We start from the raw sequence: 144,179 nt of genomic DNA, 5'->3' as shown, positions 1-144,179 counted from the left end.
TCACTATACGATCTTATACAATTCTGCAGCCATCAGCTCTTTACAATCTGTCGGGTTGATGGCGATTGCATCATCTTCTCCCACCGAACTGGGATCCGCCTCTGCCAAAAGTGTCACTCAGCATGACATGGCTAACATGACACCTGACGCTGCTCTCACGTCAGCTACAGTGGCATTTACATTTGGACGGCGATGCAGATCTAGAGGGAAAAGCCAGAGCGTGGACATCTGTGACAGGCTGACTCCCTCTCTGACTCTCACTGTGTACCCAACTGTATTTTTTCCCCTGCCATTGTTTGAAATTCCTCATTGCTTCTTTCTTTTTTCATCCTCACACAATCTGTCTGCTTCGCTTATTGTCAAGCTGCCCGCTTGTTCATGTGCACTTTTGTGCTCACCCTCCATTGTATTTGTGTGTTTTTTGTCTCTAACTCTGCCAGCTACGTTACAGTTGCCAGACAATCTGACGGCCATCGGCTAAACAAGGGAAATTTGTTTCCCCGAGAAGTCCAAGAAACAGCAGGGGTTTCGACAATTCGTGCAAATGGCTTTACTGTATCACGATGCTCAGATCATTAGAAACATTTCAGATGGACGGATAGTTTGTCATTAATATGAGCAATGGTATCATCATCATCAGTGTTTTCATCATGATTGTTTCCATCATCCTAATCCTACTCCAACCCTAATACGGCGTTTATCCTGTATATGTGTATCAGAGGTGGATATTCCCTTCCCACTGAGCTGGTGGCAGCATACAGTTTGAATTCATCCCTCTCATTAATAATGATGAAACAAGGCAGAGAGGGAGAGGAAGGGGATAAAAAGCTAAGCAAAATAGTATCTCAAAGTGATTTCTCCATGCTCTGAATTTGCCATCTGTGCTATTGTCATTTTTATAATGCACAGTAGCTTACACAAGAATAACAAAAAAAAAAAAAACAGAAACAGGCGCATAGATGGTCGGAATTTAGGATCCAGTCGGTGGAGAATTTTCAGCCACGTTAGTGATGTGGTTCTGGGGATGGCAATGCTGGTCAGTTCACTATTTTGGTCCAGACTGAAAAATCTCAACAAGGTTTGCCATGAAATTTTGACAGTCAATGTCACAGATCCTACTGTTTTTGGTAGTTTCCTGACCTTTTCTTCTAGACTTTTCATACTTGCTCCGGTTGTTCCCCCGTCTGCTATTTGCTTCTTAAGGAAATGCTCTCTGGTAAGCAGTGTTTGAGTGAACAGTCTAGGGCTTTAACATGAAGCTTTGATGTGCTGTTGTAGGCAATAAAGAGGCACCAAAGAGTTTGCCGTCTTGGTTTATACTATGAAGCCCCAAAAAAGAGTCAATCCCTGTAGACCCCCCTGTTCAAATGCCCAACTTTACACCAGTAATAAACATGTTTACAGCCTGGTAGAAAAAACAGTTTTGGTGTTCATATCTAATCTCCTATTCATGACAATTCTCACAGAACTCACCTATTGGAATTATAACAAAGCTTAAAGTTCTGCATCATTAAGAGCATGTCAAGTTGAAGTCACAGGTGGGTGGCGTCACAGGAAGTGGCTCCCCTCAGTTCAATCCACGATCCTCCTCTATGCCCGATTTTGGATTAGCCAGGAGGCATCAGACACATGCCAACATGGTGACAGCCGGAGCTACCGGGATCCGCTCATTTTGAGCTGCATTTTGGCTCTTCAGAAAACTATGGGTGGTGTCAAGGAGGCTACAACCATATTTCATACAGTCTATGATATCTAAACTATTTTAACTATGCTGAACATGAAATTGTTGAAACTCAAAACTAATCAAAAAAGTGATTACAGATCTAAATTGTGTTTTCAATGTTAGTTATTCATATTTTCTTACTTTCTAGCGATTTGGAGTTCATGCTATCAAACTCCAACCCCGGCCAGCACCATTACATTACATTTCAGGGCCTCTTGGGACCCAGAAATATTTCCTGAAAAAGTGTAAAAAAAAAATCAGCTTTTCAATCTGTCACTGTTGACTAAATTTGCAATTTGTTTTGGTAGTGACCTCAGAGCATTTCATCCACCTCCAACTTGCCCAGCAGTCAAACTTTCAATCCTCCCAGCCCACATCCTGCCCACTCTGCTGTCAACGGAATAATAAAAAAAAAACACCAATTGCTTACATGCAAAAAACATGAAATAAGCAGCATGTATTTTCATCTTCTGTTTTTCTACAGTTTTACTCAGCAGGATTAACTGAGTGAGTGCAGCCATCAGGTTTCTTTTTTCCTCCACAGCCGGGCGTAATGACGTCCGTAGTTCTTACTCTCCCTCCATCCATCAGCACTCCCCATACCCTCAACACTCCTCATACCCTCAGCAGCCACACACCCACTCGTCCATTGCCGCCTGTGTTTAGAGCTGATCTCAGACCAGCTTGAGTGTCTGCTGGTGCTGCAGTGTGGAGATGATCAGACCGCCTGACACTGATCTCAGTTCAGAGGTGAAGAAGGGCCGCTAAGATGTGTGACCTGGAAGGGATAGATCTAATAATGGACTCTGTGTGTGTGTGTGTGTGTGTGTGTGTGTGTGTGTGTGCGTACAGGATGTCACAACCTAACCAGTAAGGAGGAGATCTGTGAAGACACCTTACATTAACACATGCTCTCCATGGGCCTCATTTATCAATCTTGCGTGAAAACGGGCGCAGATCTGAGCGCAGAATTGGTCGTAGGAAAGGACCCACGTGTGATTTATGAAACATTTGTATCTGACCAATCTCTGCGTACGAATGAGCGGGCCTTGATAAATGCGGCGGCTGAATTCGATTGTCATTAACATGTTACGCCCTTAAATATTCCTGGTTCGGAGGCCTCGCCCACTCAGGTCAAACATGGAGAGAAGAAACGCTGGTTAGAAAAGAAACTTTTCCGACACAGAAATCGGCATCCTGACATCCGACATGGAGCAAAATAAAGATGTGCTTTTTGTCAGTATTAAGAGTACAATAAAAGGGGCCCATAAAAACGCTGTATGGAAAAGAATAACGGAGGCAGTCAACCCGAAGCACTGCTCCACTGTGGCATGTGTGCGCACTGCTGAACCTGCGCTCCTGCTCTGTAGCGGGGTTTGCCAGCGGGGTTAATAGGTATTCTGTTAGACCTTTGTCACCTAGAACAACCATACCAAGATGTTAATCATACCTTGTTTGATTTAATGCAATTTATCGAGGGTAGCCACTAACCGAGGAGATGACTTTGGCTCTGCAGTGCGCTTTCCTTTTCATTCATTCATCTTCAACCGCTTGTCCCTGTCGGGGTCGCGGGGGGCTGGAGCCGAGCTGTTTTGAAATATAAAAGAATCATGTGTCCCCCCTGGCCACCACGTTTAAAAGCGATAGCTTGGCATCACAAATCACCTGTACATTTATCGAGTGGTAGTTTTTGCGATTGATGAATGCGTAATCATTCACGGATGGTGCCTTCAGATGCACAGGAGTACAATCAATTGCTCTAACCACAATTTTTTTTATTTTTTTTATTCGTTTTAAGAATCTGTTTTGATCTGTTCTTAATATGTGACTGCTTATGCTTAATGACAGCTGAGGTTTGTTAATTATTTTCAGACAGATTTTGCTGAGCTGCACCGCAAATACACAGGCTGAAATTTGCGTAAACGATCTCAGACCTGACGTGAGATTTGATCGTAGCTCCCGCTCACGTCCAAATTGATAAATGCCGGAGTTTGCCAGGAAATGGTTTTTCTGCCTTACGTTCGTTTGATAAATGAGGACCCATGTGTTTGAATCAATGTAAGTATCTTCACACTTCTGATGAGAGACAAAAAGAGAAAACACATACAAAGGGACACGGAAGAGTACTTAATGAAGAGTTTTGTGTGATTTTAATACCACTAATAAATCTTTGGTGTGACTCAGGCACAGGGATCTGACTGGGACACTCAGTAGTAAGAAGTACTTCCAGATGGTTTTAGTCCTCTCAGGGAGAGCTGTGCAGAGGTGACACAGTGACATACTGTATCGTCAGGGATATTATGATTAATTACTATGGGCTTTGTTTCCCCAACCTAATTGCACAAGTACAGAGATAAGGGGCTTTGGTGTTACAAAGCAGCTTACACAACACAAACGCTTTATTGTGAGTAAGTGTGTGTGTGTGTGTGTGTGTTTGTGTGGAAGGTGATATTTGTATTAAACCTTACTGTGCATTGGTCTCCAAAGGCGGGCACTTTGTGGCATGTTATCCCACTGTACCCTATGGTGGCATTTCTCCACCTCTGTATCCACATGCCTATTTCTCAACCACTGATCCTTTAAAAGGGGGATTTATCCCTGGCTAATCTGGTGAAACTGGTAATCTACAGAGCCACTGTTAATAGAATTATGCGGTGGATGTTGCCAAATTGAAAAGCTTGTAGTGGAGATAAGGAAGAGGGCAGAACACCTGCAGCGGCAGACTAACTCAATACCTTCCAGACACATTCAATTGATCCGGGCTCCCAGAGTGTACCCGAACACAAAGAGAACTGAGGCTTTGATCCGAGGTCCACAGGAGGAGAAGACCGAAGCGCTTGTGAGTGGATGGATTAATAGGCAGAGAGAGAGAGGGAACAAAACTACAGGTGTTAAGGGTACTATGACTGTAGACAAATGTTTCGAAGGAATATTTTTATATATTTTTATATTCTTGCATCTACAACAATTTAGTGCCAAAATATTATTGAGGTGAAGTAAACTAAAGGTCCCATGTTGTAAAAAGTGAGATGTCCATGTCTTCTTTGATTATACAGCTGGTCGAGGTGCTATATCCACACAGCACACAGCTCGTATTCAGAAACTGTGCCTTTAAACGAACCATCAGGACTTCTGTTTGGTTGTAATGTCAGAACTACACTTAATATATAAAGTGCCACTACAGTGCCGTTACAATCATTCCCCGACTGCAATGACAATGCAGAGATGCAGAGAGAGCGCAGATGCAGAAGACCCAGAAATGCTGACAAATTAAAGCAGACCGGGCTTTTTCAGGAGGGGGCCTTAAAGAGACAGGCGCTAATACGGAGCATTTCAGACAGATAGGGAATACAGGTATATTAAGACAGAAAAATGACGAAATGTAAGATGAGTAAAATAATTTGATTCTGAACATTAAAGCATGTAAACATGTTCAGGTAGAAACAAAAAAAACAAGTATGAACCTGAAACTGAACAAAATAAACCTTATCACCATCTGGAAATTCTGCACAAATTATTCATTGAGTGCCGCTTCATACTACGCACTTTAAGTAAACTTAGACGGACAAGCTTCCTTAGGCTGCTCCTTGTGTAAAATGCTCCATTTCCCCCGTTGTAATGGCTCTGTGATCCTTCTGTAAATTGTTTGTCATTTCAGGGGAGAGGAATGACAGAGTAGGAGAGGACAGGAGAAAAGAGGCATGGAAAGGGTGAGGGAGGTGTATTTTCCTCTTGGTTATTTTTAGGCTTAATTCTGGCCAAGGCTGGAACAGTGTGTACTGAACCCCACTGTGGCGGAGAAGTGAGGGAAGACATTTCATCTACACAGCTCTACACCTGGCCAAATGGACACTATAAATAAACGGATACACACACAGCCATGTGCAAACACAAAGACACATCTCACGAAAACGTGCACGTAAGCGTACAGAGAATGAGTGAAAAGCTCTTCCTGTGTAAGTGCTGAATGAGAATGGTACAATGGGCCAAAAGAAGTACTGTATCCTACATACAGTACAGCAGAAAGCAGTTCTCATGCAATTTTGATAGAGCTCAAACAGAAACTATATACGTATATTGTTCACCGCCATGGTCACTTCCACTAGCCTTCTGCTCTCATGATTGAATCTGTACTTAAACCAGCAACAAACAAAAAAAAACATTTCCACCAAAAGAAGCATGTGTATATATATATATTTTTTAAATGCAGGGAAACCTGCTATGAGAAAAACTTCTTGTCCATTTCCACTTGATGAGTATGCCCTCTGGTTTTCTACCCTGGTGTGTCACATTTGTTACTGTTACTTTTGTCTGTAGAAAGCAGCATGAAGGCTTGTGATGTTACTCAGGTTATTTATTTTTATACATATGTCACTTATTCACGTTACCAACCGTGATGACATGTATCAAAAAAGGAGGTCTCTGCCAACATCACCATACACTGTAAAACATGAAATAATATAATATAATAATTAAAACGAGTGGCAGCAAAGTTTCCAGACTGATACCGTTAAATCATAGTAAATAAGCATGTTAAACCACAGTATATTTAATTGTATTTAACTGATTTTAACTTTAAAATGTGCTCTTTTTTTTCTTTTTCTTTTTTATAGTTTATTACATGTAATTCTGTGAAACGGTTATTTACTGTAATTTCACTTCTGGGAACTTTGCTGCCAGTCCTTTTACCGTTTTTTTACAGATATTATTTTTTTTACAGTGTAGGAGCATAAACTTTAATTCATACATACTTTATATTTCTTCAAGTAGTCTCAGACTTCAGTAGTGCCACCTCTGAACTGCTGCCATTGCAGTGATCGGCAGTTCTGAGATTCCCAAAGCCCCGGGTCAGATAACCCTTAGCCACCAGCTCTCTCTTGAGACTGCTGGAGATCGATGGCAAGCAACTACTGTCGGAGTGACTTGATGACAGTTGAGACAGCCGGAGAGGAAACAGCAGTGTGTTATATTTTGTGCAGGATGATATTTCACTTTATATTTTCCTGTTATTTTTCCTGCATTTCTATCCATCCATCCATTATCTGTAACCACTAATCTTCTACAGGGTCATGGGGGATCGGAGCGTACACTGGGCACGGCAGGGAACACCCTGGACAGGTTGCCAGTCAATCACAGGTTTGACACAGTAGAGACAGATTCACACCTACAGGCAATTAAGAGAAAAAACTTAACCTAACCTGCATGTTTTTGGACTGTGTGAGAAAGACAGAGGACACTGAGAAAACCATAAAATAATGGACATAGCCACCGTGACATCACCCATTAGTTTGTGGACTACCGTTTTGAAGCCAGGAGTTTGGCATTTGGCCGTCACCATCTTGGTATTTTGGAGAAAGAAGTGACTGTAAACGTTACAATTAACTCCAATGAAATGAAAACACACTGTGAGAGGGTTCTAAAATGATAACACTGACAACATCCAAAAGTTAATGGCTTTTTGAATGTGCACAACGCCTGGGTCTAAAAATACCTTGATCATCAGCACTACTTCCGCACTGTTGGGCCCATAGAGCAGGCGCACCAGAGACTTCTCCCAGCCGAGCCAGCTAAATCTGGTGATGATTCAATTGTGTGGCTCTCTCTACACTTCCAAAAATGTCATCGGACCAAATTAATAAAATTCTGATATTAACATGAGACCTTTGCGTAGTTTGTGATGCTTTACAACTAGGGCTGCCCCCGACCAAGGATTTTCTTGGTCGACCAGTGGTCACCATTTAGAGCGTATAGTCGACTAATAGATGTAACCCCCCCCCCCCCCCCCCCTTCAGTATATCCTCAGCGACTGAATGACATAATTCAACATAATTAATAACCATTATATTACAAGTGCGCACAGCCGCGCGCTATAAGTCTGCCGCCTGTTAAGCAAGGAGACTGTCGGGATGAGTTTCCAAGATTGGCTATTAATTATTAACTGTCTAACCCTGATGTACAGCCAAGGATCCTGCTGTGTTAAAAAAAAAAAAACACTGACAGTGAGTGAGTGTCATGACTTCCTGTATCTGGCCCTTCAAATTAAAAGCTCCCCAGTCTTTTAGGCCCAATACTAGCCGCCAGTCACATAGATTTTCACAGAAGGCTCCAAATGTTGTTTTTTTTTCCTGCGACTAATCGACCATTGAAATTTTGGTCTGCTAATGATTTTTTGGTCAACCAGTGCTTGGTCGACTATTTGGGGGCATTTATCCATAGCATTACAGACATCTCTCTTTCACCATATAAGTCAATGGGAAAGAGTCAGGTGTTTAAAACAGTGACTGTAATCTGAGCAAAAAAAGAAAACGCTTCCCTCTGAATGTAATTAAGAATGGTTTATAGTTGTATGGGGAGGTCATTTTGTAGGATACAGAGTTAAAATATGAGCTATATTTTATTGGCCAGGGTTAATTAGCTAGCATATCATGAATCCATTATTTTCACTTGGCACCTCGCTGCTTTTGAAATGCTTCACTCAGTTTTTGGAAAATACGTCACAGACTTTGAAGCAAAGCGGGTGACCTTCAAATTCCCTATGCAGGTAAAAACCCTGTACAAAGTAATGGCAGATTGGAGTACAGTTAAAACTCTGTAGCAGACTAAATTGCCTCAGTATATCACAATAAGTCTCTGTCCTTTTCGCACTGCCCTTGGGAAATGAAGTACGTGTGATATATGGCGGCAAGCAGTGTTTGCCTGCAGAGGGAGGAAATGAATGTACCTGCTGCTGCAACAAAAGACCTGGAAATGCAATTTAAGCACATAGATTAAATTATGCATGCTATAGGCACGCATGGGACAAAGACATGAAGTAGGGACACAAACACAGAGTTAACAGTGAATATGTGACCTTGAAAGCAACAATAAAGATGCACACAAAGACCTCTAAGGGACTGCATTACAAGGAAAAGGAAAAGATTCAAAGATAGGGGAATGGGAGCTAGAATCAAACAGACATGAACAGATAGGAGATAATGATGAGAAGATCAAAGAGCCGAACATAACTAGAGACCATCTTGCGAGATCACACCAGCCTCTACGCCAAATGGGGCCAGGGGCATAAAGTGGGCAGTCAAGGCCCCTTTCTAAGATTGCACCCTATTTCAAACTTGGTCGTCTTTTTTATGTCAATAGACGCCCGTAACATTTCATGGCTGCAACTTGCATGGTTGCGACAATATTTTGTTGAGGAAATCTTTTCGGAGACACACAGGAAATACCCCAAACTGCCTCTGCGGCAGTTCCCGCAACAGTAGGTGTCTCCAGGACCTCATTTTGTCATGATAACACGCATGCACACACACACAAACTCAAAACGTGAAAACAATACGAGTGCCATTGTTGTGGCTAGTAATAATCTTTCTCCCTGTGTTTCCTTCAGGGCACAAAAAATTAACAGAACTTCCCTGTAACTGTTTTTGTCTTGTCAAATATCTCCATCACCACAGCATTCTGCTTGATGAAAATGCATGTGTTTGATTGTGCATTCATAAAGAATTATGCAATGTCTGCAAGGGAGCAAGAAGTTTCAGAGAAAAGGGGAATAGAAAAACACCTCAGGGGAGATTCAGCACAGTTGGGATGCTGCTCACACTTTAACAAAGCAAAACACAGCAATCATCACAAACTCACTGAACTGCTGTGTGTTCAATGAGAAAAGGGGAACCTCAAATCATCTGATTGGTGGAGAGAAAGTGGGACAACTTTCAGTGGAGTTTAAAGTGAATTTGGCCTTGTCAGATTGCATCACAGCTTTGTTGTCCTCAGTCTCCTCCCACACAGCCCTGCAGGTTGGCAGGCAATGGCGGTTATCGCCTTGGCTCCCTGTCTTCTGAGATCTGTGTTTGATTATGCATGTCTGGATAGCTTGTTACAGCAGACAGTGACAGTAGAGACGATGACTCCAGGGTGTATGCTTGTTTTTTCTTTTGCATGTGATGATTTGTTTTTCTCTTTTTTTTCATCATACAGTAAAAAACACTAACAGCCACACAAAAGGTTTAGACAGGCCTTGAGAAGGAGCATTATAGACAGAGGGTGAATACAGCTATATTCAGACAGATTGTATGAGAAAAATAATGTGTTTTTTGAACATTAACGCATGTAAACATGTTAGAAAACCCCAAATAAAAGTATGAGCCTAAAAAATGAACATAATATTAGGACCAATCAAACTCTCATTTACTGTACACTGCCTTGTGTTTCCCTATCTTCAAGCCAGCAAAAACAAATCTCTGTAAGGATCTATTTTTCAACCATGCAACATTTTGTACATCCATGGTAACTAGGATGAATCCTGATTTGGATATTCTGACATATACATATCTCAACAAGTGTGGGATGGATCATTTTGAGATGAGGTACAGACCTCCATGTCCCCCAGAGGATGAACTGTTACAACTTTGGTGCTAATAAGAAAATGTTATAAATCTTACACATACCTGCTAAACATCAGCATACCATGCCGTGAGTGTGTTAGCATGATATTTAGCTCACATCACCATTATGCCTCAGAACAGCCTTGCAGAGTTGCTAGCCTGGCTGTGGATTGGTAGTCTTGCATAATAAGTCATTATTTCCCATGCCAGTAGCTGCCTAACACCCCTGGAATACCTTACACACACAAAAAATGGGAATATATGCAATCCAGTCAGACATACTAATGAATACTTGCATTATCAAACACACACACACACACACACACACACACACACACACACACACACACACACACACACACACACACACACACACACACACACACACACACACACACACACACACACACACACACACACACACACACACACACACACACACACACACACACACACACACACACACACACACACACACACACACACACACACTTACTCTCACAAATACAAACAGTCTTTGCAACACTAATAGTGTTTGTATTAGAAAACGGCCACAGGGGGACTGGATCAATTATTCCAAACTACAGGTGGGAGTGTTTGGCTGCCAGACATCGCTGAGTCACACAGGGGAAATAGTGATCCCGCCTCATGAATTAAATATGACTCTGAACACAGACGCCAACACACACAAATACCCAGGTTTAAGCATAGATTTACAGTACATGCATGCAAAATACACACTGAGAGTTTTGTGCGCACACATGTTCGGTCATGTCTTTGCACTCACAGACATATGCACACAGACGCTCATTTTAACATAAATTCATTCACTATATTTCTGTCAGACAAAATGGACACACCAGCAGTTACATAAACAGCTTATTCTCACTGTACACTGGTTCTCTTGTCTTCTCATCTTCTAAGACACACACACATGTCCAGTCAGTGATGTATCACCTGCAGCGGTCTGGCTCAGAGCCCCCTGTGACAGTGTATCAGGTGTCACAGTGGTAGTATAGCAATTAGTCGAGCTAGCTGTAGTCCATACAGAGGCTCTCAGGCTGACACTGCTGCACACAGCCAGGACCAAATTAGACTGTACAATAAACAGATTACCAAAAGGATGTGTTAGCACGCACACATGCAAACACACCCATGTGTAAAAGAAAGAAAAAGAAGCACCTGAATATGCATACATGCATACATCGCTTGAGACAACAGCTTTCCTTGCAGTGACTTTGACTTCTGTGTGTTCAGCCTACACACACACACACACACACACACAAACACACAAACACACACACACGCACACACGCACACACACACACACACACACACACACACACACACACACACACACACACACACACACACACACACACACACACACACACACACACACACACACACACACACACACACACACACACAAACACAAACAAACAAACAAACACACACACACACACACACGCACACACAGAGCAGGCACTCGGGCAAAAGGCAAAGGTCACAGCCAAGTCCCCGTCTGGTGCCAGGGGACAAAGCCATACCATACACATCAACATCTGAGCATCTTCCACTCCTGCGGCACTGTATGTTCTAGACTAATTTGTTTGGGACCAGTGAAGTCAAGGCTAAATTTGTCTCTGGATATTTTGAACCATGAATAATACACTTCTTGTTTTTCCCTAATTTCAGTCACTTTGCACAGATTCTCACAAAGGTCTTGTTTTCCATCTTTTGTCTTTCTCTCGTCTTTCACTTTCTTGTTTGGATACAGAGACAGAGAAGAGTGGTTCCTTATAAAACAGTGACCTTGATCAAAAATCACTTCTGTGGTGAAACAAAAAAATCTGTTAATAAAAAGTAAAAGTGCTTTAGCCCACTCTCAAGTGAATAGTAATCAGTTTCTTCTTTCATGCCAGTGAAGCTTATTTGAATTTTAATAAACACATTTACAAATGTTATATGAACCAATGGATTATATAAGATATAAACAACTGGGTCCTATTTTCCACTACGGGCAGACATCCTGCTGCAGCAGCTGATATACAACTGATACAATGTGGCAGCTAAACAGTTTGGTACACTAGCTACTCAAATATGCGGGCTTTGATGTTTGCTCTTGCCCTTGTTCTTGCCTTGCACTGTTTCTCGTACTGTCTTTACATCAAAGCAATGAACAGCAATTATATATTTTTACTTCTTCTACAATCATGCGTCACTTTCTTGTGTTTATCCCCAGATAAGGTTCGGAAACCTGAGCTCCGATGCTCATAATTCGCACTGCTGTCATGAATCCTTGCTATCAACTGACCTCACAATAAGCTTCTGAAAAGTGTTTCTCTGTAACATTTAAGTAATACGTTTAATTTCCAAAGAGGAGATGAGACTTTGTTAGGGTTACAAATGAAAAGTAGATTCATTAGCAACAAAACACCCTTTTTCAATTCCTGCTGCAGCATCTTTCAATTGCTTGTGGACATAGTGGTGTTCAAGGACAGTTACACAGTCTAACATCATTTTAACATGCAAAAAAAAATTATTTGCCTTGGAATTGTTAAACCATAACACAAAATAGAAAATGCTCTTAAGTGCCTTTAAGTTTCTGTTAACATGGCTAACATGGACAAAGAACCTAACACTGTCAAGGCAACGGCAAAAAAGACTTTGCTTGACAACCAACCAGCATGAAAAATCAAACTTTATACAGTATTACAGGGTCACTTCCGATTACTCTTATTTGAACTGTTCATTTGTTGGTGTGTATGTGGGATATACAAGAGCTCCACATTTTTCTTAGGTCAGATTAAAAGCCTTGCTTGATATTTATTCCATTCAGCACTTTAACATTAATATTGCAACTGGTGACTGTTTTCACTGAAAATATCAAAGATCCTCTGCTGATCAGAAACCACCGCATCAGATCTGGTTAACGTGTCAGATGTATACAAACATGAAGACTAAATCACATGTTAAGTAGCAAAAAGTAGCAAAAAGGCCCAAAGACATCAGCTTTAATAACAAAACTACACCTGACTAATGTTTCCAGCGGTGATTTTGTTGAGATGCATGAATCATGAGTGAGTTGATGTAGTAGTATGAATCATATTGCTGCCCCTGTGTGGGGAGACTTACACATCCAGCTGGAGTGAAAAATGAAGATGAATCATCACAGCCGTTTGAGGTCACAAAGTACTGCTTTGTAATTTGTGAATATCAACAGCAAATTAGCTGAGATACACACAAGAGGCTCAGAGTTAAAGAAAGAAAACACCGCTGATTTTCTTTAAGGTATCGGAGATTGGTTAACTGTAGTAAAAACTGGATAAGAACAGGCAAAAACAGAGGCATACGGAGGAAAGGGGTGAAATGGAAAGCAAAGGATGGAAAGGAAAAACATGCACACAAAAATAGGTGGCAAGAAGAAATAAAGCAGATTTTTATCAACTGAGATGGAGTTTGTATTATCTGATTGTGAGTCTGAAGAAGTCCTCTTCTTCTGCTAAGCTGATCCAGGGTCAGCTGGGGCCAAGTATACTGCACAGCAGCCAAGTAGACAAGAGCAGACTGGGCAACTTTTACTAAGAGGCCTGCTCTCTCTGACACACACACACACGCGCGCACACGCACACACGCGCGCACACGCGCACACGCATTGATGCATAGATGGAAATGTACAGATGCTAGGAAAAAAATTCACAGATGGACAATTACACATGCAGACACAGCCTCCTCAAATATGGAGACTCTAATACACGCTCACACACCCACATGAACACTGGCCCAACCTCTCATTCTCTGTCCCTCTCTTAAGCCATCCAGAAGTGTATTTTTGTAGCATGAAAACTGCGGAGCCCCAGAGAAACACTGTCATGCTGTATTGAGGTCAAGAGGATTGAGCCAGAAAACCTGGCCATTGTAAAGCAGTCAGTATACTGTGGTGTTGCTTCAGCCCCTTTATTGCTGATTAATGGCACTCGGCTGAAAAAGGGAGCATGACTCTTCTCATCACTAGGCGTCTCTGTGCTTGGTTAATTGGCCTAGTTAATCCACACGCCTGCATCCAAGCCTGTGTAGAGCGATTAGTCAGACTGTCGGGTTCATGGCTCGTACCATTTGGAGCTGAATAAGGCAGAGAAAAAAACCAAAGGCAGCAGCTGCGGCGAAATGGCATTCTGTGCTTTCTGCAAGATGGTTTCAATGAGCACCTGCTACCTCCCACACCACCCCATTCTTTCTTATTCTTATATATAACATTATATATATAAATAATTTGACTTTCCTTCCTGTTCGGTTTCAATAACAACCTGCATGACTGAAAGGGCTTTTCGACTTTTCAACAATACACACATGCATGCACAATGAGATGGACACACTTGACAATCACACAACTTTAAAGCTTTTCTAATATCAATGTATCTACTGACAATGTAACAATGTGAAAAAGGTCGCTTGTAGTGATGAACCTGCAGAAATCATCCCCCGATTATTCAGCAACACTCGGCTTCACAGTCAGAGTCCAAAACACAGCAAAAAGAGTGAGAATATTGCATTTTTATTCATCAGGTAGACAGAAACACAACTCCAAATCAATAATTATGTTGCTCTGTAACTGCCCGATGTGTAAAAACTGTTTGCTAACAATTTCACAATGTCATCATAAACATTGGTACAATAATGTTATGTTCGCAACTTGTTCCATTTGCCTCTGATGGATCAGAGGTAGATAGAGCAGCCTATACCTGCTACATATATCGGGTCAACACTACTGCTCTTTGGCGCACTAAATTACTCATGACCTTTTACTGTGCAACGCAGGACTATATGTCAGGGGAACTGAAAATGCATGAGGTTGCCATATAAACCCGATTTAAATCTATATCCATCTTCTCCTTTGAAGAAACATGACCAAGAAGTCCTGTGAGCTGTATCCCTTTTATCCTGTCGTACAATAAATTATTTGATGCTATATAAGCTCATAAATTCCTTTTCACCTGCAGTTTTCTGATGGATTGAAATAAACGCTCCACTGTATAAACCTTGTAAAGTCAAATATTAGGCCAGCAGAGAAATAAAATGCATAGTCTATCTATATTTTTGGTCAAAGTGTGTCATACATAGGATCAATTGAAACATAAAAGCTCGACAGCTGAGCCAAAACTAAGTGTGTGATTAAGATTAAGTGATTAAGAGGGCCAAAGCAACATTTTATGTAAACAGTCTGGCTACTTGTGGAATTAATTCATCAAAATTCTGGAAAACAATAAACTAAATTAATGGGGTTCCTCACCTGCACTCCCAAAACTAATCGGTCTTAACTCAGAGGTTTTAAATGACCCAATGGAGTCATTTAAAATTTGGAATGCTTTTAATAATCATTTTATTAAAAGTGGTTATCTATTTGATCAATGCCATGATAAGATCATTATGGCGCAGCTGGGGAATGTCAGTCCCTCTGCTATTGAAAATCCTTTCCGCAGGCCTAAAAATTATTTTTCCTTCAAACCGATATCCTGGCTGGAGGTTTTTTCTGCAATGTGCAGTTTGAAGTGCATGAAAAAACACAATTGGAGCTGATCAATTAGACCCTCAACTATTAAAGCTTGCTGCCCTCCTCACTGTGCGGCCCCTGGCACACATTTTTAATTTTCCCTTTTCTCAGGCAAGATTCCAATGGTATGGAAATCAGCCCTAGTGGTGCCATTACGTAAAGGAGGAAATCAAAAAGATTTCAACAATTACAGACCCATATCAAAGCTCCCATGTCTGGTTATAAATGAATAGCTGATCTCTTTTCTCTCCACAAATGCTTTTTTTTTTGTCCCACCCAGTCTGGCTTCAGGGCTGGCCACAGCACCACTACAGCTGCAACTGTTGCTATGAGTGACATAGCAACCGCTATTGACAATAACCTTTATTGTATGGCATTATTAAAAGCCTTTGACACTGTCAATCACAATATTCTTCTGGAAAAACTAGCCCTGGGTTTTGACAATACTTCCCTCTAATGGTTCCAGAGCCACCTTCACTGCAGAACTCAATGCTTAAATGTAGCAGGTATAACATCAGCTGCTCATGGAAATAAAAAATGGTCGCCCACAAGGCTCTATTTTGGGCCCACTATTATTTACACTGTACATTAATGATATCTGTACCCCATTAGAGGAGTGTATAGCTCACTTTTATGCAGATGACACAATTCAGTATGCCTATGCAACCTCTGTAGAAGAAGCAGTGTTCAAGCTCCAATTTGCTTTGATGGCGTACAGAAATCCCTGCTAAGTCTCAAAACTCGTCCTAAATGAGTCCAAGACCAAATTGATATTTTTTTCAAAATCAAGGAAGCCGATCTCTTCAGACCATAAGATTTGGTCCTTCAAATGGTACTACTATTGAGTGAGTTCTTAGTTATAAATACCCAGGTATTCGGTTAGATGACAGACTGTCTTTCATGTACAGGAACTTGCAAAAAAGGTCAAAATAAAACTGGGTGCACTAAATAGAATTAGGCCATGTCTTACACTGGATAACAGAAAACTGATAGTTCAGCTCAGTGCTTTTGTTTTAAATGAGATGGATCTAGCTCTGTGCTCTTCTCATGTCTTGTACTGTTATTTATTTTATTTTTTACCTCAGATTTTTACTTAATGTAATTACTGATGTTGTGTCATCTGTCCTCTTATCAGGGCATTGCTGTAAAAGAGCCTTGTGCTCAGCCAATTTCCCTGAATAAACAATGAATGGATGAATGAAAAGTATATTTGCATCCATGAAATATTGTACATTGTGTATTGAGTCTGCATAAGACTTCTGAATAACACTGGAGCACTCGATGGGGGAACCCGCCAACTGCCCATGGGTCTTTTTCACATAGGGTGCAACAATAGAAAATTAAGTTTATGTACTATATATACTATACACGGCATACGTGTATGGTGGTGCTTTGAGCTAAATGCTAACTATGCTGCATGCAAACATGCTCATATTGATGATGCTAACATGCTGATATCTAGAAAGTATAATAATAGGGTTCCTGGTTTGAATCCTGGCTGGGGCCCTTCTGTGTGGAGTTTGCATGTTCTCCCCGTGTCTGCGTGGGTTTTCTCTGGGTTCTCTGGATTCCACCCACAGTCCAAAGACATGTACGTTTTAGGTTAATTGATGACTCTAAATTGCCCGTAAGTGTGAATGGTTGTTTGTCTCTACGTGCCCTGTGATAGACTGGCTTCCTGTCAAGGGTGTACCCCGCCTCTCGCCCGATGTCAGCTTGGATCGGCTCAGGCCACCCCTTGACCCCGACGGGGACAAGCGGTTGAAGATGGATGGATGAATAATAACTATGTTCACCATTTTAGTTAGCAATCTTTTGGTTATAAGCACATTTTAGTTTCAACCTGATGGTGCTACTAGATTGAAAAAAGGGCATCAAAGTAATTCATCTTGAGGGCAATATGAACGTATGTACCCAGTTTCATGGTAATCCATCTTGTAGATGTTGAGATATTTCGCAGAATGGGTAAAAACTTGAACCTTCTGATGGTGCTATGGGAAAAGTCAGGGCGCTACCAATGCCAGCAATATTTACTGTATCTCCTGGGTACCATGAATGTCTGATGCACAAAACTTACAGCTGATCCATCAAACAATTGTTGAAACATTTCAGTCTGGACCGAAGTGGTGGGGAAAAAGAGCTTGACAAGTGGTTTTGAGCCACGCGCCCTTCTTGTCATTTTAACTGCTCTCTATAGTGGGGTGATTTAGCTGGCTCGCTGAAAACGTATGTGGTTAACCTCACTTTCAGATACAATTACTCCCACTGCTCTCACTCCCCTGTCTGCCACCGTGTTTCTTACCAGCTCTCTCTGGCTCCACGAGAAGAGCTGCTCTTACAGACGGAGGCCTAATTTCTCACTCAACAGCTTCCACTGCCACACTGTTGTCTGAGACCTGCTCTGTCCGTGCAGCCGGGGTGGATAAAAGAGCTGTTGACACAGTCTGAACTGACTTGTCAAGGCTACTGTGTCTGTCTGACATTCAGTTTGCATTACAGAGCCTGTGAGGGTGTCGGGTGATAATGTGCTAGATGGAAATAGGCGGTAGTGTATCCAGTATATGTGTGTGTACAGTGTGTGAGTAAGTGTAAGCAGTGCTGCTGTGTGTTGCCATGTGGGGTGTGGTTGACATATGGCTTATTATTCCTGCTCTGCAGAGATATGTTGGTCATTCTGCACCATCTGCGTAATCTGTTAATACTCACACAAAATAAATGTTCACGCAGGAAAAAAAACACATGGTCATTATAGAGAAGATAGTAGGTATGATTAAGGTAAAGGGGACTGATCAAAGGTCAACAAGCCGTAAACTGAGCTTCACCTTCTTTTTCAAACCTTTTAGCAACAGTCCTCGTGATCTGTAACGGAGCTCTCTTGCTTCAGCAATTCCCCCCTCTGGCTTGAATACTGAACTAGCAGGGAGATTTGTTGGGCAGTCCCTTCGCCATTTTACAAATTCATCATGTATATATTAATAAATTAATAATAATGAGGATGAACCGCTTAGATAATCAAAAGTCTTGCTTAAAGTTATTTCTATGCTCTTATGCTTTGTTGGCTATATTTCTGTTTTCATTAAGTAATTGAAATAATTAGGATCTATTGTCACAGTGCCAGCTTTTATATATGAAAACAAAACAGTTGGTGAGAAAAGATTGAGCCCCCTCAAACCCACACACATCCTTCTTACACTTAAAGGCAGCGAGGATAATAGTTTTAATGAATTTAGTTGAGCTGTGGGCCTAATAGATAGACTGTTTTAGTCTAAATAAAGTAGTAATTTGGCTTTCACTCACTACTCAGTTTCTGTATTTGTAGTATGAGATGATGCAGAGACGCTGTAGAGTTTAAGAAAGGGAGGTTGCCAACTCTGACACACAAACAGCAGACAGCGCAGCAATACTCTTTGTTATTTCATCCGTGGGATCCCAGAGATGATAAACGCAGATCAAAAGATAAAATTCCTTCCATTCTACCAAATAAGATGCCAAAAAAAACATGGTAACAAGGCGCTGCTTCTCCCCTGTGGTGCCTGTTGCTATATTTGCCCCAAGCGGAGCAGGGAGGCTGGGAAAGACGAGGAGGAGACACAACAGTGACACCTTCAATTAGAGAGCACAAGTTGAAAATACTGCAGATGGAGCTCCATATATGTGTATATATGTATCAAAAAACAAAAAGGTAATAAAAACGGAGAGGCTTGATGTGAACAGAAAAGGAGCTGCGTCTGCAAAAATTGCTGCTTCTATATGAGCATTTACAATGTGTGAATGAGAGTTCTGCAATTCACCTTTAAATCAGCTATCAAATACCTGTATGAAATAAAGGCATCTGTCTGGTGTCATAAATAACTATTGTGAATTGCTGGATAATACACATTAGGTAAGATAATGTCATAGGTGTTGTGGAACATAACTACGTTGAGCATCCCGACGTGACGAATATTGTGTGAGACGAGAGATGTCCCGTGACTAAGCGGTACTACGAATAACCTACAACAAACTGTGATTTTTGCAGTATTATCTTTTAAATTGGATGGATTAAGAATCAGCATAAAAGGTGTAAAATTAGGTTTTTACAATCATTTTCGCAGCTTGGCTAAGAGCCTTCAAATGTCAGCATACTACACGCATTTCCAAACACTATCTGCTCAGTCTTTACTGTAATCTTATGTATACTAAGTACAAATTTGCATATTTTCATTTGTTTACAGCGGGGAATCTGTTCCTGGTGGTAAATACGTTGACAGATGGACAGTCAGGTAAAAAGGGAACGAGGTGTGAGGATGACTAAGAGCTGCACTGTGGTCTCTTACTGGGTGACCCGCACACACACACACACACACACACACACACACACACACACACACACACACACAGCCACAGGAGCAGGAAGAAGGAACACACGCTTCAGAAAACTGGCACACACATTTTCTAACCCTCTGCCTCTCTCTCACTCTTCATGTCTCCTTGTATCTTTGCCCTTGCACAGAGATAGCAAGAATATCACTGTGCGCATAGGAAAGTCCCATGTGTCCATCTCAGCCGTACGCTTCCTCTATTACGTATCTTTTAGTTAGCTTTTATCTGTCCTTTTTTTTAAAGTATGCTACAGTTCAAGTATTTAAATGACGCCTGACTGACTTAAAATAATTAAAACAGGATAATAATAATAAAAAGGACAGTAGTCGATGAATAGTTGACAGAAAAAGAATTGTCAACTATTTTGATAATTATGAATTTTTTTTTTTATAAAGCAGAAATGTCACATATTCACTAATTTCAGATTCTCACATGAAAATATTCAGCTTTTTTTGGTCATATCTGACGGTAAACTGAATATCATTTGAACTGGAGAGGAGAGGAGTACCAAATAAAAAAAACAGACTCAGATTTTGCTTTTTTGTCCTTGGACCCTCAAGCATCATACCTGAGATACCTGAGGACTCTCCACTCTAACACATGCGCTGTAAGACACACACACACAGCGATCTCCAAATCCTCCTGAGTATACATTGTGCTCACATTATGTGGGTCAAGGCTGATACCTCTGACTTAAACCATTCCCAAAATAGCTGTGGGTATAATCACGGCAGAATTCCTTAAGCACAGCTGGAGTGATGAGACACAGAGTGTAGAGGTGAGCCCTCCTGGCCTAAACTCCCATGGGGAGAGTCTTTCCATCCAGAGTAGACAGCTGAGTGTTGCACACGCAAATACATAGCCTTATTGATCAATTCACTTTAAGTAAGTAACACTAAACATATTATATAATTGGTGCAACTATAATGGACGGCAGTTCAACATGCTGCCATCTTTAAGTCCATAAAGCACTGCTGAGACAAAGCACAGGATTAAAAAAAAACAACCTTTGAACTATGTGCTCACTATAATCCAAATTAATGAAGAATCCAAACGCAAAGGCAGAATGTAAGGTTTCACCTTCACCAATATATCCAAAGCAATACACAATGCAAAAAAAAACCTGACACTATACTTCCCTGTGTAGTAAGTAAATTTTGCTTTAAATTTTTTTTTTTTTACTGTCCCAACACATTCATATTTGGTACATTGATGATAGATTATGGCTCATTAGTTTGCCATTCATAATTTGTATCCAAATCAATCCTAACATCCATACTTTCAGGCCAAACATTTTGCAGAAATCATGTTATTAGTGTTTTTGAAGTTACTGCACTTTGTAGGGCAGTATACTGGGAAGTCATAAACCAACAGTGTGGTACAAAGTGGAATCACTCAGCCATCTGGTTGTAACATCTTGTTACAAATCTCCACTGTCTCTTCTTTGGTGGCATATTTGGAAATAACACAGATTAAATCATAGTGCTACGAGTGCTCCTGTTGCTCTGTATTATTGTTTATGCACACAGCAAAACAAATGCATGCACATACGTTTTTTTGAGGATAGCATCACACAGTATTTCCATCGTTACCTCTCCTTTCTCCGAGCCCTTTCCAACTGCTCTTTTGCCTTTGTTTGTTAAAACAGAGATTATAAGGGAACAGCATGTGTCATCCTATTACACTGCATTGTGTCTCAGCAAAAACACACAGGCAGCTCCCTGACAATTAACTACCCACTCTCAGCTGAGTAAGGCTGCAGAGATTCCAAAAAGACCCCTTTTTAATGTCACCAGATGACATTGTGTTATGCAAGCAAGACATTGTGACATGATCTGCTGAGACAGTCTGTTACATGAAAATATTGCACTTGTGGCGGTCACTGCTGCACGCAGAATGGGGGTAGAACCTGTCGTGAATTGGCTACTAAATGGTCTGCTCCTTGTTTTTGTGCTCCAGGGTGCGATTTCAAAGTGCTACTGGTTTTGGATTTCATACCTTCATTCATTTGACTTATACCGCTTAAAAGATCGCAAACGTTCCACTGAGACGGGCTCACAAATGCGTTCTCACAGCTATTGAGGCTTATTCTTACAAAATGGTAGCTGAGGAGGTGATGCCAAGCTCCCGTGTTGTGTTGTGCTTTGTTTTGTTTTTTAAAGAGTAGCGCTCTCTTGGGGTAACTGGCAGACATTTGACAGTGAGGGCCCAGTGCTGTTACCATGGTAACCTTGGCACACCGTGCTGACAAGAGTTTACAGTAACTATCAAATATCAGGGAAGAGATATAGAGAACTTGCTAATAGGAATTGTTTTATAAGAGGTCACCTGAAATAAAGACATTAGCAAAGTGCAAGTAATATTGTATTGTAAAATGTTGTATTGCAGGGTCTTGGCTACAAACTATACTCATGTCAGTCAGACAGGGACTTTAGACATTGCAACATTTAAAAAAAATAATAGCACACATCTGAAGGCTACATACCCTTGTGACAGCAAAACGTTACCAAAATCAGCTTAAAATATCAAAGAGATCACCAAAAACCACCACATTTTTGAAAATAATGTTTAAAAAAGCAAATACCAGCAAATATTTCTTTGTGCTGTTAAAATTATGTTAACATCATCATAAAATACAAATTTATCTATGGTCTGTATTTTTTTCTGCAATAACCATTCAGTGCATTCACATTCTGTGATTACCTCTCTATTTTCATTGTTTGTGGCGGATCCCGTCATTGTCTATTTACGCAGGATGCATTCATGGGAAACATGGCATGTATGTAATTACTGTTTTTAATTTCACCCATTGATATGAGGCTTTAAAGTTTACTTTCACTCTCCTACAGCCATGTCATAGCTATTTGAAATTGCTTCATAATCCAAAGTGAAAATTTCTTTTATTGTGACGCAGTGACGGGAAACAATTCGTCCCAGCAATACTTGATCAAAAATGCATCTACAAAACAAGACAATGGTTATTTACAGCATTTAGGGAAGCCACTGGTACTGGGCAGTATACAGCTACTTGCCTTAACACAATGTACCTCTGAATCCAAGGCTCAACAACTCTTCTCTATTTCCCACCACCGTCATCCATTTCCCAATCCTCTCTCATCCTCCTCCCTTCTTTACAGTGAGGAGATTTAAATGAGACCTCTTTGTCTAGCACCCAGACTGTGACAATCCCCTTATGTTGACACACAGGAAGGTCTTGTGTCGCTCTGTCTTCAGGGGGTGCTAACTGGCACACAGATCAAAAACGATTCTGGGCACAGGCTTTTAAGGTTTTACAATTCAACTTGACAAGACTCCAATGCAGACAAAGAAGAGCACGAGCCGATACTTCTTGACAGTGTGTGACTTCTGTGGCCTTTGAGGCACACAGATGAGCCGAGAAAATAGACTCGGTATTTCAATCCATACTGGAAAGTATGCGCGTGGTTTTGTATATTTGTAATTTCTATAAGTTGAATACACAGGAGGCCTACAAGCCGTGCGGGCGTGATGCACATAACAAGACCAAGGCTCTGTACTCGCTAGTGGAGGAGATCTGATACTGTAAAACACACATCAGAAGAGCTGTTAACATAACAAAATGGAAACGACACACTTTGTTGCTACAGTAGTGTTGGGTGAGGAGAGAAAGGGAAGAGGAGACAGAAGGGGAGGGGGCAACACTTGATAGTTAAAAGGACATTTTGAAAGTGGAGCACAGACAAGCAGCAGCAGAATTACACATAATTATCCCGCCAGCTAAGCTTCCACTCTTGGTGTAATTAATGTCGTTCAGCTGGGAAAAGGTCTAACATAATCGATATATCAAAGAATGTTTCAGTGATTTCTCCACATTCATCAAGACTATTTTAATGAGATACTTCTTAGACTCAATGCTAAGCTTGATGACTTTCAAGAGATATCCAAAATAAAAGTGAAACGCAAAGGATTGCTGTAGGATCAGGCTAGCTGATAATTATTTTAGGAATTTCAGTCCCCTCGTTTCGATGTGAAAACTCTCAGATGTTTCGCGCTTACTGTACTACGTCTAATTCAAAATACAATACAGGTGTTATTTGTTGAGGAAATGGCCTGATTTAGAATTTGACTTTCTTCTTCTTCCTGCTGCTGATCAATATGCCGGCTGTAAAATCTAAAAAAAATATTTTGCTTTTAGATTAACTACTGTAATGGGAAGAGAGTAAAGTTTATAACAAACAACTTTAAAAGGGACATATTATAATTATTTTTGCTATTAGTTTTAGTGTGTGGTTTTATTTTATTTTTTACTTTATCTTACTTTATCTACTTATGTTACATGTTATTCGGTTACTTGTTTTTTTTAAAAAAAATTTTATTGTGACCGTGTCTGACATGGGTTGTTGGGAGGGTTAGCGGGATTCATGTTTGGGTTTTTCTGTTTTTGTCTGTGTTTTTCTTCTTTTTTCACCTTAAAGCAGATGTATTGTTAATGTGTTTTACCTGTTTCCGTGTTCTGGTCTGCAAAAATCAATTAAACAATTTGGAAAAAAAGGGACATATAATGCAAATTTTTAGGTTCATATATTTTGGGTTCTACTAGAACATGTTTACATGCTTAATGTTCAAAAACCATGTTTTTTTCTCATACTGTCTGTCTGAATATACCTGTATTCACGCTCTGTCTGAAATGCGTTTTAGAGACTAGGGATGGGCATGAGTAGTTAATTAATTAATATTTCATTAGTTTTTTTTACAAAACCCACTCTTTTGCTTCCATGGTGACACCTCGTGGATTTTGCTGAGGATGAATGCATGGCTTGCTGAAACAAGCTTCTAGCTCTTGGACACCAATATTTTCGAACTAGCCCTCCCAGAGCAGACTTGAGTGCTGTATCGAGTTTTAAAACGGGGACTACTTGAGAAATCAATCACTCATGCCCATCCCTACTTTCTACCTATGTATAGTATACAGTAGAGTAGCGACATCATAACTGTTTAGAAGTCCTGACGGATCGTTTAAAGGCGCAGTTTTTACAGTCATTAAATAAATAATGAGCTATGCTGTTAACTAATGGATTCTCTACATCATGCTCTTTCCTAAAAAAAAAACTGAGTAAGATTTTGTAAGATTTAATTAAACATATCCAGGACATCTTAACATGCAAACAGCATCACTTGAGAGGAGCAGTGCTGTGTTCCAGCCTACCGTTGAGTAAGATGTTTATTGTTTGGGGCTCCCCAAGACGAGTTGCGTAGCTCTCACTCTCATGTTCCAACACCCCCACACTTCTGTCCCTTGATTGGTTAATGAGGGCCACTGCCCCATTCTGAGCAGACGATGTGATTGGCTCTACACCTACACTGCCATTAGGGCTCAGCGACCATCTATTTGGAGGCATGTGTCAGCCGTCATCACGCTTACTGACACATACATGATGTCGCCCACGGGGGTAACAAATGTCCCAGAGAGTGGTGAAGCAGCCTACACTCAACACCCTCATCTGTGCGCATGATAAAGATCTCCTCATTATCACTTGAGGAGAAGTAAATAGTCACTGGGTTGCAAATGAGAGTAGGCATGTTGGCTGCATTAGGTATGCAAATATATTTCGAACACAACAACAAATTAGTAGGCTGGTTACAGTTATGGAGGTGTCACCATGGAAGCAAAGAGCGGACTTAAGAAGAACGGAATACAACACGAGGATGATTAACGCCTTCTTTTGAGAACAATATGTAACATTTTCTTCCATGCCATGTCAATGACTTAAATTAACCTTTTCTGTGATAAAATACAAGCCAAAAAACATATTTCACCGTTTTAATGTCAACATCCTTCTCTCTCCCTGCAAACCATTAAAACATGTATGATAACTCATCTTAAACTAAGAGCTCAAGTGTTATTTTGGGCAACTAGTAGGATGTGATATTCACTTAGCCAGACCCAACCAAATCGGAACAATCTGATTTGAATCGTTCTAATCAAACCCTGCTCACATATTCTGTTTTACTCAGAAAAACATCATATTACAGAAGCTAAAGCCTTTAACTTGCATTTCAATGATTCTTAAGCATCTACAGTATAATCAATATTTTTACATTAACAATATCAAATGACAACATGAAAACAATAAGAGAGGGATTGCTCATAGTGATGGACATGCAGAGAATTATCACTTGAATCTGCAGCTCCCTGTAGCTTCACAGAGCTCTAGAGTAATTTTCAGCTCACAACTTTACTGTTCAGTCTCACAACTGTTTTGTGTTAAAGAAAAAACAAAAACAACTATAAAAAGTCCACTGTACACAACCTACTCAGAACCAAACAGCAGACAGACACAGTTAGCGACCAAGCTCCAACCAACCTCTGGGGCTATAAGGCTAAAAAATGAAGCCAATATGGAAGTTCCAAAAACTTCAGTTCCTAAGTGGCCACTTGACACCAGCTCAACGCGAGTCAATCCCCATAAACCCCCATGTTGAAATGCCCAACTTTAAAGCAGAAATAAACATTTTTACAGCCAAGTAGGGCCTACAAAAAACGGTTTTGGTCTCCATCTTTCGCTGTCCACGACTATACAGAAGTGTTTTTTTTTCTGCATAATTAAGGGCATTGACACTTTGAGTGACAGGTAGGTGCCCTCACAGGTGGCTAGCCCAGCAACCAGGCTTAATTCCGCCCTCCGCAGCTCCAACCACCCTCTATCTCTTTGCCTTTTTTTTGGATTAGATGTGAGCAGGTGGAGTCAGGCACTGCCAAGATGCTGACAGAGCAACCCACACTTAGCTTCACAATGGCTCTTTAGAAACCTATGGATGACGTGTCGTTCACTGAGATGACGTCCACCTTTAATACAGTCTATAGTATATAAGCAACCAGCTTGTGAGCATTTAGCAGCTACAGAGAAGATATTTCTCTTAAGAGTTGGCAGAGACCAAAACCAGAGCTAAAGGAAAGTGAATATTGTACTAACATTCGCAAGGTGGCCAGAAACATGACTCCATATGAGTTCCAATGTTGCTGAGTAACCGCTGGTTGTGTAATTAAGCAACTGTTTGCCATCAAGTTCACTATATCGCCTTCAAGGTGACAATATGTCAATACACAACTTGTTTCCGCTGACCCTAAGTGGCCAAAAAAAAAAAAAAAATTGCAGGTTAAGTCATTGAAGTATTATTAGATCACGGTGCCGGACCGAAAATGGCACCCTATTAATACCAATGAGAATTGCTCGACTGGCGCATATGTCCAAAATTTTTCTAGGCTTCCAGGTTTACTTCTTCTTTACTTCTGTGATTTGCCGCCCACCGAATATGCGTAATAGTGTTTCTCCTGTTGGCCCACCCTCAAATTCTTGCTCATAGACTTTACATTGGGATAACGTCACATATTTTTAAATTACCTTTCTGGGCTCAGAGACAGTGCATTGGTTTAATATTCACAATAGAAAAAGTCATAGTAGACCTTGTCTGCAGGTGGAGGTGTCCTGGCAACAGTGTTACAGATGTTGGTGGCCTATGAAGAAAATGCTTCTTGGGCCGCAGGGGGATTTTTTGTTGCAGTACGACGACTGACCACAGGAAACAAATTGTTTGCAAGGCTGAGCAGTGGTGCCCTATCCTGGTCTTATAATATATCCATGGTTTAGGTCAATTTGATCCAATAACTTCAGCATACCGACAATTTGTGATTTTATTTCTCAGATGTAACTTGGCCACAGTTTACAACCTATTCTGTCATCACTAAGACATAATACCCACCTCTGTTTTCACTCTGCTGTCTTTCATCTGCTCCGAGTAGTCACACTGTTAGCTTTATCTCTGCCAAAAGTCTGCAACAAGGAGCCAGAATGTGTAAAAGGCCTCTTTGACTTCATCATCTCTCGCACCCTCACACTTCCACCCATGCAATTGCAAATCTGTTTGTTTAGTCTTGTACGTACAAGTTCACTTTGCCTCCTCCTCAGCTTCTTTCCACACTTTATACATTGTTACATCTTCCTCTTCTTCCACTTCCAACCGCCTTCCCCTCCACCTCTCGCCTTTCTTGAGTCCAGACGCAGTGCTCTCCTTCCAGCAATGGCTTCTCAACTCTCCAGATGGCACAGTCATTTCCACAGACGCTCAATCTCAAAGGCTTAGGAGAAGAGGAAGCCGGGGCGGGGAAAGCAGAGCATTCAACACAGTGACAAGTGATCCAATGCTGAAACATACTCACTCACTCTCACACCACTGGTTCTGTGACATGTGTGGCAGGAATAGTTTTCCTTTTAGAATAAATAATTAGTAAGACAGACCTGAAATGTATCTAATCAAAACATAATTTTTCTGTCATGTTTGGGTCATATTTTGGTATGATTCAGCTTTTGTTCATGTGTCATACTTTCTCAAGTCCAAAACTGAATTAAAATAGAACTTGCAAATTTGACACATGGAGAACGCCTATCCATCTGTCTGCTGTGCGTAAATGCAACATAGCACCTTATAATTTATTTCTGCATCATTGGATCTCAGTGAATACACTCATCAAATCCTCCGGGGGTTTCCTAACAAGACGATGTATTTGCGGTCAGGTGTCCATTTGCGGTCAGGAGTTCCATTATGAATAATTCTCATTGCAATTTTGGGGAAAAATTGAGACCTCTGTTAACCTAAAACCTCTTTGTCATAATATATGCTGCCAATTACATTAGTTTTATTCAGTGGGTGCAAATTATGTTTTCCATACATTTGTTGTCCATTGTTGTCCATTCTGCAGTAGCGAAAGGCAAATCCCTACGTCTAAATTGAAATCTAATTATAAAATGTTCATGTCAATCCTCTTGGAGTTTGAATTCTTCACAAAAAGTGGAAGTTAATAGGGTTTATGATTTTAATCGTCTAATATTTAAAAGGTCCAATATTATTATATTATTTTCCGTAAAAACTCCAATCTGCTCTGTTTGGTTAGAGTTTCGCTCTCAGTATCTCTGCACTTTCATTGCAGACTATAACAGAATTGTAGAAGCATTTTCTACCTAATCTGATAGTATTGTTGTGACACCAAAACCATATTTAAGTCCAGACGGTTTGTTTCAAGGCACAATTTCTGAATACAGGGCTATGTGCATTTCATTTTCACTTTGACACTTTCCGTATTTAAATAGCACCTGCCTTCTAACCAAAAAAAGACATAGAAATATCACTTTTAAAATATGGATCGTTTAAAATTAAATATACAGTATAAGAAACAGTGTCCATATTTTACATGTTTTTCTTTATTTGTCATAATAAACATATGAGTCATAATTAAAAAAAACACAACCAACACAATGAAAATGAGTGGGTTAGAAAAAATACAGGATGCACAGCGTAAGAGAGAAATGAGAGGGGTAGCCTCATCCAAGTTGAGTGCATCATTGTATTGGATCTATAGGATGTAACTCAGCATGTCCATATGACAGGATGTATCGCTGTTGCAGATTCCCCACAGTGGACCATGTTACAGCCAAAGAGAGAACCACGCACTTCTCTAAAAAGTGTATTAAATGCACTTACCAATGTACTGCACTGTGAATTGTAAATTGGAATTATTGAAAAGTTTTTATTATATTGTGGTGAGTCACATCTTGTAGAGTCCCTACGGTGACTGAAAATAAAATAGGTTTTTAGCGAATGTTCAACAACTCAAAGAAAATGTCAGTAAATGTCAGGCTGCTGAACAAAAAGGCATTACACATGTGATGCATTCATCTGTAACTCTGTAACATGCGTCCTACATACCTAATCACAGAGAACCACACATCACCTTTGTTACCTTTAACAATAAAATGGGACACCAGTTACCAACCTGGAAGCAGCAGGGGCCCTCCGCCCACACCGAACTCCTTTAGTAATAAAGACATTTCAACTGCCGTGGCACTACTTTAGATTGCACTCGGCTGCTCGCTGCTGTGTGGTGGAGGTGGGTGATCACTGGAGAATAAACAAAAAAGCTGCTATCTGTCTTTTCAATGCACAGCAGGAGGCTCTAGACAGCCTTTAATCTGCCCACGCCTAAGAAAACAGAGCATGCACGAAAATGGATACAGATGAATGATTACAGGAGCCACGCTTTCTCACCTTTCTAATAAGCCTCAAAGCCCAAATGTTCTGCTGGTGAGCAGTACCTTACATGTGCAACACTCACTTTTAGCAGCACAGATATGACAATCTCTGAACGACCATATGAAGTATTTGACTTCTGCCAAATCCTTTCCTCAACGAAAGCAGTTCTTACATTCGTTCAGTTCAGTTCTTCAGCTTTATGCATGAATTGCAAGCTAGGTTTGCATTCACAGAAGGAATGCAAAATACATGTCTTAACTTAGTCTTACAATAAATATTCAAGCTTAAAACATTCATTAACCATCTTAGTGCTACCATTGTGTTAGTTATTGTTTTAGTGTTAGCCATAACGCATTCAGCCTATGAAGAGAAATCTGTAAATCAAGGCCTCCAGGGATTATCCCAATATATGGTTCTCAGAATGTAATGCATCCTTATTCGAAAACATCCAACATCCTGTCTACATCCAAGAACATGCATCTGTCAGCCTACTTCCATGATGCGTTCATGGTCAAGCTCCCCTGTCAGACAGTTCAGACCCTCTGTACACATGAGGAATCTGAAATAGACATATGGCTACACATTTTAAACTATTTTAAGCCTAAAACGTTAGCCACCCTGCCCCCAGGCTTACTGTGAACTAAGAACCTGATGGATTTCTAAAGTCTGACAAGCAGTTGGATCAAAACTAAAGTCAAAGTCTAAATTTGTGAAATGAAAGGATAGGCGCAGTTTCGGTGGAGAGTTAACTAAAACAACAGATCTTTTCATTGCAGCATCACTCTGTTACATGGCCCTGTAGAACAACACATAAATGCCCGTAAATTTGGTGCAAAGACAGGTTAGTGAGAGCGAGATGGATGCACAATGGGTCTATTGTCCCTACGCAGTCAGCACCAGGATTAATCAGACAACACAATATTCTTTCATTCTCCTTCTAGTCATTCCACACAGTATAAGCTTGAGGTTTCCACCTTCTCAATGCATAGAAGCTGATGATCAAGCCTTATTTTAATTCTTGGTAGGTTATGCTTTAAGCTCAATAGCAGATCTACATTATAGAGAAATATATTTCTGTGCCATGCATTTCTTTATATACTTGCACATAATGCAAATAGAGAACAATCTGGATGCAAGTTTAATTAGACATTATACATATTATTTCCATAAGCCAATATTTCATTATTTATTTTACTTTAATTCATTTTTGTGTTTCCATTTTGAGTACAAGCGCCCTACTGGTGATCTAACCTTAATTTGACTTCACCCCATTATAACTCTTCATAGTGTTTTTATCATAGTCTCCTTTACTCCAAGCCCTTTCCTTGGCCGTCACGGTATCAGATGTCTACAGGGAAATGTTACACTAGCAAAGATGGTGGTAAAAGGGTGTGGATTTCAGGGCATGTGTGTCACCTTGACTCCCAGTAGAAGCATTAAGTGAAAGTCTAATAGCCTTTTGACAGTTACAAAAGTCTAGGTCAAATCAAAGAAAGATGTTCAGAGTTCTTCAAGTAAGCAAAATCAGAAAACATTCCAGTATAACACACAACTGAGTTTACCAGGATGACTTTCACACAGGTCCAGATGACACACCTGTTTACAATTTGGCCACTAATCGCTCTGTGAGCAGCTGTTGCTAATGGGCTTTGTTAAGGAGGAAGAGAATATATAGGAGACACAGGGGGATCTTTGCTTAGGTTGGAGGTTACGCTCAAGTCCAGTTAGTCCCAGTCTCAAACCATAGCTTCTGAGAAGTACAGGGTGCTGCTTTTCAGTTAACAGCCATGGCTCTTGGGCTCCTTTTGTGGTAGAGTTTATTGATTTTAAGCATGTCTTTGCACTTTACTTGTTTTATTTACCTTTTAAAAGAGCTCTTACTCATTATACTTTTTTTGTTCTTTATTGGCCTCTTTTGCAGGTTTTCCTGGATTGGGTTTTTGATGTTTGACTGCAGTGCTGGTTTACAAACTATAAAAGGTAATGACTCTTTAATTTTCACATTAGTCCTCATGAATCTGTTGTTTCACCTTAATTGTTCATTTTACAGGGTATGGATATCCATATAAGGCTGACATCCATAATCTAGGAGATGAAGTGTTGACCTCTTATCAGAATAACTGGCAGGCTTCAAATAACAAACTGACAGGCCCTGTACAGGCACACTACGGTGACCTAAATCTGTTACCATCTCGACGAAACCTGCCTAACAGACCTAGTGTTCCTGCGGTAGACAGACTTGTGAACAGTAGGAACAGAGACTGGAGGTTGGAAAGCTTTAACAAACCACTCTTGTTTCCCTTAAACCCCAACAACCCACTGAGTAAGCCAGGCCCTGTCCACCCTCAGTCATCGCTTGGTGTTGCTTCTTCAAACAGTATGCCTGCCTCTCCAGCTGGTGGCTCTACTCTCTATGTTGGTTCAAACCATAAGCCTGTCCTGTCCAAATCTGAGTCTCCTAAATTTTGGTCTCAGCCATTTAGCGTTGGTTACCGTGTGGCTGACAACTCTGACTCCAGTAGTCCAGCAGTTGGTCAAATGGACTTCAAATCCCATGAGAAGATCTCTTGGTTTCCACAGAAGCCAGTAGTCAGCACCCAAAAAGTTAAGGTCTCAAAGAGACTCCGTCGACCAATGCGTCCCCTCCCACGCCGGCCAACTTATATTGTCCAGTCCAGAAGTGGCTACAAGCGAGCCCGGTTCCAATTCAACAAGTCACCGTATTTGCCAAAACTTTCCCCTCGAAAGCCTGTAGGCTTAAAGGGTGTCAAGGGCCAACCAGCTGCCCCAAAAGGTGTAAAAGCCCGTCAAAGGTACAAACTTAATTCTCTAAATACATGTTTGAAATAAGTCTCTTGATACATGCTTGAAATGATACCTAATGCATGAAGTTTGTCTTCCAGAACCAAATCGTAATCAACATGGAGATTGTGTGTCGATTGCAGGTAAATATTTATATTTTAACATGTCTAACCAATCCAAATGGCCTATTAACCTCTGCTTTCTTGCTTGCAGAATGATGTGCCCCCTGAAGAAATGCAATATTTTGTGTGTATATATTTGCTGTGTAACTTCCATTAATTCTGCACACTCCATAAATAAATTTCTCTCATGGAACCCCTTAAAACTTACTTGCAAATGCTTAAATTTAATTTTCACCAGATTTAAAACCAGACACTTAAAACAACTGAATGGGATGGCAAACTGCTTAATGAACAGACATTCAGTGAGATGCAGCACAGAGCTTTAGTCTCTGCCATGTGAGCTGGGCTTGTGTCCCTTGAGACAAATGTTGATAGGCTATACTAGTATCTTTATGACTTTGAAAAATGCACAAATATACACATGCAAGTAGTTTACCTTGACATTGAAATCCTTGTTTCCCAAATCCCCTGCAAGAATAAACACAAGTGTCAAACAATGATGGCAGCTGTATTTAACTCTTTATTTACAAAGTCTTTCTTCTCTTAATGTCCAAAAATAACCTGAAGGTGCTTCAGAGTGCACACTAAAGGAAATGACAAACACGGGCTATTAATGTGAACAAACTTAAGAACAAGAACTTCTAAGTTATCATGCCCATGAAAACCTGCCACTCAAAAGTGAGTGACAGGCTGAAAACAAGTGCATTAGGGTTGCTTACCATATGAAGTCTGTACAATGGCTGCAGAAAGTCGGCTGCTTGAAAAACCTCGCAGTAAATTTGTGGTTTTTCACTTCATGCACATTTTTCTGCCGCAAAGCACCTTTCCGGGCGAATCGGTTCCCAACCCCAGCTGAGTCATTATAATGTAAAAGATGGTCAGCCATAACGGGGGAAACGAAAAAAAACTACGCAGCCACAACTTCGTGTCGTCCCGACCGATTTCTGAGATCCTTGTCTCGTCACAGCGCTTGACAAGAGATGCTGTCTCTGCTGGAGGAGCTCCTGACAGACTGCACGCCTCCCCTCTGCCTGGACTGTAACAGCTGAGCGCTTCTTTTTCATTCAAAGTGACGTAGCTGAAGTCTGCCTTCAAGTGCTGTGGGAATATTTCGCTTCAATGTCAGCGCACATTTAACACGACTAAGTTTTCAATTTTTGACTAAACACATGAAATGCACGTCCACCTATTATCTGTTAAGGTTACGAGATCCGCTATAAGTACTTTATGTAAGTTAACAAGAAACTAACATTTTCTGTTTTTTAAATGAGGAATGAACCAAGGGACATGTCCCTCCATCCGTTGCTGACCATCCCACACATTGAAGTTGTTGGGCGCCATCGTGTGGATATAAACGACAGTGCAGCTCGTGATAAAGCTGAAAATCGTGCAGGGTATCAGAGAGACAAGGCAACTAACTAAAACAGGGGTCTTCAACGTTTTAGGCCAAGGACACCTTGGCTGAAAGAGAGATGAAGCAGGGACCTCCTACTGAAATACTGTATTAAATTAAATTGGGCCTAATAGCTAGGGTACACAGACAATACACAGATTTTTTTATGGGGCATACAATACTAAGATATTACAATGATCCCAATAACAATAGCCTATTCATATATATCATATGTTAATGTTAAACATACATTTGGAAGGCACATTGAGTCCTTCAGCTCAATTGCATCTGCATGGTGGCTTAGTGGCTACCATCAAGGTTGTGTAAATGTGTTTTTTTTCCACAATTTGCTTTGCTATTAATACATTGCATTCATATTAATGTATGTTTTCAGACATATTTAATATTTTTTAAAAAAAACGTTGATAAGCTTACCGAACAATTTGGCGGACCAAATGCAGTAACTCCGAGGACCCCTTGGAGGGTCTCTGATACAGGGTGTCAGAGACAGAGACACAAGGTAACTAACTAAAATATTCCACCTTAAATGTCTACATTTACTGTGGCTCTGGCGGAGAGTATTTAGCTAAGCCTAAACATAGGGAAATAAAAAGCTAAATATTGTACAGGTAGGGATACAATTAACCCACTGTAGTCTAATGTAAAATACTTCCTTAAAACAACATGGGAAGGATACATTTAACGAATAATGAATATTAATAATAATAATAATGAAAAATTCAATGACAAATAGCTCCAGGGGATAGTGAATTAGAAAAAATGAAATTAAAAAGTCGTTTCTATAGCAACGGTGAGACGCTGTGTCGCCCCAGAAACCGGATGTGGCGTAAAGTAAGGACGCTGAAGTTTTGAACCGTTTTGAGCGGCGAAACATCTGCTCAGTAAGTCGCATTTTAGTCCTTATTTTACATTTCCTTTAGCCATGTAGCCGTTTTAGCGTGTAGTCTGTCTGTTTCTCGAAGTCGGTTAAAAAAACAACACCCCGCGTGCGTTTTGCAGGTCTGCTTGAGCTATTTTGCTAATGTTAGCTAGTTTGTGAACACTGTAGTTCGTATAAACGTAGGTTGTTGTCATGTTATGGTATGCTTACCTTACGAGACATGACGTTATCCTACCTATTATTACTATCTCCACTTTGTTATGAAACGTGAGTGACGGGACTACTACATTCTTTGTAGCTAACGTTAGCTAACACAGGCATCGCTGAGCCAGTAGTAACTTAGCCGTTATATCCATGTATCCATCTCCTCAGGACAACATGGATAAATACGAGGACTCATGGGACAGATTGGACACCGAGTTTGACCATTTTCTGCTGGACATGAAGCCATATGTCCTTAAACATCCTAACAGGACAGGTGAGGTCACATTTCATCGCATCTCTCTGCACTAAATACAGTTTCATCATTATAATAAGCAATAATACGTTCATTTGATATAGCACCTTTTACAGACAAAGTCACAAAGTGCTTCACATGATGAAATTGTTCTTTTTTTTTAAAAAAAGGCCCAAACAGAAATTTTTTGAGCAAGCAAAAAATAAATACCATTGAAAATGAAATGAAAAAGACTTTAAAACACAAATTTTCAAACACTAGACAAAAGCCATTTTAATCAAGTGAATCTTCAGCTGCTTTTTAAAAGCATCAACAGAGGCCACAGAACGTAAAACAAAAATTTAGGAAGAGCAGTCTACATAATTGGACCTAATACTTCAAAGGCACTGTCACCTTTAGTTTTTAGTCTAGTGCAAGGCACAACCAGTATATCCTTGGTCAGAAGACATGAGTGACCTATTTGTAGTGTAAGGATGGAGCAGGTCATAGATATACACAGGTGCCTGACCATGCAAGGCTCTATATGTCAGAGCAAGAACATTTAAAATGGATCCTGAAATTGATTGGAAGTCAATGTAAAAAGGATAAAATGGGAGTGATGTGAGAAGTCCTGCTGGACCTGGTCAGCAGACTTGCAGCAGTATTACAGACCAGTTGTAGATGGTCCAAGGATGACTACATTACTGGTGTAATTACTGGTGTAGCAAACTGGTAGCTGGTTATGTTTTGTGCTTTTTATAATACAATATTAATATTCTAAGAAAATGTTTGTAATTAGACAACTCCCAGAAATGAACTGACAGGATAATACATGAATGTATTTGACTACTTGTAGCATAATTTCATCTTTTCGTCTCTTTCCCATTGACCTCAGAGCGCCAGCAATGTGCTCTATGGATAAAGAAGCTGTGTGACCCTGCCACGTGTGGTTCAGGTCTAATTGGTCGTAAGAACCGCAACGTGCATGCCCGTTTGCTCCTTCAAATGCTCAAAAGAGGGGTCCTAGAGAGGCCTTTCAACAGCAAACCAGAGCATGGCAGCCTCAAGACACTCCCTACCTACTTGGTAAAAACATCATGGAATCATAAACATTGCTGTCAAAAATGTTGGGGTCGGAGCACTTCCTGTACTCAAGTTGAGTTTGTTTGAGGTGCTCCTAGGATCAGTATACATGTAAAAACATCATAAGAAAATTCCAAGGCACTTGCCTTTTTAAAGTTAACATTTTTGCATCAAGCCTGAAGGTGAGAGTCAGTATCTGGGGGTTTCTTGAGATTTTTGTGTCATAAATATTGCTGTATTGCTATCTAGTAGTGACGTAACTTACCACCTTCATTTGTAGTAAAATAAACTTCCAAAATGCACTCACTGTTACGTTTATAAGAGATTTTTCTTAAGAAAGCATGCCCAAAGTCAGTTACAAAAATATTGTAGCTTGAATATAATGCAGTTGGAACTCATTAGATATCATTGCAATGGATTGCAAATACTAACTCAATCTTCAACTCCTGTCTTTGTGTTTTATTTCTAGTCAATCTACTTTGATGAGCCACTGAGTGGTCAGTACGTGGAGCAGGGCAATGCAGGTCTGCCTGATTGGGTGACAGGAGAGCTGGGTGGCTATACTGATGACAGTTTGGCTACCAGTCTGCTTAAGGACAGAATCAGTTCGACACCTGTTGCAGCGCATCACAGGTACTATTACACTGTACGTAACCCTGGTGAAATGTATAAAACTTTACCTTTTTAAAATTCACCTAAATGAAGCAAGGTGATGGCAATATATAATTTGTTTTTCAAGCCTACTTACGTAAACATTGTATGTAACATGGTAAAGATCTCATCTTTATACATTTGATTATCATTCTGCATTGTTCATGGCAATGCATGTTTTGTTTGAACAAAATACCTGACTAGGAGCCAGATTTTAAGGTGCAACAGCTGGATATGTACATGGGTCTGCAGAAATCATCTACATTATTTTACCATACTGTTTTTTAAATGTATAACTAAAACAGAATTTGTTGGACAACCCTTTTTCACTCTTCAGCTTTTCTTGCTGTAGCTTCATTTTCTTCCTCTTGGCCACAGCCCATAGCTTTTAACATTCAGTAAGATGTGAGTTGTGATATGGATTTCTTGTCTCTTTCGACCAGCCAAAAAGGTAACATATAGACAGACGAAAGGCGTAACATAAACTTTTATCTGATTATTCTATATAATTCATTGCATTCTCAGGTTTATTACTGTGTGGAACTACGACTGGAGACTGAAGTCCCATTTAACAGCAAGAAGCAGAGAGACCAACTGAATGGCTCCAAGGAATATTATATACATTTGGCAATAATATAATAATAATAATAATATACATTATTATATGGCAATACCTATAAACGTTCCCCCAGTGAAACATTTTATCATTTATTTCTTGAAGAGTTCATAGTTGCTTATTAAAATGGCAGTGAGACGTTGTGGCACCCCTCTCTTTTGAAGTGCATCACATTTTGGTCAGATATAGAATATGCTACATATAACACTAATATATTTATCCAAGCACTCTGTGTTGATGTTCTTTTATCAGACTGAAAACATTGAACTTGGCTGTGAAGTTGGATACATGTGGCTTTCTTGACTGATCGCCCATCATATTTGCTCAGCAGCACTATCTGAAAAGCCAAAGACATTGCCAAGTTTTTGCATCAGTCTGCTAGAGCTGTCCATTCTGACTCTTCAAAGAGAAGTACTTCAAAACAGCATGAGAGGATGAGGAACTTTTCTTGTATTCTGTATCCATCTTTCTGTTATTCTCTTTCCCTGTTGTTGAACCTAAGGTCTAACCCCCACATAGGAGAGCGGAAAGCAGAGAATAAGGCTTGGTAGCTCATTACCTTTTTTCTTAAACAGTTTCTATTCTTGTATGAGCATAAGCTAAATGCCTAAAATAGAAATATGTGTTTTGTATTAAGAAATATACTGCTTGATTAAAACATCTTGACTGAAAGCTCAGTGCTACTCAGGTACACATGCACGTGCGTTTCAACATGCCTCCTTAAATCATCCTAGTTAGAGATATTTCCTCTGACTGCAGGCAGCTCAGGTGCTTGACTAATGTGATGTTAGTAATGGCTCAGGGTTTGTCATTCTAATTAACAAGGAAAGGCAAATCAGAACCCAGTGGCATTATATGCTCATTAGCATAATAAAAAGAGCGCAAGTGTAGTAAAGAGAGCATAATATCCACCAGGACACTGGTGCCATATGTAATTCAGATTTTACTGTCAGTAGAGATTTTGAGAATCTCTCTCTCTCTCTCTCTCTCTCTCTCTCTCTCTCTCTCTCTCTCTCTCTCTCTCTCTGTGTGTGTGTGATTTATCTATATACAATGCCATTTGTAAACAGTAATACAGTCATTGAAGTAGAGATGCACTGATCCAATCCAATATGATACCGATCCAATACTATTGTTGAATAAATGAACCGCATACTTTGCTGTGTGAGTGATGGCATCAGGCTTGATTGACATAAACATTTAGCCTTCTTAAAATGTATAACAAATTAACACAGATATAAATGTACTTAATATTATTTATTAACAAATAACATTAGCAGCAAAAATAAATAAATAACACTTCCATGTAAAGTGCACTGCAAACAGATATTTTAAAATGTAATTTAAAATATAGCAGCTGCCTGAAACCCAACAAACAATGGCTTAATTAAATTGCTGTGTATGATATTAATAAAAAATAAATGACTGGTCGGAATGCTTTATCGTCCTCATTTATCCGATATCTGAATTAGTCAATATCAGAGCAGATATTTGATCCTGGTATCCGATCGGTGCATCCCTACAATAAAATGGTGCAGAATGCAAATGGTACTGGAATAAATGCCAGAAAGTATACACATTGTATACAAGTGTTACAACTACACTACATTCACTGAGGCGCAGCTTTTTCTTTTTTCTTTCCTCTGTTAAGGTGTGGATAGAGAGTTTTTGTGGGGAGCAGACTGCTGAGTACCATAGTGTCTGATTGGGATAAGACCATGAAAGACGCTCAGATCACAGGCTAATGTCCTGATGGAGAAAATAAGCCGGGCCAAGAGTCCTTTTATGTGTCGCTCTCATTTAGATAAGATTAAATGGAAGGAACTCGTCTGACTCCCTATGATGTGGCAACGTTTGATCTCTGTCTCACTTGCCATTAGTGAGGTGATGGGCAGGGCTTTTTTTTAGCTTGTCAAGCGGTCCAATTCAAGTTGGGATGATTTTCTGATGTTTTGAGATGTTACATGTGTTTCACACAGAAATGGATATTCTGTAATGTGTGGGTTAAACATATACCCCATCTAACTTCATTGGTCCAAAATTCCCTGAGTGAATTCCACCATGCATTCCTGTATTGTTATGCTATTCCTAATGTAGCCACAAGATGGAGCTACTGCTTTGTCTATAGTACTAATTCAGGCAGAGGAATGCTGTGGAACAGCAAATGCAGCCAGCAGGGGTCAAGAGATCATACAAAACAGCTTTGGTGATTAGCTAACATGTCCTCCTTGTCTTCTCATGTCACCTTGTGTTCAAAGGAGACCGATAACGATAAAAACGTAAGGGAGAAATATGGTGGTGTGAGTTGGTTTTGACATGTTAACTTGGTAACCAACACTGCTGGTGTTAGGTTCACTGCTTAAGTTTAATTCTGGCTTTATCTCTTTGTATTACTCTCCTCTCTATTTCACAGGCTTCTCTTTAAGGCCTTTCTTCTTCATTTTTCTCTCCTTGTTTTTCTCCTGTCTCTTTCTCTGACTTATGCATTCCTGTGTGCGCTTTCCATCCATCCACATATTAAAACTTTTACCCCCCTCCTTCTTATTTTTCTGGGGAAATGCGACAATAACATTGTCCTTGCAATAATCAGCCATTGATGCTGGTATAAACGCCTCATGTCTCCTGCTGACAGGCCATAGTGTCTCCACTGATCTTGGCTCCAGGTTGTTTTGGGTTATAGTGAAGAGAGTGCAGGGGCAGGGATGTTTGTGTCCCAAGGTCAAACTGCTTTCCTGAGGGTGCCCCAGGCTGAGACCCAGGCCCACTGGCTCTGCACCTGGAGGTCAGGCTGGGGTATGGATGTCAGGCTGCTTTAATCAGCCAAGCTGCAGCTTCTGAGGCTCTACATGGTGTTCTAATTTTCGTGTGTGTGTGTGTCTGCTTTGATCTCTGGGCCTCAGACTCCAGACACATCTGATTCAATTATCCTCATCCACCTGTTGACTTAGAGGCCCAAGATTGCAAAGCTTGGCCCCCTTATCAAAGTTTCATGGCTGCATGTGTTTGTGCATCTGTGCGCACATGCACAGACAAACCTGTATGTGAGAGAGGAGTGAGTACACGAAAGCTGAAGTCTGCAGGGTTTTATTTGAAAATCGTGGTTCATAATTAATTAGAAATCAGTCATACCGTAATACATCCCTAAAAGTATTACTGCAAAACTATTGTTTTGGACGTTTTCCTGTGATGGTTCTTTTCTAATTTTGGTTGTGTTTTTTTGTGCCTTATTGTGTTTTATCTCTGTCCCTCAGAGATACTGTTGATATACCTCAGTCATTGCTGCCCTCCCATTGTAACTAATAAGCACCAGCATTTGATGGTGTTCAGGTCAATGAATCCATTTATAACATGTTATTTACAACACATGGCATGTCAGTGAGAGCCTTCCTGGTGCATAAATGGGCATCCCACTGCTCCATGACATCAAATATACATTTACAGAAGCACATTGTAATTACACAACTCCAAAAGTCCAAGCAGCTTCAAGAGTAGATGCACACTATTACAAACCAAATACCAACCAACAAACCTGGCTCATTAAGAACCTGAGGTGTTCCCCCTAAGCATCTAAAACTAAGAATCTTATTTACCAGAATCATGTTTATCAAAATCCCTTTGATATGTTCACTTACCATGAATACTTGCTTTTACAACAATACTGTTTAGTTTAGTTAAGCTTTGTTTGACCAGAATATGTCATTGATATCAAACTCTCTTTTGCAAGAGAGCCCTGAAAACAAAATACATAAGACAGTTTAGTCATCGCACACACTAATTAAAGTGGTCACAAATATTAAAAATAGGAAGAGGAACATTTTGTCCCCCAGAGGAACTCTACAGTAATTCTTAAAGTCAAATAAATAGACTACAAACATATTATCTGAATGTATTTTTAAAGCTTTTACAACAAACAAAGGTAAATTCACACAGTAGTCCATTAATAGAAGTCCTTTATCAAAATATTAGAGCAATTTAATACAACATATTAACATCACTGTCCATAAAGTTAAATCATTAAGCACCTAGTGTCACTGTAGCCAACAATATATTATTCTACAAAGAACCAGATGTTTTCGGGGCAAAGCAATAATTTATCCAGCCTTCCGGTCTTTAGTTAGGGCTGTTACTAAGCAGAATACATATATAAACTGTTAAAACATTTACTCATTCAACAAATGAAAAGAAGAATTAATATTGCATGGGTGTTCTGTGCGTGTTTTCTACGTTTTGAGGTTTAATATACAAATTACAAAGGAGACTCCTGCAGCAATTCGTCCTGATCTATATTCAGCAGTCTTTCCAGATACTTCACAGTGATGGTGCTTTTCTCCATGAGATAACACTGTCTGTGACAAATGAGGTTCAAAATTCTCAATACCAGGAATGCTTAAGAAATTACATGGGAGAAAAAGAGCACCCACAGGCTCCAAGTGCAGAGTGTGAAACAGTGCCCTCTAGAATGCAATTTGATGTCTCTATTGGATGACAGCGATTTTTTTTGCTCCTTCATTGTTGTCCTACATCTTCCCGTCTCCTTTAACATGCTCATTCAATCAGCATTAGTGGGCCATTAGGGCCGCATGTGCCTGCGCTTAATGAGATAGTGAGCTCAGTTATGCCTTTGTATGTGTGCGAGAGAGAGAGTAATGAGAAATTGTGTGTGTTCGTGTGCCAATGGATACAGAATAAGCAGTTTCCCTGTTAAGCTCCTTGTTTAAACCATGATGGACATGATGAGAGACAATGATTGAGGTGTATGATTATAAAATGATTGTACAAACCATAGGCCGGTGCCCTGTGGGCTGTCCATGGAAACAAAGTGATGTATAGCAGAGACTTTATTGTTCAGATGGGATGAAATGCAGACCACAAACCATGCAACCAATGCCAGATGTTGATCTGTGTAAATAGCGAGGCAGGCTGCCTACGCAAGCACATTCATATGCAAACAGAGAGACAAAAGCAGACTCCTGAGACATGCACACGCACATACTGCACTGTAGGTTAACCTCACACTTTTCTTTCTGTTTCTCTCTCTTCTCTTACAGGAGAAAACTATATGAGGAAAAGAGTCCATCAAGACCGGTGACCTCCAGTCCACTAAAACAGTCACCCAGATGTGATTCCAGGAGGGTTAGTTCATCACCATACCTCTGGACTTCCCTAACACACTTGTCTTAGATTCAACAAGTTGGGTTTTCAGATTTATAGGTACCTATAAATCTGAAAAAAAAAAATATATTAACAGCAAACCCACTGGGTGCCAATACAAATATTAGCCACAATGTTTTGCTTCCTTCTTTAATGTGCACCAATTTGGAAATTCCTGAACTCACTTCCCCATGAAGCCAGAGGAAATTCTATGAACTCATAAGCTTCTGGTTCAAGCAACAATAATATAACTAATGGTTGTGATCACAAAACATTTGACAGCAAGGTGCCAGTTTCTTAGGTGCACGTTACTGAAAGGTGGAGCTGCAATGATTCCACAGAAAAATAATTGCCAACATTTTTGTTAATCATTTAAAGAACTTTTTCATCAAAAATGCTGTTTTCAGCCTCTCAAATATAGAGATGTCATTCTTTTCTGGTATTATATCATAACTAAATATCTTTGGGTTTTAAAAAACATTTTCCACTGTTTTCTGATATTTTATAGACCAAACCATTCATCGATTAATGTGGAAAAGTAATTTTCAGGATAATCGATAGTGAAAATAACTGTAACTATAATGCATTATACAGAGACGTGTTTCTGTTATTTTGTCTAACCTTGTTGTGAAAAGTGGGGTGGACAAAATATTGAAGACATCACTCAGTATAACAAAATACAATTCAGCAGCAGAAACTACAGCTTTCAGAATAATTTAACTCAAACACAATTCTATAACCTTCGTGTACATATGTTATGCTGGACTGCATTAGTTTTAGCTAAATATACCGAATTATGACGTTATGCAAAATGATCCAAACTCTTCAAACCAGCGAGAAGACGACAGCACAAACATAAATCTGCTTTCAATAATAAAAACTGTTCTAACTTTTGCAGAAAATTGTGTAATCATGCAGGTACATAGTAGGCTCATAGTAAGAAGATGATTGAGAAAAACATTTTTCATCTTGAATCTACTGTAAGTATTAACTGAAAAACACGATGTACACTTCAACTGCTGTGGCCAAAACCATTTGAGGTCGGTATACTTATCAGTGTTTAACACAATGCGCTGAATTTCTGGTGCGATACAAAGATTGTGACACAGTGCTTTGAACAGCAAGTGACCTGAATACTCAGCATTCCTAGATATTGAAATGAAACATTTACTCTGTTGTTCGAGGGTGAGGCTCTGGGACCTTAATGCCTTTTTAATCAGAAGGGGCATATAATCCTGAGCTATTCATTTCTGTGTCAGTGTAGTTCCGCTGAGGTACACCCAAGGTCCACACTCCGCCAGATCCTAATCAAATTCAACAACATCTCTCCTTTCCCTATCGCTCTCTCAACTTTATTAGATATTTCCCCCATTTCAGCCTTGCTGCCCAACCTCGACTTGAGTAAACTGATCCTGTATCAACAGAACCCCTGGAAGCATTCAAATTATACTGTATAAAACAAATCCGGAGGCCCATTGTAACAAAAGACTGGGGAAAACAAGGATGACAGGCAGTTTAGCTGCATATGCCCCTCTTGTGGAATTTACTGCGTGACGGAAATGATGTGGAACTGCCAAACATCTGGAGTACTGTATGTGAGAGGGAGGAGAGTGAGGGAGCAAAGGGTGGAGAGATGGAGATTACAAGGGAATAGAAAGCTGTTAGTGTGGGAGGAGAACACATGTGGGTGTACTGTATATCTGTAAGCTTTTGAAGAATCCTTTTGTTGTTGCCAAGAGAAGAATTATATTGTGTCAAAATGATAACCTCCATCATTGTCTGCTGATTGCTTCCTCAGGCCAAACTGCCAATCAACAAAATCATTTCAATTCCCTCCTCTAATTTAAAACACTTAATTTCCATTTTGTTTTTCCTGTTTCAGCTGTTTACGCACTCTTACACATACTCTTTTTCCTCCTCAGGTGGATGCGGGGCTGAACGCAGATATGTCTCCCGATGACAGTGACCTGGAGGCTCGTCTCAACAGCTGGAACCTGGGGGTGAGTCCAGGGGCATGCCTTGAGCTTCTTGGTTACATGCAGCTGTCATTATGCTGCAGCTCCTCCACAGCGACAGTAAATATGATCACCTGAGCACACAGAGTACATAGAAATCAAATTGGGCAATGACGTTGAGCCGCATGGCTTAGACACTGCTAAACAAAGGGTGTAAAAACCCTTTCACTTCTTGAAACCACTTCCTTCTAAGGAGTGGGAGAAGGGTTGTGTAAACTGAGCATTTGAAGATGTGTGCGCCTCTCTTATCTGCTCTGTCTGGAGTGCACCAGGCCAGGGCTTGATAAACACTCTGCCCTCATGTCTTTTATTCCCTTATTTATTTCCTATCTCCTCACCAGCATGACCAAGAGTCCCTCTTTTTCTTTTTGCTTGTCGCCTCTGTCCTCTCTCCCATATTACTCCCACAGTGATTTTTTTCTACAGCACAGCCCCTCTCTGTTTTTTTAAAATTCTTTCTCAAACTGTTCCTCTCTGTTCTACTGTCCTACTTCTATCTGGCACTTTCTCCCTCTGTTGGTCCATCTACCTTTCTCCCTCTGTCTTTCGGTACTGGGATAATCTGAGGTATCTATAAGCATACGTGAAGCTCTGCACCGCCCCGCTCTGCACTCCTCTGTGTTGAGACGCTGATAAGAGGCACTGCTTGGCAACACTCCCCCTAGCCTGCATCTTTCAAATCAACAGATGTTCCCTACACAAACACACACAAACACACACACACGCACACACACACACACACATGCACACACACGCGCACAAACCCAAACCTCCTTCAAGTTTACAGAACTTTTATAGATGCACTGCTTCAAAGCGCCCAGCTCCTAAGAAATTTCAGCACGGCCAAGCTTCCCTCTATCTAGAACATCTTTAGCTTTGCTTTAGATGTTCTGAAGCAGTCCATATCGGTTTGTTCATTTCACCTCTAAGTTTGTGCACGGTGGCCATACTGGACAGTCGACAGCAGATTGCTTCAGACTCAGATAGGAGTTCCTTTAAAAGATACGAAACCGGATTTAGCTGGACCACCATCTGTAGCTTGTGTGCTGTTGGAGTTGTATTGCTAATGGGAGTTGAGTGCAGCACACACTGACATACAGTGAAGGAAAATAAATGCAAGTGAAAATTGGGTAATACTTGGCGTATTTTTAAAAAATAGAATTCAATAATAGTCCCTGCCACTTGGTCATCCATTGTCTGCGGTAAAATGGGTGTGCTTGCGGCTTGCTCAATGCTAGTCCAAAACTAGGAAGCCATCAATCACCGTGTGTTTGTTTGGCTGGAGAGCCAGGCCTTGTGATGTGGAGTGTTGTTCCTCTTCTTCATCCATCCACGTCAGGTTCCAATGACACAGGATGCCGTGCCAGCTGTAAGGCTGGACAAACATCTGCACACAGGAGCATGTGTGTGGGCACACAGAATAAGAGTGTGCGCACAGGAATACGTATGCACCAAGTCCAAGTTTAGTATCACACTGTGCCAGCATTACACCACAGCATTTAGTCTACACGTCTTCCTTGCCCTGTGGGCCGTGCTCAATCAAATCTGATGACTGGCTGTCTGTGGGTATAAAAAGAAATCCCATTCTTGTTTTCAGCCTGGGCACAAGTTTAGAAGGATATTGATTGATTCATCACTTGGTAAATATGGATTTTTTTTCTTTAGCCAGTGCCAAATTTAAGTAGCAATTCATCACACATCATGGCACGCACCATTGATGCTGCTCTGCGCAGACTAAATTGAGTGTTCCTGTGTATGTGTTTGTCTATGTGTGCATGTATTACAGTTTACAGTAAATCTGATCAGAGTCAACCGGATGTCTCCTTTTGTTATGAGCTTATAGTATGCCAGCTAACAAAATGTCTGACCTGTTTTAACCTGCATCTCGACCAAGTAAGGAGACATAGCTGCTTTCATCTGTTTCACCTGTCACTGGTTCACCCTCAAGCAACAGACTAGCTGTAACTATTTTAGTCGGACGCTTTGAGGTTCTTTCAGGTTCTGTTCTCATCTTCCATTCATTCTGGATCAGCTTTTCGTGTGGGTTGTGCCATAACATTAAATCCTTTTTTTCACACTACCCTCTTCTTATTCCTCCTTGTTTTCCCCCATGATCCCCATGTTGAAGAGATTAGCAACAGAACTGTTTACTGGGCGTCATTGCTGTCATCTCCAAAGTCAACTCCACTGCTTTGAAAGGCCGTGATCTTGCTGCTAGTTAGCAGCCCCTGTAGACAGCCTCAGTACATGAGAGAAAATCACTGTGTGATAGTGTGAGTTCACAAGAAAATAATGGGGTCATAAACAAGCGTCAAATAGTGGAACGGAAAAAAACAGGTTGTCAGCACAGAGATTTCTTTGCAGTTCATGTCACACTTGTGTGCTGTATCATTGTAATTGTGCAGAGGCATTTGGACTGTAACTCTTTTGCGTTCAGGTAGATTAGCAGCTTACTCTTTTTTTCCATGTCTTGTGTTTCATATTATAATCAAAGGACATGGCATGTCAGTGTTTGGTAGGAACGTATACACATTTGTCTCCATGTGACGGTAAACGGACCGGGGATAGCTTACAGATTAGTGGTCCTGAGTGTTGACAAAAGAGCCGGGTTGGGACAGCAAACAGGGGCCGAGAGCAGAAACAGAGCCGGCCACACACACAATGCCTTGAAGTAGCCTGACGCATTCTGTCTTTTTAAACAGACAAGAGTTGACGGAAGAGACTCCAGCCACAGTACCACGCTTTTGATGTGTTCCCCGCATTGTTTATAACAAACTGAAGGCGGAGGTTAGATTCTGGTCATGGTAATGCTTTGTTAGGAAAAGAAGAAGAAGAAGAGAATCCTAAAGTTTTTCTATTTACTCTTTCAGATTGAAAACCCCAGGTATTTGCGAGAGAACCCCATTCTCTCATCGCCGGTAAGTTGTCAAGGGGTCTCTTGTGGTTTTATAGACAAAAGTGCTGTCTTTGAACTCCTCAGTCACTTCATCACCTAATCTCACTCCTGTTTATCTCTGTAGATTTTCAAGTCAAGCTTTGGGAGGAACAGCATGTTGACCGATGATCAGGGCCCACAGCAGGTATACACTGCAGTATGAGCCCTTAGCAAGCCCAACAGTAATTCAAAGCTTCTATGGGTGATAAATACCAGAATTCTTTAATGATTCTATATAATGATATGAGTATATCCAAAAGTAGTACATGATATTTTAGAGACTGCCCTTTATGTCCATTCCGGTAAGCCTCAACCCTTTTTACTCACTCTTCAATAAGCTCAGCATTTGTATAAAAACAAGCGTTGAACGCATATAGAAGTTAAAGCTCCCTTTACTGCTTTATGGCCCCCACAGCCATGTACATACATCTTCATGCATAGTTTCTATTGTTGAAATGGTCGAGTTGAGCTTCCTTTTTAGAAGACAAAAATAATGCTGTCTCCCAGTGATGACAGTTTTTTCCTTATGTGGATTTAAGCTGAAAATCCCATTCTGAAAGCATGCTTTGAAGTCCCCTCTGCCCCTCCCCACCTCTACTGAACCAGCACCCACCCCCATCCCTTACTGTCAGCCTTTACCCGCACTGTTAAATATAAAACTGAGCATGACTTGGTTGTAATAGCCGTAGCTTTCATGTCTGCCTGGGCGAAAGCTCTCCAGCCAGTTAGATACGCTTCACCGGAAGAGGGCAGAGAATAAAGGGAGAAAGGGCAGAAAGAAAGGGGAAGGATATGAGACATGATGGACAACAATGGTTTTGCTTATTGACCTGCTATAACAACGATACATGTTTGTGATTGACATACATCCACCCAGTCGGTAGGCTGCCTACAGTATGAGTTCATATTGAATGTAGCAACCAATACACAAACATTAAAGCAACGTCCAATGCTATTTGATCTTGCCACAGACTAGCTGACTGGCTACATACAGCTGTGTGCTGGGAATATGAATGTATCACATCTGAGAAAACTATATTTATCCTCCACACCAACTTTACTTTGATATACACAGAGTTACCAGTTTATTATCCAATCCAATTCTAATGCCCTGCAATAAATTGTTTGTAGCTTGCAATTTATGAGAAGGTCAGAGGGTTTTTAATTCAAATCTATCGTCATTTGTGGCTGTATTTAATGGCATTTTTATATTTGAGAATTAAGAATATTTCTCCCACTCTTGTACTGTATACAAGTATGGTGGACAAAATACCATCCAGATACAGTTTGATGTAGGTGGCCTTGAATATGAGAATGTCCCCAATATGGCGGTCTTCAGGAAAGTCACAGAGAAACACTGGGAGGGACACATTGAGAAATAAGAGGAAATGGTGCAGAGCTGGAGTTTTTTTTCCCAATGGTGCAGAGGTTTGTGTATCTATTGCATTTCTCTTGTATTCTACCATGCAGAGGTTACTTCTTTTTAATAGACTGAAAATAAAGCTGTAGGGGAAATGTGAATGAAAAAGAAAACGTGTACATGCATTGAAATCTGTGTGTGTGTGTGTGTGTGTGTGTGTGTGTGTGTGTGTGTGTGTGTGTGTGTGTGTGTGTGTGTGTGTGTGTGTGTGTGTGTGTGTGTGTGTGTGTGTGTGTGTGTGTGTGTGTGTGTGTGTGTGTGTGTGTGTGTGTGTGTGTGTGTGTGTGTGTGTGTGTGTGTGTGTGTGTGTGTGTGTGTGTGTGTGTGTGTGTGTGTGTGTGTGTGTGTGTGTGTGTGTGTGTGTGTGTGTGTGTGTGTGTGTGTGTGTGTGTTGTTATCACTGTGGGGATCCCTTAATTTAATCTTAATCTGGCCACCATCAGTTTTTCAAATTTCAAGTTATCCAATACTTTGGTTTATTGGCTTTTTTATCTACCATATGCAGAACCTTCTCTTGAACTCTGCTGCATTGTCCCAATGAATCTCTTATTCCCATTGTGAGGTTCTGGGAATTCCCTTTTGATTATACCCTATGTCCTGTAAAAGAGGAATCATAATACATCTTTGGTTTATGACATGCTATTATAAATGCCCTTTCTTTTAGTTTTTATTATTTAAGATGCTCCCACTGATCATGTGTCTTGAGTCACCATTAGCAATTCAAAGAGTGTTAGGTGGATTTCAGGAACGCGGAACCCCACAGGATACAGCTGTTACCACACACACACTATTTTTCTATAGAAGTGACTCGAGTCACCAATCCCACCTTAACCATATCATCCTCAATAGCCCTTTAAGCTTTTCTGCAGAACCTTCAAAGCCTTGTCCAACCCTGTCATTGCGTGGCTGTCCAGGCCCAGTCTAGGAAATCACAGTGACATCACTTCCCTTTAATCCAGAAAGCCTAGTTGAAAAATTACCCTGGTTTAAGGCGTTATACACGCCACATGTCATTAAGCTGGCGGCAGCTTAACAAACATCTCAGCTTTCACACCAAACTCATCCTCCTTCCAAGCTACCGACTACATTGATAATAATGCTGACTGCTCTTTTCCTGTGGAACAATGAGTGGCAGCTGAGAAACTTCACCGCAAGCAGACATTGGTTTGAGTCACTTAGTGTGTTTGCTTAGTTGCGGAAAATGTCTGGCTGGAGCAACGATGTCCTGTTAATCCTCCAGCACACCCTAGAAGTGCTCAGCATTATGAGGGCTGGGTCTTTATTTGGAAATTCAATTAGATAGCGAATGATGCGTCAGGTTTAGCCATAGTCATGTGATTACAGAAGGAGATGCTGGAGTCACTTAGTGTGACTCCAGTGCTGATTAAAGCACTTTCTTTTAAAGTTTGCCTGTGAGTGTGTGCATGCTGTCTTTAAACTAACCCCTTGGTACCTGACCTGAGGGATTGTTGGCAGCAGGCACAGCACGTTAGATGTGTGTCTTTGTGTAAAGCAGTCACACTCTAATGGTCACAAGCCCTTGACTGGGGCTTTACTTTCCGTTGCCGTAATGATGCAGTTTCTCTAATCTAAGGATCCTCTGGGATGGAGCTTGAGCTCTCAGCCTGTGATTTAGAGGGCCATAGCCTTTCTTATCTGAACGTTTTTCAAAGCTAAAAAAAGAGCAAGCTAGTGAGCCTTAGAAGTCTAAAGGAGGCCAGTATGCTTCAGGCTGAAAGACACCAGGGACCAACAGGGTTCCATGATGATAAAGTTACTATTTCAAGAATTTCTCTCTTATGTACTTGATTTGTATGTACTTGATGTATTCATATCAGCATTTTTGAGTAATAATCTGTTTACATAGTCTGTTCGGAACTACCCTAGTCTAAAATTTCGTGAGCAACTTTTTTTCAACTGTAGCCAAAGTTTCTATCCAACCTTACTATCTGGACAGACTACATTAAATTAACTTCTTGTCAGAGTGTGGAAATTACATCTAGCTGTTCCTCAGTAGATAGCACAATGCTGCATAGTGACTATCCTCGAGCATCTGTGTTTACTGAGGATGAAAGACACACCAGGACATTGTACGTCTCAGGCAAGAGGGAGGAGATGCACAAACGCAACCTTGCTTTTTGGAGCCCAAACAGTTAGCATGAACACATCCCTCTGAGGGAAAAGGCCTTGACCCCTGGGTTGGTTTTTAGAAAAGAAAAAGTGACGTCTTCTCCTCGCATTCCCTCCCACATATGAACCACCGCTACCCACCCATCTTTCCTCCCACCCTCTCATCCTTTCAAGAGCGGAGTGTCAAAAAACATGGCATCTTACAGCGCTTGCTACAACTCTGAAGAAGAGAAGAGGGAAAAAAGCTGTACCACCCAGTCGGGCTGATTGAAGGCATCTCAGGCGCCTTAGGTGTACGACATTCCTCCTCCTCCTTCCTTCACTGACGACTTTATAAACAAGTTTCAAACGCCCCTGATCTAGTTTGACAAACTTTTTCCAAAGAGCATTTGAAGAGAGGATGAGAAAGTGACACCCCCACATGTGCTTTTTTTATGGGGGGGATGGGATGCCGGCAGAATCAGGTCTCCACTTACTCTTCTGCTTTTCAATCACTGCCATCTCTCTCCCTTTCTCTTTCTCTCACTTTGTTTTTCTTTTTCCTTTCTACTCTGACAAGTCTCCTGTGGTCCTATGAATTGCACCAGAAATAGTGGTAAATCAAGAGAAAAGACACAGTACAAAGAGAGAACACTTAACAGAGTTTCTTCAAGGTTACAGTGCATAGATGTAGCTGAAGTGCAATAATGAGGAGAGGCAACTAGAAGGCAATTTTATGTGTCTTGATTGTGCTTTTATTTATTTTTTAAGTGCTGACATCTTAACAAAATATAAACTCATAGGTTCATAGATTCCACCATTTCTAACCCCAAAGCATTTTTTCTATAACATCCTGCTGTGGATGTCTGTGTAATATTGTGTCAATATTTAAACACTTTACCAAACCAACAGCTGCTACCCTTTTGATTTTTACCAAGAGAAGGTCTAATGTGGTTTGACTGTGCCAAGCAAAGTCGTGGGAATTTTCCACTTTATTGTTTTGATGACTTGAACAAACAAGAGCTAGCCTCGGGATGTTGTTAACCACTGACATGTTCACACACACAACCACACTTTCAAAGAAAGAATGTTGTCACCCTGCTCCAGGGTTGATTAACACAGCAGAAAAGACAGTGACTAAACATGAGTACTTCATGTGACATCAAAGTGAATGTCCAGTCATCTTTCTGTCAAAGGTTCTCTTTGTGTTTCCATGTGTTGTGTGGGTGTGAGCTGAGACAACTTGTGTGTAGTTTATACTGAAGAAACTAGAAAGAGTTATTAGAAAAGGCTGGCATTATTATGTTACAGTTTCAAATAGTCATGCAAAACTCTCAAAGGATAAACCCCTTTTATTTTACATCAAAATGTTTTTGTCTGTTCCACCCTCAGGCAAAAGTTTACGTTTTTGCCCCACCAGTGATAGAGCTATAAATAGAATAGAAAATGAGCATTGTATCCTCAAAGGGCTGCTGTGGTTGTCCTCGACTAAAGACATTCCTAACTGACTGTTAGTCACAGGATTTCTTCAATTAATAAATGACAAAAGTCTGCCTGCAGACACACAATAATACTTAATGTCAAACGCCTTTCAAATAAATACATTTGTAAATAAAATTGGCATGCCAGACAAGTGATAATTATTTTGCATTAATGACAAATGACTAATAATATATTAGATAATCTTATAAAAAGACCGTAGAAGAATAGGTTGTTAGGGTTTTATTTGACAGAGACTGACAAGACTGTCTAGCTTTAAGAGATCTGTTCCAACATGCACATGACAACACTGAACTTTTGATCCTCTGAAAACGCTGTTCAAATGAAAACAGTCACTCTCTCACTCATGATTATGTGTATACAAACACACAAGCTTTCACTTTGTTGTGCTTATAGACTGACTGAAGAGTTTATCATGTACACACACACAGTTGAGTACATCTCAGCTTTACACAATTTTTTGAAGCTCTGCACACGGATAAATGTTTTTAAATGTTAACGTGTTTGTTTGTTTTTCATCAGCATCAGTTGCACTTGTGTGCAAGATGGGACACACAGGATCTTTTGATATCTTGTTATCTCCGTTATCCTGTCACACTACGTATATGATGTTTTTTTTTTTCCAGGCATGTCTCTAAAAAGAAGTTAGGACACATGTCTCAATGTTTAAGTCCCTAGAACAAAATTTTCTTACTGGTAAAAAGCAATATTTCAGCAGATGTTTTTATTTATTATTTTTTTTGCTTACCAACTTCATTTCATATATGTAAATAAAAAGTGCTTCACTAGAAAGTTAAAAGTACTTCAGAAGTCTATAGTGTTACATTTATGATGTGGTTTTCTATATGTTTCCAGACTGAGATGAAGATCAAAGTTCTGGAGTCCAAGCACCAGGAGGAGAAACTGAAGATGCAGCAGAGACATGATGCAGATGTTGAAAAAGTAAGCAACAAAAAACTGAAAGGTAGTAAATACTCTACCAGCAGCAGCATTCCTCCAGCACATTCTAATTTCTGGCTCGGGATTGTAGCGTCCGAGAAAAAAAATCTTCCTAACGTAATTTTTCTTAGCATCATGCCACATTGCAATACATTTGTCTGTTTGGAAATGACAAAGTTATTAGTATTAGTTTTCATATTCATTACTTTGGCCTATAGAATCATCTTGTACAATCATAAATGCTTGTAAATGACCAGTAAACCAGCAGACCTAGTCTTTTCTAATTCAATTAGCCTACCACAGATACAGCACAGCCAACGGCAGACATTCATTTGGTTATAGTTTGACCTTGTTTATGTAGACTTTTTTTTTTTTTAAGTAAGATGCCCGGTTCCACTATTTAACAAATGAATCCTCACAGTTCCACTTCTATTGAGAAATAGCGCATAAAAAGAGTTTTGATCAATGACTTGATGATATCTCCTGGGGACATTGGACAGGCTGGTCTGTTAACTTGAGTGCTCATGGAAACTCGTAAACTTTGGTTACTCTGCCCATCATCGACTCTTAATTCCATTTGGTAGCTAATGAAAAGGAAAAGGAACAAGTCTCTCCTCTTATCATCACCCCATACCACAAATAATAAGCTCTTCAAAGCTCTGTCAGCTTGTGAAAATTGTTGTAAAGCTGGTTTATTTCACACTTGCTGCCCATCAGTTAGGCTGCAGATCAAGCACCTGGGATCTGTCACGTCCTCGGTGTGACTTTCCTTTGCTGCCACAGAAGCTTTTAATAAAAGGGAAAAAACACTCCAATTTTCTCTCCACTTTAAGATGCCCATTGCTTCTTTGGGTTTGACAAGAGACAGGATGACAGCTAGCTCTCTCCCCCCCTTCCTCGCTTTAATTACATACAGATTGCAAGTTATGTCCGGTTTAATTTCCTCAGAATTTTATCCAGTATTCCCTGTAATGGCTTCAAAGGGTAGTAATTCAGGGGTGCACTCTGACGAGCCTGATGGAAGGTAAGCAAGCTAGGTTTAGTTTTAATTAGTCCCCTTATGAATAATGTATCGGCTGCTGAAAGGCTATTGGTCATTGTAGAGAAGGATAATGAGAGAACAGGCCTGAGTTTTGTATGCTAATGGTTGCTGATCAGTACTGTGTACATTTCTAAAATATTTAATAACCTCAGGTGAAAAAGCACATCTTTATGTTTATAGATTAACACTAGACGACAATATATACCAGAAGACAATAGATGGTTGAGGGATAATTAATAACTGTATTTTGCTTTGAATACCATTGAGATTGAATTACATGTGTCTTGTTGTGGAATTAGTTTCTGTTTCTCCGTATGTACAGAGAGTACTCATGTTCTAACTATAGATTTTGTAGGTGTATTTTCTTCTCCAGTTCACTCTATTCACTGGTGATATTGGTTAAAGTCATGGACAGCCAGGCTGGATTCCCCCCTGCATTAGGATTCATTATAAAAGCCTAAAATGAGCATCCTAAAAGCAGTCATTTCCCACCTTCTAGTGCACTCTCCCTGGACCTGACACCATGTCACCGCTTCGCTCGTTGGACCCCCTAAAAAGACAACAATCTCTCTGGGCTGGCAAATTGGGGAAAAAATGGCTATCCCTAAATGTTTGGTGAACTTTGCTTCATCCTCCCCATCCTCCTTTCATCTCGCCCATCGTATTCACACAGAGAGGATGACAGGCTCAGCAACTAAGTGCACTTGGATAGAACAAAATTCTAGAAAGTTTTCTGGGCTTTGTTTGGGACTGTTCTTGATGGATAAATAACCACTTTCTGCCATTTTAGCCAGAAAAATCTGACCACTGTCTGTAGTTGGACTAGCTCATTTTGTTCTGCCTTGTTAATTGGATTGGGTAATACCATTATCAATTTTGCTTCAGAATAGGTTAAGATGAACATTGTAAGCAGATGATTGAATTATATTTTGCGATTATACTTCAGTATCATTAAAGTATATTTTTATAGGAAACTGTGGGCAGAAACCCACCCTTGTGCATTTGTTTACAACCTGTTAGAAAATGTACCTTCTACCACACCAGGAAGTAAACTCACTCTCAGACTAGTTGCATGATGTATAATATATGCGCATTAGGCAGTTGAGCCAGGGCACCTTCTTACTCAACATGGAGAGTGCTAGACTTTCTTGTATACTGGACCTCCAACTAATTGCACACAGATGGTAGCAGCAAGCAGATGCAGTTACCTCATCACACATTTTCACAGGTGGTTCACTCAGATGGCAGTTATCCTCCTTAGAATTAGATAGGTATGTGGAGGACGAGGTCTTGTCAGGTCATAAAGTGCATTAAGTATACAAAAATGTTCCATGTCCCTTTAAATAACATTTTAAATGTACAGTATATTTTGTTTTTGTCAAATGGTCATGCTTGAGAATAAAGGGCTGTTTTGTATCAGTGTTCACAAACATTACTGACGTAGAAATCCCTTGACATCATCAGAAAACATTAATTATTTACATTTAGTAGTAGTTTTTTAAGGCTGCTACTCAGTTTAACGGTGTCCTGTGGGGTTTTCTTGCAAACAAAGGTTTCAGTTTAAGTTCAGTATTTTTCTGGAGGCCGAACAAATGAAAAGATTTCCAAAATTCTTTTCTCAAAACTGTGAATGTGGCATAGTTTACATTAATGTTAACACCAAAACTACACAGAAAAACTTCCCACAGGTTGCCACGATGATAAACAGTGCCATAGTGCCAGGAAAATCCCTGAACAATAACCCTAAAACACCACGCATCCACTTACCAGTAAATATTTTTCATAGTTAAAATACAGTTCATACATATATAGATAGACAGAAACATTAAATGTACATAGTAGTCAAATATTTGGTTACCTTTGTTCAGCTTTAATGTCCTTGCTTTTAGCCTTATATCTATTTCTGTGTATATACATTTGACAGCTACCAAAAGCCAGAGTCAAATGTGTGCACATTTACTTAGCCATTAAAGCTGATTCTGATGTTTACTTGCTAGCAGACTTCTTCTTCCCTGACTTCTTCATTACTGACTTTCTTGGCATGTTACTGTACACCCACCTGTAGATCAGTGTAAAAATGTAAAACCATTGCCAGGAATGCACCAGTGTGAATATGCATGACCGACACCTACAAACATTGCTTCAGAGGGTGACTAGTGGTTAGAAACTCCACAGGGTACCTTAAGTGTGATTGCAGGTTCCAATGTTGTTTTTGGTAGTTATGTTCCCTTCTGTTTATATTTGGTTCATGATTGGTACCTTTTAAAGTTAAATGTGACTAAGGATCTTAAGCAATATGTCTAAACTTTGCATGGAAAATGTGTCTATTGATAGTATTTTGTTTATAGCTTTAATAGCTACTGGTGAAAGTAAAAAGCTGCAATAGACACTCTAACAAGAACCTTCATTATTTATGCAAGTAAGCCATTTTCTCAGCAGTAAAAAAAAAAAAAAAAGTTGAATATTCTCCAGTATATGTTAAAAACACTCTCCCCTTTCCCCCCTTAGATTCTGGACCGAAAGAATGGTGAGATTGAGGAGATGAAGAGCATGTACCGGGCCAAGCAGAAGGAATCAGAGGAGATGATCCGTAAGCTGGAGAAGAAAGGTGAGAGGTCACAGGATTGCAGGGTTAACTGGGAGGATGTTTATACTAGTGTCTCTGAACACTCAGTGTAAAAAGCCCAAAAAGATACAATTCCACAAGAGACTGCACTGGTGTAGAGTGATGTTCTCCAGCTGTGCAGCTCAATCTAAATTTTAATCACACAATGTGTGCCTTTTCTTCATTCTTAATTTCCTCTTCCTGTTCCAATCTCACTCCTCGTCCCTCCGCTCTTTGGTCTGTCTCTAAAAGCATTTGATGAGAAACATATAAACTTGGCAAAGAGAAACGCTACTGGCCATTTGATAGAAGCAATATCTTTATTGACATTGATTCACTGACAGCGCGTGCAAGCGTACATGCGTGCGCACGTGTGTGTCCGTCTGTGCACATACCCTGAGGCAAGGCCTGACAGCTCTTAGTGTGTTTGTGTATGTGCTCTTCCACAGTTCACAGTGTGGTGCGGGAATCCCAGGTCATCTGTGAGACCAAAGAGAAGCAGATTGCTGAGCTGAAGAAGATGTCGGATCAGAGCGCCGACTCCCTGAAAAACGAGTGGGAGAAGAAGGTATGAGGTAAAAGTTGAAGGGTTTGGATATTCTGCAGCCCAACCCCCTGTAAGCAGCCCTGAGCCAGAGGAAGACTGTTTGGTAGCATAACACTAGCAGACTTTACTGGAAGCAGACAGGCTCTGCTGCACTGTAAGAAAAAAATTTTACTCTTTCATGCTGTGCTTAAGTTAGTATGTTTTTTGGGGGGGGGTTTGCAGTGGTGAAGAATGAATACTCTCTGCCCTGAGTAAATTGTGTTTTCGCTCCTGTTAGCTCTAACTAACTGAGCTGTTGGAGCTCAATAAGATCCTAATGAAATTTCCACTCATCTCTTCAGGGTCACTTAGCGTGTAATGAGAAACAATTCTCCGATGTAATGAAAAAAATAAAACCTACTTCACCATATAAATAATGATTATTCCCCTTGAATAAGCAAGATATTACATGCCTAAAGAAACTGATTTCATGAAAGGGGAAAGAGACACTGGTGAAAAGAAATAACGCAAAGTAGTCGTGGAAATACAGGGAGAAACATCTGGGACTGATATGTAGTTATCCTGTGCCCTTTCAGCTGCATGCTGCTGTGACAGAGATGGAACAGGATAAGTTTGAATTGCAGAAGAAACACACTGAGAACATCCAGGAGCTGCTGGAGGACACCAACCTCAGGCTGGCTAAGATGGAGGCTGAGTATAATGCTCGATCACAGGTGACTGTGAGTACAGGAAAAGGCGCTTGTGTACATATTTAGGATTTAGATATAGATCAACCTGAAGGAAAGCTTAGTGTTGTCAACACCATGTATTCTTTACAGCTGTTTTATGTGTACAAGACAACTTTGGGGTAACAGTTAGAACATTTTTTACTTTACCCACATCTCCTGTAACATATTTTTACCTTGGATTAGAATGTTTTTGTTTATTCCATCCGTCTGTGATCGTGACTTTATACCAAAAGGAATGAGCATAAGAGTAGCTTTAGACCGAGCATTCCCTTGCTGCTGTTTAGGAGTTTCCTCTTAAACAGCAGCAGGAGATTCAAGTGTTCAGGCACTTCATGTGGGCAGATTATTTTATGCAAACAAAAAGGATTCTGGGTGACAAGATTGGTGCATTCTTGCATAAAATTCTTGCCTTGTTAAGCTCTAAGGAAAGCCTATACACGGCCATATCTCTAATGATAGAATAGTGACCCGCTCAAATGAAGAGAGACTTCTTGTAACCTCTTGGCGAGAATGACCGGCATATCTTACTGCTGTCATCTTTATCAAGGTATTTGATCCAGGTGTGTATTAAATCTTCCGCATGTAAATGGTTGTGCATGCACACATACATACACACACCTCCAAAAGCTGCACTTTCTTTGATGTCATATGAAAGAACTTTGGTTTGAAGCGGTATCGTGCACATTACATAAATGGGGATCATCAACACCAGAGGCCAGTCCAATACACTGCTTCATAAATAGCATTGTTATCAGTATCAGCATTTGTGGGCTCTCATACATATCAAACATACACACATATTGCTTCTGGCCTTAATCTGTCAGCAGGTCCACATTTAAGAGGCATCAAACACTGGACAGTGCAGGGCCTGTGGTAAAGCCCCTTATTTAATAATTAAGGACAGACAAGGCCTTAAAGAATGAAAAGAGCTCTCTGTCCTTGTAAATTAGCTGCTCTACTGCTTTGAGTTTGGGCTGACCTTCACACACATACACACATGCCCTGTGTAGGAAGTTCAAAGCAGACTTTATCTCAGAAGAGGTATTAGAGCACCCTTGTTTTGTGGTTGGTGTCTCTAAGCTTAAATCTTTAGAATCCATGTTGTCCTGTTTTTGAGTATAAAACTTTCAAGACATCAGACAGAAGACCTGAGTTTTCCCAATATGCAGACATTTTGTGCTCGTAGAATATTCAATCGTCAACACCTTCGACCCACTACCTACAGTATCTGGTGTGTACACTTAATACTACATGTCTATCAGGCCACCACTCACTCTGCTGGGGGATATGTAGCTGCTAATCAAAAGTTCATTCCCAGGACACAATGTGAAAAGTTCACCCAGTTTACATTTAAAGCATGCAAGCCAAGACAAACTCAGGTTGATGATTAATTTTCATTCAAATACAGCGTACTGGATCTGGTGTAATAACAGTGAAATGAAGAATGTTCATCTGCCCAACGCTACCTGGTTGGACTTCTTTCCAATGCAGATCAAAGCTCTCACAAGCGGCTTATAGATATGTCAGGTGTTATTATTTTTGGATGCTATCTGTGCACAGGGCAGAGCAGACACAGTGACTGAGTAGGTGTTTGAAAAGAAAGACAAGCCGCTATCTGCAAAGGTATTGCACCATTCAAACATTTGACCATGCATGTTTGTATCCAAATGACTGATAACAGAGATAAATATGGTCTTGTGGTTGGAGATGAACTAGCAGAAATAACCCTTTCCTTTGTACCTCTGATATTTTGTGGATTGTTGAGCTAGTATTTTCGTATACTCCTGTAAGAATTGAGTACACAACACATGAGAAGTACCGAGTATTTTGTCATGTTATTAGGGACAATAGTGCAAAATATAAACTCAAAATATTCAGTAGTTTTTCTTAGAAATTTGTGGTAATATGTGCCTGTTATCATCAATTAGATGACGTAATTGTGTACCATGATATCTCAATGTGATCTCATCACGATACAATTCCATTGAAAAACAATAAACGTTAATATCAAATTATCGCCCAGCCCTAGTCACGGCTATACTATATATTGGTAGAAAGTACAGCTATAGTACCATTAGTCATTCCCTCGCTGTAATGACAGCACGGACATGCCAAGAATGCAGATGTGGAAAACACCAAAAACGCTGACCAATCAGCAGACATGTGATGGGGAAAAATTTTAGTGGGTGAATGCAGGTTTATTCAGACGGACAGTATGAGAAAAATAATGTGGGGGTTTTTTTTGTTTATTTTTTTTTATATTAAAACATGTAAACACATTCTAGAAACCCAAGCATGAACCTGAAAATGAGCATACCATTCCCACCTTTAAAGTCAATAGTGTCTTAAAGTGGTATTAACCTTAGAAAAATATTATGTGCATCCCCAGTATTATTAGTAGTAAACAAACTTGCAGGAGTAAGTCCACAGTCTACTCCGTCTCCCTTTCTTATGTCTTCTTTCAGACTCTCTCCTCCCCTTGCTGCCGTTCCTCTCACACTAGAGTTCGAAACACAACATGCTTTTGTACACACAGCCTTGGGAGATGAGTGATGCAGGCTGTCTCCTAGTTTCTGGCCTCAGTTCTGATACAAAAACTATCCATCCATCACTCTGTATGACTTTTTTTGTTGCAAATTACATGTTTCTTTTTTCCATCTTCAAAGACTTTATCACTTCTAAATCTCTGAAGGGGAGCAGAGCTCATAACATAGCTTATGTAGTCTCCTCTTCACACCTTGTAATTCTCCTTCTAAAACACCTAATTAGGGGACGTAATTTGCTCCCTCTGAGTGTGTCCAGGTGTGCCCATTCCAGCCTCAGCTCTCTGGCAGGAGATGAGAAGAAGCACCTCTCCATACTAAGTGTCAGCACGCGTCCCAGCACAACACAGGCCCCTTGTTCTTCTTCTTTGCGCCCTATGCTGCTAACACAAAGGCAACAATTTCTCTCACCAGCCTCACAGAGCGCCACTCTCGTACTCTTTTCAAACACACTGCTCTCTCCTCTCCCGTCGTTCTACCTCCTGTCATCGCCAGCTTCTGTCATCGTCTAGATTGACTAGCACGCTTCATCTTTAATCAGCGCCCCGTCATCCTCTTTAACAGCCTGCCCACACTGCATTCCACGTTGTCACAAGAGCACACACAGACACACATGCACATACTGGGGGACAGTATGCAGAAAAGGGACGTTTCTTTTCATTAAATCGCTGCCGGAAGAAGCTGACAACTTTGATCGTTGTCTTTGTTGAAAATTTCAATCCCGATTGAGGTTCTGACATTTATTAGTGAAATAGCTCAACAGGGCTGAGATTACATTATTACACTTTACAACGACACTAACACAAATGATTAGTTAGATTGTTCAGATGAATGTAAGGCAGGTTTAAGTTTAAAGTAGTACTCCATAAGATTTGAGATACCCTGTTTCTAGCAGCCTCTGTGGCGGTAAAATATAATTGCAGGCAATCCTGTTCTTTCAGAGCCCTCCATCTTGTCATGGTCACTATGTGTGTTGACTTTTTTTTGTTGTTCTTTTGTAAATTTTCTCTCTATCTCTATTTCCAGTCCATCCCCTATTTGTTACCCTCTTAAATCCACACACACGTTTCTATTATACATCTGTCCTTACTACAAGCATAGACTATATAAAAAATCCATGTAGCCTCTCCGTCGAGCATTTATGATATATGATTTAAACTGATGGTCAACACAGTACCATAACATGGGGGTCAATGAGAAATTGCTCTATTGTGCAAACTACTCCTAGTGGACACTCGGAGAACTGCAGTTTTTTGGCACTTCGGTATTGGATCAACCAGGAAGTCGCTGTGGTGGGGGCTTGACTACAAGCCTGAAACAGAAGTTGGAATTTCTGAATTACGATTACAGGTGAATGCAGCATAACTGTTGGTGAAGATCTGGGCCGACAGACCTACCGCTGTCAGCAGCGTCACTATTATGGCGGATTATCTAAATCTAGCCCAGGAATGTCACCACAGACACAGATATTGAAATACTCTGCAAAATAATAGAAGTGCTTTCATTAGGGGGTCATATGATAAATCACCATTGTTTTAACTCACTCTTTGATATATATTAACTTAAAAGGCAATTAAATATATGGAAATCTTACAGAGTACAACTTTCTTGTACATTAAAAGTGTCTCTGCAAAAAAATTCTAAAACTCCACTGTGTTCCTTTTAAGCAGTTGAGACTTAAATACTCCTGTTACAGTTGGTATTTACTAACCCAGCCAAGGTCCCATACAGGAAAATGACCTTGTGCTGCCTGTGTTGTGATGGGTTGATCCAAATGTCAAAATTCGGGGCAATAAGGGGAAACAGTAGTTTGGAGTTACAGCTCTAGAAACCTTTCAGCAGTTTCTGCTGCAGTTGAGCTTTTATAGACTGGATGCAATATTTTCACTTGATAAGATCTTTCCCTGTGTAGCATTGAAAGGGGTTCTGCTGGTTTGGTACAGTTTGTATAGAGAAGATGTTTTTGATGACTCACATCTTTGGAGAATACCAGTGCAAAACAGTCTATTCTAAGTCCAACCTTAGCTTTAGATTTATAAATAACCTAAGTAGTCAATATCTATAATTTATGAGTCTTTAACTTCAAATAGTTTACAAAATATTTTATGGAATCAAGAATGAAAGCAGAGACGTGATCAGCTACATTGTTAGCCACATTCTTCCATATTTCTGTGCTTGACTTCAGTATGTGATCATGCAGTCCATGCAGTCCTCTGACACATGACATCTCAGGCTAGTGCCTTTAGTGGTTTAAGTTGTTTGATTTAGTGTTTTCTGTGTGTGCTTGTGGTTCAGGAGCAAACGGTGCATGAGCTGGAGCTGCGGGTGAAACAGCTGTCGGTTGAGGTGGAGAAGGGCAACACGCTGCGTCAGAGGGTGACACAGGAGAAGGCCCAGTTGGAGATCCACATCGCATCCATCAGCGCTGAACTGCATGAGGCCAACAAGCGGTATATACTCTTTATTAGAAAATATCTGCTTCAGGTCTTAAGGACTAACACTTTACTATCAAGATGCATGTACTGTTAGTTGCCAGAAATCCTTTAAATGTGCTGAGACAAAACTAGAGCAACAGGAAGAAAGGACTCATGTTATTATTGGATTTGTGATGTTAGGAGAGGTGCGGGTCAGTGTATGTGTTAACTGTCCTGTCATGCTCTTTAACTGTCCACAGAAGTATGGTTCTGCAGAAGGAGAAGGAGCAGCAGAGTGATCAGCATGAGCAGAGTGTGCAGAAGCTCCAAGCCAAACACGAGACTGACATAAGCCACTTACATCAGGAACATGCTCTCTCTGCTGCTAAGGTCCACTTTACATGGTTCTCCATCCCAGCCTCCTAAATTTACAGTTAATTGATGCAAAATGCATAATCATGTACCTAAAAAAATTTTTTTTTAACCAATATCCTTTCCGTTTCTCTCTTCCAGGCCTCTGAAGTGATGGAGGACATGGAGAAAACTGTAGCTGTCCTCAAACAACAGCTCCTGGACAGTGAACATCGAAGACACCAACAATTCAGGGTATGGTTTGGATTGTGATCAGGGTGTGTGCATGTTTTAATGTGTATATGTGCACATGCCTAGATATAAATGACATGCATCTTTTCTTTTAGTCACTGTAGTAATACCAGCTATAACAATGCATAAAGGTCCTATATAATGTGCATTTTTAGAAGTCCTGAAGGCTCATTTAAAGGTGCAGTTTGTGCATACCGGCTGTGTGAATTTCTCTGTGGATTGAGCATTTTGATACTTTCATAGTATTTCTATAGCACCTCAACCTGCTTCATAATCAAAGAAGACATGGAAATGTCACTTTTTACAATATGGGACCTTTAAGGTTAGAAAGGATTTGTCTTTGTGTAATGTGTTGCAATATCACCTCTGCCACACAGTATCATTTCAACTCTGTTTCCTTTCAGGATCAAGAGATGAAGTTTCACCAGGAAAAAGATGATGTGCAGATCAACTTTGAGAAAAAGGTAGTGTGTACTTCAGGAAAACTGATCCACTGAGCTCCATAGCTTTTGTCGTTGCATTAAAACAGCCCTGGACAAAGTTATTACGGTCAAGTGGAGATCAAAGACTGGAGTCACATGTTCCTTTTTGGTTCCCCTTACTTTAAGATTTTATGTCTGGTCTCGTAAAATCGGAGTTGTGATTAACAGGTAGATGAAGGACTCGGAAGAGAAGAAAGGAGGATGGAAAATGTATAATTTAGCCTAAGAGTTATCAAGCAAAAGAAGTTGGGAGTTATAAGCAAATACTTGTAGAGTCACTGTGCAAAAGAAGACATTATAAAGGAACATTTTCTGTCTGAAGCATGCAATTGTATGCAGGCCTTTACTTAATTGCCTTTACTTTTGAGAACCTCTTCAAAGCCATAGAGCAGCTGTAAACCATAGAGTGAAGAGACCATTGTTAACGATCTGAGCTTGACCAGACCGGTCCAAGCCAGACTTCTTAAGCGAAAGTCAGGTTTTAAAGACCTGCTGCACCTGGGTCATCTTCAAAGTGCCACAGTTATGTGTGCTCGTGGCAGGCTGGCATACCCAGAGATGGGCCCCTCTGGCTGATACACCTGCAAGAACTTAGTAGGCTATTGTGCACTTCTTTCAGGGTCAGAGAAAATTTAAATTAAACCTCTCTGAAAGTAAGGCAGTTTGGTTTTGATGTTTTCTTCACACAGTCTTTTTTTTTTATCCTGTCCTTGTAGTAAACCTGTATTTTTTTCCCCACCTCCCTACTTTTGGACGTGACAGGAGATATAAACAATCAAAGACAGAGGAGTCAGTCGTCCATTTTTCCCTTCTCTTTCCCCCTGGAAATATTCTTCTTTCCACTCCTCAGGAATGGTAAATGAGACACGTGAAGGAGGCCAGAGTACTATATCTGGACATAAGAAGGGCCCATATGGCTGCCACAGATCCAGAGTGAGAGGCCCTCTATGTAGGTAGATACGTATGCTCAGATGTAACTTTTGATGGGCTGATAGAGAGAAGAGACAAGACCAGATGCTCAAGGTCACACAGGCAGAAGAGTTTTGTTGAGTGATGTTTGATGGTGTCTGCTTTTGCACTCACTTACACCCCTCTCTTGCTCGCTCTTGTGTTCTCGCTCTCTTGCTCACTCGCTTTTACTCTCTCTCCCTCTCAGGTTTTGGCAATCCACAGTGAAGCTGAGAAAGAGAGAACAGAGGCTAAGAGGAAGATAGCCAAACTAGAAGATGCACTCAGGTACAGTGTGAAAGGCTACAATGTGTACAATGTCAATGTTGAATCTTGAATCTGAAAACATATTTTATTTAGTACTGATTTCAGAGTTAGCATCCACAATTGCTATATTATTTCCTGTTATTGCATTTTGGACCAATGCAGCAAACAGCACACCATTGCATCCCCTCAACATTAGGACTCATATAGCCCAAGTCTGAATACAAATAGCTATACACTTTACTGTATATATTATCACTTATGTAGAGTTTACACAGTAATCCCATTAGTGAGCTCTAAAATCACCTATGTATTAGTTTGTTTGTGTGGTCCTTCTTTCGTTCTTGGCCAAGTGTGACATAATGGTCTAAGGCCCACCATCAGCATGTCAACCGTGTGTGTGTTTTGTGTGCAAATATGTGCCATCAACATAGTTTGCAAACTGAATCCTATAGATATATTAGAACTGAATACAGTCAGGGAGCATTTTGGGCAAGATATGTATTTGTGTGTATGTGTGTGCAATGGCAACACTGCACAAACCTGGTCATCATCTACAAATATCATCAAAACACAAACACAGCAATAGAGCCCAGGGTTATTCAACATGTTTATGGACAAATGTTCGGCTTTATTACAGTTTGGACTGAAAGTGCCCCCCTTGGTCATGAAATTTCCAACATACATATTGCTAGTGGAGCTTTTATTTCTATTATTAGTATCACACATTTGAGCCATGACTTTTTGGCTTGAAACTTTATTAGAGAGTTGTTGATGTCTACTGACTCGAGTCTTTGATCATACTAACAGTGTGTATGAATTCCGATCTAAGGTGGAGTTTGGCTTTAATAAGCCAACCTCACTCCCTTTTGATCTTTTTTATAACTGTGAGTAGTACTGGTAGACTCGGGAGCCTGGTAACTTTGGTGAGAGATCATACAGATCAGAGCTTCACATGTGATAAGCATTTGTGTTGTCTTGAACAAAAAGTGCAAACTTAATCCTGCTCTATAAATCAACCAGTCTCTACACAAACAAACTGATAACCATATGAGGAAAATACCATGTTACTGAAAATGTAACACATGATACAGATTCTTCTTTTTTTTTTTTAAACTAAAAAAAAACTTTCATACAATTATCACCCAACTCTACAGTAGCTGGTGAACATATTGGATCATTTAGCAGCTAAGGAGACCAGACCAGAGATAGAATGAGAAAAAACACATCTCCAACTGAATGAAGCTTTCTGTCTTCTTAATGTTTAGATTAATAAGCAAATGCTTCCTTGCATGCGTACCATGACAACTTTATAATGTCAAAAACAAAATCAATTCATGATGCTTTAAAGTAGGTTTATAACCCAGTTTCACAGCAGACGTTTTCACTTATAGGTGTTATTATTGATAGTAACAATGGATCAGTTCCACTAAATCTGCGGTAGGTAAAATAAAAAAAGCATTTTAAGTAGAGTGTGTTCTCTCGGTAGAGCTTTCCGTCTCTGATCCCTGTCCTGAGCCCCTCCAACAAAAACTATCGAGTTTTAGTCATTCATTTCAACATTTCTCTCCATCTCTGAAGTGCTTTGCCGATAATGACACATGTTTTATTCTATTGAATAAAGTCTATGGTAGCATCTCATAGATGGAGAAAAATTTGGAATTAATGGACCAGCTTCTACAAAACCTTGAAGCTGTTCTCATGGCGAAGCTACGGTTAGTCTTTGGCCTACCATCGACAAATACTGGCTTGTCTGTCACATTTACATATCCTCATGCACCTCCTCTGGTGACCTTGTCAGACAACAGCAGTCGGTGGTGCCCTTGCTTCAGCCTCTTGTCCTTGTAGCAGGGTAACGGCATCCAAACAGAGACCGGAGGCAGTGTGAGAGGAAATGTAAACACAGCAGTTGAGCCAGGCTGCTAGCAGCAGATCACCTCTCCGGACTGCTTTCACAGCATATGTCCCCTCCCTGAACAATAAGCTAGACTAACGTTACATTTTCACATAACTTTGTTCCTCTATTTACTGTACTGCACCGTATATATAGAAGGATGACAATAAAGTCTCTTATCTGCTAGTTTGGCCTTGAACTAGTTGCCGTTGTGAACCATTGCCTACGTTTAACTGCAGAACTGTCACCCAAGTGCACGCACATCTGCTTTTATGAACTACACAAGCACACTCTGACAATCCACACTTCAAGAGACTCCAACCAACCCACCAGCCAGTTAGTAAATTCCACTGGGTTCTTAATCCCACACAGGGCAACATTGTTCAAGCAGATTACATATTCCCTTTGCAAAACTAGAATGTGTTCTGCAGAATTAAACATAACGCCCATTCAACAACCTCAGCTCCAGCTTCAGCCATGCATAGCCAAGGCCAGTCACAGTGCCATCACCCCCCTTGAGAGGTTTTCAACTGTTTGTCACAATATAATAGAAACCCAGAGGCAGTGGATTAAAAAGAATGGGTTGAGTGTGGCTGTATTTGCTTCTTTCTTTGGTCATAATCAATAGCCCAAGGCAATTTGTGTCTTAGCCAAACAGTTTTGAAGTGGCCTTTAAAAACAAGGATAAATCATTTTTGTGAATGATAAATTGTATTATGCTGTAGGACATTGTTATTATTACTGCTACTCCTACTACTCCTTTACGTTTCTGTCAGTATGAAAGAAAATGAAAAATATTTTTTAGCGTTAAGATCGCAAAGGGACATTGATGGTTTTGCGGGCTTATTGTTTGCACTTGTCATTGTCAGCCCGGCAACAGAGGACAAGCTTAAACAGCAGACAGATCAGTTTGTGCATAAATTGTTGTTAGTATCAGTAACGAGCCAGTCATTCCCTCGTTTAGTGTTAAACACTGAGAAACGGCAAGTGCCCCATCAGGCTCTCAGCTAATTAAGTACTCAGGCTGCACACACACACATACACACATGAGCAGTGTAATGTCTACCTGCCTGCTGTCGTGGCAACATTGACGGCCTTTAAAGGCGATCAAGGAGAACTTCAAAGTAAAAGCAAGACCGCACGTAGGGTTGTGTGTGTGTGTGTGTGTGAGGATGGGAGGATAGATGATGAAATTATACAAGAAGAACTGCTCAACATGCTTTTAATGTACCAGATACTGTGTGGTATGTGCACTGTGTTATGTGTTTGTTTCACACAATCTTCTGTTAAAAGCACATCAGCATATACCTATTAATAACCATTTTGATATTTTATTTCTTCAACAGTTGATGATAAATGTGTTTGCAGTTGTGATAATTGTTGTCCGTATGTATCATATAAAGTTGTTATGCACATTCCCTCTCATTGGTTTACACCCACACTTACTTTCTAGTATAAAAAGGAAAAATCACCCTGTCCTGCCATGCAAATAAGCATTGCTGCGTCAAGTTGAGTTCCAGGTCTGTGTTACTATAGCAACAACAACAGAAAAGCATTACAAAGCTGTGCAGAGAACAAGTTTCTCTCCTCTTCTTTCATCCCAATGTGCCTCAGATCATTACAGGGCATTAGCATAGATATGGAGAGATGCGCCACAGAGGTGGGAAAAAAGGAGGAGAGGGAGCTCATCTGGGGAACAGCTTGCCTGCTTTTGCAACAGTGACCTCCAAATCACAATTTGAAAATATAAAATCACCAGAATGTCTTAAGTAGAAAAGATAAACAGGTGGTTTATTTCTAGATCATGCTCTCCCTCATACCATTCCAGTCCACCTTCCTGCTGCTTGGCACCCAACTGGCTTTATCAAAACCATGTGCCTGCTAAGGTGTGGTGCAGGGCTGTAGCAACTCTGGCTGTCTCTCAGCAGCAACTTCTGCTCAGTTTGATCATTTACAGTCTTGAGTGGCAGAGGCAGCATCTACTTTAAGGCAATGTAGGGAAAGCATGCTCGCCTTTATGAGAGGCTACACACTGGCTGTTCAGACCTGTGCATACACTCATGCTGTCATGGATGGGATGTGAAATGGTGTGTAGAATTCACAGCAACTCTTTTTCTTTCAGTCATAATCCAATTCATCCCTATTTAAAGTTTCTTGTTTTTCTACTATTGTTTCAATTTAATGACTTTTGTGTACATAAACCCCGCCACCAAGCTGTTGTCTGATATAGTAATCAGCTCTCTTACTTTGGGACGGTATTAATTGTGTGTTCGTGTCTGTCTTGATCTATGTGTCATTCTTTCTGCATGCACGCCCACAAACATGCTTGCCTGAGATAGTGCCCCCTCTTCTCTTAAAGGTGTAGGATGCGCACACTATGCTCTTTCATGTTATTTTGTGTGTGTACACATGCATACCATACATCTGTGTGTGTCTCTTGAAGTGGTCTTATCTTGCTCAGCATTCCTCTCCCATGACAGGAGAGATGGAGGGAAGCAGGAGTGGTAGTGGTGTTGTTGGTCCAGAGAGGGACCAAAGGTAGCTGAGGCTGTTCAGCCTGAAACCCCAGTTAGTATTGAGGTGCAGAAGCAGGTGGAGGTATTGATCCTGAATATTGAAATGCTTCACCGGGGCTCAATATTTACTCCCATGGCAACTGCATTGAAAGGGAAGAATTGAGATGGGTTAAGCGCCAGTTCGATGCCACAGCCCTGACAAAAAGAAAATTTTCTAGAGCTCTTTAACTGGGTCCTATAGCCAAGGATTTCAGAGATAAGGACAGTTCATCCTCAGATACTGTTGCTTGTTTTATATTAAATGAACTTATGTGAAGTTAAATTAAATCCCCCCCCAAAACAAGGAACTAAGATATCAACAATTAAAGCAGTTTGTTGGCTCAGAGTGAATAGGGGTGTCGTGCTTAGCTTATTATCTGCTATCATTGCAGGAATGGTAATGGAGCAAGTCTAGGCGGTGTTTCTTGAGTCTTTGTGAGTTATTCAATTAAATTGATAGATAATGAGTAAGATAATAAGTTTCCACCGCAGAAAATAAGTTACAGAGTAGTTATCCTGGCATTTAGTTATTCGGCTATAATTTTTTATATCTGTTCATCACAGTGTGTTGTATCATTTAATATGTGTGCCTGATTGACATTGTGACATTTCCATATCGTGGTGTAATGACGTTAAATGCCTCACCATGCCTACGTGATTATCACATACAACTAGATTTGACATTTTTGCATTACCCTAGCTTACTTACAAATATGCCCTGACAGTATGAATGATTGAAATTAATTCATGCGCTGAAACAACTCAATCTGGACATATTGTCTTTAGGGTTTTCATTGTTTCAATAAAAAAATTTCCAACTTCATTTTCCATTGTATTATGTTTGAGATATGTAAATAAAGTATGTTTACTTTAGGGACTCGTGCCTAGTTGATTTAGCATATTATGCTGTAGTTTGCATAATTCATGAAGCCAAATAGCATCTAAATGCACAGTGAAGGGAAGAAAATCCCTGTTCCAGGTCATGAGTTAGATTATCTCTCCTCTCCTCCTAAATATTGTGAAAATATCAAAACACTCAATCCACAGAGAAATGCACACAGCCCGTATTCAGAAACAGTGCCTTTACACGAGCTGTCAGGACTACCATGATGATGATGATGTAACAACTGGACTATATATACTGTAGCTAGAAAGTAGGGTAGGGCTGTCCTTGATTGGTTAATTTTGTCAACAGAAAACTGAGTTTCTCCATAAAGAATCATACAAAAGCGCCACTTTTAATCTTGTGTTTACCAGAGATATGCTAATATGATTTTTGGAATGAGTCATTCAGCATGAAAAAAGCATAAAAAATGATTAATCAACTAAAGAAATCTTAGTCATCTAATCAAAAGGGCTGATTAGTGGACAAGACTTAGCGACCTACTTTCCTACTAGAAAATGATGTCAGTCAATCCCCGGCTGCAATGATCGTACCAAGACGCCTCGGACGCTGAAACAGAAGACCCGTAATACTTACCAATCAGAGAAGACTGGACTGTTTTGGGAGGGGGAATAAAAGTATATTTAGACAGGTACACTATGAAAATATGTTTTGTTTTCAATTAAAGAATGTAAGCCATAGACTGTATGTGGTGTAAACGTGTTCTAGTGCAAACCTAAAATACAAGTATCAACCTGAAAATGAACATAATATAGGACCTTTAAATTTTTCTTTGGTGAAACTAAATGAACTTCAGAGCGTTTTTCAAGTATAAAACAGACATGTATTATGTCTTATTCTTCTGTCCTACCCACATGTTTATCCACCCACATCGTGGTACTTTCAGCCAGGGCTTGGCCAGATTCCTCTTCATCCCGCTCTCTCCTTAGGGTGTTTAGTTGGCTTTGACACACAAAGTAGCGCAAGGGAAAGTCACTGCTTTCATCTTCCAATGTTGCTGGGAGAGCATGAGCTATGAGCGTCATAGGAGACTGTTTGTATAGATGAATTGAAATGTCATCTGTCATGTCCACCACCGCTTCAGCATGGTAGTAAGCACCTTTCCTTCTGCAACGGCCAGTGATCTAACTCTTTCCATGATCTCTCTTTGAAATATATCTGTGTGGGGCTGTAACAAATTATTTTCTCGATTATTTTGATCCAAAAAAATATCATAAAATATTGAAAAGCGTCCATCTCACTTACCCAGAGTTCAAGGTGACATCTTCATTTGTCTTTTTTGCCTGACCAACAGTTAAAATTTCTAAATAGTCAGTTTACAGTTATATCAGAATTTGGCATTTTTGCGTAAAAAATTAACAAGCTGTTATTTGATTATCAAAAATATTGACAATAACTTTTCTGTCAATCAACTAATAGTTTCAGTTGTATATCATTTTGACTGGTATAAAAGTAGCACCAAGCCTGGAATATCATTTAAATGTTAAAGTGTTAAGGGGACTTATTTTAAGAGAGGCTGATAGCAATACTAGTGAGGAAACTGCAAGCACCCACATGGTGCCACTGTGGGAGACGGATATTAATAATGATGCCTCATTCTTTCTACGAATGTGGCCATTTTGTTTCATATCTTGTTATTAAACACTGTTTATAAACAAGCTGCATTTGTAGGCAGTTTTAAAGCCATCAAGCTCAATGAATGACTGTTTTCTCCTCTCTACTCTCTCTGTCTTTAATATTTTCTTGCCCTTGTGCTGTGTCTCTTTGGTGTTCACTTATTTGTGGTCTGTCTCTTATTCTGTCTGTTTCTGCATTTTTTTCTCTCCCTTTCTCTTTCTCTAGGGATGAAAACTAAGCCTGTTTTACTTTTTCTTTAGAGGGCGCTGAATATTTCAGTTTTGCATTTTCTCTCTTTTTATGTGCTCCCTCTTTTTTCCAGGCCCCTTTGATGTGTCTGTGGATTCGTTATCATTCCGTTTGGATGAGCTCACAGACGCAGATGCGCGGGCGCTCGCATGCACTTGCGCACACACACACACCACGTGTACACACACACTCTCACTCTCTGTCTTTTTATACTGGAGACCAGAGGCATCGGCATGCAAGCGTGCATTCTAGTCTGTTTGTCGGTCTTTTCCATGCGCCGCTCCACCCACATCACAGCCTATACAACTCTTAAATACTCTGCTTACATGAAAAGAATATTTGCATAGGAAATTAGAGTTGCTTCTGTGTGCATTGCCTTTAATGTGTACTCTTGTATTAACTGTACTTGTATGTAAATGTTTACATACAATAAGTTCCTTGTCCTTGTATATCCAGCACGTGGTGTGCACACACACTCACAGGTGGCACGTGGCATGGTGTGGTTAGGGCAGTTCGGAAAACGCCGGCATCCCTGCACCCCTCCTGTCTGCCAGGCGGCTGGATGGCGGAAGCTCTTTCACCCTTTCTAGCACAAACACTCCTCTCTCCTCGCCTCCCTCTCTTCCTCCCCTTTAAACAGCCGTTTAGGATTGAGGGATGAGAGGACTTCCTCTTTAGAGAAGGCACATCTTTAATTTGAGCCTCCTCTCCTTCCACTTTTCTGACCAGAGATCCATTTAAAGCCAACGGGCCGCCCTGGTGCTGGCACCCCTCTCCTTCCTTACCCTCTCTGTTTCTCCCTGCCAGGCCTCCCCGACTCTTTTTCTCTGTCCTCTCATCTCTCCCTCATGCTCTGTTATTGATGGTGACACGCTGTCTACCACTCTAGTGACCACACACGGGGAAACACACAGTTATTCTCAGAGGAATCACTGAAGGTGCCATGTGTTCACCTGCTCTCTCCGGCTTGAGAGCATAACACGTTTCAATGTGTCACATACTTGAAGTTAGCTGCAGTGAATTTTTCGGTGTATCCTCTGAGGTATAGGCCCAGCAGCCCGCTCCAACTTAGTCATAGTGTATTCCTTGAGCAGAGTTGTCAGTCACACAGAGCTCATGAACAAAGCCACATACACACACACACGCACACACAAGCGCCGTCATCTCTCAAGCGAGACACACACCCAATTCATTTCTGCTCTGCCTTGGAAGTTTAAAAAACTTGCTATTTCTGTGACATCCTCTTTTCCATCTTCCTCTCTCTTTCCTTGTTCTTTCTTTTTCCATCTTAGTCTCTCCACATATCCTTTGTGTCTGTCTGAGCCCGGAAGGCAGTCATGCAACGAGACTGATTAATAATTACAGAGTACACAAAATTTGGAGAGAAAAAAAAAAAATGTCTTTGTCGTTTGATGTCCGACATGAGAGAGACCAAAATTACAAAGAGACAGAACACTATAAAGAGGAGAGAAAGCTTGCACATTCCTTTTTCAATCTTCCGCTTCTGTTCTGTGCCTTTTTTTTCATTTAGCTGTTTTTATCTCCTCTGTCTTTCCCTGGTTCCATTCAGTGTTCTATCTTTATAAAGTTGTTGCTTTGATTATGGAAAGTGATTAATCACTTAACAAAAAGGCAACGACCATAGTTTTCTCTGCAGACGTAGTTTGTTTTGTAGGCCTATGTATGTGTGACACAGTTGTGTGTTCACCGTGCTACTTGCTATGCTATCATTACTGTTAATGGACCATGTGCTTTTATGGATTTGAACACACCTGACACAGTCCTGTTTTTTGAAATACAGAAGTCCCCACCTCCCACCACTCATTGGGTGCCTTTTGTAATTTCGGCGTAATTCTTTTAATTGGTTTAATATCTCATCCTCCTGCTTGTCTGTCCACAGGGAATTATTATCCATACAATGAGTCTTAATTTACAAGGGAGCAGCAGACAAGCGCACTCATACATGCACATACTGTACAAAAAGACAAAATTGTTATACTTATGCATTAATCAGAAAAAGTGTCTTGGAAGGTTTCAGTAGATGCCACAGCGATCCAGAAGCTGCAGAGCAGTTATGTCTTTGCTGCCTAGAAAAATTGCTTCACTCTGTTTTATAAAACAATACCACATACTTCACATGAATAGCAGGGATGGGAGTGCTAAAAGTTTTGTCTGTTTGACTTTGTGATTAAGAGCAGTATAAAACAGCCTGTTTATACAGTTTTTGTCAAACCACCCCAGTTCATACAGTTGTCCTCAATGTAGCTTCTGACGAGGCATTTTAACTCTTCTTTAAGTATATACCATGCTGGTCTGTGCTCTTGGAGAGAACATACAACTATCGATTGTACGAAATTCTATTTATCCAGACTATATGTATGGGCACATTAAAAGTAAATTAGTATATAAGTATTTATCCAATGTCTAAGGTAATGTTCTATATCTTTAAGGCATATATTTTTTGTAAATATATGTATGTATAGTCGAAAATGTATTAATAAGACAGCACTTAACAATATACAGTAAACATTCTCTTTAAGAACGGTAATGTAATTATTTAGGAGTCTGCCAACTTCTAACTTTCAAACTCCAATATGAATATCATATTGCAAAAACTTAGTGACAGATGTGAGTGTTATAGTGTAGACATATATGTGTACTTTTTATAAGCTAAAAACCATGTTAGTAAATGAGGTAGTTGGATCTCAAATCTTTTTTTATGTCTTATTTTTTACATACACATATGTAATTAAAGTTAGGACATTAATTCTTGCCTGCTTTATGACTGTATATTTCAACGTGTAAATTCTCAGGTTTACAAAAATAACACCATCATACTCTCCTTTCACTTCTATTCCTGTCATTCTGTCTACCCATTTTCCATCCACCCCGACACACTCTCCTGTCCTCACACACCCTCCTTGAGTTAGGCTAAGCTTGACAGCTTCTTGGTATTGCTCTATATGATGTCGTTGCTGGGCCTCTTGACTGGGCGCTGACAGCTCTCAGTATGAGGCTGTCCCTCTCAGTATGCCTGTCAATCCATTCAGCCTGCAACTGTATGACCTGACATTTGCCAGCAGCAGTGTACCAGCATGGAAGACACACACACACACACACACATGCACCAAGGTATTTGAGTTGATAGATACTGAAGACTTGTATGCTGAAAGACTTTCCTATCACTTTACACTTTTCACACTATTCTTTCTAATAAAATAAGAATGACAAGTGGTCATATTGGTCATTTCGATAAAGGTTTCTTCATCCATCTTTCTAGTTACTCTCTTTCATTTCTTAGTTCTTGAAAGCACTTGGTTTCTACTGTTATATATTTATATTCATATCTGTGTGTCTATGTGTGTTTGGTCCAAAGGGAGATGGAGAACCAGCTGGACAGAGCCAGGGAGAGCCAAAGGCAGCAGATCCAGCATGCAGATACAGCACTGGAGCAGTTCAAGAAACAGGTTGAGCTCAGCTCTGAGAAGACTTACGCTGACATGAAACTCCAGGTCTGATACACATACCATACATAAACACACAAAAGCATAAAAAACACTTCACATTGTATGCACAAAGTATATTAGTTAACACTAGACGTCATCCATGGTATGAACACTTGTTTTCTATTATGCGTGCTGTACATCCAGTCAGCCTCTAATATTTACGCACATTAGTAAAAATGTTTTGTTTCCTGCTGTGTGTCAATTACAGATGCACCTTTCTCCTCCTCTCTTTCATGTTTGTTTTGCCACAAAGAGTAAGCTGCCTCACAATCAGTAACCAAGACAATGCAAACACATTTTGTAGTTTCAGAGACGCAGCCTGACCACAGATGCAACAGGGCGCCATACTGTTTGCACTTCTCTATCCCTCCCCTTCACTTTACCCGTCAACTGCTCCTATACTGAAAAAACAAAAAAGAACTTTTTCATCCACAGGCCATTATGACTCATTTAGTCATCCCAAATGAATGACATGATTTATAATCCTGCTTATTAAGCAGGTGCATTCCTTTCTCTGCTATCACACGTTGACCTCACTTCTTGTTAGTGGGCGTGACGTGGGAGGGCCAGGTTTCGATGGAGAACGGTTCACTTGCATTAAGAAGCCAGACTAATTAGTACGTAAGGCCAGCCTCACGATCAGCACTCCGCACCGCGTGGGCTGCTGCTTATTGGGAGAGTTCTTCAAATCGATACGCGCTCAGCTGTAAACTTGTGATGCTGTCTTACAAGACTGTGTGTGTGTGTGTGTGTGTGTGTGTGTGTGTGTGTGTGTGTGTGTGTGTGTGTGTGTGTGTGTGTGTGTGTGTGTGTGTGTGTGTGTGTGTGTGTGTGTGTGTGTGTGTGTGTGTGTGTGTGTGTGTGTGTGTGTGTGTGTGTGTGTGTGTGTGTGTGTGTGTGTGTGTGTGTGTGTGTGTGTGTGTGTGTGTGTGTGTGTGTGTGTGTGTGTGTGTGTGTGTGTGTGTGTGTGTGCGGAATGTTTTAAAGGGCTGCCTGCGCGTTGGGAAGACTTGTAAGTTTTAGTTGCTCATTAAGTTTTTGGGCAAATCGGTATTTTGTAAGAAAGAACAAGAAAGTGTGGGAGTCAAATTTATACATGCCCATGTTTGCGGGCACACCGAGCAACCTTTATTTCCCCAGAGTGAATTCTTAACGTTTATCTTATTGATAACAGATTAATTGTGCTGCTTGCTTTCGATCAAAAGAAGGCAAAATGAGATCTCCTCTCCATTCAAATGAAAACACACATGTATTCAAGACCCCTTAGGAAAAAAATTCACACTCACTGAAAAGTGCTACTGACAGAAAAAACTTTGGTTTGCCTTGTTGGTTGTTCCTGCTTCTTGAATACAAGGCTCAGTGTGTTTTTTTTCTAGGGTGGGAAGTGATAAAATGTCTGTATTGCTGTATTTTCCCTCTTATTCTTCCTCCTGCTCTTTTTCTCCTGTTCTCAGCCTTCCACCTCATGCTTGTTCCCTCTTTTCACATCGAGCCCCTGGCATCCCAATCTCCAATCTGACTTTATCCTCAGCCCACATCAAAGCCAGGAGAGGAGCAGTCTCTTCTGCATCCCTGTCATCCTCTCTCCCTCTCCCCCACCCCACTTATGCATCGCTCCATCACGTTCTCCTGCAAAGGCTTTAATGTTATACAAGTTTTTTTATTCTCTCTTTTCATCCTTCCATCTTTCCTCTCACAATCTTCTCCCTCTCTCCATCTGCAGACAGTGTTGTATCTAAATGGATTATCTGTATCACTCACTTCTTCTCTCTGCCTTTCTGTCATTTTAAAATCAGCCCGTCACTTTTACACTGCACTTAAAGGAAAGTGTGCCCTATTTTGGTTTAGGGAAAAAAGAAGAAACACACAGGATCAGATCTCTGTTGCGTGCGTAGTTCAAAGGAGGCTTTAGCATTTTAAATGGATTAATCAAAACACATTTTAGCATTTCCTGAGCGTTACACACGGCATAGCTCAGATGCAGAGGCGTTTCAGTAAATTACATTTCCAATTGTTTTGATTATCATCACCTGAACAGAATATATGAAAGTTGTAGGCTGCAAGGAATTTAAGATAAATAGAATAAATATCGTCAAATCTCTTTTTCCAGAAAAACACGAAGTCCTCAAAAAGACAGAAGCATGCAACTTTCTAATTGCATCTCTTTTACTTAAGTCTTTGAGTGGCAGTCATTTTTTATTCACCTGTGAATATGTACATTTTGATTTGAACTACTGTCATTACATATTTAGTGTTTATTATAATATCATACTTTGATGAGTAGGTTAATATATTGATGTGCTGTTAAAGTGATGTCATTAGGATAAGATCACACGTAATGTAATGAATAGATTTCTTCCCGATGGCAATTCATTAATTTCAAATCAAAAGAAAAATGTTACAGCGACATTACTCTGCAGCAGATGTGTGGTGGTGGTGATTTGCAAGTTCTGCATATGTTTTTTACTTAAACTGTGGTTATGGGTGCATCAACTAGAAACCTGAAAAAAACTATTGAGCAGAATTTTGAACAAAAATGTATGTCCAATCTTCTGAAATATGAGATGTTTCATTTCATATCCATGTGTGGTTTTCAGCAACATGAATCTATGTCAGATCATGAACTCAGTCTAAATGTTTTACACAAATATTTTATTATTAATGTAATTGAATGTGGAATTATTTTCCGGCTTTAACTTTTTCTCTTTCCGCATGCCTCCAGATGGAGAAGGTCGAAGAGGACCTGATCCGCTCCAAGTTGCTCAGGGAAAACCAGGCCAAAGAGTTCTCCCAGCAACTTGATGCACTCAGACAGAAATATGAGCAGCAGGTCTGTATGAGTCTGTAACTTTCTGTCCATCTGTTTACAGTGTGTTTGTCTATCTGTAGAATGCACGTGTGAATAGTTTCCTTGTTTCTCTATTATGATGAAGCAAGGGGAAAGAATTCTCCTCTTGTTTCCCTCATCATCATCGCCAAATTGTTATCTTTTCTCTATTATCGGTGAACACTTGGGCAGCCAGGGTGACTGGCATACATTTTGAATAGTCTTGTTATTCCTCCCCATCTGTTCCACCTGATTAATTTCTCATGATAAGGGACATGCTTTGGATTAAGCTTGGATTGCGGCTCAGTAAATATCTTAAATGTTGCCAATTCAAGACTAATGCAATCTGCACAGCAGATGCTTGGTCCTCACATCATCGCATCTCTGTCACTTTTCTTCGATTAGGAGTCTGGAAACCATTTTCACGACTCATTGAAATCCAGCTTGCTGATAGGAGGACATCTCTTATAGAGCATCAGATTTAATTAAACCACAGAAATGGATATTATCGGAGGTAGCCAGTCTCAGTAGGGAGCATAGTACTATTACTTACATTTTACTTTAACCACACAAGCCTGCTTGTGGGATGTTTATCTCTGGCTGTATACTTTAACAATGCAATTGATTATTTTAGCCATAAAAAGCCTAAACTCTAATTTTGCCTCTTACCTTCAGTTACCTTTTAGTATTTCTTTATTTGTGTAACCTGTGTGCAACTCTAGTGGAGAAATGCTCAAAGAAATGTTTTGCTCACTCGTTCCTAAGTTCATATCACAATATATGTATACAACATACAAAATATGGCAAACCAGGTGTACTTGTTGTGATAAAGAATCGTAAGTGCAGCATCAGGAAAAAATGATCAGGATTGTTATTTCAGTCATAATTTTGCAGCCCTGCACAGCAACTAATTGCACCATGTCATAGGAAATTCATATTAGGCCTGGGTAATAATAAATATGATAATTTATGGTCTTTCAGTGGATGATCTTGAAAAAAACATTTTTTGAGATTTTGTGATACACAGTTTCGTTGTCTAAATTGACAATAACAAGCAAATTAACTGAGATTTCTCAGAAAATACTATCTGAAATACCTGAGGGAATATCATCATTTGAAAAGTGCAGTTTTGGTTTTATAATCAAACAACACAGTTCAACATGAACATCAGCTAAATAACATAGCCCATGATTTCACATATGTAATCAGATAAGTTCTTAATAAAATGAGAAAATGAATATTTCTTTTCATTTGCCATGTATTGAATTCAAACAGGAGTATATAAAATAGACTTGCCATGTGGTTATTTCATATAGACCAGAAAACAGGCTATATCGTGATATACACTAGAGATCAAAATTAGAGAACAAATTATAAATACTTGATTCATTCTGAAATGCTATTAGTTTTTAATGTTCAGAATTTGATAGAATATCAGCTGTGGCTATACCACTGCTGTAAAAGCATGTCATTTTTAAATAACCAAGACACTTCAACAAAAACCTTTGTTTTATGGGGGAAAAACTGTGAGCAAACAGTAATCATTGTGTCAGAAGAGAAGATTAAAACAATGTTTTCTTAGGGCTATAGGATTCAAAAATGAATGGGAAGTGTAGAGGCCCTTGCTTTAAATGACTGCAGCACATCTGCGCCCACAGGACATCACTAGTTTCTCACACTGCTCTGGTTTGAGCTTGGTCCATTCTTCTTGCAGTCTCTTCCACAGTTCAGTAACTGTAGTGGGTTTCTTAAACATTACTTTACCAAGGGTTTTCTAGAGATTCTCTTTGGGGTTTATATCTAGACTCTGGGCTGGCCATCTCATTGTTTCAGTATTCTTAGCTTCAAGAAACTGTGTGACCCATTTTGCAGGAGCTTGATCTTGCATGAAAATTGCAGCTGATTAACAGAAAATTGCAGTGAAGGTATTGCATGTTGCCTTTGGGTCTGATGGCAAACATTATGTTTGGTGTCAGACTGGGGAAAGATTGAACCCAAAGTGTCTAAAGAAACAAGGATTTATGATGTATCCACCAAAACAGTTTAACTGGGTAAAGTGAGAAATGTTGTTTTTTTTATTCGTGCTGCAAGTATATAACCACAGAAAGCAGTGGAGCTGCTTAAACTGTAACACAGTTTGTATGTATCTCCAAAAGACATTTTCCTGCCTCTAGAATGGTCCAGTAACTGTGAGAATTTATCGGTGTCTTCAGTACCAACTACAGCATATTGTTCTGAGGAATCACAGCTTCCATCTAATGTGGAAAAACAGGAAAGTAATCAAAGCATTGCAGAAAATACTGAAGTGACGATCATCATCTGCTGCAACAGAGAGTGGGGGTGCAGTTGACAGTTGAAGCTAGCTACACAGGGTTAGCAGCACATCAGGAAGGCTTTTGTCTTGAAGATAAAAACATATAAAAAAGAAGGGCCTGTCTTTCTGATGATGTCGATGTGAGTGCTGATGACATCAGCTCCACAGTTTGAAGGGTAGAGAAAGAAAGAGAAGAAATGTATCCGTACACACATGAAGACATGATTATTCATGAGTTACTGTGAGCACAATCGTTTTATGTTGTGTGTGCATTCTGCATTTTGTGGTTTTGCACACAAGCGTGACCACAAGTACTTTGTGTGTAACCGTTCACCCATATCTGCATGTGTGTGCGCATTGTGCCTCCACTCCAGAGAGATTGGTGTCACAAGATTGCAGGGGTCAAGTTTGCCCATTCAGATGCACACAAAAGAACATTCCCTCAAGGCAACTTCAATGAGACTTTAAAAGGAGAACTATGTATGAAGGAGTTGTTTTCCAGCTGACCCGCCTGGCAGCTAGACGTCATGGTGTCCTGACAGAGCTTTGCCTCTTGACGTTGGAGTGATGCAGTGAGGTCAAATGGCTGGTTTGGAGTCGTGACCTTGAGAGTTGAGGGAAACCTTAGATGGGGTCAGTAAATAATAAAGTCTAGTTGAGTCCAGTGTATAGATATGCAAATGTCTGCACGTACTGTACACACGGACACATATACTCCTATCCAGCGCCACTCACAGGCCATCTTCAGTTCAAACCCTACAGTGAGGAATAAGAGGTTTGTCTTTCTTCCATCTCTCCCTCCCCTCCCACAGTCACCCCAGTCCCCCCTGCTGAGACCAGACAGGGCTTCTGTTCTACTCTCCTTTACACCCTCCTCCTTCCCCAACATTTAAGATTTCACCCCCAGGGCTGAAAGAAGCTCATTACCTCACTGTCCTGTCTCAATGCGATCGATGCACACAAGCCCATGTCTGGGCAGGCTGACAGGAGTCGTGCTGTGCAGTAAGACCCGGCCAACTCAGTATCGGTGGCACCAAGCTGTGCTTTAACCGACACAGCCTTCTCTCATAAACGCCACGCCGGTCCCTTTAAGAACCGCAGCACCCAGCATTCTCCGCTGCACGCTGGCGCTACGTGATGTTGCAACCAGGCTCCTTGCTGGGTCTGCTCTCCGTCTTTTTCTGTAGCTGTTTTTCTCACAATGGATCTATCTTGCCAAGTTCTTCATCCTCGTTCCACTTCAGATACCCTCTTTCCTCCAGAAACCCCCATGGCCTGAGACTCTAAACAGGAGCGAACAGTAAGCCACCACCACATCCCCCAATTTGTGTTACACCATGTCTTGCTGGGGAGTTCTCAAAGTCATCGCCTTCCTACCTATCTGTCAGCTGTAACTTGTGCTGCTAAATTTGACTATCTCTGTGGGACATTGTATTGTGTCTTTGGATCTCATTTGTGTCTATTATGGAAAATGAAGGCAGTGCAAATGTGTTTGTTTGTGCACAGTAGACATTGCCAGTGGCAACATGTGGAAGATTTTGCCCACATTCTGCATTCTGTTATGAACTGGACAAATGTTATTTGCATTAACTTAGCCACATAGATAAAATCAATTTTTATCCAGCTATAATTCTTCCCATTGCCTTTTCAGAGGGCATTTAGCAAAGCTTTCTCAAAACCTGAGGAGTAAATTCTTGGCTGCCAAAATGAAGTCTATTGTGGCCTCCCTCTCAGTGCTTGGGACAGGATCCGGCTTCCTGTAGATAGCCCCTCATTCATCACCTGCTCTGAATAACACGCAACGTGCAAAGATAGGGCCGTGGATAGAGGCACCGGGCATAGAGGCTGTGGATCTCCGCTTCTCTGGCAGACCAGGTAGGGTGCCGTCAAGCACAATGTGCAGGGGATTAGCTTCAAAGCAGGGAAGCGAATGGGCCCCAGGCCCCTGCTGTCCTTTCAAGACTCCGGCTGGGGCTGCACGGCGGGATGGTGTGGGGGTCACTGGTCCCCCCGCCATGGGGGAGTGGGAAGGGAACAGGCCTGGGAAAGGCTTGGGCTGGGAGCTGTGCTGCCAAAGCTCACCTCTCAGCAGGTGACTCCGCTCACAGTCGCGTGGGATACAGACTTGCTTCAGCTGCCAGGATGATTAATCCCTGAAAAATTGGAGCTTTGTGTCCCATTAGAAATGTTTTATTTTCCTCTACTGTATTGTGTGCAGCTGGTTGTAACTCCAGTGACACTGTTTTTTATACCGTAAGCAAGCCTTCGTGTTGATTTGCGCACACAGCTCCTTGACGACATATATCCTTCATTAGCAGCATAAACCCCACTGGTAGTGATAGTGGTTGATTGATTAATTGAATTACTTAATTGAATCTTGAGAATATAATTACAAGTAAAAGCAGTATCAAGAATCGTTAAGAATCTTCTCAGTTTTCCTCATAGTTTCTGCTGTCCTCGCCTCCCTCCATTTTTTTTTCTGATTTGGGTTTATAATTTTAGTCATCGCCTAAGCCGATTTTCGCATGCTGTCAGGAGCTTAGCATGGGGCATTGGGTAGTTACAGCAGCCAGATGGCTAACCCCTACCAGCTTGCGTGCATAGCCTAAACTAGCTGCTCTTTTATATGCCGATGGCGAGGGGGCCAGATTTGAAGAGAGCGAGGAGTGGGACATTGAGGGCCGGTCTGTACAATTGGCAGAAGAGGTGGGAGGGCGGGGGAGCAAGCCAGATGTAAACACATCACATCATGTCGCCTCTGACAATGTGAGGAAGCGGAGAAACTTTTCTACGCCTTTTTCCCAAATTCCGACATATTTCGCCAAATTGGTTGGGCACATGGGTGTTCTAGGTGGCGGGAAGGGGTTTAAGGGCTAGGACGATGAAAGGATGAATGGATCGGTGGATGGACAAGTTGTCATGACGACAAGATTGCTCAGAGTGTGTGTTGGCTGATGAAGTCTCTCTTTGCCTGCTTGTCCAATCAGATGGCTGAGCAGCGCATGCAGCACGAACAGGAGAGGACGCGGCTACAGCAGCAGCACAGCGCGGAAAAGGACAGCCTGGTCCAGGAGCGCCAGTGGGAGGTGAGCAGCCTGGAGAGGCAGGCCAGGGCAGCCCTGCAACAGCACCAACAGCATACCCAGGAGTGGAGGAAGCGCGATACCCAGGTAGGGGGTCTCCATTGATCCACGTTTCCACACACACGCGCTGACCCACCGCTCTCCTGTGGACAACCATTTTGTATTTTGCCCATTGACGTTTTCCTGGGGTTTCAAAAGCACAGCGGGTTAAGGTACTTTTTTTTTTTTTCTTGAAGCAAAAAAGATTTTGATATTGGATGTGAATCATTTTATAGATTGCTGTGTATCTGGTGCGAGGGTATGGAAGAATTTAGAAATTGCTATTTGAATAAAATACATTTGGGTAAAAACAACATTGCGCATAAGAAAAAGTACAAGAAAAAGAACAAGCGTAACAATCAAATCAAACAAATCACACATTTCCGACTTCTAACATTGTTCCAATGTTTATATATTTCTTTATCGCAGCAGGGTTTTGTGATAGAAGTGTAAAGACTTGAAATTCAGAAACCACAGGTAGCCAGATGAAGGAAAAAAATCTTTTAAGTTGAGCGCCAAGCTTTTATTCCAAAACCGTGGGTCCGATTTCTCTTTTTATTTTCCGCTGTACGGTTTTGGACCAGCGTCAAGCGCCCTGTACTCCCACCAAAGTGCATCTCTGCATGACATTCTCCTCTCACCGCATGTAGCCATCTCCCGACGGAAAACACTGGTTATTCTCTTATATCAGCGTTGACGGCCACAATGAGATTTGGGTTTATATTAATGGACATCCCTGACACTGACAGGCTATTCTGTCACCATTTAGCCAAACCAGCAGCAGGTCTTCATCTGATACCCTTTGCTCTGTCTTTGCCTGTCTCCATCCTGGGTTAGCTTGGAGCTCTGTGGGAAGCCATTGGACAAACCAGCCCCCAACTGGGGATGTGTTTGACTCCTCAGGCTTCCTGATGAAATTAACATTGTCAGCATGCAGAGATTTTTGTTTATTGGCCATTAGCTGGAGATAGGGTCCAGCCAGACATATGTTGTATTTGTGGACAAAATGTGCTCACACTAAATGACTGGCAAAGAAGCATGACTTTACGTAAAATATTTTAGGTTATATTTTGCCATCACTAAGTACAATAATTTACGGAAAAAGGGTTTTTAAGAGATCAATTACATTTTCCACTAACAACAACAATTTTATTTTTTTCTATGAAAATGTGTTTACTTACACTGCGTTGAAGGTAAAAGGTAAAAATGCACCATTATTTGATGACTCCCCAAGTTGTCAAATTGTAATAATTGATTTTTTGTCAGTGTTTATATTTTAGGTGTTCAAAATGAAACCAGAAGGTTCAAAATGACCTTCTGTTGCTAGCCAAAATATTTATTCATTAGAAGCCATCTATACCGCCATACCAGTATACAACTATACTGTTTTTAAAAAGCTAGAAACTGTATGACTTGAAGGAAAAGTTTTATATTTCATTTTCGTTCCCACTCTCATGTTCCCTTGTCTAATATTTTTAGAAAATGTCTTTCACAGTTCCAGTGGCCCCATGTAGGGTGTTTTTTGGTTTTTTGGAGATGCCGTCACAACAGGACAGTTCAGCTGATAACATGCTGTCCTACTCATGTCAAAATGGCATGTGTCTTAGGAGGTGACAGAAAATAAACTTCCCCAGTGCTCATCTCATATTCTCAGTTCCTGTTTGCTTGTGCAGTGTTTTGAGTAGAGATCAGACGCACGCCTAATGTCAGATGTTGAAGCGACATAAATCAAGATTTTCACTCAAGCCTTGGACAGGATTGTGAGGTTTCTTATAGTGGTGGGGATGTGAGCTGGTTTGACTTCCTGTGTGAGCTCTGCTCCATGGATGTGCTGTTAAATGACAAGAGGCTGACACACCAGCAGCAGGCATGTATTAAAGATGAGCTATTTTTTTTCACTGAGCAAAGCTACTTATTATTAAACACTTTTGCATTACCAAAGTTGTTTACGCCTTAAGAACTCTGTACTGTCACACCGCTAGCAATGTGGCCCTCGCAGGCAGCCTTTTTGTGAAGTTGTGAAAATATGAATTGATTTTCAAAAAAGAGCATTTTGTTGATGCACACAGAAAATGGAGGACTTCCTGTAAATGCTACAGCCTCTTTTCTGCTTTCATTTCTCTTGTGCTTCTGGGAGGCTCAGGACTTTTTAAACAACACGCTTCCACCACATGGGTCAGATAGACAATATATAATCATAAAGAGACATGTCAGTAACAGGCTACCCAAATGCCTCCTTCTCACACTTCTCAGTCTTCCTGGAATTAGTGGAAGGACAGTTGCAGCCCGGAAGTTGGCCAGGTGAACAGCAAATCTCAGTCACACACTCATAGGATGAGAAAAACCGACTCATCCCCTTGATGTGGTGGGACACTAATAAATAACCTTCCTGACTCTTGCCTTGTGTTTGAGAAGGAGAGCTGATGAGTCAGGTCTGATACCAGTGTGTAGATATTATATATTTTGTTATTATGGATTTAATATGATTGCTGTTATCGTCATTTGGCATGGCTCCAATTTGTATAACATAAACAAATACATACAGAGAATGAGTTCCATAGAACTTTCTTCTATTATCTAGTTTGACAGTCAGTCATAACTGAAAATTACGTAAATTCCTACATTTTAGGCAGTATCAGAAGAATTTACAATACTGGTATCTGAACAACTCTACAAGAAACTCTGGCTTCACCCGCCGTTTAGCTGCTACACATTATAAAGGCTTAATGACAATGATGTTTTTCAACATTCACACTTAAAGCTATCTTAATCTCTATAAACAGATATCTGCATGAATGCGGAATCTCTTGGCAAAATGACAAGATTTTGGTATTGAAGCGTTTTGGCTTCAAGTTGTAGTCTGAGGAGTATTGACCAATCACGTTTGAGCAGGCTTTGGTTGCATGCAGGTAAACAGTCAAGGTGCAAAGCAAAACAGCCTAAACGTATTGACCGAAATGCAGTAATGGAACCCATTAGCTATCGTCTGACGGTGGTTATACTTTTATTTGCTTTTTAAAAAATATTTTTTAGTCATATGCAGATATCCATTTCTGGAAATGCATCGTCAGACAGAAAGCCGATAGGTTCAAAGATTGACATAAATGTTAGACGTTATGTTATCCCTCATAAGAGAATGAAAATTAAGCTGTTGGTGTGCGGTTGGCATCCCACCGACTCAGGGGATTAACTCACAATTCTCAGCCTTGTGGACCTGAATGTTCTTTTAAAAGAATAAACTAGGTTTTTTTTTTATACACATATAAATACCAGTATGAAAGGAAGCTTTCCTTTGGCTGTCTGTCCAGGATGATGAAATGTCTTGCTGGTAAAACATGTTGCTCGCAGCCAGTTCTGTGTTGTTCTGTCAGATGATCACTGCCCCCCCCCCCCCCCCCCCCCCCCCCCCAGAGGACGAAAGAGTTTTGAAGGCTGTTTTTGGGGATCCATCAACAGTACACCCTCTAACATGCCCCAAGACTTGATGTTGTGGCCTTTCTTTTTTCACCTCCCTTCTACAGATATTGTGATGAAATCATCCACCCATGAAGTGTTAAAAACATGTTTAACATAGTATAGGTAAACTAGATTTCACTCTAGACAAGAAATGTTCCACAAATGTTTAACTTTTGTAGGACCTATTAGGTATTTTTGGAGAATGTAAAGATTCATATAATATTATGATAAAACAATTTCATATTTTTCACTGTTGCTGTTATTTTGAATATATTCTTTTTTGTGTCTGTGAGGCTTTTCAAGTGTTAAACATTAGTAAGAGTTTGACTTCACAAACTAGGACAAGCATTATAAATTCATTGAATCCTTGGGGTTTTTTTTTTGCAAACAACAGAATTGTTTGTTCTATTCAAAACCAATCCTTCATATTGTTCCCACCAGCTCCTCCTCAAAACTCATTTTATAGGTATTATTTTCAGATTAATTATCTCTTTTTCCAAAGGAAGGTACACGCCATCTGGACTTCAAACAGCATGGGAGAGAGCAAGAGTCTTGTGAGGTCTTTCTTCTGGGCCATGATGGACTAAATAATGATGCTGTCAATTTTTCAAAGCATTTCAATCCCGAGTACGTGATTAAGATGTGTCAAATTAAGAGGGTGATGACAGACAGAGTCAAACCTAAGAGGATGTCTGATGAAGAGAACAAGGCAGACAGCTAGACCAGCGTGCACATTGATTGTCTCAGCGCCTGTGTATTGTCATTTACCAGATGATTGGTCCCTGAGATCTGGTATTGTCAAACGGATCTTGTCTTGTCAATGTCTCAGTGATATCTAGTTACGGATCCCACTGAGCTGGCTTGTGACTGTGTTTGGCATTCTTTGAATGATTTCATTACAGTATTTATCTTAGAACCTAGCTGATTTTTTTTTTTTCATTCTGAACGATTGATCATGGGCGTAGTCATCAGTGACTACAGATGTTGTGTGATGTGTTGAGTGATACAACATGCTCTCTTTCAAACCATGAAGCATTTTGAATTTTGGTATGTGCATAATATATCACATCTTGGATTTCAGCCAGACACATTCTTATCTGTCTGTGAAACATTCATTACAACACTCCTACCTACATATTCTTTGTTTAGTTCAGTCAAATATCTAACAATAATGCAAATATATATCTACTATAAATTCATACAATCATACACACTGTGCTTTAAGATTCACTTACTGCATGGCTGCATATCCCACTTTTCCAGCACATAGTTTTACTTCCATGATAGCATTTGTTTCTATTAAATGGTCAAATTAGGGTCCGCGTGAGGGCCATATAAATAATGTTAAGGAAATGTTTTGTGAACGGAAAATTAAGAAATAATATGTTAAAGAAATAAGGGAATGCACATATTCTCTTTCACCAAGAGTTAGATTAAAAGGTAGATGCTACTCTCATCTCTACATATGTGCCATTAACTATGGAGCTAGAGGTAGGAGTTGATTAGCTTTTATTAACTGAGCTCCATAGTTACTACACAGACATGGGGATGGTATTAATTTTCTAACTTACTTTCTAACTCTTAGCATAAAAACATAAAACTACTTCCCAAAATGTCTATTTCTTTAAAATGTAGAACTTCTCAGAATAGAAAAAAGTCTAGATCTAAGTAAAGTATAAAGCTCAGATGAACAGTTGAAGCTAAAAGTTTTACACCTGTCCCACGAATGCAAACTATTTGAGTTGTCACAGCAGGAAAAGCACAGGTGTAACGACTATAATGAGATTAATTATGGGTCTGCTCCATTCAGGTGTGCCTGTGAGCCATGTCATAAAGCCAACATGAACAGAACAGGGCATTGGCACTGACATGTCTGGATGGAATACAGCTAATCTAAATGTAATTATTAGTAACACCTGTGTTTTCCAAGTTATAATATCCGCTGTGAGACGGTTTTGACTTAATTATGTGTACCTTAATGTAATGCTTTTTTTTATAGGAATACATATCACTCTCGATGTATTTATTGCGTATCTAATATCTGACAGTAATGCACAAATATTTTCCCAAATTAGAATACCGCAACAATAATGAATCTATTATGAATATTATTAATTATGTACTGAACTGATTAACCATGACATAGACATATCAGTGCAAATCTGTCCGCATCAAGAGGTCTATTTTCATTAAAGGTAACAAACTCACAATATCTGCCGCCATATCGGTAATCAAAACTAATTTTAGAGTGGAAAAATTCACCGGTCTCAAAAATCCCATATTAGTCAGGCTTTTGTAAAAATATCATGCCAGCATGTCTGTGCAACAAGTCACATTACCAAGTACCCTTTCAAGTTATTGTGGCAGAGGAGCTACTTATGGCGTTTTTAATGTTTTAGGGCGCACTCACACTGTCCATCCCTACTGTGCCCCGTGCTTTAGGGTACTTGTCCCCCCCCTCCCTCTCCCCCGGTGGGCCAGGCCCGTTTGTACTCACACTCCCTGGGCTTTGCGCGAATGCTTCTTGCCTGCCTTTACGTCATCACGCCGTAACACGTCACACGCATTATTGATCGACGTCATCGCGATGCGACCTCAGAGTTTTTGTGCGTCTTGTCCAACTGTTTTTGAAAATTTTCATCTGACCTAATCTGCAGTAAACACTCCACCTCCGCATCACACCAACGTGAACCTTTCGCCGCCATTGTTTTAAATGTCCGCGCATGATCCGTCCTTTTTTTCTTTGTCCGAACAGGCGCACATAAAATGACGTCAGAACCGCCGTAGGCCTCGTGCTCGTGCTAGTACACGTGCGCGTGCTCGTACATGTGCAAACGTGCTTTACAAAAGCCCACCTCTCCCAAACGGGCCGTGGACGGCCAGTATTTTCTCTTCTTAGCTGGCACCATTTGACCCAATATATTTCATCTGACACTCGCCTATTGTCACCCAGAGCTGCTTGATCACAAAGCTCCACATCAGCATGCTAACATGTGCCCTGTTGGAAGCAGCTGTGCTCACATACTTCCAAAGGAGACATGCTCTTTTGGCCTATTAAGTTTCTGAAGTGCCATTGCCAATCCCTCTGTTCTGGGAGATTATACTCTAACTTATTAAAAGATTTTTTGGAAGGCAGATCATCCACATTTTTTAAAGAGAGAATTATACATTAAAGACTCCAGAGCTCAGAACTAATAGCTGCTTGCCCTTGAAGGCACAAGTGGAACCGTGAGATGGGTAATGTTGAGAGACAGGAAGAGTGGGACATAGAGATTGAGGATTGCGTGTGTTAGTTTTTTGTTGTTTTTTTTTACCTCAGATTCTCTCTGAATGCGCTGCATGCCATTGTATGTGTATGACAGTAACCATGACCATGACCATGTGGAGGGAGCATAACACAGAGCAACAGCATCTGTCTGTTTTTGTGACACTCCTTTGAAGTCTCTTTGATTCTCCCCAGTGCCCACTAAAACAGACTTCAGACACTTTCTGTCTGATTGCCTTAACATGGCGTTGTCCTGGGATGCCCAGACTTTTGAGGGGAGGGAGAGGGGCAGGAGACAGTTTGAACCAAAGTAAGAAATAAACCAAGTAAACTGAGGAGAGTAATGAGGATGTGCAATAGCTGGGGAATACGTGCAATATAGGTAGGGAAGTGTGCAACACAGCAACTGCAATCTTAAAGGCACTGACACTTCGCTATGATGCCTTTTTGCTCATTGCTTGTTAGGGAACGATCATAGATATACTGATAAATGGAAAATGTGCAGTTATATACTACATATAGGCTATTTGTGGATAGTGAACTTGTGATTATCGTAAATCATTTGTAACGTATTCCAATAGATTACTCAAATTAGGAAACATATTCTTAATACTTTGGATTACTTTTGGAATACTTCAAAATCAGTGGCTGTGCTCATTTGTCTGGGTCTTATATTTACATACTGTATTCAAAATACCACCCATTGAAACTGTTACAGAATAGTTACTAATATTTTGTATAGTAAATCCCATCACTTGTATTCCTTTACTCCCCAAATATAAAATTGATACCTCAGGAAGGACATATGGGCTTTCTTGTCTATTTTGCCTTGTCTTCATTTGCCTCAAATGCATTTATTTACAAACAGCCCTCCTGCAGTTTTTTTTGTCGACCAAAAACGTGGAAAAAGTTGTGGAAGCACTGTACTTGCCATCTTTAATGAGTTAACACCATAACAAAACCCGCAATTTGCTATTTTCCAGTGGAGTGAATGAGACTAGGGACAAAATGAGGAGGCGTGGCTATGTGGCCACTTTAGCTCTGTGTGTGAGTATTGGTTAAATGATTATTGAAACATTTCAAATATTCAATGTCTGCGTATTGATAAATGGATATTTTTGACACTGGATGGCCCATGTCAGATATCCATTTATATACCAGTTAAGGAATGCAGCTTTTTCAAAACGGAAAGCCTCCGATTTTGCTTTTGGAATTTTCCAAACTCTTGAGATGTAGGTTCATTGTCTGTGTCAGAGGAGTCTTATTTCTGGTGTTTCAAAGGCTCTGGGGTTGGGCTTATTAGCATTCTTTCTATGTAATGCTGACGCTCACTGGCAACACTATTAAAATTGCTCTCCTGGGTAAAGTCAAAGCTGAGCACAGGGAGGTCAAGAGAGGGGTCATGCCATAGCAGCCCCCTACACAAAGACAGAGAAAATAAGAAGCCGTTTGTGAAACTTTCCTACACTTGGCTAAACTGAACAGGCACTCCCTCACACTTGGATACTGTGACTCAATCACTCTGCAGCATCTCTTTACTCATACAGCGTATCAACATCTCTACGCACATTTCTTTTTAGGGTATCATTATACAGTGTTGATGTATTAGTGTTATGACGACGTCATTCGGAGAAATTTGTTTCCATATTAAACCCTACAGGACACAAGATATATTTTCTGTTTCTCTTTATTGCTCATAAATTCGTTTCAGCCTGTAATCCAAGCCAGATCCGTTGATAAACCTTTTGTTAGTGCTAAAATGCATGAGTACACAGAGGAATATGGGTGGATGATCTGATAATATCTTCATCGGTACATTAGATAAACACATTTAGAAATAAATCCATCTAGAAGGATACATTATAAACAAAAATAGATCCTAAGTATGGTTCACCTTAGCTAAAATGGTCAAGGCAGCTGACGTCATACAATACAAGTGTAACACAAAGTAATTTCCACTTAATGTTTGCTATCTGTTCTAACAACTGGGGTATGAAATCTTAACCCAAGAGCATCTAGTAGACACGTGATGTATTCGGGATGATATATGTAGGACATCAGTTAACATCACTTACCTAAATCCACTGTACATCTCTGTATCTATCTCTTTCCAGACGATTTCAGAATTGGAAGCCCAGTTGTCAAGTCTACATGAAGAACTCCAGATAGCTCATGCACAGCACAAACAACAGTTGGCTAAGATGGCATTACTTCAGGAGGAGGAAAAACAAAGGGCGTTCCTGGACAAAGAGGCATCCCTGGACCGGCTCCGCTCTGACATGGAGCGCATCCGTGGTGACCTTGAGGGAAGCCATCAGCAGGAGAAGGATGCTGCTCAAGAGAAGGTGGGTAAAGGGCAGGAGGGGAAAAGATAGGAAATGGTCAGTTTGCCAATAGATTTGTGTTACATCACTGTGTGGATGAATGCCTGTTTAACTTTACTTTACATACATGTCACTTTACATTAAAAAATGACACCTTCATTCGTCTAACAGAAACTAACATAAAAGGGAGAGAACACTGATGTCTGAAAATGCCAATAAACACTGAATTAGGGAGGAAATTACAGAAAGAGGTAGAGAGGCTGTATCATCTTCTGCATACAGGATAATATGTTGATAGAGGTGTGGTTGACTTTCAGCCTGTAGTTGCACCTAGTACATCTAGGTGGATTTTTTACATTATTTTCGAAATAGTCTTATTGTGGCAATCAAGTATTTTTATCTTTTCTATGCATTTCCCACTGTCTCTCTGAATGTTTGCCTCTGAGTATGTCTCTTTCAATAGATGTTTATCCTTATCTTTATCATGCTATTATCTTTCACCAGTGTTGACAGTGAGGAGTGTGTGTGCGTGTGCGTGTGCGTGTGTGTGTGTGTGTGTGTGTGTGTGTGTGTGGCGGTGCAATGTCTTATCAGACATGTGGACAAGAGGAGCCGGGGATCAAACTGTCATTACCTGCTGAGCCACACCCACCCCCGGGGGAGGAAGGCTTGCTTGGGTTCACTACTTTAGCAGAGGTCTGCTGCTGTCATGTCGGTGCAGTTGTACAGATCAGTACATTTTAATGTTTCACATCCAAGCTAGGATTAAACCTGTCCATATGTCCTGGTCTCTCAGGTGCACCCACAGACCTACAGAGCCTTATTGAGGTACTCCATCTGAAACACCAAATAAAACCCAGCATATTACTTTATAGTATTTTACTACATCCTAGAAAGTTGAATAAAGTAATGGTGCTGTTAGCATCTACACTGAATGTACTTAAGTATTTGTAGAAATTAAGTCTTTTGGTCGACCCTCTTACCATCATGGGCTATACCATTTTTTTCGGTTTCCATTAACCAGCTTTACCTTTTGCTATCTTAGTGAACCAGGAAGTACTTCAATTAGAACTTCTGAGGTTCCCTCTCTTTCAGTTTCATATTCTCTCCCCTTGCCACTACAGAAACTGGACCCACGGCTGGGAAATCACCCATAATCTTGTGCTGGTCTAGCAGGAAGCTGACCTAAGGTGGTGTTGATCAGAACCTAATCCCTAGGCAGGTCCCATCAAAGAGAGCATTTTTCATTAGACACCATCCCACGCCAGCTGCGCAGCATTAGATCCGGAATGCAGGGACCTCCAAAGCACCCAGACGGCCATTTTGGCTCCATATGGCACACAGAACCAGGGGTAATGATGGGAAAGAGATCCGGGGAAAAGACAGTTCATATAACGTGGTAATCCTTATTTGAAGAAATCATGCCATTTCCTATCAGTTCCTCTTTTTTTTTTTTAAACTTTGTGGATATGTGAAGGCTGTTTTGCAGCTTAAAGTTATTTTATCTTTTTGGCTCAGTTCAATTCACCCTCAGTTGTCTGGGAATCTGGAGTGGATTCAAAGCAGTGATGCTGAGGGTTGAACTCACCCAGATAACACTAAAAGAAATGTGCTAGTTTCACTTTTTATGAAAGAGATTAATGATTTCTCCATCCTTTTTTGTCAGCTGAAAGTGCTTCTAAAAAAAACTCACTCACAAGGTTGGACGTCTTACTTTTTCCCCCTTTTTATACTTTCTAATCTGTCTCCAAGTTTGACTTCGTAGTGGCCAGGGAAACGTTTCACTGCTTCTTTGCACCCTGTTTCTTTTTTTTTTCATGTTGGATTGAAGTCAGCCAGCTCTCAGATCCATATTGCCTTGTTCGCCCTGTTTTGTAAGCTGAAAATTTCTCATTCTTTTGATGCAGACGGAAATGCTGTCCTCTGCAGTCCACCATCCTCTCGGAAGCAGAGCCTGGGCAGGCCAGCTTTTCCCCCCTTTTTTTTTTAACACATCTCCCAGATCCTGGAAAAAAGGCCAGAGAAATCCATTAAATCCATGAATGGATTCCCATCAAAGACGCATGTGTTTAAGGGAGAGACAGAGGGGATGGGGATGTTTTGGGAGTAGAAAGTCAAAGCTGTTGGAATGAGATAATGAGAAACAGAATATCAGAAGAGATAAGATCAGACGTTCAGATACTTCCATACATTTGAGCTGCACCAAAAAAGAAAGGAGGTGAGAAGGAAAAGTGATGGAGGTGGGCTGAGTAGAAGGTGGGGGGGGGGGGGGGGGGGGGGGGAGTTAGTCTCTGTGTGTGTGTGTGTGTGTGTGTGTGTGTGTGTGTGTGTGTGTGTGTGTGTGTGTGTGTGTGTGTGTGTGTGTGTGTGTGTGTGTGTGTGTGTGTGTGTGTGTGTGTGTGTGTGTGTGTGTGTGTGTGTGTGTGTGTGTGTGTGTGTGTGTGTGTGTGTGTGTGTGTGTGTGTGTGTGTGTGTGTGTGTGTGTGTGTGTGTGTGTGTGAGCGCTCAACCCCAAACATCCCAATCCCCGTTCTCCACTGAGGGGCCTGTGAAGCTTGCTCTGTGCCTGATAAAGACACCTCATCTCTGGGCTACAGTGAGCGTGAATTCTGCCTCTCACCCACACCATCGCCTTATCTAACTTTCTTATTCTCCTCCACACCTCCACCATCCATCTCTCTCTGCCTTTCCCTGCATCCTCCCCCCTGCCTTCAAGTTGTGGCAAAGCACAGAACATTCAGGCTTTTTTAAAGAGTTACAAGAAATCAGGGTTGGGCTTTGAGGAAGTGTGGGAATAATGTTTCTTACCACACATACATATGCGCACACACATAATCCTCTGTATGATCCCTAGCATATACGACACAGGTTATATTTGCAATTTGTGCTTAGTATGCAGTACTTATGAGTTTCAAGTCTGGTTAGTGGAGAAAAGGTCTTTGTGTTGGACCTCTTCATCTTACACAGCTGTATCGTACACACTCCCTGCTTGTCAACATTGGAGATCTGAGATACTGTGTGACAAAAGATCAGAAGGCCTCAGGTTTGATAGGAAATGAATAACGTCTGGAACCATGAATTCATATTTTCTCTTAGTCTGGAGAGCATGGCATTTTGAACTGCTGCCGGAGATTAGATTGCAAATTTTTTGCCTGATATGTTTGTGTGGACCAGGGTGTTTGTGTATGAGTATGTGTGTGTGAGTGTAAGCGAGAGGGCACACACTTAACAGTTCTTGGTGTGTTTGCATCTTGCACATGCACTGCATACACTGTTATTTTAAGTGCCCTCATTTTTACAGCTTTTAATTGCCGGTGTAAATGTCACCATAAAAAGTTCCTCTGGCAAATAGTTGAAAAGGTGTGTGTGTGTGTGTGTGTGTGTGTGTGTGTGTGTGTGTGTGTGTGTGTGTGTGTGTGTGTGTGTGTGTGTGTGTGTGTGTGTGTGTGTGTGTGTGTGTGTGTGTGTGTGTGTGTGTGTGTGTGTGTGTGTGTGTGTGTGTGTGTGTGTGTGTGTGTGTGTGTGTGTGTGTGTGTGTGTGTGTGTGTGTGTGTGTGTTCACTTCAGATCAAAGGGACAGGACATTTCATCAAACACTAATCAAGTGTGACAAAACCACCTGGAGGCAAACATCAGCCAATGAGAAAGCAGCTTTTGGGCATGCAGTAGCCAATCCATGCTCCCTGTGTCACAGCACCAGTGTCCCTCTGGCCATGTCCCACGTGACTCCCTTGACATGAAAGTGTACACTCTTCTCTGACACTCACAGGACACACACACACACACACATACTTAGCTAAAAGCTTAAATAAGAACTCCTGTGTTTTGCAAATAGTCTCTTTTTCCCCCCACAGGTCATTATTATTGGAAGTCTATACACATCCAAAAACTTGAGAGGTTATTCCTTTTAAAAGTTAGGTTGGCTCACACAGTGTATGAGTTAGTTTAGTAGTCCGTATAGTCCCCTAGCTGGAGCTGCCTTTTGTGTATCTCCACTCATTATGAGATGACACTGCAGTTGTAAAGGGCTTTCAGAGGAGATGACATTACGCAGCTTGTTTGACAGGCAGTGATACTGCAGGTGCTGATGCTCTCTGGTATCACTGACTGCAAACAGCTTCTACTAAATCAAAATTAACTAAAAAAAATCCTTCACATCGACTAGTTCCCTGCCAATACATCTAATCGCATGTGTGTTTCGGTAAGGTCAAAAAGCTGGCCTTTTGTACATCTGTAGATTCCAATATGAACTGGTGAAGTAGCTGAATTGACCCACATGCACAAAAGAACAAAAAAGACGTCACACACAGAAAGATGTCATACGGAAGCAAACATGGAGGCCACTGAAGTCAGGATTTACGGTTTCAATTATAAGTTGATGTGCAGTGGAAGCAAGCAAATTTGTGAGCAGATGGTAACGAGGATGAGGAGAAAGAAATACAAATCCTTAATCATGTCAGGGATAGGAGCGGTGGGAATGTGATGTGAGCGACACCCGACGCAAAAATTGCATGAATTCCACATATGAAAGTGGCCAAAATCCAAATTGAAAAGATTAGATTACATGTGGTTTGTGTTGTGCACACTGTTGTGCTGTGTGCCTGCAGTCTGAACGTAGCCTTTGTCCCATCATCTGTGACAAACTGGCCGTTTCTTAAAAAGAAAAAAACAAAACGTGTTTGTCATCAGTGATGCATCATGAGAAGAGGGTTGCAGTAGTAGTTTGGTACCTCAGCTTGAGCACAGACTTCAAATCCTCATTTAAGTTGTTTGACAATGATCTGTATATAACTTTTTTTTTGTTGTGCAGAGCTGACGTGGCGATATTTTCATGTGGCTGGAGATGCATCTGCTTTCACACTATTTCCCATGTGTGGACCCATATGCCCCTGACCATCCTTACATGTGGTTTGACTGATTGGATCTTAATGTGTCTTCAATGTGTTCTTGTTCCGTTCCCAACCGTATTTAGAACTGTGCATTTGTGAAAAGACCACCCAAGATGCTTTTAGTGCAAAAAATGTTCAGAATTTTCACTGAACACTGTGCCAGTCTTGGTTGCTTTGTGCTTCTATTTTCTTTGGATCAGTGTTTGTGTGGAGCTCCACTCAGGTAATCAGGTACCACCAGCAATGGCTCTATCATTGTTGTGTTTGTTTTCATCAGTTTTCATTGACACAAGGAGAATGTCAACAAGCGGTGATGATACAGTATCAACAAAGCTTAGATCTTGAACCTGTATGCCCTCCAAAAATACAGAGGAGTCTTAACATTAAAGTCAGAATGCAGGAAGTTAAACCAGGGAGATCTGGCAGTTAACACAATGTTCTAGTACGCCCGTTAACATTTTAATAAAACATCCATTCACTCTAGCTTTGATCCTTTTGTCCTTTAAGCCTCGGTGAGTGTACCGTTCTCTCTCTCAGCCAGAAGATGGTGGTACGAGGTTGTTGTCATTGTTGTTGTCATAGCCGCGTCTTTATCCTCTCTCTTGCCCACTGTCAGTGCTGATTTATTAGGTTGGTCTTGTGCCATTTGGAGATACACCAAATCACATTATTCAGTCAGTCATGGATAAGACGAGGAGGAGAGAAACATGGGCTGAGGGATGGGAGACAAAGAGATGAGGGAGGCAGAGCGTAAGATCTCATTTTAGGGGAGAAAAAGGTACGGTTTAGGATGTTTAGTGTAGGGCGTTCAGATTATTGGATCTGTTCGCCTGCTGTTGGTATATGTTTACATCATAGCTGCTTCAAAAACACACATTAAAGGGTTTGTGTATGAACATATGTTGTGTGCATGTGTGTATGTACAGACCTATCTGAGCTGCGCGTTTCCTTAGTGCACCATCGGGCCCATCGGCAGAGAGAGAGAGAGAGAGTGAGTCACCCAGCAGATGAAAGAGTCAAAGTAAAGGCTCTGCCGTCCCCAAAAAACATCACACAGCTCCCTTGCTCACTTTTTGAAGTCATCCAAGAGGAGGGAGGGAAGCGACACACTTTCTCAATCGCATTAAAACATGGCGTCAGGCAGCTCCCATCTTGTTGCACGCTATAGATTACACTTTGGTTTGAAGTTGAGTTTTAAGTGGGACACCATGATATTGGGCTCTGTTTTTTTGGGTTAAGTTCCTAATTCAACTCAGAGTCATGCTACATCTGAACATCAGGCAGACTTATTGATCAAAGTAGGGATGGCAGCCTAAATAGATAAGAAGTGATGTCTACCTAGGCAGAAAAAATATCAGCACAGTTCTATTAAAGTTCAACGACCAAGAAAATTTAGCAAAGTCATATCAGTCACCTTAAGTTACCTTTATTTATTCAATAGTTCACACAAATCGGTGCACAGAGAGCATGAATGAGACACTTTTTCCTTGGTTTTTAAGTCAGTCCACCTGCTTATGTTGAAGTGGAAACCCCCCTAGCGTTTCCATGTGGTATTATTGTTGGTACCGCTGTCCCAATGACAACCAGATACAAATCTTTCCCTTTTCCTCACAGCTTATGTTGCCAATAACACAGCATACACTGCATATTTTTTCAAACAAACTCCATGAACGGAGAAGGTGATAACACATTTTCCATCCGTTTTTTTCCATATGAACAGGTAACATTAGATAGATTCAGTCAGGCTGGTGCTCTAGTCAGTCTCACTGGCCTCAAACTGACGGTGTCATTATTCCATTACATTCTGCATTCAACATTTACTTCATAATGAAAATTTTAAGCCAATAACATGTCCATTGCCACTTTAAAGCAATCTGTGATTCTACAGGCGACTCCAGCCATTGAGCATTCACAACCTCAAACTAAGTTTTGTTTTTCCTTACCCTATGATGTGGGTTAGATGGTAAGCCCACTCACACTGATAGTAATGGTGTAATTGGTTTTCTGATACCAAGAACTGGCTGGTTGAGTGTGTATTCACTGCACATTCGGTATGTTCTGTGTCTGATGTGTTTGATGTATGTTTATCTGTGTATGCCTGCCTGTGTGGGCCTGAGATGCATTATTTCTGTACTGCGTGTGATGCGGCACTGACAGTGAGCAGCAGGGATTAAGAGAATCACTACTGACAGGCAGTGATGCTAAACTGTGAAATGGAAATAAAGTCTCTTGTCATTACAGCACCAACTCTCTCACTCACACATACACATAGATACACAGGCAAGCACAGCAAGACAGCAATTATTACAGACAAATGAGCAAATAACATCTCCCAGTTCTCTTTAGCTGGCACATTGAACTCAAATTGTTATGAGAGACATGCATAGTGAACAGAGTAGCACATCGAATGCTTTCAAATGCTGCTGCCACTTAAAGTAAAAGCTTCATGGAGCAGTGGGGGAAAAAAAGCTTATCTTTGATATTATGGTCTTGGTTTCATTTTGTTGAGAAATGAACCTCACAAATCAGCCCCCTAGTGTGCAATATCTTGCATGCTGTGTACGGGGCAAAACTTATTACAAGCGTTACAAGCCACCACATATACAAAGGCTGAGTCCTAGTTGCAGCAGAGTTGGATTCAACCCTTGGCCCTTTGCTCCATGTCGTCCCCTCTCTCCCCACTTTCCTATCGATCTTGCACTGTACTGTCAAAAAAAAAACTTTTAAAAAAAGAGCATGCTTTGTGACTCATCATCACTTTAAAAATATCCCTGCTCTTTTCCCAATCCCTTGTCAGTCGGTTTTCATATTACCCATGTCCACATATTTCGTGCACATTTGTCAGTATGCATTTCAAAAGCTGTATGGAGTTCCTCAGTTGCTCAGAAAAGGTATTAACCATGGATGTATTCAGAGTAGTGGATACAATGTTCGAAGTGGAGTCCTGTTCATTCCTATGAAAGCTGCTCAGTGGTGCATAAAACCAAAAGAGTTCAGCTGCCGTGTCTAAAAAACCCGGATGATTGGCTCTACTTCCGCTCTGCTTCCGCGTTGTGTGGCCCATAGAGCAGGCGCACCAGAGACTTCCGCCAGACGGCTAGTTCGAGGATTAAATGATTTAATCATGGGGCTATTCTAGATTCTGAAAATGTTATCAGACTGAAAGGATCAAATTTTCATATTAATACAAATTTTCACGGGAGTTGTGATGCTCGAAAAACTATATCCACAAATTTTTCCACCACAAATCTCTTTCACCATTTAAGTGAAATAATTATTTTTGTCCTGAGGGCATCACATGACAGACCTGGTTACAATTCTACCATTTGGCTGCTATGTCAAATTGGCTTCAGAGCCTGGTACAATTACTGTGGGCCTGGTATTTATGCTCGATTGTGAGGATTTTTGCCTTTTGCCGGAAAATAGTTGATTCCCAAAATAGGAAATGAAAAGGCCTTTGCTGAATGAGGTGTAATGTAGTGTACATTTAACTGACATGGCTGAAAAGCTTTTCAGCTATTGGCAGTCCTCCGGACAGCATGACAAATAGCTATTACTACCTGACATGGCATGTTTTTTTTCAACATTTCAAAAGATTGCTCAAAATTAGCTTGAGAATTCAATGGAAACACAGCTATTGTATCCTTTCTTTATGTGGAGTGACATCATCCTTACTTCAGTTTTATATCTTCTATCAGAGTTCAGCTGTAGGACTTTGCTGAAAACCATAATTGCTCTTTAGCAATGTGAGATGATTGGAAACATATCGGACAGAAATGCCATATGGAGGCAATATCCTGTCCAGGACTATAGACGGCACAGATTATGAAATTACTGGAAACGGGCACACTGGCTTTAAGACACGGACGTTATGTGTTTGCAGGATTTTGCTATTGAGAAATGTTTACTTTGTTTGGTTTCTTCCTCCTTGGGCAACAATACAATGGTCAATTCCAAACAATAGGACTGCACACCTTGAGCAAATTTCATTTCCAAACAGCCATAGATCAAACTCTGGATGCGTGTTTGGCCTTCATGTATCCTGTTTGCCCATTGTCTGTGTTTGAATAAGTATGAGTGGCTTGTATGCATATCTTTAAGTGTCTGTGTGAGAGAGATAGAAAGAGAGAGAGAGAAAGTTGTCACCCGTTTACCGTCAGTCCTTTTTTAGTGTGCACGTCAGTCTGTGTCTATTTGTGTGTGTGTTTGGCCAGGTTCCCACTGCAGATTATTAATTAAGTGCTGTTAAGCAGTGCATGCCTTGCTTTTAGAGCCACTTCCACTCTCTTTAACAAACACACACACATACAGATACAAGTGCTTGTACACACACAGACACACATACACACACACACACACACACACTTCAAAGGAGCCGCACTCCACACAGCTAGGATTAAGAGGCGATTGAAGAGCCTGATACAGCCTCAAAGTGCCTTCAGCACAAAAATGCCTTTGGCAGGGCACAGGTAGTCTCTTTGAAAGTGCTTACTTACACACACTTTCTCTCTCTCACACACACACACACACACACACAAATATGGCTGGGCTTTTAATTTAGCTGTGATTTTCCCTTTGTATTTGTCATAGTCCTGTTGGGCTATTTTTCATCTATTTCCAGCCATTTTTAATGTGTGTTTCGGTGTTTCTGCTGTATAATGTATGATGTTGTATAATGCTTCCTGCTAAATTCCCCTGAGTGACTGTAGGTAAAAGGAATAGGCTAGTAGCTAGCTCTTTATGTTTTTATGAAACATCTGAGACTGTTTGCATGTCAATATGGCCATATGTTTCCATGAATACACTCACGTGAACCCACAGTCATAGAACAGAGAGCTACACACACCTCATTATCTCACAGTCAATTACAAAGATGATGCTGATATAGAACTTCCATGTAAACATTTTCACTACTGAGACACATTTTATCCTCATCCTTTCCTATCATTTTCAAAAAAATTGCATAGCTTCTGTTTCTGTGCTGATTTTTTTTGTTTCAACAAATGTAGGCTGCTTGAGAGTTATGGTTAAAAAAATCTAATACCAACTACCACAAAGTCACTTCAGCTAAGCTTTAGTCAAGATAGAGCAGTCCAGCAGCATTAAAGGGGGACAGCAAATGTGTCATCTTTAAAGAAAAACATTGAAGTACTCCATTTGCGCCCCCTCTCCCACACACAGTTCTTTCTCTCGCCTTCTCTACACTCTTCTTTGTCTCCCCCTCTCTCATCAGCTGCTATAGGGCCCCTAGGGATGAGCGGGCTGCCACTCAAAGAGTACTGGCTCAGGAAGACAAGCTTGTATCCTTGGTGATGGCTCTGTGTTTACGCGGTGACAGGTGTGTCCGCTCTGAGCAGGGCAGGGGTGTTTGTCAGGAAGTGTTTGGATGGGGTGCAGAGTCCAAACGCAGCTCAGGTGTTGAGGGGTGCGTTCAATGAAACCCTGTTTGTTAGTGAGTTGTCCGTCTGTCAGTGACTGTCAGGATGAGAGAGTTAAGCGTGTGTGTGTGTGTGTACCTCATGGGTCTTGTATATGTGTATTATATAAATCAGGTTTGCTGCATTTTTAAAAACATTTTCTAAAATATCTGCATGGCTTGTGATGTTTTAGGTATTTTTTATTTATTTATTTCCTACATATACAGGAAGTTTTCAAGAATTAAAAATAATAGCTGTTATATTTTGTTTCTTATCACTGTCTCATCAATTGCAATGCAAGATTCATACTGGCGTATAGAGAGCAGGTTTTCAGAGTTTAAGTGGATCCACGTCCCCTGAAAAGACCTGCTTGCTTTTCAAATAATGGCCTGTATCCCCCATTAATGCAAGCTCTCTTTCTCTTCAGTACTTGTATAGACCTTGTCACCATGCGTACAGGCAGCCATCGACATCCCCGTCGAATTCCAGCACTTCACGCCTAATTATCTCACTCCACTGTTTAGCCTATCATGGAAACTCTGGCATCACAACACAGCTAGCTGAATGGAGGCAGATCTTGTATTAGACACTTGCAGTCTTTGCTTCCAGCTGGCTAGCTTCCCACAGAGAAACAACCAAAAACAAAGAGACGAGCGCCGCTCAATAAACTCCAAACAACGATCTCCATTCACTCCTATTCTGTCTCCACAGTGTTGTCTAACAGCTTCTCCTGATCATCTCTCTTTTTTTCTTCCTTTAACTAATTGGCAGCAGCGTTTAATTCCCCTCCTGCCCCCCTTCTTGTTAAGTGATGAATTGTTGGCATGGGATCAAAGGGGAGTGGTGCCCAGTGTGCACCATACCCGTCACTACCTGCTGGCACACATACGCGTTGGGACTGGCACTGTGCCAATGGGCCAGAGGCCTTAGCTGCAAGGACATGCTGCCAAGAGGCAGAGGTCAACATGAGTGTGTGAGCAAGCATGGGTTGGTTGGGAGGGTAGCGTTTGCACTTCCTAACAGAAGATTATATTTCACAACCCTCTCTTTTATGTCTCTCTATCCATCTGTCTGCATATCTCTTTCTCACACTCCCCTCTCCCTTCTTGTTGCAGACCAACAGCAGGTTGAAGCAGATTGAGAAGGAGTACAGTCAGAAGCTCGCCAAGTCTGCCCAGGTAATCATTTTTTTCTTCTACCCTTCTTTTTTCCCCTCTTTCATTTTATATTCCTCTTCTTTCCATTGGACCGCTTGAAAGATTGGACAAATGTACTGATGGAAGAGGTAAGGAAGCACATGAAAACACACACACACATATTCACAAATAAACAGGTGTACACACAAAAACACATCATATGTGGCGTGAGGTTTGTGAAGAGCTCAGGCAAATATATATCTATGCATAATACACAGAAGACTGCTGCTGTCTGTTTTTCTGTTCCTGTTCCCTCTCTCATCTCTATCCAGGAGTGTTAGAGGTCAAAGCTCCAACAGACCTGTGTGAAGTCAGGACAGGGTATCAGTTCTCAAACCTTATATTTTGGATGTTTTGATATCAACGTTTGCCCTTAACGCTGCACTTATCAATATTAGAGGGTGAAGAAGAAGTGTCTTTGCGAGATGACAATTCTGTAATTTCTGTCTGTAAGGACCATGCCGTCAGACAAAGTTTATATTTTTAGAACCAAACTGCAAACAGTCTACGTGACCGCGATGTAATCAGTGTCATGTCCTGCCTTCTGCACACTCGACCCAGGTGTCACCACTCACCTAAACCAACCGGAGTATTTCCAATAAGTAAGGACACATCTGAGACAGACATTCGGTTGTGTGCTACATGAGAGAAAGGGCAACTGCGGACAATGTCCAGAGTTCATATGAGAAAATAGCTTTACATTTGTCAGGGGGAAATGGGAGTTATGGGGTCTGCCTCTGCAACATCTTTAAGCAGAAGTATCAATCAACCTTAAAATATCTGTATAAGTCCCTTATTATCTTTTACACACTTAAACTGTTACATTTGTCCCCTGCCTGTTCACTTACAATAGTATCCTCATCCCTTTCAACATATCTCTTGTGCCTCTAATACCTCTTAACTCTATATCTTTTTATTATCTCATGTCATGGCATTGTCTGCTTGTCTCCTGAAAACCGAGGTAATTCTTCTGTTCAACCAGGAATATAACTTGCCAGGACACACTCTGTCATTCAGCAAAATGTCCCTTAAAGTTCAGGCAGCTTTTTCCTCACCAGTTTAAAATACCCTAAGTAGTGTTTATACTACAAAAGAAAAGAGTTTTCTCCTTGATTATGTAGCAGGATAAAATATCACAATCATTTGGACATAATTGCACCTCGTTAACCAAAGAGGAGATCCAAAAGGGGTGGTGGGGGGGGGTGTGTTTTTCTTTCTTTCGTCTTCTCTTTAAATCCCCCCATTTTGGGATGGCTGGCAAAGCCAAGGAGTTGAAAGTGGGGTTGACAAGCAGATGTTGTGAGAAAACGGTAGCTTCTTAGGTTACACAATGCTCGACTTCAAAAGAAGTCGGATGCTGTGCGAAAGTTCAGCCATGTTTGCCACTTTGGCGGTGCGCTATGCCGCCGCAGACATAGCAACAAGTGATTAATCCTCTGTTTTGGGGACGCAAAGCTGGCACAGGTTTAACAAACAACACTCACATTAAAGTCTCTGTGCGCAGAATTCAACACCCTTGTTAAAGTGTGTTGTTAAACAGAGGGTTATGCTGAAGGTGTGGGGTTTTGTGCAAACACGTTAATATGCGTGATTAATGCAGGCTATTTGTCGTGGGCTTGGGCAGCTTTGTTTTGAAAGGTAAAGGTGGACGGAGCGGCGGGTTGTTGCCTACCCCTTGGGGCAACTCTGTCAAATGTAAACAAGAGGCCTTTGAACCTCAAAGGCTAACCCCAGTTGTTAACCCCTCAGTGTCTGACAGGGGGCATCGCTCTTAAGCTCAACTGCATGGCTAATAACCCAATTAAAAACATACCACGCCATACATTATCCTGAGGGAACTGGAGACGCAGCACATAAGGGCATATGTACGTGCAATGCGCACACAAATCCCTTCCTTTTGCACGAAAGGTCTTTGCTTATGTCTCTCTGCCTTTCTTAATCACACACACACATACACAGACTCTCCTAATTAGTGTCTCTCAAATCCAATCCTGTGTGTTAACTATCTCGCTCAGAATGGTCCTCTCGGGTGACCTCTGAACTGAACAGGGCTGTGCTCTCTTCCCCCACTTAATGATCGGGCTACCGTGGGTGGTAGCTGTGGTACTTGTGGGAGATCATTACTTTATCACTGACCATCTCACTGTGGGAGTAGGTAGGAGGTGGAGGGATTTTGCCATGGGAGGTACAGTGCATAAAAAATACCATCTTTTGGAAGAAAGAGGTTGAAGTTCACTCCGTATGCAAAGATACCTAATTTATTTCTGCACAGTACTGGTTGTTTAGTTACAAAAACAGTGTTCACATGTGACCTCTTAGGCATGTATTAACCAAATCTGATGTGTTACAGTATTTATTCAAATGTGCGCATGAACCCTCAAAGACTCATCACCCGACTCTACAGTTCTACATTGTTTTCCTGTTCATCGGTGCTTTGGTATTACAGCCTGCAACTTTTCTGTTTTGGTTCACTCACTGTTCTCATCAGTGGTGTTTCCAGACATAGCAGGCAGCTGGTAGCCTCGTACACCATCCGGATCTTGCGAGCTCCATTGTATTTTACTCGCAGATTTGCCAAACGAAAGTCAAGCGACTGAACCCATCAGTGTGGCGAAACGAGAATCAACTATTCAGTGTAAACAACATGGCGGCTTCCGCGGATGAGATGAGCGCAGCAATTGAGAAAGCCGCTCGCTGATGCTTTTTTCTCTTGGATCCTGCTGTTGGAATATGGACCGGGCACCTGTAATTGTGTCTTTTATCCGTAAATTCACGTTACACAAACGGCAAATATCCTTTACCGGCATGTTGTTTACTTTTTGAGCTTTGCCTCGATGCTTTTAGTACATCATACGCTTCTTTCATCTTATTTTGTTTATTTGACCCGTATGTTGGTGATAGACAGATGGTTTATCCAATCAGCAACCAGTATTTTTGTCCCTTCCCAAAAGATCTCGAAAAGAGAGTTACCAGATGAATATGCTGAGCAAATGTGAATCATCTGAATCAATACATCTGGCGGAGTCAGGTTAGGCAGCTGGTGGACTTAGTGGAGCATTTAGCAGTCAACGAACCAGATATTTCCCTGAGGAGTTGAAGAGTTAATATTGAACTAAATGGACTCTAATGTTGCGCTAAAACGTTAAAACGTGATGATATGTCAGTGCTGTTTGTAGCTTGTTGTGTGGCTCCTAAAAGGCCAAAAATCAGTTAATGCTGGTCTATGTAAAGATACATGTGTAGATGCACTGTTATTGAGTTAAAGGTGACATATGCTCATTTTCAGGTTCATACTTCTATTTTGTATTATTCTGTCTCAATATACAAGTATTCACCCTCTGTGTGAATCTCTCCATTTTATCATCTGTCTCTTTAAAAAGAGAAAAGTCTGCTCTGATTGATTAGCATCTTCCAAATCCTTGCTCTCTGCGTTTCTTGCTGTTATTGCAGCCAAGGAATGACTGTAACTGCACTGTAACAGCACTTTCTACTTATATATAGTATACTTGACATCACAACCTACGGTTTCTGCCTGACAGTGTGATTTTCTGTGACAGTGATTTGTTTAAATGTTTTATGTTATCAATGCAAATTGAATAATCAAGTACAAAATATCTGTAAATAGCAAAAAATTACTTTAATGAAGTTGCAGATTTGTTTTCTGTTGATTAACTTATTGATTAATTGGATAATCATTTCAGCTCATTTCTTGTGCATGACACACTTTGGAGTGTCACACACACTGTGCATGCCAATGCAGAAAATAGCCAATAATGCCTGAAGACTATTAACGTTCTTCTGTCACTCGCCATGTTGTTCTCAACTCACTTTTTTAAAATTGCTTAGCAAATCTATTGTGTGTTGAGCCAGGCTACACTTTTTGAACGTCAGCCACCATACTTTCACACTCACAAGTGTTTTTCTCTTCGTGTCACATCGTAAAGCATCCCCTTTTCTATGGCGGCCATCGTTTTATGGCCTTAGTTATTCCCCTATTAACACCAGACCTGCTCATTTCTCCACCTTTTTTACCTGAGGTTCACGGGAGATTAGTCTGCCTTTAGCCCTGAACAGAGATGCTAGCAGGCTGGGGTAATAGACCAGACCAATTACAGACTTAAAAAGGCCTGGCTTGCTATCAGACAGAAAAAGGTGCTCTGGTGTGTATATATATATATATATATATATATATATATATATACAGGAATAACTGACAGCTGAGTTCACTAGTTTAGAGTGCCGCCACCGCCTGGAGCTAAAGACCAGCAGATGCAGGGAATCCATATTGTAAAATAAGTATTACTCCAAGAAATGATGTTCCCATAATAATGTGTCATTTGTTGCTTTCATGTGGCTTTCCTGCTGACAAAATAAGCCTAATCTCCTTCTCATCTCTCTCTCTCTCTCTCTCTCTCTCTCTCTCTCTCTCTCTCTCTCTCTGTGTCTCTCTCTCTGTCTCTCTGTCTCTCACTCTCACTCTCTCTCTCTGTGGTCGACACGCACAACTCCCATACTCCCACACAATGTGCAGATTCCAGTAGGGCTAGTCTTCTAGAGTTTGAACACGGTAAACAATTATCTGTCTAGCCCTATACTAGCAGCAGCACAGCCACCCACCACCACCACCCTTTTCTCTCTCTTTCTCTTACCCCCTCTCTCCCTTCTTTTCCCCCTCTATTTTACCCTCTCTCATCTTTCCTCTGCCTTACCCTGACAGTGGCTTAAATAGAATGTTAATTTTGACTGGAGGATTTCAAAGCAGAGGCAGTTCCGTTTCATCTTGGTGTGCACCGCAAGTTCACCAACACAAAGTCACTCCTCTCTTCAAAAAGGAAGTTGTTTTTTCCTTCCTGTCTAGTTTTTTACATCCCTCTTCTCTTTCCCTTTTTGTGCTTTCTCACTGTTTTCTGTCTCGTCTCAAAAAAGACATGAGACTGTGGTGGTGGGGGGGGGAGCAGTGTTTCAAGGTGATTCTTACTGCCGTCCAAGTCCATGTGACAGGTGTTTTCCATCTACTTTGGGAGACCAGTGAAATGAAACAGTCATCATTTTGTTTTAGGAACATGTTTTCTCTGCACTTCGATTGCAAAGCAAATATGCATATAACTCACAATTTATCTATCCACTGGGAAAACTTTCCCAAGAGCAGGAAGGACATTTGCTAGTATCTCAGCTTATCTTTTTATGTAGTCACTGATCAGTGGGTATATTATATTATATACTGTGCGGTCAGTTGTCCATCTGTGGTTTTCTGTCCAATCGATAGTTAAAATGTATTTTTCTCCCTGTCTCTCCTCTTTTCATCTGTAGCTAATTGCAGAGCTACAGACCTCTATATGTGACTCAAAGGAGGAGGTTGTTCGTCTGCAGCAGGCCATGGAGAAGCAGTTGGAAGAGTCCAATGTTCGATGGGATGCGGAGAGGAAGACAATAACTCACCACGCTGATCGGGCCAACAAGGTCAGTGTTGGGCACTTACTCAATAAAATAGATATTTTGCTGACTTCAATCCAGCTCTGTGTCATGGCAGTGTGGGCCATGTGTGTAGGTAAACAGTGTTTGGCTTCCCTCTGTGGCCGCAGTCCACCAAGCTCTGATATTCAGCAAATGCAGAGAGTTCAAAATATCAGCATACCTCCACTGCCCTGATACAGAAAGTATCCTTTTAATCACACTTAATAATTGCATCTATCAACATTGATGGGCATAAGTAGTTAATTGCTTATTCTCCATCAAAACAGTCACAGTTACCCTTTAGGGATTTCTTGTTTCACAACCACAACTTCAAAACATTATTTCGTTACAAAAATAAAATAAAATTTGTGCTTGCATTCTGTTAATGATCAGTCCTGCTGTGGAGAACATGTGCTCCGCTGGCACAGAGGTGGCAGGTATCAGCAGGTGCTTTGCTTCAGTGGGTTTTTCTGAGGAAGAATGCATGGCTCACTGAAACAAGCTTCTAGTGCACAGTAACCCCGTCATGTAGGTCACACAACTTCTCTTGGATGGTCAGGCGAAGCGCTGGTTCCAAAAATCGAAGGTGTTTGTGTCTCGGGTCAAGCGCAGAGGCAAGCGTTGCACACACACGCACAAAAAACTTGAGTGCCATTGTTTACCAATCGAGTTAATTTGAAACAAGGACTACTCAAGGAATCGATCACTCACACTCGTCCCTAACATTGATGATATGAGAAACAAAATTAGTATCGTACCAACGTGAACCTTTCGCCGCCATTGTTGTTGTTAAATGTCCACGCATGGTCCGTCTTTTTGTTGTTTTTTTATGTCCGAACAGGCGCACATAAATGACGCGAGAGCCGCCGTAGGCGTCGTGCTCGTGCTCGTACATGTGCAAACACGCTCTAAAAAAAGCCCACCTCTCTCAAACGGGCTGTGGATGGCCAGCTGGTCGCAGCTAGGTGCGGAGCGGTTGCACTCACACTGGTCAAACGCACTAGGCTTTACCCGAAAAAACCTGTTTTGGCCCGGTGCGGAAGGATAGTGTGAGTGTGCCTCTGTGCGAGTCTGTGACTCTGCCTCTTATTTTGCTCTTATAAAACAGCATTGTCCATCACATTTCTTACAATAGTTTATAGGGCTATAATGTATATAGTTTGATTAAGTGGATTGATAAAGGCATTGTTTGCAACCTAACTCCCTTAAAAACCTGAGTTTACATGAGTTGTTTGTAAGGTTCATAATCTGAATGTTACTTTTACATACTACATGTAGTGTTCATCTGCAGAGGCAAACCTTTACACCTAGAGAACAGGGGGTCATCCGTAAATTACAGCCTTTAAAAAAGCCTTGTCTGGATTTGACTTTTATGGAGTAGACACGGGTCGCTCTTCTTTTGTTAAAGCCCAGTCACCGTTTGTATGCGTGCACTCTGTCATTTTTATGGTTGGCTGCAAACTCCATAGTGTCTTTAAGTGGCTTGTGTGCGCTATGTCTGGCTGAACCTTATAAATCTGTCTGATGCACTCCACTTCTTTAGTCAGAGCCTCTCTATATCATTGCTGTCATTCTTTTTCCCATTTTTTTTTCACTTTAACCTTTTTAATTCTCAGTTGTGTATTAGTTGATAACATTTAGATATTAGAGTGTCTCTTGTCATGTTTTATTTTGATGTGTCACTGCTTACTAGTTGAGACACTATATGAGTGAAAGCGGTCAGTCATTTAACATGCCTTAGGTAGCTCAGAGGAACTAAAGTAAGCCATAAAACAGTGCGACACTTTTAAATGTAAATACAACTGTATATTTTTAAGTTAAAAACTAATATATATATATATATATATATATATATATATATATATATATATATATATTCTGCCTCTTGCCTAGCAACAAGACTGGAACACAGTGGCAGTTGATTGGGTGTGGCTCACTAAATAAAGAGTTGATGTGTCTGGGATCAGGATATTTTTCCAAACACAACCTTGTCTGTTTGTGGTTTGCAGCTGCTTTATGTTTAAATGACACAATGTAGTGTCAGCTGATATTCAGTCATAAACAATTTATAACAAATTGTTTTATTCCTGCTTCATTGAAGTGACACAATATTTGCTTGCTGTCTAAATGGAGGAAAAAAACTACAGAAACATTATTCTATGATGCACTTATATAATTTAGATGCACATTACACAATAACTCATCCCAAATTACCATAATTTCTATTAAATCTTTGTTATTATGTTATAGTGTTTCAAGGGGACTTGAGCATCACTTTTAAGGAGACTTATAAGACAATGACTTTTGTGTGTTTGGCGTGATGGTATTTGACAAGCTCTATAGTTTCATTTAGCCATTTGTTAGCAAACACCTTTTTTTAAGCTATGTACACACTTCAAAATTCACAAGTGCAGGATTAACTGGCTAATTTTACGTTGTAGAGCAAAATATCTCATGAACGTTTTCTATGTAACTTACGGAGGAAAAAAAACACTTTGAGCTCAGAGAGGAAGCGCAAAAATCCTAACTCATTGTAGGACTCATTCCTGCAGCACTCTATTGTAGCTCTGTTGCTTATAAGCTAACTGTACCATGAGACAACACACACACACACACACACACACACACACACACACACACACACACACACATTGTATCCCATGTTGTAGACTGTTACGATACACAGGCCTTGGCATCTGTGTTTGGAGTAGACAAAGGCTTTCTGTGTCCATTATCTGTGTCCTCATTATTACTATCCCTCCTGTATTTACCACCCGTTAATGAGACTCCAATTAATGGTTGAATTGCTTATTAAAGGCGAGACATTTTGGGAAGCAAAGAATCATGAGGCAGAAGAAGGTAAGATTGGTTAAACTGCAAATTAAGAGACAGAAAATGAATAAATCAAATAAGTAGTTGGTGTAAACCTGAAAGCAGATGGAGAGGAGATGGATGAGATGGTACACAATGAAGGGGAAGAAAGAGAGGACGAACCAACAAAAGGATGGCGGAAGTGTGGGGATTGAGACAGCAAACAGAAGGACAAGGAAAGAAAGGGGGAGAGAGCGGAAAAAAGAAAGAAATAGCAGAGAGCTGTCAGTGGGCCATCGAGGGAGTGTGACGCCTGCTGACATTGTTTCCATGCTGCTCACTTCAAAGGGCTGGGATTATGAAGAGAGCGAGGGGCTTCAGACAATAGGAGGGGAAGAAAATAACATCAAAGTTAGCCGCACATTTGAATTGGGATAATCCCAAAACAGTTGTTCTGAATGCATGCTGTACTGGATCAGATGTCCTTCTTTTTCCCCTCTTGCCAGCCCCGTTCCGCCGTTTCTAGCCTGAATTTAGCTGCCTCTGTGGCGCTACTGTACTTGTGACTTCTTAAATGTGGGTGTTAACTGCAGAGACTTTGTTTCTTGTAAACCCCTTTTTTTAGATCAACAGTAGTACAGTTAAGTATGCTCATTATATGTTTGTGGGTTTTTTTGTAAAAGGGACGTTTAGGTGGAGGAGTATTTTTGTGTGGTGTGTGTAGATGTAGGCATGAGCGCTTGAGTGTGTGCCTGCTTAGCGTGTTTTCACAGACAGGGATACTTGCATTGCTGACCCTTCTCCGCTTGAATAGGAAATATCAAAGTGTGTGTTGCAAACTGTTGCAGACTTGAAGTGCACAGGCTGGTTAGTCCTGTCCAGATTAATGAGCAGACACACTGTTGGGCACCAAGTAGTTTTGCTGTTGTGGAATCTTGTAAGATTCAACATTATGCTAGTGGACTAAACATAAACACATCTGTCCATCTTGAATGGGAAGATGCAGTGTCACACATTGGATAATAAATTAAGAGAAGCTGGGGTTATGTAAAATGCCCTTCCAGTGTATCACCTCACTTCCTGCCTTTGTTTCCTATGAATTATCTCTCATATGGAGTTGTGGTCAGTTATATTTAGGTTACCAATTATCTCATAACATTGGGCAAGGCAGGAGTGGGCAGATTTAATGCACTGGAACTAGGCCGGTGTCAATGGACTGTGGAAGGTGAAAGCAAGATGAAAGCGTTGTATTTGCTTTCATCTGTCCAGTCTATTCATATCAGGTAAGGGGAATGGGAACCAATATGGAGAAAGCCAGTGTAGTGCACTGGGACATAGCCAGGGGATTATTCACTTCCTGATGTCATCGGTTTCCCTACATGTGGTATAAAGTGTCTCCATTTTCTCCTTCATCAGACACAGGGGGTTGAGGTCAATGTGAAGTTTAATAGTGAGGTTATTGGGATAACTTGAGTACACGAGGTGTGCTTGTATGGCCGTGTGCACAGGCGGTGTTTTTGCCAGTGATTGCATGTATGTGCAAGAGTGTGTGTGTGTTTGTGTGTCTGAAATGTGCAGCTGCCAAATCTGACAGAACTCAAGCCCACATTAGCCTGCCAAGAGACAGGTACAAAGACACACACACACAGGCCTTGTCTTTTCTCTTTCTCTCTTTCTCTCTTTCTCTCTCTCTCTCTCTCTCTCTCTCTCTCTCTCTCTCTCTCTCTCTCTCTCTCACACACACACACAGACACACACCCTCTCTTTCCAACTCTGTATCTTCAAACTCTTTCTGTCTCAAACTCTGTCTCTCTGTATCCTCCACACACACACATACACAAGCACACATGCTCACCTCGCCCTGCCAAAAGGGAGAGGTGGCTGGTGAATAAACAATGGCACTCCGCCCATAGTGTCACCCGCCTGGGCTTTGATCAGCACCGCTGTTCCTGCTCCCCACAGCAGTGCTTCCTGTCTTTCTGCCTGCTGAATGCTGCCATGCGTGCACACACTCACACACACACACCCATAACTTAGTGTCTCATTCTTATACATGGGCCTGCATATACTATATCTCTCCCATTTTCCCCTGACTAAGTCTTTTTTTTTCTGTCCCTCAAACTTGCACACAAACATAGATTTGATTCTCTACATACACCCACATGTGCTCAGTGTTTTCACACACCCACTCAGGAATACACACTTTTGATCCAGGCCCATCCAGCAGTAACTTCTGGTGCAAGTCAAAGAGAAGGTCCTGTTGTGGTGTCCTGTGGGTGACAGCAGTGACAGCAGACACATTACATAATGCAACAGTGACCATTGTCTCACTCTGTTTGAGGATAAGAGTGAATATAGATGGAGTCCATGTGATATAGGTGCTTTTACTTTTATTCCTGTCTACCTGTAACGATGAACAAGGCTCCTGTGCGTGCTTGCACACACAGAGAGAGCCACACAAACATGCACACATTCAAGGGGGCTAGTTGAAGCAGCTGCAGTTTGTCTGTAGTTCTGTAGTTATATATGCATTAGTTTCTGAGGGGGTTGAAAGGATGACTTTGCCTGTGGGAAGGAATGGCAGCAGTGGATCAAGAACAGGTGTGCTGGATACCCTCTGTTGCAGAAGCAAAGAGCTGCTTTGGTCTCAGTCGTTGTGTGTGTGCATTTGTCTTCTCTGTGAGTCTGTCCACGTCCTTCAACACATGTCCATGTTCTTGGTGTCAACCTCAAACTTTTTTTTCATTTGTTGAAGTTTAAGCCATCTGTTTTTCTGCAACTTTGTGTGTGTGTGTGTGTGTGTGTGTGCGTGTGATTACTACTTTGACAATTTTTTGTTTTTACTTTAAAGTATATTAAGTAGTCCCCAGTATTAACTTAAAATCAGATTACTTCCTGTTGTATGGAAAGGTATTACTACTATTACTATCACTATTACTGACCGAGAATCAACACTTAAGTCTGTTGCTCTTTGCTGACTATCTTAACTATAGAAATAAAACAAGAGTAGAATGGACATTGAACTGTGATCATTTGACTAGTTGAATAGAAAATGGCAGCACTGTGCCCTGACCATAGACATAGAATGAGTAAGCCCGCTACAATGGTCACAGTTCTGTGCAATGGCAACAGCACATAAAAATGGTTGCCGTTTTGCCCATCCTGCTATGTTGATTTGAATAGGAATGCCCAATCTACTCTCATTCTATTTCTGCTCCCAGTTACTGCACATTAACTATCCCCTGTGGAATAGAATAGAGACCCAGCAAAAATACTGACTGGTAAAAACATAAGATATTAACAAGGCAAAGAGGTTTATATTTTTTCTGAATGTATTGTGAACAATTATTCATCAGCATATAAGCCTTTAGAAGTTGATTATTTCACATTGTTCATATTTTTTTCAGCCTAGTCTACTGTAATTCACAAAGCCAGTGTGTTTGCTCAATTATAGCTAAAATTCTAACTATTTTTGTAGAATCCTGGCTACAGTTCATATATGTGACCATTGTGCTCTTAAATCCAAAAAGAAGTGAGGAGATTGTAGTGCTGTCAGTGAGGCTGAAGTCCAACCTCCAGTTCAAGCCTGTTTTGTTCTTGTATATTACCATTGGTGTCCACTAGAAAACTCTCATTTTAGATCCGTATATCTATTATATGAAGGCACAGTTCCCTCTATCACTTTCTGACTCTCTTTATGTATCCGTGTAAGCACCCATCAGCCTTTATGTCTTTGTATATGTTAGTGTGTGTGCACAACTCTACATGTGTGCCTGGTGTTGGCTGATTGATGACTTTTCCGGCTGTGGCCAGATTCCCGGCAGTGTTTGATCCACATATCGGAGGAGGTGGAAGTATGAGAGAGATAACATTCCAGGATGCAACTAGGGAACGTGGGAAGTAGAGCAGCTCATAGAGACCATACTCTGTTCTCGGATAACAAAAGGAAATTACTCATTACACCACTGAAATAAATAATGCTAAGTACAAAGACTCCATGACGGCCTAATGTCTTGTGCTTTCCCATTTGAAGAATCCTATGCACAGACGAATCCGGGCTGTAGGCAGAAGTAGACAAGCCGCCATCACTGCGTTGGCACCTCACTTGTAAAATCCTGTATAACACTTTAGTGTATGTAAAGGATTTCGGAAGTGCAATTGCCAAGAAATCCGTCCAGCGGATTCTGTAGAACCAGTTATGTGTTGAAAATAAAGTCAGCAAATGGCATTCAAATAAAGGTTATAATATACAAAACTTTCCTCTGTCGAAGTTTTCAACATTATTTATTCCAGTTTTAACAGATGGCTAGGTGTCTTTTTTGGACTCTGCCACAAACACCATAAGTCTCTGCTACATGAAATCAATTTTACTTTGCTAGATCTCCATCATTTTTAAATCCTCATGTCTTATCACAATCTCAGTGACTTGCTGACAACGATCATACCAGGGGCCCCTGGTGATGGTGTTTTGTTAGGCGAGTCTCCATCTCTAATATCTCTTTCGTTTCCTTTGTACACAGATTACTTTCATCAGGTCGGTCAGTTGTGAAAATTTACAGCTGTGATTAACCCAAACATCGGCCATCTGATTCGTAGTTAAAGCCTGATGATCACCAGTGGGCAGAAATACTCAAAACACAATTTCACGGAAACATAACCCTGACGTACGATTGTCTCATCAAGTTGCTATGGCTTACGTCTCACCATCTGACAGTTTACTACTCTACATGTAGCACAAAACAGGAGATTATCTGTGTCAAATACGTCCTCACTTACTGGAAATACTCTGTTTGATTTAGGCGAGAAGTAGTGCCTGGATAGGGCGTGCAAGAGGGAGGACATGATGCAGATTACGCCGCAGTGACAGAGCCAGTGCGTAATTTGGTCATAAACAATAGAGTCTCTTGCTGTTCCTTTAATTTGTTTGTCTGTTTAATTTGCGTTCTCACATACAGCCCCCCGCTGGGTAATGTCTAGATAAAGGGGCTTAAGTGACTCTTTCACATTCACAGGTTTAAATATCTTAACCACTTTAGGATTTTTGGGATGTAAATTACACTTTAATGCAGACAGTAGTCAACAGTTTAGACTAGCTTCAGCTAATTTAGTGAAATACTCTCAGCTAGATGTAATATCGAGACATGCAGTTGCCTGCTAATATCTGTAGCAACTTGTGTAGCATCAGTGACGTTTTTTCTGGTAATAACCTGAACATTCAACCGTGAAGTAAAACCAGGATCATTGTTTTATTTTATTTTTTTAAGTTTTTGCAAAACTATACATCCATTAAATTATATACTATTTCATAAACAGAATATATGTATGTGAGCCCACACATACACACACACACAGAGCATATGGTGCATATTTCAGAGTTGTTTCCTAGTCTCTTTCTACTGTAGCTCACAGCAGCTGAAAGAGACAGAGACGGGAAGATAGAGAACAGTGTGTTCCCCCTGTGGCCATAGCTCGGTTGCAACATGTCTTCATTACCACGGCAATTGTCTTACTATTTTCATCAGTACTAGGAAAGGCGCCTCCATAACTGTGCCGACATGTGTGCATATTGCAATAGACGCAATAACTGTTGTATTTGCTGTTCAGGAGAGTTTGCTGCTGCCGCCATCATCACAGCATCTTTGCACTTCAGTTTGAAAATCAGCATTAAAGGCAAGTCAATTCATACCAATATCGGTGATATGTTTCAGAGGGGCTGTCCTGGTCGACTTGCTAAACCATATCTTTTTATTACTACACACAGACAGACAGCAAAGCAAAAGTTTCACTTTTCTAACACCTCAGGAGGGAGACCTCTCTCCTCCTCCTCCAGCTTCTCTCTTACACTCACTTCTTTACCTTTCCCACAATCCTTTGATAAAAGTGCAGATAAAAGAGAGTCTGTGCTCATCTCTCTGGCCATCCACCTCTCCTTGAGGTTAGCACCTTCTTTATTATTTACTATTAGATCAGTAGACATATATACACACACCGCCTTGTTCTACTAAAGCTTGTGTGCGTGTGTGGGCGCAGTCCACATACTGTGTCTTTGCTTATGTATGTCTGTGCTTCGTTCCCCTTGTGTATGTATCTGTTCTTACCCCTTTGCTTGTCTGTGTGAGTGTGTGCATGTGTGTGTGTCCTTGGCTGGAGGCGGAGCAGTGTGAGGTTTTCGCTGCTGTCTGAAGTCGTCCAGCCTCAGTGTCATTAGAGGATCTCTTTAATCCAGACTTTGGGAGAAACTTCTGACAGCACGCTGCAAATAGAAGGCCCCGCCGCACATGAAGAGTAGCTCCGCTCCTAACAAAACACCAAGTTTAAAGAGGCCCCTGGCCTTTTTTCCTCCTCCCTCTATTCCCTCCTGTCTTTCTTCTTTGCTTTTTTTCCCTGCCCTCTGTTGCTTTTACTTCACCCTAGGGAAACATGCTTGCCTTATCTGCGCAGGAGGACCACCCAGGAAAGATGACTCAGGCATCGGTGTGTCTGTGAGCTTATGTGTGTATGTTTGTGTGCATACAACACTGGAATTGCACACTCATTTGACTGAGTGCAGCCCTCACATTTTTAGAACTTTTGCTGTTAATATTAATGCATGCCTATACCTGCATGGATCGCTCTGAGCGGTGTGTTTGTTGGTGCTTGCGTGCGCGTGTGCCTCACTAATCCTTTGAGCCAAAGTTTGGAATGAAAGGCAGAGGCACAAAGCTGATGGAGAGGTGAGAGAGGCCTTGAAGCTCCCGACTCTGGGACTGTGCAGCAGAGGTATGCCGCAGCCCCATCTCTTCACTCCGGCCACGTGTTTTTCTCCTTCATGTCCCTCCCCTCTTCCTCAGTATCTTGCTGACTCTTATTCTCACCTGTCTGAACTTTCTCTTTTTTCCTTCTGATATCCTACTCTCGTCTTATCTCTTTTGCATTTTGTTGGCTTTTTTTCTCGTTTGTGCATCTTTCTCTTTCATTTTCCCCCCTCCATCTCTCCTTAAGAAATCTAATTTCTCGATCTTCCTGGCATGTTCACAATGATCCCAGTCTGCATGGCTGATAAAGACCATATCGCCCTGAGCATCTGGAGACACTTTAGCAGGATCCTCTACACACAGTCATTCACACACCACATACTATTGAGACAGCCAGCATCTGTGTGTGTGTGTGTGTGTGTGTGTGTGTGTGTGTGTGTGTGTGTGTGTGTGTGTGTGTGTGTGTGTGTGTGTGTGTGTGTGTGTGTGTGTGTGTGTGTGTGTGTGTGTGTGTGTGTGTGTGTGTGTGTGTGTGTGTGTGTGTGTGTGTGTGTGTGTGTGTGTGTGTGTGTGTGTGTGTGTGTGTGTGTGTGTGTGTGTGTGTGTGTGTGTGTGTGTGTGCGCGTGCGTCTCTCTCTCTGGAAAACCCTTGTCAACAAAGTGATGTTAAAGAAACCCACTACAGTTACTGAAGCGTGGAAGAGACTGCAAGAAGAATGGACCAAGCTCAAACCAGAGCAGAGTGAGAAACTAGTGATGTCCTGTGGGCGCAGATGTGCTGCAGTCATTTAAAGCAAGGGCCTCTACACTTCCTATTCATTTTTTAATCCTATAGCCCTAAGAAAACATTGTTTTAATCTTCTCTTCTGACACAATGGTGACTGTTCTCTAATTTTTCTCAGTCTTTTTTCACAAGACTTTCACAAGAGGTTTTTGTTGAAGTTCCTTGGTTATTTAAAAATAACATCCTATTACAGCAGTGGTATAGCCACAACTGATATTCTATCAAATTCTGAACAACAAAAACTAACAATATTTCAGAATAAATAAAGTATTAATACTTTGTTCTCTAATTTTCATCTCCAATGTATACAGTACAGATTTAGGACTGACAGAATCAATAATCAAAAGGCAAAAGGCAAAAGCTGCAGCAACTGCAGAGTTTAGTGGAATTGTGTGTCCAAGTGCCATCTCTCATATTCACTAATCATTTTTTTAGAAACCACTGTTATTATTAGCCATATAAATGTACAAACTCATTATCATTCTGAGATGTTTGCCCCCCAGGCAAACTGCATGAGGAGGGCTGTGCAGGTGTTCATAGGCGTCTATATTCTCCACTCTACATTGTTTTCAGTAGTCTTTTCCTTGAATGAATATTTCTGCTGGCTACTGGAGTTACTTTAATATCTGTTGCTCTTTACCTCAACACAGTGCTCGATACAGTATATTAAGACCATGATGTCTGACAGCGATGAAGACTAAATATTTCCAAGGCCCTTTCTGACTCACAAAGTGCTTTTATTCATCAGCAGAATCATCCCATATGATTCTTTTAATGAAGTGACAAGTGTTGAACTTCTACCCTCAGAGTTGTTTTGAGCACATCAGATACAGAACCCACATGAAAGAGATGAACACGTCACCAGTGACGCCCGCAAAGTCAGCCTTACTTCCCAGAATACCTGATCCAGGAATGCTGTGTCATAGTGCAGGGAATCAGAAGTAGGTAGGAGGGAGGACGGAGTAAGAATGACTTCTTAGAAAATACACTAACATACAGTAATGAATACACTACTCAATCACTTTTATGCAAATTTCCCCCAAATTAGAAATTTACAATCCGTACAACCCATTCTGACTCTCTATATCCTTTGACCTTCGATTCAGATGAGGCAAAAGAAAAAGAAAGAAACCTCCCACTCACCTGCCTTGGTCACTAGAACAAGAAAGCTTGTGTAAATGGACGTCAACGCCACTAAAAATGCCTTTCTAGTGTCGTAGAGCCTTTTGATTCACCAATAAACAAAATGAAATGATGAAATGGAAGGCAAGGGGTTGCGCTGGATTGAGATGTGGGCTGTGATGGGATCGTGACTGGCTAAGAAATACCCTGATTAATAGGATCAACGCACTGGAAAACGAGCTGCCTTTCATGCTGTAGAGCTAAAACTGACCTCAGCATGCTCAAGAATTATAATAGTCTAGTAATGCGTGTTGATCTAGAAATCCATCTGCCAGGGATTTAAAGGGGACATATTATGCTCATTTTCAGGTTAATACGTATTTTGGGTTTCTACTAGAACATTTTGTAATTTTTTGTTTAAACTACAGTTTCTGAATATAGGCTGTGTGCATTTCTCTGTGGACTGAGAGTTTGAGCACCTTAACTGACTTTATAATGTGTAACAGCTGATTGTTTCCTGCAACAAGCTCCAGCACAAAACTCAGTCCCTCCATCTCTTTTCTTTCTCTCTTTCCTTTGAAGTAAAGCTGCCTTCAAGTGAGGTCAGAAATTTGAGATCATAACGGCGATATTGACGGAAGACAATAACTGTGATATGAAAACTCTACTCGTGCTACATTAGGGGGTTAAAGTAAACAAACGGACCATTTAAATGACACTCCCACGACCAGACAACCCTGCGGCAATTTGTCAAGTGAGTGTGAGTGAATTGAGCCTTACCTGCATCAATGCAGTTCAGGTACACATTCAAATTCACAAAATCCTATCAAAAGAAAGTGGTTTAATGCCAAAGAAATTCAAATATAAGTTGTATTTTCCATCAGTTTCAGCTACTGTGAGATCTACTGTATCTAACATTCTCACAACAAAGGTTTCAACTTCCTTTATAGTGAGTAGTTCTCAGAGAGTTGCTACCCAGAAGTTCAACCAGACCCTGAAGCATTAACAGTCTATGTATGATTTATGTCAGTGTAGTGGGTTGTAGATCAGCCCGGTCATGCCATCACCTGGACTGTGTTTCCATCAGCTTTGAGAATCGACAAGGCAACACCTGGCCCTCTAACTCAACTCCGCTGGGGAGACAAACTGAGGATATTGATGCTAGCCAGTCCACTTGTTTGAGAGTGAGAGTGAGAGTGAGAGTGAGAGTGAGAGTGAGAGAGAGAGAGAGAGAGAGAGAGAGAGAGAGAGAGTGTGTGTGTGTGTGTGTGTGTGTGCGTGTGCGTGTGCGTGTGTGTGTGTGTGTGTGTGTGTGTGTGTGTGTGTGTGTGTGTGTGTGTGTGTGTGTGTGTGTGTGTGTGTGTGTGTGTGTGTGTGTGTGTGTGTGTGTGTGTGTGTGTGTGTGTGTGTGTGTGTGTGTGTGTGTGTGTGTGCGCGTGCGCGTGTGAATACAAGTCTGTGCTTTTATATTCAGGTGTGTGCATGCATTTGTGCACATATCGCTCCCTCTCTCTCTCTGCTTTTCATGCAGACTAATCAAAGATGAAGTGTCCACATGTGCACTCAAAACATCTGGTTCTGCGTCGCATGCAGGAACTTGGCCTTTCTTTCCACTGCTATCACTTACAGGCAGAGAGGGGGGGGGGTATCTCATACACACACGGGCGCACACACATACGATTCATTTTCTTTCTGTCTTCTTGCCTGAATATTAGAAAGCAAAATAGATTAAATTCTTTATTGGCGCCTTATGGGGAAATTTGATAAACTCAGGTATTTGGATACTATGTGAGAGAGGTTCTTATTCACTAAATGATACAGTACATCTCTTATTACTGCCAAATAAATAATTATCCTTAAAGGAATGCAACTTAGCCAAGCTAACACCCTTAATGAGCAGGTCTCATTTTGTCTGCCCTTGTCTAGAAAAGACTTTGGGCTTAATTAGGCCAGTGATTATTGTCATGACTCGATTATTAGCCTTTTAACACAAAAAGACGAATAACTAGCTGTATCTCCTCACTGTCCCTCTGTCCTCCCTTCTATCTACCTTTCTCTGTCCCTAATCTTCTCTCTGGCTCTGTCTGTCTTGATCGCTCTTGTTTTCTCAGTTGCAGCCTCTCATTCAGATGTCTGTTCCAATGTAACTGTAGATTAGTGTATATCACTTTGCGTCAGTTACACATTACACCACACAGATCTGGAGTTGCCTTTCTTTTTCCGTCAGTCAGACGACAACACTGACGGTCTCTCCCTTCCCCCAGGCTCTGCAGGAAAAGGTGGAAAGTCTACAGAGGCAGCTGCACTGCTCAGAGAAGAAGCTGCTCAGCAAAGAGATCGAGACTGAAGAGAAGGTAATAGTCACTCTATTTCTCTCCATCTCTCGCTATCTCTTTTTCGTGCTCGTCAGGCATTCACAAGAGAAGCGATATGTCTCTTACTGAAACTCATTTGCTCCTAACCATTACATTTGCGTCACTCTCACTGCCCTCAGCCTTTTCGTCATACTTGTTTTTGTTTCTTGCCAGCGCAAAACTTCTCTCTTACTTCTTCTTATTAATCATGCTTTGTTTTTTGGAATAGAATCTCTTTACTGACCCCTTCAACCTCCATCACCTGGTGTCCCTGGCCCCTCACCCCTCCGTTGCCATCCTTACTAGACCCTCCAGGGGGCCACAAAAGACAAAAATGGATTCCCTCCTTTCTGCCGTCCCCTAATCACTCTACCATCTCGTTCTCCTGTTCAGAGCCGCGGATGTGCCCCCTCGCACATTTCCCAAATTCCTTGAGATTTGGCTCCAAGAGCCAGCGCCTAGGGCCAGGAATGCCACCACCGCCTGTGTTCAGAGGGAAGCCTCTGTGTGCACACACACACTCCCCATTGCTCTCCAGAATGCCCTGTAATCAGGCTCTGTTTTGACCTTGACACACACACAGAAGAAAGCACTAATGACTACACTCACACAGGAGGCTCTTCTTTGTACCCTGGTATGTACACCAAAGGCATTCATCCTCTTGTGTCCCCTCTGATCCTCCCACTGACCCCTGTACACACTTCACACACTCGTCACACACCTCAGTGTCTGGCCGTCATAAATCTGCAAGAAGAGGTCAGTGGTTTTTAGGAGCCGTTGGTCAGTGACCTAGTCCCAGAGGCGCTGCAAGTTGTTTCCTATAACTTAAGAGGAGCTGACCCCTGAACCTGCATGCTGTAATGTCAGATCATTTTTATCTGGACAAGAGATAGGGTTACTGTTTTTCAGCTTTGCATTTATGTGTTTTGGAAGTGCTATTTACTGTGTGATCCATCACTGAAGACACAATTGATGTGTTTTTGTACAGCAGAAGTGTTAAAAGGAAAGAACCTGCTCTCTCTGGCATTTCTTTCTCAAGGTGATGATGGAGTAAAGAGTAAATCGTTTCATGTTTCTAAAAGTCAAATGCATTGTCAGGTTCCCTAGCAACAACTATGGCATATTGTTTACATATGTTAACCACTTGTGGATATGAAGCAAGTGACACAAAGTCAGAGAAAACAATATTTTTCGGGATCATTTTCAGCATCTTGCACATAGTCAGTGGCTGCCTGTGTTATTAGTGAAGGTGTTTAATACATATAAAGTGGTTAACCATAAAGTATCCTTCAGGTAGAAGACATTGAATCTTATTAATATTGCTTTGAAGATGCTTACACATAATCTAATTTCCACTGTGTTCAACTGAGCAGTTTCATAACATGTTGTTTAAAAACAAAAAAATTGTGGATTCCATTTTTATTAATGTTTTCAGTTCATTTTATTATTTATGCTATTATTTACTGCATTAAATCACTCAAAACCCACTTATTGCTTGTAATCTATAGAGCTTAGTCTGTTTTGATACTGGCGCCAGTAAGAAACACAGATTTGGTACTGATACCAAAAATGTATTTTCCTGATATAAAATGAGCAACATTATGATTTAACTCAGGCAATATGTCAAAGCAAGGAACGGGTGAATGTGATTAAGCGTTTGGTACCAATTTTATGTACTTGACGGTTCTTAATTCTCTGCCACAAAAACACATTGCACTAATTTATCGCAGATTGTTTTGCTGTGACAAAGTTGTCAGCAAATACACAAACAGGAAGTGTGCCACAGTGGGATAAGAATGAAGGAATCTCCCCGCATTAGCCAAACTTAAAAGCGATGCATCAACAGATACGACAGCTGTGGCATTTCCTGAAGGGTGAGATCTGAAGTTTATAATAACAGCTTTTATTAAGGTGCAGCAACTAATGTTTCATTGTAAAACATGTATTTATCAGAGTAACAAGGCGATATAGACATTTGATATGCCTGCGCCAAGCTTATCACTCTCTCTCAAAGAATGGACAAGTTCTTGGCATTACTTACATCAAATTTCTTCGAAAAGTGAGCCCTTTCTATCCAGCGCTTTTCATTATCCATGTCCTCCATGTGAATGTGGGAAATGAACTCCAATTGGTGGTCTTTTTTTAATTTGCTCTTTGCAGTAATAGATGTTTTAGAAGCACATCTACTCACAAAAAAACTCACTTGTAGTAAAGTTACCAATATTGGTTGCTTTTGATTATGCTGATGTGGCTGCTTGCTTCCCTCGTTCACATCCACAGAGAGACGCAAGGATGGAGGAGCCAAAACTGCCAAAAGAGAAATGCTTGGTTCCATAGAATCAGTCTTGAGTAATATCAATTACTTATGGCGTGCTGCCTAGCTGTTTGTCTGTGATGTGGAGGTGCAGCATTTATGCGTCACGCCACTTTTGTCCTTGAGGAGCATTTAAGGGATTGGAAGATCCTCCATGATGGGGGGAATGATTTCCAGGTCATGGGAGGAGAGTGCACATGAGGAAGCATAAGTTAATATAAAAAGCACCCTTTTCCATCTCCTGTCATTGCAGCGTTACTCTTTCCCATTGAAACGGTTCCGTGTGTGTGTCTGTGACTGAATAATATATTTAGGCTGAGTTCCAAATTGTATATTGTTCTTTTTACTTTTGGTATGTACCAGCTGCCCTTGCAGAATAGGTGCTGTTGCATGCAGTATGCATACAATTGGGACCCTGTCACTCATATATGCAGCACAAAAGATTGTAGGTAAGAATAGCAAGAAAAGCATGCTGGCTTGCCCACTGCAAAATGCAGTGGATGGATGCAGTAGGACATCCTGGTATTTTGGGCACATGGCATTTGACATACTATGCATTTGGACATACTTGATCTTTTTTTGGCATACTAAATAGTATGGTAGTATGGATATTGGAATGTAGGGTTACTCTTGCGTCCTACTTTGCTCTCTGCTAAGGTCAAGTGTGTGTGTTTGATTGTTCATGATGCAGGTAAATAGGAAAACGGCTTTTCTACTGTATTTATGTTGTATTTAGTTTGTGTGTGACTGTTTGCATTAGTTGCATCATATGTGCACCCACAATGTTGTGTGCACACCCTTTCATTGTTTCTTGTGTATGATGATAATAATAAACCTCCACTCTCAGTCTCCTCATGCTGATGTTGCCCTAGTTTATCTGCCAAGACTTGTCTTTGTAATCCGATCCCTTACATTCAAAAACAGCCTTTCAGCCCAGACTTCACACAGATGTTGCTTGCCTTACACTTGCAGGGCCCTCAAAGGCTCCCCCAATCTAAAATGGCGGATCAGCAGCTCTCTGTGTGGTTCAATTCTCCTTGAAGAGGAGCAGTATGTTGAAAAGTACAGCTCTTTGTATAAATACATAATGATAGAGTGGGCACGGTGAACTGTACAAGTTTTCGAGATGTGTTCTCCTGCAACTTGGGAGCTCAGTTAAATATAAAATAAATAATTTCTGTAGTTGTTTTCAGCATTGATGCAGGAGTTGAACTTAAGTTCTGTAGGTGTAGTCGTTTTCCTGTGTGCTGTTTTTGTTGAGGCACATTGCATCAGCAGCTACCAATCCATTCCATAGTTTGAACAACTTCAATAAGATCTGTATCCACTTTTAATCTACTCCTGCCTTTTTCTCTCTTTTTCACTTTTGTGAAGCGGTTTCCTTTTTTTCCCTCTCGCAGCAAAGCATTTTGGAATTCAAATCGCTCCTTGTTGAACTGTGAGTGCCAACTCAGTGGATGTGGAGGTGCAAACTTTGTGAGTGGCGTCATTTTTGTTGTACCCCCTTGTTCCTGACAAGGTTTTTGTCACTTTGGAACAAGGGGGTATATCAAAAATGTCTTTCCAGCAGCTAAACACCCCCTCCCACCCCCCAACCTGTCCCACGCAAGCCTACACACACACACACACACACACACACACCTACTTCATTAGCATACATCAAGCTTCCGAATGATGTGACAAACTTCATTTGAATGTTGAAAGTGTTGAGGGCGTGTTTCGTTCTGCTGGCAGCTGTCAAAAACCACGCCATGCGACGGTACCAAATGCAAGGGAAAGTCAAAACCACAATATAAAGACTATATATAGATGAAATGTTGTCATTTTAAGATGACTGGGAGGGGGGAAACGACTGCTGCTCCTAGCAGTCTTCAAAACTAGAAAATCACGCTTCATCAGGAACAAACAAAATCTCATTTTAAAAGCGCTGCAGAGATGAAACCTGATTTTTCTCCTGAAAGTCAAAGCCCCTTTTCATTGCTTTGGGAAATAGTGGCACGCTTCTCTTTTCCCGTATTCCTTCCTCTCTTTCTTTACTGCTCACTCATCCAGAGTCCATCAATGACCAAAACCTCACAGATGGTTTGATCAACAGTATTGTTCAAAGGCATCTGTCCTAATGGTGAGGAGGCTTTTTTCCGTCACATGCCTCCTGCCACCTGTCAGAAAAACAAACATGCCTTTGCTTTTCAAAAGATGTTGAAAGAGGAGAAAAATGTGTGTTTGCGTGAAGAAAAATCGAGATGTGAGAGGAAGGACTTTGGAAAAGGCGAGGGGATACAAAGCTGAAGGAACAAGTCAGACATCTTTGGGGAGTTTGAGAGAAATTCTTCTGTTTTGAATTTGAACACCATTGAGAGATAGAGTTAAGTCAGAAATTTGAATTAGTACTTTACCTATCCTTGTCTGCTTTTTTCTGTATCTGTAAGCCAAGAATACGTTTCCACAACAGAGATGTTGTTATAAAAAGGCTGCTGCCTCCACCCACACACATTGCATAGTAAGCTATGGCTAAGCTTTAGCTAGACATTCTGTGGAAAGATGTGACTGCAAATGCTTTGGTCTGCTACTGTGCAGCAAGAGCAGAAATCTGTACCACCTTCGGGTTAACGTAGATGCACAGCAAATGTACATGCAGTATGTATATATGATGCAATATTACAAAAGTAATGCTTATTTTATAAGAGCAATACAACTTTTCAATACAAGTGTAAAGAAATAATGATAAGCAAGGTTTTTGGTCTCCCACCAACAGCCACAGCAGCCATTCGGTGCAGTTGACCACAAAGTCACTGCGATGGATGCCAGATATAAAACCTTAAGCCTCTTTCCCACTGGACAAAAAACCCACTTCACACCTACTAACATCTGGCTTTTGTCTTTAGTGGAAAAGGTTACAATATGAATTCATCTCCCAAACAAATGACTCTGCAGTAGTCGCAGATATTTATCGGCTCTACCTCCTATAGGCAGTGACGGAAACAAGCTCATTTTTGGCGCATGCTGTTTTCTACTGTTTTCTGGCGTGTTCGTGACATTGAACGTGTTACACCACAAGAAAAAAAAAACATAAAGGCATACTCGTCAAATGGCAATGAGTAAGGGGTCTATCGTCTATTTTTTCAGCAGGTTTTCCAATGTCCCAAACATATTTATACACACTCATTTTGGTGGGAAAGGGGTTATTTCTGTATCACATTAGTTTTATTTAGGGCTTCCCTCTGTCATTGCTACAAAAACAAACATTCACAACACCTCACAAGTACACAGTCGTCCCTGTTGCTCCCTGTGAGTCCCAGTGAATACGCCGTTGTAGCCTTGCCCATTCTAATGTATGGGAAGAAAAATGGAGACAGCATTGCCACAAAGGAGCTTGTAATTTAGGCAGAGCGGATCTCTCATTGCTGTGGTGACTGTACCATACATGAACCAAGAATGCAAAACTAAGGAGCGTGGCTTTTGAAGAATCTAGACTTATATTCAGAGTGGTTGGTAAGGGATGTGTTTATTCAACCATTGTTTATTGCTTTGGTCTGAGGTAGTGGAGTGTGTTTTGTCTTGGCTTGCCATTTTGTTATGACTACAGAATCTGCTATAGATAGATAGACTGCACTCCCGTAGCTTCAGCTGATTTTTTAACTCCCGGGCATTTAAATTAAAGCTTCTGAAACCCGTTTTCTTTTCGCCACTTGTTTTAAAAGGTCACTCTCAAATTATCCTTGACTTCATTCTCACACAGAGAAAAATACATATTTCTGTAAACCTTCAAATGAATAGGACATAAGGAGTCTGAAAAAATTGGCAAAGTTGTGGCAGTCTAATCTAATCTACTGCACACTGTGCTGAGACAAAGTGAGCTGCTTCATGTTGGGATCATTTATACTGGGGTTGCTTTGAAGTGCTTCCCAATCCCTTTCATTGTGCCCAGGAAGATTAATTAGCCAAAGCCAGAACAATCAGTTAAATCCACAACAGGAAAATTATTTTAGGAAAACCAATCTTTTTTCCTCCCCCTCACCTCATTCATGCTCTCCTCGCATGAAAGACCGGACTGATGAGAGGAGAGGTAGGGAGCGATGGGATGCTCAGACTCTCCCCTGGTTACACCTTGAAATATGTGGGTGAAAACTGTTGCTTTTCACAGCCCCCGTTGATTCCTCCAGCTCTGTTAAACCATTCATCAAGCTCTGAATTAATTGATTCTGCAACTCTTTTCAAAACGCTGTAAATGCTTTTACAGAACTGTAAAAGCTCTGTGTTTGTGCATATGTGTGTGTCCATTCATGTGTGTTTGTGGGTAAAAGGGGGGGTTGCGCTAACCAAACCCTTTTCAACTTCTATAATCAGACTCTGGTTTAGTGGAGTGTAATTTAGCCCCAGACGGACTTCCTCCAGTCCTCCCCAGTGGAGCTAGCTAGCTAGCTGTTGAGCTGCTGCTGCGTTTGATGTGTTCTGCCCTCCACCACGGCCCTGTGCTCTTCCAAACCCAGCTGTGTCAGGCCCATAAATGCATTGTGTCAGATCTGGCTATAGTCATCAGCAGCCGGTAGGGGGTGTTGTGCAGAGCCAGTCATGCCGGTTGGTGGACCCCCTGTGGAGATGTGAAGGGGCTGTGAAGAGCGAGGGAATACTATGAATAAAGAGGGGATACCCACTGTCTGTAAGTGTGTGTGCGTGTGCGCACTGTGTCTGGAAGTGCGTGAATGGCATGTTTATATGAATGGGTAGCAGAAGCACTTATTCAGCCAGATTTAGTCGCTTATTATTCATTTGGTTGTGTTTGTCTTTAATTGTGTCAATGTTTTTTTTATCCAAATATACTGACAAAATGAAATAATACAAATGAAGACGACACATTTATTGTCCCATATTATGCTCATGTTCAGGTTCAGACATTGTATAGTTGTGACATCACAACCTCATAGAAGTCCTCACTGCTTATTTAAAGGCACAGTTTCTAAAGGCCTACTCACACTGTCCTTTTGACCGCGTCCAAAACCGTTTTTTCAGCTAAAGCCTAGTACCTTTAAGCAGTGTGAGTGCACCCGCTCCGCGCTCAACTGCGGCCAGCGGACCGTCCACGGCCCGCTTGAAAGAGGTGGGCTTTAGCGGAGCCGTTTGCACATGTACGAGCACGAGCGTGCGCACGTGTACGAGCACGAGCCCTACGGCAGTAGCGTTACGTGCGCCTGTTCGGACATGTAAATAGAAGGACGGACCATGCGCGGACATTTAACAACAACAACAATGGCGGTGAAAGGTTGACGTTGGTGTGATGCGGAGGTGGAGTGTTTACTGCAGATCGGTCGGATGAAAATATTCAAAAACAGTCGACAAGACGCACAAAAACTCCGAGGTCTGTGGAAAGATTTGTAAACAAAGCCACACACACGCGATCAATGCGTGTGACGTGTTACGGCGTGATGGCGTATGGACAGCAAGAAGCATTGGCCGGCCCTGGCAGTGTGAGTACTAACGGGGCTGGGGCGCGGGGGGGAGAGGGAGGGGGGACAAGTACCCTAAAGTCCGGGTCGTGGTCCGGGAGGACAGTGTGAGTAGGCTGTAAATACGGGCTGTGTGCATTTCTCTGTGGATTGTGTTTGGATACTTTCACATGGACATGGAAATGTCACTTTTTACAATATGGGATCTTTAAAATGTTTTAGCTAGACTCATTTTTTTTTTTATGGGACCTTAAATGTCTTTGCCTTTGCTTATGTGCGTGTATGTGTCTATAATGCATAGGTATTAATTTAATAATTCGATAACTAACAGCTAATTATCATCACTAATCATTGTTTGTTCAGGCTTTCCTTCAAAGTTAACCGACACTGTTTGGCTGCCCTGCCTCTGTTGTCTCAGGTGACTGTAGTGCGCCAGGAGTACGAGGAGAAGATCAAAGGATTGATGCCAGCAGAGCTCAGACAGGAACTGGAGGACACCATCACTTCTCTCAAAGCTCAGGTATGAGCTGACTGTTTGCCAGATATGGATCAGATACAGGCAGGACCGGAACAAACATGCTGACATATTCAATCTGGTTGCATTAGTTTCAGAAAAGTTAAATATTGTCTGGGTGCTCAGGTTCTCATTTCCAACCTGTAAAACATTCCTCTTTCATTAATCCATACCCATTTAAACACAATATACTGTATATTGGACATATTGCCATTGTAAAGTTCATCAGGCTCTTTTAAAGTTGATGTATATCCTTAGTCTTTCACTTTCCCTTACTAGTAATCAATCAGAGCTATCATAACATGCTGCAAACATTACCCGCACATCCTGTATGAATATGCATTTGATTAGTCATGATTGCTGTCGCTTTGGACCTTGCCAATCCATTTTATAAAGATCCATCATCCATCAGATCACACCTTGCATAACCACATTCATGTAGGCACACTTTTCCTCTGTGCCATGTTTTCTACTAATATCATTGGGCCCACTTGGACACTGAATATAAATAAAGGGCTTTCACTTCCTCAGCTTTTACATTGTTAACTAAAAAGAGGGATTTCTGTAATGATGATGGAACCATGCAGTACATGTTTTTGTAAAAGGGGCTCATCATAAACCCCTGCCTTGTTCAAATAGGTCTACCAAGATCCCATTTCAGTGGGCAGACCACAACTCTGTTATTGGATACGTTCATAAGATGTAATTCATGACCAGAGTGGTCTCCCCTCTCATTGACGACGTCTTGGGCTTTGCACATTAAAGTGCATTATTTTTACATGGTGAAAAAAAAAGGTGGGGGAGAGTTTTTGTGTCTCTGGAGGCATCCGACCACATTTCGTTGGGGTTTTGCATAATACTTCACCACTGTGAAGTGCCAAATGAAATGCTAGAACTTTCCTGAGGTCTCCCCCACAGAAAGGAATGTACCCTCGGCTCCAGTACGGTAGTCCCAGAACAATACGGATTCTTTCGGAGACGTGATTATTCTGCCAGGCTCTAGATGCCGTGTAAATGTAGATGGGGTTTATTTTCACTTCAGCCAAAGACACTTCATAAATAAACTCACACTTTGTAGCCAAACAAACGAATGGCGCTGCCTCCCTCTCGCAGCGTCCTAACCTCAACTAACCTGGTTCATAATCTTCCCTCTGTCCCCATGTGCCTTAACCCCACTGCCCTAATCTTCTGACCCCCAACCCCTGCTGTCCTGACCCTGGACTCCAACAACCAAGCCTTTCTTCCACTTAGCAAACCCCCTCTATCCAAAAGCACAATTGACCCAGAGCCATCATACCTTCTCCACTTCTAGTTTCTATAATATGATGCTTTGGTTTCCTACTTCCCTCATTCTGCTAAAACAACTAATCAGAGTAATTTTTTTAAGATAACTGGGCCAACTTTTGCATTGTCTGTTTGTGTTGCAGATTAACTTCCTTCAGAAGAGAGCCTCTTTGCTACAGGAAGACCTGGATGCCTGCCGCAGCAGGAGGTAAGCATGATTGTTTAGATTGTATAGAAACATGTGCATACGTGCCTGTACATAGTTCATGTGAAGCAATGCATGTAGTATGTGCTTTATTTTTACACTAGTTTACCTAAGTTTGTGACTATAGTAAAGTATGAACATCCAAAATTACTCATCCGCAGAAAACGCACTATTAATGGTGCAGTTACATTCAAAGACTTGTCTTTGACTCTGACAGCCTCCGGTCTTGAGGGCTTTGATTTGCCTCCTATCCATCATACTGTAAGAGCCATTTATGTCTTTATGAAAAGCAACAACTCTTAGGACTGTCACTCACGCATATCACAGTAAATAGCCAGTCATTTCGCTGTACTCTACCTCACACCTTAAAGTGACAGAGACGTTTAAAATCTCAAAGTCAGTATAGTCAATCAAATTCCATGATGGTATTCTTTATTATCAATGTATTATAATGTTGGTTTAATAATTTAATATTGGAATAAACCAACTTTCTGTACAGGTAACCATGGGAGAACCACAGCCTGACCCCATGCCGACATGTGAAGGATAAGACGTCCAGTCAGATGTGAGCATTATTGATTGTTTTACACACCTACTGTGTCACTGAACCAGTCATCTCTAAGTTTGATGTGTTGTCTCTCATGGTTTTATTAACATATGAACTATTTAAACTTTGTCAGATTTTCATTATATTATATATATTTTTTATATTATTAACTTGATATTATTGAAATTAGAAGCATTTGATATCCTGACTGAAATCCATCATTTTTAATAAAGGAAAAAATTAAAAAAAAACTTTGCATAATTTTCTGTTGTCATGCGATTTTGTTTTAATTCTGAGCATGTTTTTCATCTTCTTCAAATACCTCATAATTAGTCCCTCAATTAGGGGAAGTCATGCCGTTGCTCTTGTTTTTATATGACCACAACATGCATGTTTAGGAAGATTAGCTCTGAAACTTTATACTTAATTTCAAGACCTTGAATTCCCATCTCCCCCATCACTATTTAGCATCGCCTTTCTGCTCAACCCCCCTATTTGAACTGTAAAGAGTAGCTGGGGATTTGTGGTTGGTTCAGATAAAGAGCGCTGCAAGTCAATTGTTTGAACCTCAGGCCAAACGCTACAGTCCTTGGGTCCAGTGTTTCTGCCTCTGCCACCACTTGTGTTTTACCAATGATTCCACTCAAACCCAAGCTGAATGACTCAGACGCTGGAGTCCATGAAATGGCCGTCATGTCTCCAAGTCTTCTCCAATGTCTCCAAAGTTTGGAGGTTTTGTGATGATAATAACATTTGGTGGACCAAGGATGAGCTTCATAATGAGCTCCAATCCATTGTTTTTTTTGTCTCTCTGGTAGGTGAGGAATGTAGGGGTTTGAATACTGATCATTTTAAAAGTATCCAGTTTTTCCCTGGAAAACCATTTGGAGGCGTTATTAAATTCCAAAATCAGATTTGATTTCAAAGAGGCCTCTGCACTTATTTGCATTGGAATTGATTTCTTTTTACACCCGCAGTTCACGCATTTCCATGTGTTCCCATTGTCCGTGACCTGTTCTGCTGTCTCCAAACGAAACACTATACCCCTCTCTGTATTTATTTGATGTTCTGATTCTGCTGCCCAGGCAAAGAGAGACGAAAGGAGAGAGGACTGTCAGACCGACATCTGAGAAACAGGAATTTAGTCTTTCAGCACAAAGCCTTTGTAGAGTCTGTTGTTTCTGGAAGAAGTGCACAGAGGATTCAGAACCATTGCAGCATATCATCATACGTGCCCTTGTGTGCATAAGGGCACGTATAGTATATGCGTCATTTTGCATGTACTCTATGTGTGGTTACATTCATGTGTCAGTGATGACCTCAGTATGCTTAAGCCCAACACTGATTGTGTCTGAAGTCAAAATGTTTAAAACCTTTTCTGAATGGTCACACTCGAAGGTGGGCAGAAAGCCCTTCCTTCAGCTGTGGCCTAAACTAAAGGTTTCTAAGGAGCTGAAGTTATTGAAATGACATTGAGAGCTTTGAGTGTTCATAGACAGCATACATCTTACACCTCTACCTCCTCCTGATATTAACCAAAACAAGTATGCCTCTGCCCTTTTTTGGAGTAACTACTTTTCACTCAATCTCGGGGGATCTCCGGGGTAAATGGCAAAAACAATGGAAACTCTTGGACAGCTTCTCCTCTAAGGCATTCAAGGTGTTGCATTCAGGAACACCTTCAGTGCATTTACATGTAGTTTAAAAACTCGATTATATTCAGATTAAGGCAATACGCAATGTAAACACCATAACGTAGTTTTCGTACCCCAGTCAACAGACCTAGATAACTCCTTCAGTACCCTGACTATTCGTGCATGTAAACAGCTTACCAGGAATAAATATCGGGTTTTGCGTCTGTGCATGCTCCGTGGGTATATAACTGCCCTTATCCACTCCGCGGCAGTGGCTTTTGACCTGGAAATAGAATAAATCAGGAAGCAACGACGGTGAAAACAACGTGAAAAAAGCTTTACCACAAGCTTTACCTTCAAACTGAGGGAGGACTTTGCCATGCAAGTAACTAACAAGAAGACCAGTTTCTGTCGTAATTCTGTCAAAAAGTTGGCAATTTTGACAAAGGAGAACCGGAAGAAAGGCCTTGTTCCGACAAGTTGTATGTTGGTGGACACCACCTACTGTACGGGAGGTCGAGTTACTTCAGTCATTTTCTCATTTAAACGGGGGAACTTCAATAATCTGATTATTAAAGCCCATTTTTGGGTTACTGCTGTGCATGTTCACCGCTTGGAAGAAGCTTTAATTCTGCCTACTTTTAAACCTGCCTACTTTTAAACCAACACACAACTGGCCAAGGTAGCGACATGGTTGTCGGATTGTCTGTTTTTGAAAGTTACAAGAATTGTCAGACACATCACTTGATTTTGTTCTTGTAAGATCCCCCCACAGGAGCTGGGGGTCAGGTTGCTATCATACATACCATACGCAGTGCGTGGCCGTGTGTGTGGAGGTAAAAAAGTTAGCAGGACGACTTCTCATTACACAACTACTGCAATCGAATGCCTTCAAGGAGAGGCAGCTTGAAATGCACGCCGTCATCCCCTTCTGTACGAATCATCATTCATTCAAAAATGGTCAGACGCAGCCCCACCCGATGCTACTGTCGGAAAGGACATTTCAGATATGGTTAGATGATCTGACAAACACTTCATTTAAGGCATACTGAGTCCTTAATAACAACTTTACACGGAGCTGCCATTACTGTAGATCTAAAGGATAATGTGTGTCGCTGTTTTGCTCATTTACACCCAAACATTCTCCAGCTATAACCTCTCCTTTAATCTGTGTTATTACTCTGACATAATTTCACTCTAATTGATTTTCTACCACCAAAATAACCATAATTGTGCTTGTGTAAATACAAACGATGAATGTCATTTCAACACAGCCGACATGGTCCCATTAAGGATCAAAGCCCTCGCTTCCTCTCAGTTATCTCCACATCAGACACTGGACTGTTGTGTGACAACAGTAAAGGGGCAGTCGGGGAGCTCCCAAAGTTTTCCACCATATCCTCACTTCACTACTGGCGCTCATTTGTTTGCTTCAGCCAGAGATTTAAATGTTTCATTGTTGGAGGGATTATTTGAGGGCATGAATGTATTTTTTTTTTTTTTACAGCAGTGATTTCTAATCCACTGTCGTTTCGGGTGATTTGAGGTCATTCTCCACTTCTCTGTCATTTACTAGATCTACACATGACAATCTGTGTGTGCGCTTTCATTCTGAGCACTCGTGACAGGCCTCTGGGATTGACTGTACATCGGCGTGTGATTGACAAAGTCATTGTGCGTGTGTGTTTGCGTGAGCAGCGTGTCACTGGAGCTTTTTATAGCACTGTATTCTGAGTCAGACCCTAGGAGGCCTGTGTTTGGCTGCTGTACACTGCTTGCATAAATAAACCTGTTTATCGCCAACACTTCTCACACACTGATGTCTTCCATCATGTTTTCTGCCTTTGTCTCCCCTTGCTTGTATCACTCTCTCTTTGTTGATACGGTATTTATGGCAGTGATTTTTCCTTCTTTTTTTTTTTCCCCCGGCACTGTCACTCAAGCGCAACAAGAGCTATGAAAAGGATATGCAGCTGTGTGATTTGAGAACAAGTGGGTTAGAGGTGATACAGTCTTAGTAAAGAAAGCACAGCGGGGCTACGTTTGTGTAATTGTGGCATGAATTTGCCGTCTGGACTGATAGTGTGGGTTGAGCAGAGAGACAGAAGACCATGCACTTAAGACAGTGTGGGAGGTTTGTCTGTATCGCTTGCCCTGTGTCTGTTTGGGTATCTGTCTCGCTCTTTGCATTTTTCTCTCAGCCTCTTTTATTTCACGCGTCACATATTCTTGCTCCAGAACTGGTAATGATTAAGTACACTATGGCCACATCCACACAAATGCAGATAAAGTTGGAAATGCATCAGGTTTTTTTTCTTCTTTTTTTTGACGTTTCAGTCGTTAACTTTCAAACAACATTCTCCAAAGTGCATCATTTTAAAATGTTGTTTTTCTGTGGAAAGGAATAGGAAATAAAGCCTGAACATAAATAACTGCTGGGCTCTTTTTTATAGTCTTTTATGAAGTGGAGTCATTTGGGATTTCACAATTTATTCATACATTTAACCTTTTTAGATGTGTTTTCCTCATATTATTGGCTAAATGCTGTCTGCAACCTTTCTGTACACTGACACCTGCAACCGTGGCAGAGAAATCCCCTTTGTTAAATCAATGTTTTCTCAAATTTACGGTAAACTAAAGGTGTGAAGATTCATATTTTTCTCATTTGTTTTTCTCCTGATAATACAGTATTTTATGCCAATTGACTGACATGAAAATATTCCTATTCATCTGCATTTCTGTGGACATGGTGCATCGGAGCACATATCTGTTGCCATGGTGCTCACCCTGTTGATGTGTCACACCCCTCTAATGGAGGAACAGGAAGCAGGGAAAGGAGATAAAAATCTGGCATCTATTGAATGGACCAGCAAGTTAATCACCTTACCAGTCTGGGAACCCTCTGCTCTCCGGAGTCAGGACAGAGGAAGGTGGGGTTAAAGTGATGGATTAAGGATGAGTGAGGGAGCCCAGGGTTCAGGTTAACACTGATTCAGAGACGGATCGCTGTCCTGTCAAGCATGGCAGAACAGTGGCGTCCGGCCTGTGAAGTGTCTGCATGGTGCTTCAGTGGGAGCGGCAGAGGAAATGAAAGTCATTACTGTCAGTGTAGAGTGAGCTTCACGGCCCAAACGGGATTAGACAGTGCATCCGACATTGTTTCTATACATTGGTAAACTTAAAAGTCAAGCGCAAAATGGGATTAAAACGAGGGGAAAAAAACAATAAATAACATTCAACAGCCCCCCCTCTCTTCTTGCCTGTCTTTTATTTCTTCTCTGCCTTCCTACCAATCCCCTACCTATTTCTCTCCATAGTCTTTTCTACCTGTCTTGCTCCCTATTCCACTCTCTTTGACACATCTCTCTTTCCCTTCCTCCATCCTTCACACACTCATCCCAATCATCAAAATGCACAGGTAGGCGCCAACTCCCATTCGCACTTTCTCTGTTTTGCAAAAGAGAAAAAAAAAACATCCTTCTGTGGCCAATTGGCGCTTGAATCCAACTTCATTCCCCTCAAACTGAACCCTTTCAAAAACAACCCCCCTACCACCCGCACTCTTTTTTTTTCTCCCCTTCCTCTTTAAAAACATCCCCATAACAGGCTGGTGAATTGTTGCCCTTCCTTAACTTTTAAGGGTATTATGTACCATGTCTAACTTCAAAGCCTGTCTTAACTCCACACTTTAATTGTATCTTCCCCAGCTCTCTGCGTGCCATTTGATTCTGCTGACAACAGCACTTCTCCCTCCGTTCTCCTCCATCTTTCTCCTCCCGTCCTTTTTTGACGGTTGTGTTGTGTTTTGACCCCCACGACCACCACCGCCACCGCCACCACCACCACAGCTGCTCTCATCAGCTCCTTGCTCCCTTCAGATTCCATTGTCCCCCTGTTGTCACCTACTTTGAAGAGGTAGCCTCCATTTCCTCTCTCGGCAGTCGGTTGTTGCCTGGGGTGTGTACACACCAAACAAACTTGAAACAGTAACCCCCTGTCCTCTCTCTCTCTCTCTCTCTCTCTCTCTCTCTCTCTCTCTCTCTCTCTCTCTCTCTCTCTCTCTCTCTCTCTCTCTCTCTCTCTCTCTCTCTCTCTCTCTCTCTCTCTCTCTCTCTCTCTCTCTCTCTCTCTCTCTCTCTCTCTCTCTCTCTCTCTCTCTCTCTCTCTCTCTCTGGGTGAGCTGACTTCCTCCTCATGGCCCTGGTTGATAATTGCCATAAGCTTCCCTCTTGGTTTCATTTTCCATTGTCCTCCCCCAAATTCTTGGCTCTGGCTTGAGATAAAGGGATGAGTACTTCAAAGGGGTCTGCAAAGAGTTTAACCCCAAGCCGAAAGGAACAGCACACAATACTGTAATTGAGAGCAGTTACTGATCACAGAGCTGCAGCACAGAGAGGACAGCACCGGTAGAGACACACATACTGACTGTTTATGACTGCAACTGAGGTGGACAGTCGCAGTTACAACAGGACAAGGCTGCTCAGGAGACCATATAACACAGTTGTAAAAACCTCCCGTCCTCTTAAAATAGTTATATAGGAGTTGTTTTCCATCAAATCTGACTTGAGATACCATAGATAATTACGCCGCTTTGTGTATTTTGTGCACAGGGGAGGAAAAAAGAAGAAGTCCACATTAAAGAATTGATTGGACCAACAAGTGATTTATGCTTGCCTTTACATCTCTTTTTATAGGGCTCTTTGTAGTCAGGCTGAATTTGACCTGGCCCTGTAATAATATCTTCCCAAACAGAGAGACAGTTGCTCCCCATAACCTCTCCCCCGAAGCCCTCTTTCAAGGGTCTTTTTATAGGGCTCGGAGCCAAGGACACCCCTGGTCTCAGGCCAGTGACAGTCCTGGGGTCAGCTCCTGAGGGGCAGCAGAGAAGACACGACCTATAGGGACCTCCCATGACAAGGCAGGACATGAAGGCCCAACTGGCCCCTGGTACTGGCAGGGGGTCCACACCATCGCCATGGTGATGGTTTCCACCCTGGTGTGTTTACTGTCAGAGGTCAGCATCAGCCCTCCAAAGTTAACAAAGGCTGACATTGTCAGGGTCTGTATATTAGCTAGATGACCTGTACACCTAGAGGAAAAACCTCAAACTGTGTAGGTGAGCCTTTATGAGATAAGATATTGTGTTTGTGTGGACTTGTTTAACTCTGAGTCATTAGTGTCTCACATCTGGCATGGTTCCAGATGTCAGATATACTGTACATCAGTTCCCAACCTTAGTATTCCTTTATTCTACTCCGACATTTATTTCAGCCTTTTACCCATTACTTTTAGCTATTTTTTCTTATTTTATGACGAGGGCTTTTATAGCTGAGCTGACCCGTTCTCTTGTCAAATACATTTTATTTTACCGTTGACTCTGTGTTAACCTACATGTGACTAATAAAACTTGGAACGTAACTATTTGAACTGTTTATCCATTACATTTATGAATTTTTCCCAACTATTTATCCCTCACTTTTACGATTTCAACTTCTCTGCTCGCTTGCTTATTCATTTTCATGCACTCTTAACACATGGAACAACAACAAAGTCAGTGAGTGGATTTTTAAGTTAAATTGTATGTTCTGCTACTACACAATCCCTCCACATACCTGCAAGCAACTGCAGACGTACACCCTAGGGTACAAGTACCCCTGCTATTCATCTTTTGGTGGGACAGTAAGTTTGATGGAGATGCTTTGGGCATGTTTTTGTGCAAGGATGTGAGCATGCAGAGTTTGAAGGCGATAAAGTAGCCTTTGAATGATGAGTAATCCCTTAGTCATCATGGCCTCTTCAAGAGCAATTTCCTCTTTTATTAACCTTGATGGGAAGCGAGGCATCAAGGGAGAAAGTTTCACAGCACCTTTAGCAAAAAGGCTGATCAAAGTGTTTGCCGTCTTTGTACGGTACTTTTTGAATGTCTGTCCACTGAGACAACAAGGACACACAGACACCTACTGTCTCCCTTTCAAGAATATAGCCGGTCTCCTGGGGAGGCTCATTTGAACACTAAAGACCTATCCAAAACACTAGTGACTCTGTTCTATAAACACGAGTAACTCCATTGCCTGCAGGCCCAGTACAGATGAAGAAAATGTAGCGTCCGAAATGTCCACTACCGTCTGTATCCACACAACTCCGCTCAGTCAGACCGGTGAAAGGATGTATATTGAATGTCCGATGTGTCTCTTCACTCCTTTTCATGTAGTCTGCTGTAGTTAAGGGGTAGCACTAAGCAGAGAGGAGTCATTCTTCTGTTGCTTAAATGATATGATAGCATCTTGCAGGGAATTCATCCTCTCCGAACATATGTTTTAATCTGGCGTGCATGCACATGTGCCCTTATTGCCACTGGTAGGAGCTGTGGAGTGATGAACAACACTATGATTTGATTGCAAAATGTATGTGAATGATGCCTGCTAATGGTTAAAGTGACATTTAAAATCCCTGGGTTTTTATTTTTGTCCTGCTGAAGTTTTCTTCAGCAAGTCTTTTGAGTCGTGCAGGAGGGACATACCTGTGGCTCTATGCTTTCCAAATAAAGTCTTATGGGGATTAAAAATACTACTTTAATGTTTCTCCCTGACTATTGTCTTGTAACGTGACCCAAAAGAATCACGAGTGTATATAACGTGCCATTTGATGCACGCCGGAGCATGTTTTGTGCATCCCCAGGTCTCCAATGGGTTAATCTCAAAAACTATGCGGGTCTTGAAAAGAAAGGATCCCTGCGTCTTTAAAGTTGATGTAGCAACAGAGGGATTGTAGCGATAATGCTATTGGGGCGGCAGATCAGTTACTTCTGACGCTCCAAAGCCTCGGGGAGTTGGCTCAAGATTGCTTGTCTTTGATAAGGTCCTCACTATGTAGAAGCAACTTCGTGATCTGGGAAAAGGTTGTCAAACTGAGGCGCAAAGCTCACTAGTCAGGGGGAAAAAACAGCAACATTAAAAACATGTTTCATCCGGAGTGACTGCAACGTATCTGGGCAGCTCCGATACTTCTTTTTATTTTTTCGGAGGCATCAAGCTGCAATTGTTTTTTATGCAGCTGTCGGGACCCGGCAGTCGGTTCCTTACTTTGAAGTGCGCTGCTCCAGCCTGTCGGCT

The 144,179-nt window shown here is 41.1% G+C and overlaps 3 protein-coding genes across 4 annotated transcripts in view; 2 read left to right on the top strand and 1 right to left on the bottom strand.

Annotated features, from left to right (window-relative positions):
• The window catches only part of prkcab (protein kinase C, alpha, b), a gene marked incomplete at both ends in the record, with an annotated part of 97,303 nt that extends 63,233 nt beyond the window's left edge, over nt 1-34,070 (bottom strand). Inside the window, 4 exon segments of the mRNA XM_083931854.1 lie at nt 33,443-33,474; nt 33,726-33,915; nt 33,918-33,984; nt 33,987-34,070. Of these exon segments, the coding sequence (XP_083787980.1) occupies nt 33,443-33,474; nt 33,726-33,915; nt 33,918-33,984; nt 33,987-34,070 (373 nt within the window).
• Nucleotides 34,071-35,678: 1,608 nt separating this feature from the next.
• cep112 (centrosomal protein 112) lies at nt 35,679-134,893 on the top strand (the record flags this gene model as incomplete). The annotated part of the gene is made up of 25 exons (XM_083931855.1): nt 35,679-35,778; nt 36,632-36,822; nt 37,289-37,452; nt 43,135-43,219; nt 45,160-45,237; nt 48,123-48,170; nt 48,273-48,332; nt 54,072-54,158; nt 57,706-57,805; nt 58,252-58,370; nt 58,925-59,068; nt 63,916-64,070; nt 64,295-64,424; nt 64,548-64,640; nt 65,042-65,101; nt 66,276-66,355; nt 76,927-77,062; nt 79,779-79,886; nt 85,185-85,367; nt 94,155-94,385; nt 105,786-105,848; nt 111,177-111,326; nt 125,036-125,125; nt 133,302-133,403; nt 134,825-134,893. The coding sequence occupies 25 exons, from the start codon at nt 35,679-35,681 to the stop codon at nt 134,891-134,893; spliced, it is 2,826 nt and encodes a 941-aa protein (XP_083787981.1).
• Nucleotides 134,894-144,097: 9,204 nt separating this feature from the next.
• Nucleotides 144,098-144,179, top strand: part of axin2 (axin 2 (conductin, axil)) — a 15,461-nt gene continuing 15,379 nt past the window's right edge. For both annotated transcript variants that reach the window (XR_014593565.1, XM_083930595.1), the window contains exon 1: nt 144,098-144,179. This exon is cut by the window's right edge and continues 263 nt beyond it. The gene's annotated coding sequence lies outside the window, so the exon portion shown is untranslated.

The sequence above is a fragment of the Echiichthys vipera genome (assembly GCF_963691815.1).
Source record: "Echiichthys vipera genome assembly, chromosome: 17".
Taxonomy (NCBI): Eukaryota; Metazoa; Chordata; class Actinopteri; order Perciformes; family Trachinidae; genus Echiichthys; species Echiichthys vipera.
The sequence above is the reverse complement of the archived record's forward strand: the minus strand, read 5'-3'. Positions and strand labels throughout refer to the sequence as shown.